Genomic DNA, 117,270 nt, shown 5'->3' with positions numbered 1-117,270 from the left:
GTTGCAACTCTAGCATGTTGAGAACGAAGGTCCAGTTTGTACTTAAACCACTGATAAGTCAATAATTAATGTTTTTAAGTGTTCATTTTAGTTTGTTTTATTTAGATTTTATGTGTTTTTATTTACTTTCTAGAGCTTTGTTATTTCAATTGCTTGTTATTTAATTTCATGAACAAATACAGTGAAAGATTGAGTCTTGGAGCAAAAGAAAGGGTTTTGGAGCATGATTAAGGAATGGAAGGATTTAGAGCATGTTTTGGAGCTGATTGAAGACAAAAATATAAAGATTTTATGCAAAAATATCAGGCATGGTCGTGCCTGACAATGGCATGGTCGTGCCTCCAATTGTGCTCAAAAGTGCCAAATACTAGAAAGACTAGCACGACCCGTGCTTGCAGGCGCACGGCCGTGCTCGATGCTAGCTCCCTTTTTTTGTTGTTTTGTTCAAAGGCTGGCACGACCCATGCCAAGCTAGGCACGTCCGTGCCAAGGTTCCAGGCTGCTATTTTGCTACTTTTTCATACCTAAAAGCTCATGGGTTGCTTGCTTTGTACTTCTTATACCTTTTCTTAGGGCTTAAGTTTGCTTTAGGCTATAAATAGAGCAGCCACCAGACTTCATTTCTCATCTTTTGTTCTTGGGAATTTTATGTGACAATTATTTCCATCAATCAAAGTTCTTATTTTCCTTGCTTTTTATTATTCTTGTTATTTACTAAAACAATGCGAAATTAGAGTTGGAAAATGCAAACAGTTTAGGTACTGGTGTTGTTAGGATTATATAATCTGAACCACATTGTTAGAATTTGAATTCTATAATCCTAAACGCTCCAGTACAGATTCATTGACGTGATCAAAAGGACAACACCTAAAAATTAAACGAGGATAGGATTATATACACATTACCTTTGCATTCATACGAAAATGATGATGTTAATCATGAATGGTGTGTTTCTAGAGGTGTAGGGTGGTGAGCTTCAGCTAGTTTTTAGATGAACCTTATGTTTCAGATTAACATATATATATGATGGTGTAAAATGAGCATGGCATAAACTTGCTTGAGACACCAAAAGCTTCTCAAACAAAAAAGGAACAAACACACGATTCCAACAAAGATGTTGCACAATAACAGCCATACACTGACAAAACATGAGAACAAATTATAACCTCATAAAGGGAGAAAAAAATATCCTAACAAATAATAATTAATAACTGAATAGAAAAGTTAAATAGCAACAAAAAACATAACCTTGACAAATCAACCCTCCCGGATGCAAACAATCAAGGGTCTGTTTTGATTGACTTATCTTATCTTATTAATTGACATAAACATTTTGTAAACATATTTATAAGAGTTTATGAAAACAATTTATGACATGTCCATAAGCTATTTTCAGCTTATTTTTATAAGCTCTCCAAAATAGCTTATGAATATAGTTTAACTTAATTTTATTGTTTGCTGTAGAAATAACTGATACATAAGCACTTATTTGATAATCACTTACCCTAAGTATTTAATTAAGTTTTTTATCTAAAAATGTTATAGCTTAACAATTAATTTGATTTACATATACTATCAGAGTAAAGAAGGCTTCAAACATGCATCCAATCATAATTCAACAAGTCATCACCAATTCATCAAATTAAAATCACTAAAAGAATCATCAACGTATGATCATCAACATCATCATAATCATCATCAAACATTATCATAATCATTATCAAACAACATCATAACCATCGTCAACATTTAACACCTCAAAGAAACGATAAAGTTTCAAGTTCACATTTCACCTAAAGATAGACATCTATTTAAATTATGATATTCATCATATTAAACACCTAATGATTGTCAACCCATTCATATTCAATCATACTATACGAATTCAAAGTCTACTACAAGCTATCCGACCATAAAACATTAATTTGACAAAGTTCGTCTATTTCCGTAAAATCGCATATTTTGACATTATCACACAATTCATCATATCTCAAGTGTATAAATCTCCAATTCAATCAGAAATCATCATATTATCATGTATATAAGTCATTTGCAAACTAGCAAGGCATATCTCAAAGTTTCACCAAAGTTCATCTATGAAAAATCCTAAGTTTCATCTATTTTTGCCTTTTTACCGAAAACCAAGTTCCATGTTCTTAAAGTCCTTTAATAAACTTACATCCTCCATCTAAGTCCACCATTATAGTATTCAAGTCAAAATATTACCATTGCTCTTAAGAAAAATCATTGTCCGATTATTTCAAAACAAGTTCGTCTCTAATTTCAAGTTTTTCCTCATTTTCACAAAGCCATTATAAGTCTAATCATATCATGTTCCAGCGAGAATTAAACTCAAAACAGCAAATTAAAATATCATTTTCAACTCAAACGTCTCAAGTTCAATCACCAAAACAAAGCTTATTTAACATAATCACTTAAAACGACTTTTAGCCTAAAAATCCGTTTTTCCCCGATCCAATTCCACCCAAAACCATTTCTCAAACCATCAACATATTCATATTCACAATAACAACTTTATCAAGTACAACATATGTTTCAAATCATAAACTCACCAAGTATCACAATTATTATTCGTTTTTCACACAAATCTTAAAACTTCACAAATTAAGCCAAACTTCACAACCAACATGATGGGATAAACCGCAAGTGCACGGTCTACCGATGTAGTAATAAAAATATATCGTTCCGACAGGGAGTTATGAATTCAATTAACTTTAAATAATGATTAGATGAGAGTTTGAGATTAAAGTTTGGATTTTTAATTAAACTGGTTATAAACCCGTGCTTCGCACGGGTTGAATTACCTTTTTTCGAAAATTATTAGCTAAGCATATTCTACAAAAATATGTAGTATTGTATTTGAAACTAATGTCAATATAATCTCTTACCAGAAATTTTGAGTTGAAGTATATAAATTGATGTCAATTACCAGCTATACTATTATGTTTATACACATCAACTTAGTTGTAAATAGAATACTACTAATATAGTAGTAACATTATAATAACATACCAAATTTAAGAAGTGTTCACCATGATGATTAATTTAGAGTACAAAATATAGTTGGAAACTAAACCAAAATATTCAGATTTTGTGATCAAAACACAAGCTCTACAACACAGATTTTAAAGTACTCATGCATTACGGATTACGAAATTACATTTTCAAAACTACCTGATCATCTTCAATTCCAAAACTAACCACTCCCTCCTGTTGTTTACTGGATGCGGACATGCTTGACATACATTTTGGTCGGTGGATCCTCCAAATCAAAGATCAATAAGTCATTCTCCTGTAAGTCGCGGTCTATGACGAAGTCAAACCATTCACCACCGAAATTTTTCTCAGCATTCCTCCTGTCAGCAGTCCTAACCTTGCAATTATATGTCTTATGTGTCTCCACATCTTCTAAAGTCATCCTTAGATATTTCCTTTTCAAGACCCTTTTGGATATTTGATTAGGAATATGCTACATAAAATCAAAAATCAAACTGTTAACTTAGATAGAATGCTTCAACACAATTTTTTGAAGGAAATATTTATACGTGTGTTATTTGTTACTCTTAACAGATGGAAATATTTATTTGATAATATAAGATGATATTAGATTTATAAAAAGTAGATTTTTGCATACCAAAGCTTGGGACCTTTCAACGGAAGCCAAAGCTATTGTGACATTCTTCACGCCCTCGTAGTCGAGCCTAGTTGTGTCAACTTATATATATTCTCCTGGTTGTGTCAACTTATATATATTCTTCACGCCCTCGTAGTCGAGCCTAATCTTTGTTGGAACTAAAAACCCAAACTCTTAGCAATTCTGATTCCACTACCCATATAGATCCTCATCTCATCCCTGCCGAAATGTGTGACATAGTCTTTCCCTTCATCCAAAAGAAGCAATCCAGGAGCATTGATCTTGATCTCTCTGCGATGTTCATTGTAGTACTGGTTTCGAATACGGACTCTACCCTACATTGACATAAAAAATACATTGTTCAGCATAATTTAAATAATTTACGCAATCCTGTACTTTTATTACTTCAATGTGGATGTTACCTGGTTTTGCCAAACAATAGTTTCAAGAATTTCTCTTCGTACAGCTTGTTTAGAGAACCATCTATATTGTAACAAAAAACTATAAATAATTTGGTTGATTCTTACAACAACAAAAATTGTCATAAACATATAAGAATGTAATTTATAACATTGGTATTCTAAAAGTTGTACTAAAAAAGATAGAATATAATCAGTAATCTAATTTATTTCAAGCTATCTTTATATAAATTATCACGGGTTCAATAACGTATTCGATAAAAAAAAATTCGAAAGAAAAGATGTTAAAACGACGGAACATTATGATTTATCATAAAATATGTATGGGCTGATTAAGAGATCATATAATCAGTTTATGAGATTAGGAATTGACATAATATTTAGGATGAAAACAATTGGAACCAAAAAGGAACCAATGATGTGTGAATTATGATTACATATTATTCAAAATTATAAAAAAGAGTGTTGTTGTTGTAGAGTTACCAAAAAAGGATTGATACCCATATTTACATCAGATGAAATCAAGCAAAGAAGTAGCATCGGTGAGTGAAGATAATCTTGTATAGGATTAGAGTTAAGGTGGTCTGTTGAAAGTACGAATCATGAACACCAAATCTTTATTTGGGAACGACTTGAACATGCATATTTTTAGGTGGCTTCTCTAGATCAAAAATTAGTTTATCACCTACCTCTAACATATGTTCTCGGAAAAAGTTGAACCATTGACCGTCTAAGTATTTTTCGTAACTTGCTCTCTTTGCCGTTATCAAGTGACACTTATACCTTTTTTGAGTTTGTTTGTCGATGAATGTGATTTTTTTCCCTGTTCCTTTTAGAAATGTCCTTGATATCTCATTTGGGAAGTGCTAGGTACAAAATAAATCGTAGTGTTAATTAGATGTTATATATATAAATACATTTCTAAAACATTTACCAAAGCATTATAAAGATTTGCTGTAGGAAAAGAACATGTTCTATTTTGTTCAAGAGATTAGGAAAACAACATTATAATTAACATGATACTAATTGGAACCAATGAAGGAACCAACAATGTGCAGATTAACGTTACATAATAGTTAGGTTTATAAAAAAGACTGCAAGTGTCATAGACTAACCAAAAAGGGATTTTTGCCAATATTTAAATCAGACCAAATGAAAAGAACAAATGGCATCCCAAATTCAAGATAGTTTACGATTACGGTCCAAAGCGATGCGTCAAAATAGTAGAAGTTCAAATAGTTCAGCAACAAAGATCTACTTTGGAACAACTCAAACATGCAAGTTCTTCGGTGACTTTTCGAGATCAAAGATGAGCTTACCACCTTCTTCCATCACATGTTCTCTGCATAAATTGAACCACTGCCCACCCAAGTATTTTTCATAGCTTTCTCTTTCGGCGGTAATGAGGCGACACTTATATTTTCTCTGTGTCTAGTCATCAATGAGAGTGATTGTTTTGCGCTTTCCTTTTAGAATTGTTCTTGACACCTCGTTTGGAAAATACTAAACAGGGAAATAACAACAATATTAGTCTAATGCATATTAACATGGATAAGACTATGCGAATATAGTTACATATAATTTATAAAATAAAGGTAGCATAACTGATTTTAAGCTAAAGAAAATGTATCATGACTTCTAATTTATCCTCCTATTATCTTCCTAAAAAGGCTAGATAAATGCATTCATGTGCATTATATGAACCCCGTTGACCAATTAACATTGTTGAAACAAATGGAAATTAAGCATTACTCCCGCATGTGCATCTATAGCTAGTACCATTTGACATTGATGTCTTCGAACATTTGGTACAACTCTCATAATATCATCCAAACTGGTTAGTATTGAATTGAGTTGCTTTCTAAATAGTGATGCAATATGTATCCTAACACAAATTATGCACATGAAATAAAGAATAATGCAATATGTATTTTTAATTTGTGCGTAAAAAAATTCAAAGCATGTTTGTGCATAAAAAAAGCAGACCTTGACTAAGTTTATAAATTCAACAATTGGCCTAACCTGAGACAAATTGGAAAAATCGTTGTATGAAGTACATTGAGAAGAAGTCGAACTCTGAATTAAGTTCTGACTGATGTTTTGACTCTGAGCTTGAGAAGTGTTAAGGTCACGACAACAATTCAAGAAACATGGTCAAAAAACAATCAAATCAGATTGTGAAATAATAAGTTACTCTAACACTGTATTGTGAAATCATAATGCAAACTTACTAAGTCTTAAACTTCTCAACAACCGGATAATGTAGGTTGATGAACAACCTCGAACGTGACCAATTGTTACATATATTTGGGTTGCTATTGACTACAAAATGGAAGCAAAGAACTCAAGGTAAATAGATGGTAAATGATAAAGCTACGAAATATTTTTCCCATAGTGTAACTTCAATTATATTCTCACTGCATAAGAAAAGACATCTTTGAGGTTATTATCAAACTTATACAAAATTCTATCATATGATGCTGACAAATTAGAAAATAATACCTTTTATCTTTCAACACAATGTTCGTACACAGTTTCTTTCTAGTCGCAATTCTCATTGTCTTGACAATCTCGTGAAGAAGTCCGATGATTTCTTAAAAAAAATTACTATTATAAATGTTGGAATTTAATTAATGCCACATTTTTGTATAAGAATACCATATTTTTGGTGTCTTTCAAAAAGATAAGAATTTATATTATATGATATTATAATTGTTACATTGTTGGTGTCATGGAAACATATATGTTTAGTTTTTTTGAATAAGAAAAAGATATGCATAATTTGGTTACAATATAAAGGTGCAATATATATATATATATATATGGGGCATATCACACGAGAATGAGCTTTCAAAAAGATAAGAATTTATATTATATGATATTATAATTGTTACATTGTTGGTGTCATGGAAACATATATGTTTAGTTTTTTTGAATAAGAAAAAGATATGCATAATTTGGTTACAATATAAAGGTGCAATATATATATATATATATATATATATATATGGGGCATATCACACGAGAATGAGTATCTTATGTGAGAATGACAGGAATGAATATGAGCCATTGGATTAAAAGAGGTAGTTGAGATTATAATATACACCCTACTTAAGTCATGTGCCAAATTTCTCTCAACGAGTAGGCTTTCCTCCTTATTTCTTCTTCTCACGTTAACCATTCTTCTTCCTTTTTTCTTTAGCAAAGTGTTCTTCTTCTCCTCACCTTCCACCATTATGGGATGGCTGCCACCCCCTTCCACCACCGATTCCGGCGGCGCATAGAACAAAGTCACGTCGGCACCCTCACGACGTCTCTCTCATCATGAACAAATACATATCTGAAGAATACACAGACTTTAAATTCATGTTAGTTAAACCTTCTTCCAACACTTTCCAATCTTCATGTTAGTCAAGCCGGATCTGAATTAAAACGAATTATGCCCAGATTCATACTGCTTCAATGGTGGTGGAGTTAAAATTAAAATTAAAATTAAAACTAAAATTGTGATTTAAAGGTTTTTCTTTTAAACGCGATTTAAAGGTTCAAAAATAACAAGCATGTTTTTTAATCTCATTATGATTATGGAAAGACTTTTTTAAAATCCTCAAAAGTCTTTTAAAATCCTCAAGACTTTTTTAAACAAAAATTATCCTTTAAAATCCTAATCCAATACACCCTCCTTATTCTCACTTGATATGCACCCTATAGACACACACACACACACACATATAGGGGGCATATCACATGAGAATGATATTTGTAGGTAAGAATGGTGATAATAAATTCCATCCATTAGATTTAAAAACAATGGTTAAGATTAAAACACAATTAAGTGAGTCATGTGACAAAAACTCCTCTTCTTTCACGCGTATCTTTCCATCCTTTTTCCAACCCTCTGCTTTAAAGTTTCTTCTTCCTTTCACCCTCACCTTTTCTTCCGATGAACCACCTCTTCTTCCCGTGCAGGGGGACAACTGACCTGAATAACCACCCCGAATTCCGGCACCACCACCAATTTACACCTAATTTATTTATCTAAATATGTTGGATCTGGAAAATTTAAAATTAGAATCCCGTAATTCAGGAAAAAATAAAATTAGAATCCAGTAATTCAAAGAAGAAAAAAATAGAAGCCGTAAATAATTTTTTTGATTTCAATAGAAGCCGTAAAAAAATAGAATCCAGTAATCCCGTAATTTTTCAAGTAACGATATATATATATATATATATATATATATATATATATATATATCATTTTTTTAATCCACGACCCATATATAAACACTTACTAGTTGGGGTGACCCTCCAATGTGGGACATTTTTAAGTCACACCTACACACTAGTTCTTTCATTGTGTTTTTCTTTCCAATTTTCTTCACTAGAATTAACTAGTGTTCCAACAATCCCCCACTTGACTTCAAAATGGTTTCGTAAACTTTTTCAATAAGATTTGCTAATTTACAAAGGTGTCGCCAACAACTTGAACCTTTGTATAGTGGAAGGTATTCTGATTTAACAAGAGTTGCTTACAGCATTGAACTCTATCTCAGACATAGAATCCACACACAAACCTTTTCATAGGTGTATTCTAAAAGCCCGTGCGTTTTAAGGCCCTGCACGTGTATCCCGGTTTTAACGAATGCTCTAGAAATTCTGCCTCGAAATTCCATAGGACTGGCCTAAGTTCCACATTCGTATAGGTGAGTCTATCAAGGGTACTCCTGTAGCTGTGTACCCCACTCAACGTAGAGTATATATCTCATTAAGAGTTACTATTACCTCATCCTTCTTTCGCTGCAGGATCATGCTTTCTATATTCTTTCTCTCATAGCATGTTCTACCACTTCATGACTTGTTTTTACCCATTGAACCTATTTCTTGGGATCTCCAGTCATGTAGGTCGGGTTACCATCACTTGTGGGCTATAGGCATTAGTCCCATCCTACTGGATGTTTCTTGGACTTTCTCTCTATTAAGTCCTTTCGTCAAAGGATTAGCTAAGTTTTCATTCGTACATACAAAATCAACTCCAACCGCTCCATTTAGAGATACACTCTCTAATCGTGCTGTGTTTTCGCCATATCTGTCGTCTCTTACCATTGTAATAACGATTCTTAATCTTTGCAATAGCCGCGGTACTATCGCAATGAATTAACACAGCAGGTAACGGTTTTTCCCATAGAGGGATCTCAGCTAGCAAGGATCTTAGCCAACTTGCTTCTTCACTAGTTTTCTCTAGTGTTCTCATCTCAGATTCATTCCATAGTGGACTGAGTCAATATCATTTGTTTTAACAAACAACTCCTCTAGTGATGCTCAATGTGCAAACACTAGTCGCTAAATATTCATCTGAAAGATGTTCTATTTTATATCTTGTACCATTTAAGTACAATATGTTACTCCTAGTGAAGTAATCTTAGAGTCATAGTCTTCTTAAGGCACCTCATGACTCTTTCTACAGCATGGCAATGCTTCTCATCCGTCTACTAGTAAACTTGCACAAGAGTTTCACGACATCGACAATGTCGGATCTAATACATTCAGTGGCATACCTAAGTGCTGCCAATGATGCTCGTATATTCTGTTTTTCTAATTCCATCTCAAGTGTTCTTACACTTGGATCATAATATGTGATTGCAAGTTTATGGTGAAATAATTACATTTCTTTAAGATCTTCTCAACTTTGTGAGATTTATCAAATAAGTTATCTTTTATGATCTAGTAATCTTGAAACCAAGAATTACTTCAATTTTTTTTTTGTTTAGGTCTTTCTTATCAATGTTGTTGATAAACAATGATTTCACATAATTCATAACATGAATCTTTAAATCAAATATGAGCAAGTCGTCTTCATAGAGACATATGATCGTGCAAATATTATTTGTCACTTTCATTCACTTTATACTCATTCGATAACATTAGAATGTCAAATTTTTCATGCCATTCCTCAGGAGTTTATTTTAGACCATTCAAATAATTATCTAACTTACAGACCTTGTTTTCTTGTCCATGAATTGCAAACTTTTTCAGGTTGTTCCATATAGACTTGTTCTTCTAGTTCACCATAAAAAGGCAACTTTCACATCCATTTGGAGTACTTTCGAGTTATAAACGGCGGCTAAAGGGACTAGTACTCTTATGGATATGATTTTCGTGACTGGTGAATGAATGTCGAAGAAGTCTATATTTTTCTCTTTGTTTAAAACCTTTGACTACAAGGAAAGCCTTGTATTCATCAACCGTACCATCAGGTTTTAGTTCCTTTTTTCAAAAATCCAAATACAGCCGATTGGTTTTGCAACTATGAGACAAGTCAACCAAGTGTCATGTTTTGTTAGACTCTAGAAAATCCATTTCATCGTTTATTGTTTCTTGCCATAATTCAGCATCCAATGAGGATGTAACTTCTTTGAGCCTTAATGAATCTTCTTCCAATGTATAAACCAAGTTCATACTCTTTAGCAATTTTAGCTTTCTTACCTCCTTGAGGTTCTATAACATCTCGTATGATGTTTTCATAACTATTTCATAACTATTTCTGATAACATGAATGTGATCAGATTTAGTGCCCCCACTAGTTCTTAATTTTTAAAAGGGAAATTTAATTTGCCCCCACTAATGTCGTGCTCCCATTAGAGCCCCCACTAGTGCCCCCACTATTCTTTAGTTAAGGGGGTATATATTTACATAGAATTCGACATCTTTTAAATTCTATGATCACTTTAACATTTAGGTCATAAAACCTATATGTTTCGTTATTTATCGCATACCTGATGAATACATATTCATAGGCTCTACTAGTGAGTTCAACTCTCTTGGGGTCCAGGATCTAAATATAGTCCAGACAATCCCAAGTTCAAAAATAAGACAAATTGGATTGTCTTTTCTTCAAAAATTTCTTAATTAGAATTTTTGTTCTTAGACTTGGGTACTCTATAAATTTCAATTTTCGTTATAAAAAATTGAACATTCAAGCATATCAATTTTATTTTTCAAAATTCACAGTCATCAATAAATATGATAAAAATATCATTTTATCATTTCTAAATTATGTGTCATCAAATTAACACATATCATAATTTATTATGTTTAGAGATTCATATTCTCTAAATTCTGATTTATATGAACTTTTGGTTCATATATCTTGACTGCAATAAATAAAATTGTCTAATTATATAACTTTGGAATTAAGTCCAAGTTACTCAAGTTTAAAATTAAACACTTGTTCGTGATCAATTTTGATATGTCAAATATTAAAATCACACAGCTAATAAAATAGAAGGAGAATTTAATTTTTAACATACCATCAAAGTGCAATCTTTTTCCACAAGAATGCATGGTACACAAGTTTCTCTTTAAGTCTGAGTCAACTCAGTCTTATTCAATAGAAATCTGAAATTCAGATTCTTTCTTATACATAAAGTAGAATTTTCACAATTCCATTTATTTTCCTTTATTGCACGATTATAGATTTGGAGATTTGTGGCTCGATGGATCTATGATTCATCACTAGTACCCAATATTCCAACAAGTTGCTGCACTTATCCTTGAATTCTCAATATCATTATAAACATAATTTTCTCAATACTGTTTTTCAAGTAAAGTGTAATGACAATTCCTAAAACAGCACGCATGATTTAAAACCGTAAGCTTATTTCAAATGATATTGTCCAATTATCATTCCCTTGACACAAAAAGTAGCAGCGTAAAACACTTGGGAAAATTTGTTGGGACTTTTTCGTTCAGTAACTAATAATTTGTTTTGTAACAAATTATTGTTTTCATCAAATAAATTTTTAGTGTTGTTGATTGAAACAACAATCACTTCAACGTTTCAGTCAAAAGATGTAAATCTATAGCTTGATTTATCCTTAATGTTTTTAGGGACAACTTAACCTCAATATGTAACTTCTTCGGTAGACATAGCATATAGAAACGTCTTAAAATTGTTGTTTTTGGATTTCCAAACTATTAAATTTGGATTTCCAAATTCTGTTATCTACCGAAGTTGTTACTAGGTTGAGTCACGACTAGGTCGCTCTCTTTAAGACGTTTCGTGGCACTACCCAAAGTTGTGCAAGATATACTATCAACCACGCCGCCTCCAGGATAAAACAAGCCCAGCTACAACTGTTCGATTAACTACTGCACTGTAGAAAAATCGTTCGAGAATTACACCCTCAAAATATGGCTCAATTGTTTGATCGAAGCCACTCGATACGGTACGTAACCGCTCTATTCGAAACCGTTCAAATTAATATGGTATTATTACCATTCTATTATGGTGCTGAGACCACTCAAATATGGTGTTACCACCATTCTAACTTCTCCAAAACATGAATATGGGCACTACGACCACTCAAATATGGTGATACCACCATTTCTCCTTAAAATTATTAAAATAATATATATACTGTTAAGATCATTCTTTAACATGATCTTAATAGTACTCTATATTCCGAAGAATCATATATTATCGAAGGGACTATGAACTTAAGACCAAGGGACTATGGTCTTAAGAACACACTTAATACCGAAGGGACAGAAAGGAGTAGAAGCAGAAGAAACTCGCTATCGCAAGTCGGAGGGAGAAGAGAAGAAAAGAATTCCCGACAACTCGATGAAATTCTTTTCGGTGTGAAGAATGAGTGGGGGGGAACTTCTCCTTTTATAGGGAAAGTTTGTAACAAAAAACGAGTGACTTGGGGATTAAGTCTGCTTAATCCTTAAGCAAACGCGTTTTGTTTCTTAATTGGATATATCCGGAAGTTTCTAGATCGCGTTTTGGATTGGGTCGGATCGTAACAAATTTATTTGTTACGCGTAGCGCTTACGGATAATGATTAAATTAATTAATTAATTTAACATTTTCAAGTAACAATATATATATATATATATATATATATATATATATATCATTTTTTTAATCCACGACCCATATATAAACACTTACTAGTTGGAGTGACCCTCCAATGTGGGACATTTTTAAGTCACACCTACACACGAGTTCTTTCATAGTGTTTTTCTTTCCAATTTTCTTCACTGGAATTAACTAGTGTTCCAACAAATATATTCCAAAATCAAAATTGCAAGTCTGATTTTAATTAACATGGAATGTGGGACGATGATGGTTTTAGTGGTAGAAGTGATTGGGAAGACTGTGAGTCTATGACCCGTGGCATCAATTACCAGTGGTGGGAAGATGAGCAAAGAAAGGAATGGTTGTGGAGACAAGCACCTGGCATGTTTAATTTGAAAACGACGGTTACCCATGTCCACGAATAAGATAACAGTGAATGAAAATATGAAGGGCTGGGAGAGAAACACAAAGAGACGGCCGGAACGGTGAGATGGTAGTAATATCCATTGTTGATAACCGGATAGCCTTTGAGAGATGATGAGAATGCTAAGGGTTGAGGAGAGAGAACGGAGAGGGGAAGAGGAAAGGTTCCTGTGAGAAGAATTAGCACACGACATTAAGTTGTGTTTTAATCATAACCATTGTTTTTAAATCTAATGGATGGAATTTATTCTCACCATTCTCACCTACAAATATCATTCTCATGTGATATGCCCTCATATATACCCCAAAGAAAAGGGTCCACCGGTGGACCTGTACAAGTGACCTACAACATCCGGTCACTTTCAATTAATAATTATGTAAATAAGAAATACCCATAATATGCCAATATGTTGTCAAAAAAAAAAACACATTATCCTTCTAATCATCTAAACATGCTAGATTTGCAATGAAATTCACTTCTAGAGTCGGTGTATAGAAGGAGAATGAGCTAAAAAAAGTATTGACAACATTGGTTCTATAGATATTGGATTTACATCTGTTTTTATTTTGCAAGTTCAATCTTGTGTTTTGCTTGAATCAGCATAATATAACAATGGAAGGTTTTCTACTCAAATCTAGATAGTGGATCTGGACCCATTTTTCACTTTCAAGTTTAATCATGTGATTTGGATCTACAATGAAGGTTGAATAATACATAAATTGTCTATTAACTTTTAGAATTTTGCTTTAGGAAAATTAACCTTTCATATATGTCAGAGCAATTTCATTTTTGTTTTGGCTACAATATATGTCAGTCCTATTTTCTTTTGGATGTAATCCCTTGGCTACGCGAGACAAACAAAAACCCAAGCAACATTTTGTTAATTTAACTTTAATGTCAGTTATATGAAAAAAATTACAATTAGCTTGGAAAATATAAAAAATTAAGCAACCCAAGACCATTGAGTTTGGTGGTTTGTATTAGGAAGTTCTTCTCAAGTGATTTTGTTGCATATGGTTGTCATGAAGGCCAATATTTAGGGAGCAATGAGGTGGTGTTGGGTGAGGTTCCAACGAGAGAGAGAGAGAGAGAGAGGTGAAGCATGAAGGTCCAACAACAATGGAGGTGTAAAATACAGATAATTTGGAGAAGGGGGAGGCATTTTGTAAAGGAGACGTACCTCACTTTAATAAAATTTAAATTAAAACTATTAACATGGAGGGTAACCGGTTGTTGAAAATCATATGTATAGGTCCATCAATGGACCTTTATTTTTAAGGTCCATATTAGGGGCACCCATATATATATATATATAGGGCATTTCAAATGAGAGGAGTGGTTATTATGAGAGATGAGAAATGAGACGTACCTCCTTTGCACACGCTTCTCAATGCAACTTGTACAAAACTATTTAGCTAGCGATGGCGATGCGAATGCTTACTGCTTTTGTTAGAAGATTTCTATGGTCACCTAAATCATACATACCCCAATTGAATGTTTTTTCTATTTTCCATTTTTGTGACCCGTTTCTTATCAATTAATTGAATTTTTTAAAAAGGGTTAATTTAAGTTGGATTTGAACTATAGTATAACTAAACTATAATTTCACTCCTAACCAAATCAACTTGTGATTATTTGTTAGTCTTCTACGAAATTACTTTAACTAATTGGAATTTTTCTCCCAGAGCTATCATAATCTTTCTTTTCTTTGACAAAATCTTATTATGTCTTCTTTCTATTGAACCTAGATTGAGGGAGAGGAAAGAAAGGAACAGAAGAACGTTGAAGAGATCCTTTCTATAGAGAGAAAAATCAAGGAAGAACAATACATAGAAGAGGTAAAAAGAGCAGTCACTTATGGCTTATGCAATAGAGAGAGAACGGGATAAGGGAAATGGAGAAAGTCAATTTACTCTTAACACTCCTCTCATTTGATATGCCCTCTCTCTCTCTCTCTCTATATATATATATATATATATATATATATATATATATATATATATATATATATATATATATATATATATATATAGAGGACATATCTAGTGAGAATGAGTTAATTATGTGAGAATGGTGAGAACACTTATCAACCTTTAGATCAAAAATAAATTGTTCAGATTAAAAAGCTCACATGTGTCTTAACCTACTCTATCAATTCTCATCAACTCATTCATTTGTTCATCTTTCTCAAACAACAATGCTTTCCGATGTCCACCCACAGCCATTTATGTTTGACATCTCTCTTCACCACCATTAACATAAACAGAAGATCCAAATAATTGAAACTAATCGTTCGTTCATTTTTCAATACAAAAACGACATAAAATTTTAGTTGATTTAGTGAAAGAAAGGCTAAAGCAATTATTTATTTTAACCAAATTAAAATAAAGATCTGGTGACTGTTAGGTGAAATTAGATCTTGCTTCAAAAAACAAAGGTGAAATTAGATCTAGAAATGGAACGTTTTTATTTTTCAACCCATATTGGATCTGGAATGGTATTTTTATGGAATTTCCGACCACAAAACGACCATGAACGCTTGAAGGAAAGCGACGACAGCGGGTTTCTGACCACGAACCGGTGGTGGAAGGTCACGACGGCGGGCTTCAGGGCGGTGATGGTTGGGTCGCCGGAAAAAATCATTGATGGCGAGGGCGAATAAGAAACATCGGCTTTTAAGGGAAGAAGATGAGCAGTTGACGCATAGAATGAATTATCTGATTTTTTTTTCATCATGAAGGTTCCATAATTAAAATTGAAAGAAAAAAATCAATTTGACTTTGATTTACGAAGAACAGGTCCGAGTCAATTTTTGAAGCTTAAGGTTCATTGTAATTTTTCTTGATGAAGGAAAATTGTTACTTTGTGCCAGAGAGATGAACAAGGGTGAGAATTGTGTGCACTTTGATTTTAATGTGGTGTTTTAATCTCAACCATGCATTTTTTATTTAATGTTTGAGATTTATTCTCATCATTCTCACATAAGATACTCATTCTCATGTGATACATCCTATATATATATATATATATATATATATATATATATATATATATATATATATATATATATATATATATATAGGGTTTTGCTAGAAGCCACCCATGAAGGTGTCTTTTAGCAACCCACACCTCAAGGTGTGATTTCCACTTTTTAGCTATAACTTTGCTAAAAGACACCTTCATAAAAATTAGTCGGTGTCTTTTAACAAATGCTCATAGAATAACTTGCTAAAAGATACCTTCATAAAACGTGTCTTCTAGCAAAACCCATATATATATATATATATATATATATATATATATATATATATATATATTTAGAGGAGACAACAAAAATTTATGCCATAATTTTTCAACAAAAACAAGCCACTTAATCATGCCCTTCGCAATAAAACAAAACAAAAGAATACAGTTCAAGGGAGTTTGGGAGGAGGAGGAGGAGGAGGAAAGAGTAGAGGAAGAGGAAAGCTCGCAATTTTATTGAGATCCATAAGGTGGAGCTTGGAGGTGAAGGTGTTGCATCAAGTTTTAGAGCATTTGATTGTTTTCTTCATTTAATCGACTGCTCCATTGGACATCGTTCCTTTCAACACCTTGTCCTTGTTTCTCGGTGCTTATTCTTTGAACCTTGGTTTGCATCCATGCCTACCGTTCATCATTATAGCTTCCACCGGCTTCTTTTTCATGGTGCAAGTTTGCACCTACCTCCTCTTCATCACCACCATCATCTTTTACATGTGGGTTAGTATCAACATAAAGCAAATTTTCCACCACCTCCGGATTAGTTATGTCCGGATTAGGTAGAATAATCAAACAATCAGCTCTAATAATTCTCCATTCATATTGGTAATTGCGAGTAGGGTCATGGGTTCTAAGGAAGGACAAAGTAGTCAGAGTATATAAGTCTAGATAATAGTTCCCCTCTATCCTCTTGATCCCTTGATTCACACTCACCCCAAACTTCATAGCAATAAAGGTGATGATTCCACCTACCACTATATCACCCTTATCATCTAGTTTCTTTTTAGCAATTGAAACAAGATAATCAAGCAAATAATAGCAAATGTTAACAGGGTGGATATAAAGCATAGCCCACAACATAAACAGCTCATCAGTCCTCATCATTCCTACCTCTTTCCTACCCTATAAGGTGCAAGCCATAACCCTTTGAAGGTACCTAAACACAGGGTTGTGTTATTCAACAACCTAATCATATGTTCCTCTATTCCTAGTCTATCCATGTCATTAACATCAGAGTACCTGCAAGGAGAGATAGTTCTAGAGATTAGAGATTTATACCTATTCTTTTGATCGGGATCCTTGAATTTGATCCCATGATTTCAGACTGTTGATTGTTTTCTGCTTGCACCGCTTCCGGAGCCTTCAATCTCCTTAATTTTCCTCTTTGATGCCATTGACCTTAATTTGACTTGGTGTGGGTTTGGGCGGAGGTTAGGTTTGGATAAGGTTTTGTGTGCGAATGGTTGGTTTAGTGATGGAGTTTGAGTTTAAGTGAGGTTTATGAGTTGAATGATGGAGATTGGTGAAAAAAAATTGGTTTTCGGGTTAGCGTTTAATGGTGTACAAATTTTATGTTTGGATGGATGCAGGTTGGTTCTGATTGGTGGTTTATGTTTGGAATGGTGATTGGATAAGATTTGGATTAGAAATTGTTGGTTTTGGTGGAGTTATGAAGGTTTGAAGGTTGGGGTTAACGGAGTTTTTAGGGAAATGAGTGAATGATTTTTTTTTCCATAGGCACGGGCCGTGCCTAGTCTCTGGTCTTAGGCACAATATTATTTTTTTAAATAAAGGTGGGTTTGGTTTCTGGTCAACGACTTCAAATTTCTTGATTTTTTTTGAATCATATTTGGACAAATACCTACAAAACAAACAAAATAAAAGCAATTAAACTCGTGGGTTGCCTCCCACGAAGCGCTCGTTTAAAGTCATTAGCTTGACAATCAAGAGGTTTCTCTATCCTATACCCAATCTTTCACTAAGGGACAAAGGAATCAAACTGACATTCTCTCCCAGATCACACATGGCTTTCTTAATGGTTTTACTCTCAATCACACATGGGGTGGAAAAACTCTCAATCACTCTAAGGTTAGGCTTAGCAAGCCTTTGTGGGAAATGAATTTTGAGTTTATGGTGTGGTGAAACAATTGGCTTATCACTTTCTCCTGTGGCTTTCTCACTTCGAGGCTCATCACTCTCTATCTCTCCCTCATTGTTCTCGACGAGGTCCTTTAATTGTTTACCATCCCTAAGAGTAATAACACTTATATGACCTTTGGGGTTGGTTTCAGTTTGACTTGGAAAGATTCCTGGGGTTCGAGAGGAAGTAGCTACTTGTTGGGCTACTTGAAAGATTTGAGTCTTTAGCATTTTAGTGTGAGTAGCAATGGAGTCCACTTTAGATGTTAGTTTGACAACAGAGTCATTCAAAAATCCAGTTTGATTTTGAAGTTCTTGAAATTGCTTGGATTGATCCATAACATATTTTTCTAGTAAAATTTCCAAGCTGGATTTCTAAAGGACTCTTTGGTTGTTTGCATAACCGGGTGGTGTTGTTTACTGTCTAAAAAGATTTTGAGGGTTTTGAATATAAAAATTATGATTGTTCCCAAACCCTTGATTATATTTATCATAGTTCAATTGCTCGGGACTTTCAACAACACTACCTAGTTGGCATTCAACGCCAGTATGACCAAGTATTCCACAAAATTCACATGGTGATGAAACAGGAGTAGGTGTGACAACACTTACACTTAATTTATCCAATTTTTGAAAAAGTTTGTCCACCTTAACAGATAGATGATCAAGGGTAACTTTGTACATACCTGCCTCTTTTTTAGAGGGTGGAGGAGTAACAACAGTGATGGCTCTCTCACTTGTCCATTGGTAGTGGTTTTGGGTCATGTCCTCGATCAAAGCATATGCTCCTGTGTATGTTTTATTCATCAAAACTCCACCTGCAGCTGCATCAACATACATTTTTGTGGTATACAAAAGACCATTATAGAAAGTATGAATAATTAGCCATTTCTCTAAACCATGGTGGGGACAAAGTCTAAGCATTTCTTTGAAACGCTCCCACGCATCATAAAGAGATTCCCCATCTTTTTGAGTGAATTATGTGATATGATTCCTTAATTGAACAGTTTTACTATGAGGAAAGAATCGGGAAAGGAATGTCTTCCTCATTTGGTCCCATGAAGTGATAGAACCAATTTGCAATGAATGAAACCAAGCACTAGCTCTATCCCTCAAAGAGAAAGGAAAGAGGTGCAGCCTTACGACCTCTTGGTTTGCCTTCAAAGTTCCACTGAGTCTTAAAAAATTTGAAACATGAAGATTCAGATCCTCAGTGGGTGATCCGAAAAATTGATTTTGCTGCACTAAGTAAATAAGTGCAGGCTTTATTTCAAAATTATTACCCTCAACCGTTGGGTACACAATAATATCATGTGGCTCTTTCGTAGAAGGGGTTGCATACTCTTTAAGAGTGCGTTCTTCAGCCATGTCAGTATTATTTTTTGTTTCTAAAAAGTTGGTAAAAAGAAAGAAAGAAAAGATAAAAAAAAAAAGAAAGAAAGAAGAAGAAGAAGAAAAAGAGAAAGAATATTTTATTACTTTTTTTTTATTTAAAGAGAGAGAGAGAGAGTTTTATGTGTGTGTGTGTGTGTGTGTGTGTATATATATATATATATATATATATATATTTATATTTTTTTATAGCTGAAGGTGAAAAAGAAAATAAAATAGAGATATTATTAAGTTTTTGATCCCTATAAATATTCACAGTTTTGTTTTTAGTCCCTACAAAATAAAATCACACTTTTTAGTCCCTGTGGCATTTTCCTTAAGCATTTTAGGGACCAAAACTGATGATGGAAATTTTTGACAGGGACTAAAAGTGCTGATGGAAAAATTTATAGGGACTAAAAATGTTGATGGAAAATTTTATAGGGACTAAAAAGTGTGATTTTATTTTGTAGGGACTAAAAACAAAACTGTGAATATTTATAGGGACTAAAAACTTAATTAACCCTATATTTTTTATGTTTATTTTTATTTTATATATATACATAATTTTTTTTCTAGCCGCTATTAAAAAGTTAATCAAATTGCAAAACTCCCTGGCAACTCCGTGGCAGCGGCGCCAAAAACTTGATGGGATAAACCGCAAGTGCACGGTCTACCAATGTAGTAATAAAAAGATATCGTTTCGACAGGGAGTTATGAATTCAATTAACTTTAAATAATGATTAGATGAGATTTTGAGATTAAAGTTTGGATTTTTAATTAAAAGAAAAGAATAGAAATAAAAGGAGCCTTGAAATTATTGGTTCATCATAACAACGAATTCTTCACAAACAAACCCTAAACCTTTAACTTTATATTTGACTTACTTTCTAAAGACAAGTTTCTCTAAAGCCTATCACATCTCCTTTCGGTCTCAGTGAGTGTGTTCCTCTAGCAACCACGCCTATTCTCATGGTTGATCACTATTAGACTCCTTGAAGAAAGAAACTCTATAAATCTCAAGGTTTGCTAGACTATTCTCATGTTTCGCACCCCTTGTCTAATTTCACTTGTTCCAATATTAAAACTTCATCTTTCGATCATTCGCCTAATATTTGTGATTATGAATTAACGATTACTATTCCCTCCGCGTTCGCTTCCTAGCCTAGTAATCACTAATACATTATAAAAACGGTGAAACTAGATTAGAAAGTAGATTTATAAAAAACTAGGGTTTATGGTTTGGTTTGATTAGGACTACGTCATTAGACTTATCCAACAATCCCAAGACAAGAAGAGTCTACTCACTCACGTTCATTGTAGACATAGAAGAGAAGAAGAAGAAGAAGAACATAAAAGTAAATAACAATAAAATAAAGGTGAACTTTTACTCCAAGAACAAAAGATGAAATGTTGTGATAGCTAGCTACTCTATTTATAGTCTTATGTCGACTTAAAACCTTAGCAACTATTCACTAGAATATTCCACAAGAAACCACCGGCTTTTAGGTCAAAATAGGTAGCTTGTCTTTGAAGCAAAAGCAGCAAAAGCAGCAAAAGGGTATAATGGGGCGCACCACTTTTATATTATTGCCCAAGATCTTCAAATTCTTTGCACAAGATATTTTGGTATGAGATATTCATATTTTTGTCCTCAATCCTTGCACCATATATTTTTGTATAAGATCTTTTATATTTTTGGCACAAATCAGCTCCAATTCTCCTTTCTTTTGCTCCAAGACTCAATCCATCCAATATTCGTTCCCGAAATATAATAAAATGCAATCTAAAGTAAAATAGTTCAAAGAGGAAATATTATTAAAATAAAATAAACTTAAATCTAAATAAAACAAGACCAAATATTATATTAAAAGCTACTAATTATTGACTCATCACAACATCATCATATCATTTAATATCACAACTCCATAAATAAATAAATACTCATTTACACACTCTAATAACTTCCTTAAATCCAATATTAATTTTGAGAAAGTTTCACGGATCAAAGAAAAAGTTGTGCTGAAATTCCATAAAAATTCACTGTGACCTATGTGTAGTAATTTGACCATAACTCATAAGCTAAAAATCATCTGGAAGTCAAACCAAAGCCCTTAGAAAGCTAACATCCATATCTACAACTTTCGTGTTTACACCTAAGGCCGATTCCGCACCGATCAGTACCAGTTTTCATTTCAAATTCAGGTGCAGAGATGAAAAAGTAAAAAAAAAAACAACTTAACTTATTCAAACTTCACATTTATCATCTTCAAGTTCATCAATTCTCATCAACAACATATACCCAACAACAATTTCGTACCCAATCACATACAAAAGCTCCGTTCCTCTGCCACCACGCCGTCGTTGAAGGTGGCTTTAAGCTTTGGGAAGGATGACCCGAATGAGATTTGGGAAGGATGTCCTAATGCAAGGTACTCTTGAAATCAATCTTTTAACACTCATTTTCTCTCGTCTAAAAGTGATTTTTTTATACAAAAGACATGATAAAATATATTGAAGTGTCAAGATTAAAATTAAGCATAACTGTATTTTTACTAGTAATTAACTTTTATTTGAAGGTATTAGATTCTATTTCAAAACGGTAAAAAAAAATGACACGTCAAAAGATCATAGTGGAGCATAATATTACAAGCTTGATCCTCCTTCTCTCAATTATCTGTCGCATGCATATTTGAAATATATGATAATTTTCTCAACAAAGTATCAAATTAATCACGAGGACACAATTTAGGTACATCCTGTTTCCAAACAATATATGAGAGAAACTTCTAAAGAATATGTTATTGTTTCACTGTTACTTTCAAAATCGGTGGCTACTTCATACATCTCATGACCTTTTTTTTTTTCATTACCCCTTAAGGAAAGTTTTTAACATGGGAAAGGGTAAAACTTTCCCACCATAGGAAAGTTTTTTTTGATCATTGGATTAACTAAAGACCATGATTTTATAATAAACTTTCAACATCAAATCTAACTACCCACACCCTACAACCCAGATCTGACTTGCATCCATCTTCTCACTCTTTCTCTCTACCGCTTTCTTCATCTTCTTTGCAGTCATAATCCCCATCCTAAGAAAATCAACTAAAAGAAAAACAAAACCTTCGATTAATTAAATCCCCACACTTTCAAATTCATTTATATTCACTGTATTTGTTGCATGTAAGTTGAATTTTACATTTGAACCATAATGAGACAAACTGAAATTTACTACCATAATTGTTCAAAGATTTATTCATATTCTTAATTAATGAAAATTGTAAAAGAATGTTGGCTGGATCGAAACAATACAAACACGTTGACAAAACGTCAATTTTAAACTATTCTTACCAAATTTATTTTTTTTAACAAATCCTAGTTGATTCTTTTTTTTCCTGACACAAATCCTTGTTAATTCTTAATGGTCCATTTATCTAATTGAAATCCTAGATGTTCAAAGAAAGCCTTAACAATTGGGGTTGCGATTCTCGGTTTGTTCTTCAATTTTACCGTAAACCTGTAACAGTGAAATTCATTCATGAGCACAAAGGAAAACTAACAACAGTGACCCATTCACCACTGAAAATTGAAGTAAACAATGTAAAAGAGAAGAAAAATATTGAGAGCATTTTGTGAAGCTTTGTATGATTTAAGTTGTTGGAATGGTAGTCACGGTTAGTCCGATCATACAATATACACAACTGGTGGTGAGTGAGTCATGAAAGAGAGAAAAAAAATCTGATGTTGAAAGTCTATTATAAAATCATGGTCTTTAGTTAATCCAATGGTAAAAAAAAACTTTCCTATGGTGGGAAAGTTTTGGGATCAGGTATGCTCCATTTACCTTTGCTCCATTTATCCCATTTACTTTCATGGATGTGTGACATATGGCAAAACAATATCCAACGGTTAAAATTAAATTGCAAAAATGAATACACACTTGTGCTTGCTACACACTCTCGTATCCTTCTCCTTCTCCCTGAACCTATGTGCATCGTACTCCATCTCTATTCTCCCAAACCCGTTTCCTAAATATTTCATTTCTAATTGATTTTGAATACTATTTTTTTGAAAACTCTGTTCTTTTGAAAACCCATGAGTCTGATTTTGAAAACTGTTCTTTTGGAGAATATTAAACTCAATCTGATTTGTTCCTCACTTGCATCAAAACGCCGTCGTTCTACAAGTGGTGGCCGCTGTGATGGTTGATTAGTGATGGCGGCGCTGGACTGATTGGTGACGACGATGGTGGTACGAAGAGATCTGCTCGTGAAACCGGTGATTGGACGGCAGCAATCGACGATGAGAACAAGAGATGTGATAGGCGGCGATGGAGTAAAGGGTGGCGGCGATGGAGTAATGGACGGCTGAGAGCGGCGACGATTGGATGGTACAGGATGTGAGGGAAGGGGTTGGAAGAGATGTTAATCGAAGGAGAAAGTGAACAGTGCTAGGCTAAAGATTTTGTTTTATCACTCATTGTTGCCTTTTTAATTTCAACCGTTGGATATTATTTTGCCACATGTCACACATCCATGAAAGTAAATGGGTTAAATTGAGCAAAGGTAAATGGAGCATACCCAAACTCAAAAGTTTTACCCTTTCCCATGTTAAATGCCACCTAGAGTTTAAGTCTTCACTCAATTTTTTTATTTTTTGAAAGGAAGTCTCCACTCAAAATTAAATGATAACTTTTTTTTGACCATAATAAAATAATAAAACAAATAATGATTTGAAAGTGAATGTATTATTTTAAAAACTCTTGGAGGCGAATCGTGCAACCATGTGTCCCTTGCGCTATTTATCAATACCTCTTACCACTGCATCACCATCTTCACAAAAATGGCAACCACGACAACAATATTCATCGCTCTTCTCTTTCTCTTCTCACTCTTTTTCACCACAACCGTCAGATCCGTAAGAATCACCACCTCTCTCTTCTTCTTTTCTCTTCCGATCTTCATTTTCAATTTCAAATCATAACATTTATATCTAACTTCTATCTCATTCATTGCAGGACTCCGACAATGATTGCGTTTACACGGTCTACGTTCGAACCGGTTCGATTTTAAAAGGAGGAACCGATTCAAAGATCGGAGTTAAGCTATACGACAAATTCGGATACTACATCTACATCAAGAACCTTGAATCATGGGGCGGGTTAATGGGTTCAGGTTTCAATTACTTCGAACGTGGTAACCTTGATATCTTCAGTGGAAGAGGACCTTGTTTAGAAGGACCTGTTTGTGCCGTTAATGTTACATCTGACGGTGATGGTCCACATCATGGTTGGTACTGTAACTACGTGGAAGTCACTAGTACTGGGCCCCATGTGTCGTGTTCGCAGGAGCAGTTCACGGTGGAACAGTGGCTTGCGACTGATACTAGTCCTTATCAGTTGTGGGCTGTGAGGAATCTTTGTCATTACAAGTTGGATCAGGCCCGACCCAAAACCGGCGCACCGGTTCATCATCGCAAAATTGGATCTGAGTTTTCTATTTTGGATGCCCGTGCGTGAGAAATGGTTTCAATCTGTTGTTGTGTGTGTTAGTTAGTTTCTTGTTTTGGATAGCTAAATTTGAATTGTATTTGGGTTTTAGGGCCAATAATCCGTTTGTGTTTTTTCAATAATAATATGGCGCTATTTATGTATTAATATGTGGGTGTTCTGGACTAATATTGTGATGATGGACACTTTTTGGTCGAAGGTAGCAATATTGCAGCTTGTTCATGTTTGTTGATTATGATTTTAGAGTGATTGCAAATGATAAATGCATCTTGTTCTTTGGTGAGAATGAATACAGTATGATTCTGAAAGGAACATTTCTTGTTACTTTTCTTTGTTTTGAAGGAACATTTCTTGTTCCTTGGCAATACTGTGCTTTCTCTTTTCTTGTTTATTAAAATGGTGTTTTCAATGATAATTATCTATGGTTGCTAATTGCCATCAATATTATTCGTTTTGTGTGACGGTATAATAAAATCTGTTTTGTGTTTTGTGTGACGGTATAATAAAATCTGTTTTTCTTGCCTGCACCAAACGCGAGAAGTGTCCCACTTTTGCAGTTTCTCTCGCATGTTGATAAATCGCACGAACGAAACAGAGTGTAAACAATGATGATAGGTTGAAATATTGGTGCAAACGCGGTTGAGTGGGTCTCTACCTTAATTTATCGTTTTTTGTATGACTTACTGTAGTTGATTCTAAGTCAAGCAGAGAATAAGATGCTAATCGTAAAAGAATAGGGTCTAATGTTTTATTTTTGTTGATAAGTAGCGTCTAAAATTTTGAACATCACAGTTTTACTTTTGTATCTACCTTTTTCTGTGAATGGTAGATCCCGTTTTAGAGTCTGCTTCAATGCCGTTGAATTAAAAAAAAATATATAGAAATTCTAAATTGAGATCTAGTCATTTAATCCACACTTAGATCATTTGTAAGGGTGACGTTTAGCCTGGGAAAGGCTACTTTTTTCCCACCATAGGAAAGTTAGTTTTTAGCCATTAGATCAAATAAAAAAACACACTCTTATTATACTTCCTCAACACTAGATTATTTTCTACACTATCTTCCATCCTCTCTCTTTCCTGTCCCCCACCACCACCACCACCAAAACACATTGTGTTCTTTCAGCGCTGCCTAAACTCTCTCTCTCTCTCTCTCTCTCTCTCTCTCACCTTTGTTAATAGAGAAGTTCTCTACATAAAAATGGCAAGTTAATCCCCCACTGGTTTCACTCACAGTTACACAAATGGCAAGTTAACCACCACCTTACCATGTTTAACTCAGAAGAAAAAAATGGGTTACATAATAGAATTAGCTGAGATTTTTATCGAATTTGGTTTTGAAAAAATGGGTTTATAATGTTTTTCAAATCCTTGTATACCATTGTCTCTATGTGAATGCAAGAAAGAGATTTTTAATTCATGAGGTTGAATCCGAATTTAGAGTGGGGGTTTTCTAGACTCAAGTAATTCTTGGGTTGTTTTTTTCAGATTGTTTTACTTTTTAATTTGGATTTTGGGGTTTTGTTTTCAAGGATGTTGATGATGATGGTGATGAATCTGCAGTATCAAGAAGCTGGATGACAACAAGATTTTCTAATAATAGAAGAGATGTAACGAAATCAGTTAAAGAATTACAAGCTCTTTCCATGAGATTTTAAGAAATGGAAATAAAACACAGAATATCAAGATTTTTGAGGCATATCATGTGAATAAGTCATCATGGAACATGAACATGATATAACAAAATTTATGAAAGACAAGATTGGTTTGCCGAAGGAAGAAATTGGTTGATTTGCTTTATGAGGAAAAGGCACAGAGGTAGGGGGAGAAGGGTGGTGGTGGAAGATGATATGGAAAAATTGCAGTGTTGAGAGACCATGATAAAATCATGTTCCCTATCTAATCTAATGGTTAAAAACTAACTTTCCCATGGTGGGAAAAAAGAGTCTTTTCCCATACTAAACGTCACCATTTGTAAGCCAAAACCCGACTGGACATGTGTGTGTGTGTGTGTGTGTGTGTATATATATATATATATATATATTTCAAATGAGAGGAGTTTTAAAATGAGAGGGTGAGAGGAATTAATTTTGATTGTTGGATCTAAATCAACGCTTCAGATTTAATTACTCATTAAAAAGGGTCATGTCCTGTAACCTCCACCTTTTCTTTTTCCACTCTGCTCTCTCTCTCACCGGTAGTTCTGTGCTGCTTCTTCTTCTTCATGGTTTTAATTTCATGAGTTGGTCTAAACAAAAACTTTATTATCATCATCATCATCGTAATCAACAAACAAAATTAGGGATAACAAGGTTGAGAATAGAGAAGAAGAATTATGACAGAATTTCTTACCTTTTAACTTTTATTGAATTCAATTTTTGTGTTCAGTTAAATTTTTGTTGAATCGTTTTTGTGTTCTGGTGGACGTTAAGAAATTCAATTTTGCAATACTCAATCTATGACAGAAACAAAAATCAATTCAATATTTTTCCATTCGAACCAAAAATCAGACGACGATAGAACACGAACGGGGGATTCAGAGGCAGAAAAGCGATGACCACCGAAAACAAAGCGATTGGATATGCTTATATCGGCGACGGCGATGGTGGCTTTCACAAGTTCCGACGATGAGTATACAAGGGTGGGAAACTGTTAGCACTACTGTTGTATTTTAGTGTTGCAGCCTTGCAAGTATCTTGAAGGAAGATGAAAGGTGTGAAGTTGTGGATCTGGATGATACATGGAGGAAGATGACGTGTGTATACACTACAGACATAACATGTGGCTTTTTTATTGAGTAAATTAATCACAACCGTTAAATTTAATCTAAGGGTTCTTATTTAATCCTCTCACCCTCTCATTTTAAAACATATCCTCTCACTTGAAATGCCCTCTATATATATATTGAAGAATTGATATATTTCTTTGTGACTTTCAAAATCCATGCAAATTATTATTTTATCACACTTAAATATTTATCGCAACAGAGAAAAATAGGTGTCTATATATATATATATATATATATATATATATATATATATAATCTTGTCAAGAAAATTAACACAAAAACGACAACTAAAAAAAGGTTAAATTAAGTAAATAATCTCTATAAATATTCATAATTTCATTTTTAGTCTTCGCAAAATAAAATCACAATTTTTAGTCAACGTAAAATTTTGCGTCAACATTTTTAGTCCCTATAAAATTTTCCATCAGCATTTTTAATTCCTGTAAAAATTCCAATCAGCATTTTTGGTCCCTAATGCTAAGGAAAATGTCACAGAGACTAAAAAATATGGTTTTATTTTGCAGGAACTAAAAACAAAATTATGAATACTTATAAAGATCATTTACTTAATTGACCCAAAAAAATAGAGGTTGTAGCTCAATTTCTATATATTGAATCCTCTTGACTTATTTACAAAATTTAATAAAGTTGTCAATTTTTTCTAAATAAAAACCATATCAATCTAAAATAACTTAAATTATTAGTTGACTAAAAGAATAATAATTATTAATTTAATTAATTTTTTAAGGTATTATTTTATAGATTTCAAATATAACTAATATTTTTCCCAAAAATAAACTAATATTTGTTCCTTTGTAATGTTACTTTTTCCCCGAATATATATATATATATATATATATATATATATATATATATATATATATATTTTAAAATAAAAAGATATTCATTCGTTTAATTTGATTGAGTACATCATTCAACATCGCTGAAAACGTAAAGGATGAACCTGCGAACAAACTCACAACATTCAAATTAATAGCATACATAAAATTAAAGTGATTGGAATACTGTCTTCGGATCTGCAACAACGATGGCCAAATCAATGATTGAATAATTGATCTTTCAATAAGAATCAAATGAACATCGTAACAAGACAGATCATCAAACAACACCTCATAAGACGACAAACAACACTGCGTCACACTCAAATGACGAAATCATGAGGGAAAAAACCTAGATCTAGGCCAAATCACTTATTTAAATTGAAATATAGAAGAAAAAAAGATGAAAAATGGTGATTTCAAATAAAAAATTGACCAAAATCACCCCCACCGAGGAAAATGGAAGACATTCTGTGAAGTTTCTCAGAAAGCGTGTGAATAAGGAAAAAAACAAGTTGAAACAATTCATGTTGGTTCGTGAGGTCAGTCAACAATACTTAAAATAGTTTGAGATTTTACAAGACAAAAAACCGGATAAAAATATGATATTATAATTTGGTGTACACATGATAAAAAACAAAATAACATTATTTACTATTCTTTTTAAGTTTAAATATGTTACATTTTTATTTTTAAATATGACAGAATAAGACATGTATTATATTTAAAAGTCAAGATGACCTTTATGAATAAAATTCTATCATTTTGCCATGTCATTATTTTGTTGAATTAAAGTATAAAACATTGCTCTGCCCATTTACCAACCAATTACCCACGATTTGCTCCACCATCTGTTTCTCATTCATTCTCCTCTCCAAACCTTTCTTCTCCAAACCTTCCTACTCTCAATTACTAGTTTAGAGACCCGGCGTTGCCCGGGTTAGATATTAAATAGTAAGTTTTATAAGTTTGTGTGCACGAATACACATGTAAGTATATTAGATTGTATTTATTTAAATTTACAATTATAATAATATCTTGAAAATATATATAAATGATGAGATGAATGTCCAATGCAAGAATAAAAAGTGTAACAAAATCAATAATGAATTAGTCCAAGTGGTAAGAGTTTTGGGTCCCTCTAAACATGTGGTCATGGGTTTGTTTCGTGGCCCATGCGTATGAGAGAAAAAAATCGATTGAAAGGGAATAAAATTGGTGTTTGGCAAACCTGAAAAAGGAAAAATGTTAGATGAAAAGAATGTTTGAGGTTTCTGCTTGTGCTCAAAATATGTAAATATGTGATTAACAAAAATTTATTTATTTATAATTAACATTTGCATTAGAATATGCTGATAAAAGATAACATAATAACTAATTAAACCTTTTTTTATAAAAAATAAAAACTAATCGAACCCTTTTTTTCCTCAAACATAAAAACTAATTGAATGATACAATGCTAAAAGATTAGTAATAAATAATTGAAGTTTCTTTTCCTAAAAACAAATAAACAAATTGAAGTCTTTTAATCATAAAATAAGATCATACATGTAAACTTTGTTGAAAGTATTATGTGTAGTTTGTTGAGATATTTCTGCTACATAAAATATTAGAAATTCAAAAAAAAAATTAAAGAAAATATTGAGTGGATAAGATCAAAATGTTGTTGAAATATTTATGTTAAATAAAATATTGGTTTTTAAAAATAGAAAAAATAATAAAAATATTGAGAATGAATGTGGAAGTGACACGTGGCATAACAAACCTTTACTTTATATATATACTATTGATTGATTTAGAAATAAGGACTTGAAATAATAGTATATGTGTTATCATAAAATGATAGTATAGGTGATTAATAATATTAAAACGCTACTGGTGAAATAATAATATTTTAGGACCTGAAATATTATTATTAAAATCAAAACGCTACTGATTAATAATATTGAAACGAAAAGGACCTGAAAAAATAGTATATGTGATAATAGTATAGGTGATTAATAATATTAAAACGATACTTTTGAATCGAAAAGAGAAAAAAATAGTATAGGTGTTAGTTCAAGGATGTGAAACAGAAACAATAGTATAGGTGTTAGTTCAAGCACCTGAAACTCGTAGGTGTTTGTAATGGATGCCAACAACAATAGTTCAAGGACCTAGAAAAAAATTCAGTAAACTCACTCGTAGGTGTTAGTTCCCTTTATATTATATATAAAAATAAAAATATATGCATAAGTAAAAGTAAAAGAAACAATAGTATAGGTGTTTGTCAAACCTGAAGAAAGAAAAAACTTAGACCAAAAGAAGGTTTGAGTTTCAGTTTCTGCTCAAAATATGTGATTACGTGATTAAAAAATTCTCCTTTATTTATAGTTAAAAAAAAACAAACCGAAGCCTTTTTTTCTCAATGAAAAAAACTAATTGAATAATATGATGCTAAAAGAGATAGTAACTAATTGAAACTTCTTTTCCTAAAAAAAAGAAATATTTACTGGATAGTATTGAAAGTATTATATATAGTTTGTTGAGACATTTTGGCTACATAAAATATTAGGAATTAAATATAAAATTAAATAAAAATATTTCAGGTCTTGAAATATTATTATTATTATTAAAATCAAAACGCTACTGATTAATAATATTAAAACGAAAAGGACCTGAAAAAATAGTATAGGTGATAATAGTATAGGTGATTAATAATATTAAAACGCTACTGTTGAAACGAAAAGGAAAAAAAATAGTATAGGTGTTAGTTCAAGGACTTGAAACAGAAACAATAGTATATGTGTTAGTTCAAGGACCTGAAACTCGTTGGTGTTTGTAATGGATGCCAGCAACAATAGTTCAAAGGACCTGAAAGAAAAAAAACAATCAGTAAACTCACTCGTAGGTGTTAGTTCCCTCTCATATTATATATAAAAATAAAAATCTAAGCATAAGTAAAAGAAACAATAGTATAGGTGTTTGTCAAACCTGAAGAAAGAAAAAGTTTAGATCAGTTTCTGCTCAAAATATGTGTTTACGTGATTAAAAAATTCTCCTTTATTTATAGTTAACAAAAAAACAAATCGAAGCGTTTTTTTCCTCAATGAAAAAAACTAATTGAAACTTCTTTTCCTAAAAAAAAGAAAGAAAAAAATAAAGGAAGATTTAATGGATAATATTGAAAGTATTATATCTAGTTTGTTGAGATATTTTGGCTACACAAAATATTAGGAATTAAATATAAAATTAAATAAAATATTTAGTGGATAAGATCAAAAGTTTGCTGAGATTTTTATGTCAAATAAGATGTCAAATAAAATATAGAAAAAAATATAAAAATATTGAGAATAAACGTGGAAGCGACACGTGGCATAAAAAACCTTACTTTATATATATACTATTGATACTATTGATTGACTGATGTGTAGTTTGTTGAGATATTTATGTTAAATAAAATAGAAAAAATAATAAAAATATCGAGAATGAATGTGGAAGTGACATGTGGCATAAAAAACCTTACTTTATATATATACTATTGATTGATTGGTGTGTAGTTTGTTGAGATATTTATGTTAAATAAAATAGAAAAAATAATAAAAATATTGAGAATGAATGTGGAAGTGACATGTGGCATAAAAAACCTTACTTTATATATATACTATTGATTGATTGATTGATGTGTAGTTTGTTGAGAAATTTATGTTAAATAAAATAGAAAAAATACTAAAAATATTGAGAATGAATGTGGAAGTGACATGTGGCATAAAAAACCTTACTTTATATATATACTATTGATTGATTGATGTGTAGTTTGTTGAGATATTTATGTTAAATAAAATAGAAAAAATACTAAAAATATTGAGAATGAATGTGGAAGTGACATGTGGCATAAAAAACCTTACTTTATATATATACTATTGATTGATTGATGTGTAGTTTGTTGAGATAAAAAATACTGAGTGCATAAGATCAAAAGTTTGTTGAGATATTTATGTTAAATAAAATAGAAAAAATAATAAAGATATTGAGAATGAATGTGGAAGTGACATGTGGCATAAAAAACCTTACTTTATATATATACTATTGATTCTCCCCTGCACACCCCCATAAAGTCTCATCTTGATGCCCACATATCGATCCAATATTCCATCTTTTAATTATTAATTTAATTGCCATTACTTAACTCAAATTTTGTTTGGAATTTTAATTTTTGTTCAATTGCTTGGACCATTTTCACGGGTGGGATGTTTAAAAATTGGAAAATTGTTATTCTCCCAAAAGTTTTTGTTCATTTCCACCTCAAACTTCTAAAAATAACTCGGTCAACTCACGCTCGTAACTCACGCCGACATCCAACGTGAGTCAACGTGAGCTCACGTTGAACCCCAACCTTAGTTAACTTACGGTGGGTTGTCTTTATATACAACTTGTGCTATTACGTGCTGTTTGCTTTTTGGCAATCAACTATCTCCAACATAATGTTCATTTTCTGCTGTGGTAAATCTATACGTGGCGTGCAGCTTTGCTCAGGAGAGTAATTCCAAATTGGTCTCTTTGTTAATTTTGGGTTTCTCTCTTCAACTTTTCCTGCAGCATTGAATATATGCTCAAAATCCAACCATGCTTCTATAAAATAATTTAACTTACGATATAGTAAAAGAGAAGAATCGCGTCATTATTGCAATAAATAAATCACATGAGTATTACGTTTTTCGAAATCAACATATCCGCGTAAAAGCAAATAGCACATAAAAGCACAAATTTTATGTAAGTTGTATATAAAGACAACCCAACTTGCGTTAATTCACGTTGGATTTATCAAACTATTGAGTTATTTTTAGAAGCTTTTGGTGTGAATGAGCAAAAACGATTCAGAGAATAACAATTTTCTACAAATTGGGTGGGGGGATAGGGTGCACGCAACACCATTCAGAGGGGGTTGAGATATTGAAAATAGGGGCATAAAAAACATGAAAGAAAAGGAGAAGACAGTCACGACCATGAATTCATGGGGGGTGGAGGAAGTAAATGAAATTAGTGGCAGGGAAACAACATGAAGTATACTCCCTCCGGTCACTTGTTATAAGTAAAAGTTGACTTTTTAGGTTCATTTAATAAATGATGTATGTGGTTTATATATAGACTACATACATAATTTATTGAATGAATCTAAAAAATGAACTTTTGCTTATAATGGTGACCGGAGGGAGTAGATTTTTGGAATGACCGCAGTTAAGTTAGAATAGATGAAAATGGCTACACTACTTTTTTTTTTTTGTGGTGGTCGATGATTGAATTCAGATCTTACATATATTATTCATTTCCTACAAATTAAGTTAAGCTCACGAGGACATACCTAACTACTCTTAATAAAACTAAGAAGATGACAATTATAAGAGGAAGTAAAGCAGTTACATATATTTTTTAATTTAATTAAATTATTTAAATAGAACACGGACAAGATCCTATGAATCAATGTTTTGACCAACAATAGAGCATGAACTCTAACAAAATTCCATACAATTTTATCACTTAAAATGAAGTTTTAACTATGATTGTGTTAGAGGTGTTTTATTTTGGAGAGACAAATGTTTAGTTTTAACAATTTTAAAAAAATTGCAAACTATATTTTCAAAATGTTTAGTTTTGAGAAATTATTTTTGTACACTTAAAACTCATACACCATCAAAGAGATAGAAAAAGACATAGTGATATGATAAATGTGATACACACACGATGTGATAAAAAGATAGAGATAAAGTGAAAATGAAATGTGTAAAGAGTGTGTAAAAATAAAAGGTGTTTAAATATAATTTTTTTTTAATCTCAGAGACAATTATTAAAAAAATGATTTACAAGCAGATTTTATTTTATTATCTTCTTAAAATAATGATCTTCTCAAAAATTTCTGAAATTGATTAATAAAACAATTTATATAAACAGAAAAATCAAACCTCAAACAGTCTCTAATGCTTTAGTTTTTTTTTTTATATATATATTTGCCAGACCAGAAAGCACACCCTTGTTGAAAAGATTTCAAAAGATATTTTGAAAAAATTGAATCGTTGTGTAGCAAGTGATTATGAAGGAATGATTGGAATTGACGAGCATATTGAGCGAATCCAACCCTTGTTGCTCCTCGAGTCGCCGAGTGTTCGTATCATAGGAATATGGGGCATGGGAGGGATAGGCAAAACAACTATTGCCAGTGCAATCTATCGTAAACTCTCAACTCAGTTTAGTTCCAGAAGCATCGTTCTAAATGTTCAACAAGAAATTGAAAGAGCTAGACTAGACCATGTATGAAATAAATACTTATCACAGCTTTTAGGGGAAGACATTACATACTCTGAATCCAATTTTTCATTTGATCCAAGGCTCAAGCGGATGAAGGTTCTCCTTGTTCTAGATGATGTGAAAGATTCTGATCAACTTGAAGATTTAATTGGAACGCATAGTAACTTTGGCCAAGGGAGTAGAATCATTGTGAATAATAGAGACAAGCAAGTGCTCAAGATCAAGAATGCCAATGCTGATGAAATATATCAAGTAAAGGAGATGGATTATCAAGATTCTCTACAACTCTTTTGTTTATTTGCCTTTAAAGGAGAACATCCAATAGAACCTTATGCAAGCTTATCAGAAAAGGTATTAGATTATGCTAAAGGGGTTCCAATAGCGCTTAAAGTTTTGGGCAAATTTCTTCAGGGTAGAAAAAAGGAAGCATGGGAAAGTCAATTGCAAAAGCTCGAAAAGTTTCCCGATCCTAAAGTTTTCACTTTGTTGAAGTTAAGTTATGATGGACTTGACGACGATCAAAAGGATATATTTCTTGACATTGCTTGCTTCTATAAAGGCAGGGGCGGATCTCTTTGGAGACCCCCAGGTGCCACTGCACCCCCCAGTTTTTATATAAATTTTATATTATACATGTTATATCAACTGATACGTTGTCGCTGCAGTGGTCGATTATGGAATCCTTACGATATTTATGATGTTTTAAGTAAGAACAAGGTATGTTCTTTAGTCCCTAAGATTTGAAGGAGATGGAGCGTGAGACAGGTTTGCAAAACTGAATCACCTTTATTAAAGCAAAATGGCTAATATATAGCCTTTACAAAATATCAGTAACTGCACTATATAATTCAGCACATGATAAAAACAAAGCAAGACTAATTCAATAACAAAACAAACTCTCCTATTAATAAGGGCTTATTAACACTAACAAAGGAAAAATCCTATTTGCTAGCAACTAACTAAAACAGCAAAGACACGTGAACAACAAAAACACTTTCATTTCCTCCCTTAAACTAGTTGCAGTATGCAATTAGTTTACTTCACTGAGATCAAACATTCCCATCTTCTTCCTGAGCTTCTGGAAAGCCTCAAGTTTCAAAGCCTTAGTCATCAAATCTGCAACTTGCTCCTGAGTTGGACAGTACACCAATTCGACTTCACCATCTTTTGCAAGATCTCTTAAAAAATGAAAACGCACTCTGATATGCTTGCTCCTTCCATGCATTACCGGATTTTTTGACAGTTTAATTGTTGAGCTATTATCGCACATGATAGAAGTGCTTCCTTCTTGATCATGACTTAAATTTCTCAAAACCCTTCTCATCCATACAGCTTGACAAGCACTCGCAGCAGCAGCAACAAACTCTGCTTCAGTAGTTGAAAGAGCAACAATTGGTTGCTTTTTGGACATCCATGATACTGCTCCTGAACTTAATAAGAAAACATAGCCTGAGGTGCTTTTAGAATCTTCCTCGTCTCCTGCATAATCAGAATCTGTGAAAGCAAGCAATTCTTCTTCCCCTCCTTTCTTGTAGAAAATCCCATAGCTAACAGTTCCTTTCAAATATCTTAATATTCGTTTAGCAGCTTGTAAATGCAATTCTGTTGGTTTTGACATATACCTGCTAATTAAGCTCACACTAAACATGATATCCGGCCTTGTAGCTGTAAGATACATTAGACTTCCAACAATTTGCTTGAAGTAAGTGTCATCCACAGCTGCACCATTAACATCTCTATGAATCTTAGAACCTGGAACAATTGGACTATTCACAGGCTTGCTTTCAGACATTGTAAACTTCTTTAAAATATCAGTGGCATATTTCTGTTGGCACACAAAAATTCCTTCTGATTTCTGCAGAATTTCTATGCCAAGAAAGAATCTCATCTTCCCCAAATCAGTCATGTCAAAAGCTTGCATCATAGACTTTTTGAATTCAAACATCATGACCTTGTCATCACCTGTATAAATTAAATCATCAACATAAATGCTAACAATTAATATATTGCCTCCTGTACTTCTTTTGATGAACAAAGTTTGTTCATTAGGACATTTTTGAAAACCTTCCTTCATAAAATGGGATTCTATACGATTGAACCATGCTCTTGGTGCTTGCTTTAAGCCATACAAGGCTTTATGTAACTTGTAAACCTTGTGCTCTTTTCCTTTCTCCACAAACCCCTTTGGTTGCTCAACATATACGTTCTCGCTTAATTCACCATGAAGAAACCCAGATTTTACATCAAGCTGAAAGATGTCCCATCCTCTACATGCTGCGAGAGCCACAATCATTCTTATTGTATCCATGCGAGCAACAAGAGCGAAAACTTCAGTAAAATCGATTCCATGTTGTTGACTGTACCCCTTTGCCACCAATCGAGCCTTATACTTGTCGACCTCACCCGTCTCATTCAATTTTGTCTTGAAAATCCATTTAACTCCAATTGTTTTGGCTCCAACAGGAAGATCCATTAGCTCCCATGTTTGATTCTTTTCAATTGAATTTATTTCACATTTCATAGCCTTTCTCCATTTCTCATGTTTCACAGCTTCCTCATACAGAGTTGGATCATTACTTACAACGTCTTGAACCATGTAAGTTTCTGCCTCTTCTTCACTCAACCAATCACCACTCTCATAATCTTCCATCCAACTCGGTGGTCTCCTCTCTCTACCTTGAGTCCTATTTTCATGAGAACTCTCTGTTTCATTCCTATTCTCGTTGCTTCCATCATCTTCACCGCCACTCTCACCACTACTGAAATCATCATCACTCCAAATCAAATCTGAATCTATTTGTTCTTTAAAATTTTGACCCCAGTCCCAACTTTTTTCTTCCTCAAATACTACATCCTTACTAACTACAATCCTTTTTGTCTTAGGATCAAACAAACGATAACCCTTTGACTCATCACTTACTCCTAACATAATACAAGGAAAACTCTTATCATCAAGTTTACCTCGTTTTGCCTCTGGTATATGCACGTGTGCTATGCATCCCCAAACACGAAGGTGTTCTACTGAAGGCTTGACTCCGCCCCAAGCTTCTTGAGGAGTGATGTTCTTCACAGCATGTGTTGGGCATCGGTTCAGCAGGTAAAATGTCCAATTTGCAGCTTCAGTCCAAAACAGTTTGGGAACCTTTTTCGCAGAGAGCATACAACGCACCATATTCATCACGGTTCTATTTTTGCGTTCTGCTACTCCGTTTTGGTGTGGTGTATATGATGTGGTAAGTTGCCTTTTTATTCCTTCTTCTTCACAAAATAATTTGAAATTTAGAGAGTTAAACTCACCACCTCTATCTGTCCTCAAACACTTGATGGATGCTTCTGCTTCTTTTTCCACCAGCTTCTTGTAATTTTTGAAACACTCCAAAGCTTCTGATTTTTGAATGAGAAAATAGACCCAACCCTTCCGACTATAGTCTTCGATAAAGCATAATAAATACCTTCTTCCACTACTTGAGGTTGGCTCTATTGGTCCGCAAATGTTTGCATGTATTAGTTCCAAGTTCTTGCTGGCACGCCATTCACTCTTCTTTGGGATTGGATTGCGGTGTTGTTTTCCAGTGAAACAATCAGCACAAGTGATACTTGACGGTTCAATTTGAGGAAGACCACGCACCATTTTCTTTGTTTGCAATGTCTTCAAGCCTTTGTAGTTTAAGTGACCATACCTTTGATGCCAAAGGTAAGTGAGTTCAGAGGAAGTATGTAGGCATTTCTCAATAGGAGCAATGATGTTGGAACTTTTATTGAAGAGGATAAACATGCGATTTGCACTCATGTTGGTGTGTGCAATCAATCCCTTGTCTGTGTGATATATATTGCATGTACCGCCTTTTATGAGAATGGTGAGGTCCTTTTCTTGCAGCTGCCCCACACTCAACAAATTGTTCCGAAGCTCTGGGACATAATATACATCTTGAAACAAAAAAGTAGTGCCATCAAATACTAGCCTGACACTGCCTTTTCCAGCTACTAACATGCGAGAGTTGTTTCCACACTTAACAAAATGCTTTTGCCCTTCTACCATGTTTAAGAACATACCTTTGTCTCCACACATATGATTAGAGCACCCTGAGTCCAAGAACCATGCATCGTTCCTGTTTGCTTTATTCTCTTCTACATGAGCCATCAGGAGAAGCTCTTCCTCATCATCCAACTCTGCATAATTTGTCTCTTTGTTCCATTTGGGACATTCATATTGAAAATGCCCCAAATTATGACACTTAAAACACTCCACTGTGTCCCTTGTGAAGGATTGTCTCCCTCTTCCGCGTCCTCTTCCACGATATGTTCCTCTTCCTCTTCCTCTACTACTTTCCACCTTCAGAGCTTGTTCACCGTCACTGTTGACCCTTTTAAACTTCTGTTCATGAACTACCAGAGAGCTTTGAAGCTCATCAATGGTCATTTCTTCTGTGTCTTTTGACTCCTCAATTGAAACCACCACATACGTGAATTTCTCTGTCAACGTACGAAGAATTTTCTGCACCACCTTTGAGTCAGACATAACCTCTCCATTGCTTCTCATTTTGTTAGCCACCGTCATCACTCTGGCAAAATATTCAGTGATGGTTTCTGCATCCTTCATTTCTAGCACCTCAAACTCTCTACTCAAAGAGTTTAGCATCGACTTCTTCACGCGATCGTTCCCTCCATACTTTCTTTTCAGAGAGTCCCAAACAATCTTGGATGTGCGCCTATCCAAAATTTGTTCGAAGACCGACCTATCAATTGCCCTGAAAAGATAATGCTTGACCTTGTGATCATTCATTTTGGAATTTTGTAGCAACTCCAATTGTTCTTCGGTAAGCACAGTAGTTTCAATAGGTTCCTGGTAACCGATTTCAATCATGGTCCAGAGACCTTTTGCACGAAGAAGATTCTCCATCAACTCACTCCAATGATCGTAATGTTGACCATCAAAGTAAGGAATTTTTGCTGAAAGCTTTCCGTCACTCATTTTTGTGTTTCTCTCTCAGCTAAGCTGCAGCTTAGTTGTATTTATCAGGCCCAGTGGGGGCTCTGATACCAGTTTGAAGGAGATGGAGCGTGAGACAGGTTTGCAAAACTGAATCACCTTTATTAAAGCAAAATGGCTAATATATAGCCTTTACAAAATATCAGTAACTGCACTATATAATTCAGCACATGATAAAAACAAAGCAAGACTAATTCAATAACAAAACAAACTCTCCTATTAATAAGGGCTTATTAACACTAATAAAGGAAAAATCCTATTTGCTAGCAACTAACTAAAACAGCAAAGACACGTGAACAACAAAAACACTTTCAAGATTTCTCTCTAATTTAGTTTTCCAGATGTTGCAAAATGCTTAGCAATTAGTAGTATTACATTTCATGGAACTACTTTTTTCCTTTTTATTTATCTCTTGTAATTCCTCAAGTTTGCTTTTAGGGAACAGATGCAATCCGGTGTATATTCCTGGATATGTGGCATTTAGGATCGGATATGCTTCCCTCAAAAAAAAAAGGGAGCGGATATACTTGAAATACATGTCGAAACTTTCAAGAAAATGCATAATCTTAGAGTGATGCATTTTAATCGTTTGGGATCCTTTGACTCAAATGTGATCTTTCATTCGTTTTGTAAAAGTTTTCCGGATGAATTAAAATATCTTCATTGGATCGGTTTCCCTAAAAGATCTTTGCCGTTGGAATTTTGTCCGGAAAATCTTGTTTCACTATCGATGCCATACAGCCATCTTGTACAACTTTGGGACGAGGATAAGGTATTTCGCTTGATCTTGTGTGCTTTTGTATTTCAGATTCATTCCTTGTTTTCCGTGGATTAACTTGTTGCACTAAAAATAGTGTTAAACTTGAAGGAACACCCCCCCCCCCCCCCCCCCCCCAAAAAAAAAAAAAGATTTGGACCCTCAAAATATAAAATTAGATTCTTTTCCATTTTGTTAATATACATATGTAATTAAGCTTCATCTCATAATTTTTTTTGGCTTCTAGAAATGACTTTTCTTTACTAAAATGTACTAGTAAGATACCCGTGCATCCGCACGGGTGCTGGTTGGCCGGGGACGAATTTATGCAGTATAATATTGTCATTAAGTATTTAGTTCATGAGGGTTCAATATCATTATAGAATTTAAGTCAGGGGATGGCTAAATAGCATGAAAGTTTTAGCAATACCAATTTTTTATAAATAACATGAGGTTTCGTGTATCAAAGTTTGTTTAGTCAACGACAACTTATCCCGTACATTTACATTACTTCTAAAACTTGTATAAACGATGACTTGTCCACGTCTATTTTTTATTTTTAAATCTTTATCAAGAACAACTTGTCTTCTATGTAATAATTTTTTCGTTTATTTGTCATAAATATTTCTATGTTAGATAATTAATTTCAGTTCATAAATCAATATGGGGTAATGAATATTTGCTTTAAGGTTTTTACCAATAATTATTTTAAATCTCTCGTGTATAGTGATGACTCATGCCGTGTATAATAATTATTTTAAAATTCTTATTAGTGACGACTTATCTTGTGTATAATGTAAATTTTTATATTTTTAGCAGTAACAATTTTTCAAGTATGAAATAATCATTCTAAAAATTTATTTGTGACAACCTGTCATGAGTATAATAATCATTTTTAAACATGATCTGACGACATTTTCCATGTATAATTATTATTTTTAACTTTTTAGCATTAACAACTTATCCCTTTCTTATATTGTGCAGACTTTTTTACATTGTATAGAATTTTAGCAACGACAATTATTTAAGTGTATAATAATTTTCGACTTATACAATTTTATAATATGTTTGCCAACTTGTCGTGTGTATTAGTGATGACTTGTCCCAGGTATAATAATTATTTAAAAATTTATATCAATGACAATATGACTCGTGTATTATAATTACTTTAAGTTTTTATCAATGAAAACATGTCTCTTGTATTAGTGACGACTTATCTTGTGTATAATGATAATTTTCATATTTTTAGTAGCAACAATTTTTCAAGTATAAAATAATCATTTTAAAAATTTATTTGGGACAACCTGTCATGAGTATAATAATCATTTTAAAACATGATGTGACGACATATTCCATGTATAATTATTATTTTTAACTTTTTAGCAGTAACAACTTATCCCTTTCTTATATTGTGCAGACTTTTTTACATTGTATAGAATTTTAGCAACGACAATTATTTAAGTGTATAATAATTTTCGACTTATACAATTTTATAATATGTATGCCAACTTGTCGTGTGTATTAGTGATGACTTGTCCCAAGTATAATAATTATTTAAAAATTTATATCAATGACAACATGACTCGTGTATTATAATTACTTTAAGTTTATATCAATGAAAACATGTCTCTTGTATTAGTGACGACTTATCTTGTGTATAATGATAATTTTTATATTTTTAGCAGCAACAATTTTTCAAGTATAAAATAATCATTTTAAAAATTTATTTGTGACAACCTGTAATGAGTATAATAATCATTTTAAAACATGATCTGACGACATATTCCATGTATAATTATTATTTTTAACTTTTTAGCAGTAACAATTTATCCCTTTCTTATATTATGCAGACTTTTTTACATTGTATAGAATTTTAGCAACCATAATTATTTGAGTGTATAATAATTTTCGACATATGCAATTTTATAATATGTTTGTCAACTTGTGTGTATTAGTGATGACTTGTCCCAGGTAAAGTAATTATTTAAAAATTTATATCAATGACAACATGAATCGTGTATTATAATTACTTTAAGTTTTTATCAATGAAAACATGTCTCTTGTACAGTGACGACTTGTCACGTGGATAATAATTATTCTAAAATTTATATCAATGACAACATGACTCGTGTATTATAATTACTTTAAGTTTTTTAGTTATGAGAACATCTTTCATGTATAGTGACGATTCATTCCGTGTATAATAATTATTTTAAAAATTGTATTAGTGACCACATGTCACATGTATTTTTTAGAAATGATATTTTGTCATGTGAATAATAATTATTATAAAAGTTGTATTAGTGACGACTCGTCCCGTGTATAATAATAATTTTAATTTTAATTATTCAAGGAATTTTTAAATTTTTAGTAGCAATAACTTTTCAAGTGTATAATAATCATTTTAAAACTTCATATGCAACAACGTGTGCCGTGCATGATTAATATTTTTAACTTTATAGCAGCAACAACTTATTCTTTCTTATGTTGTGTGGACTTTTTTATATTGCATGGAATTTTAGAAACGACAATTTCTCAAGTGTATAATAATAATTGACCTATACAATTTTAGAATATGTTAGCCAACTTGTTACGTGTATAATAATCATTTTAAAAGAGGACTTTCACAATGAAGAATGTGATTAAAGGACCCTAAAAAATATGATTAAAGATAATAAAGAATAAATATCAATCTTCAAAACAAAATTATAGTTGAAAAAAATAGGAGTCTAAAAAGCAATTTAAAAAATAGGTTAATTGTAATGGTTAGGCCCAATAGATAACTTTCCATAACAAACCCTAATTTTCATTTCCCATTAAACCACGAAAACCTCCTTCTCTCTTCATCTGCAACTTACTCCGACCACCGTACATATAAATAAAGCCACCATTTTTATCGTCTCATTATCCTATACAAAACCCCCTTATTTATTTTGAGATCAAGGAAAGTATGAATATTGAGTCCAATTTCTCTCCGATTTTGCAGCCATCGTTAGCCTCCTCTGCAAAAATCAAAGTGAAAGACTAATATTTTCAAGAGATGTAAGATTTGTTTTTGTAGATTAATGAATCTGTTTTAGGTTTTTTTAGATCTAATACTAATGTTATTATTTTGGTAATCCTTTTCCTGGATCTTTGATAAAGAAGCTTTTATATTGCAATTTCCTTGAAGACTTCGTTTGGAGTTATTTTTTGGTTCATGCAAAAATAGATGGGTTTCTTTACCACAAAAAATTATCATTTTTATTCCAATTTTGAATTAAAAAATATAAAATGAAACTTTTGTTCAGGAAATAAGGTTTTTTTTTCTGGTGAATGATATTTTTCTTTTGCAAATCAATTTTTTTTTTCCTTCTATATACGATCCCTGTTTTTTATTTTTTATTTAACAAAAGTTACAACTCTGTTTTTTCTTTTTGAAAAAAATTCTTTCTTTAATAGATTCTTTTTGGAGAGTCTCTAGAAAGTCAGAACACGAGCAACTCATCCCTCTTTCTCTATTTTTTTTTTTTTGTAGTTTTGACATGGAATCTTCAATGGACAGCTTACAAAAGTCTATAATTCCCATTTTCGACAAACTTGGATCTCAATCATGGAATTGTGCAGCAGATCTGGAACCTTCATCATCTACTTCTTTCACACATGCAACAAATAACAACAACAAATCAAAGGCTTTTAAGGTCAGCTTTTATATTCATATCCTTAATTATATGAAATTGATTTCTTCATCACTATTTATTTATTTGATACATGCAACAACAAAATCACATTTATTAAAGGAAAAGATAAGTTTATTGTGAGGAAACGAAATTGGTTATAAGTCAACAAAAAAAATTATGTTTTGCTGGTAAATATTGTTTTGTAAATTATTTTGTTGTTGTTTTCAAAGAACTTTTTTTTTCTTTAATTTCAATGAAATTGATTATTTACGTGATAGACAAAAAAAATAATTATGTGTAAACCTTGTTTAATATTTTTTTTTCTATCATTTAAATGATTTATTTATGTACACAGAAAAAACAAATTTTAAACTTATTTTAAAAAATAATAATTCATTTTAATAATTCAAAAGAGTATTTATACCCTGATTTCATGTGATTTTTGTTTGTTGAAAAATATTAATTTTATTTATATTTTACAGAAAATCGGTCACCGCTGATTGGAGAAAGGAGAGAAACTCTTAACTTTCTAGAAAATGAAGTGGAAGAACAGAATTTGAGCTTAGCAAAAGGTAAAGAGGAAAATGTTCACAAAAACTCTTATCCATTGGTTTAAATCTTTAAAACTTTGTAGTTTGTAGCATAGAACCATACCTTATCCATTGGTTTAAAACATTTTTTTTATACTGCTATTTGTTGCTATGTGTATTTCCGTTTTCTTTCTTTATTTTTTTCAATAAAAAGAAGGAAAAAGTAATAGAAAAGAAATACAAAATTTTGAAAAGAAATACAAAGTGTAGTTAGTTTTACATGATATTAAAAAAAATATGAAAATACTTTTTAGAAAACCGACTGAAAAAATAATAATATATTTTATTCATATTTTACAGAAAATCGGTCTACATGACTCAGGAGAAAGGAGAGAAACTTTTAATTCCTGCAAAATGAAGTGGAAGAACAGAATTTGAGCTTAGCAAAAGGTAAAGAGTAAAAAGTGAACAAAAGCTCTCAATCAGAGAAGTATAAGATGTTCTTGTTGAAAATGTTTTTGGATTCTATATTTCTTCTTCATTATTTTCTTAAAATAATTTAGAGAGCAATAATGATTTTCTTAATATAATTTAGAGAGAAATAATAATTTTTTTGGACAATTTGTTAAATACAGTTTGTTATATAATATATCTATATAGATCTACAAAAGTAGGTTTATAAAATTTTTGTTTGACATAATAGATATATTTAGATATAAAATAATAAAAGATTAAAACTCCTGAATAAAATAAGAACTATTTTGGACTAAAATCAAGGTAGTTTATTTCTGCATAATAATCTCTTTGAAGTTTGTCGCATAGAACCAAAACTCATCCATTGTTGTGTGTATTTTCGCTTTCTTTATTTTTTTCAATAAAGAAGGAAAAAGTAATAGAAAAGAAATACAAAATCATGAATGTTGTTTTGTATACCTTTGATGTAGAACTGTCATGATGATATGGAAAAAAAATGAAAAATACTTTTTAGCAAAGAAAACAGTTTTTGTTAAAGAAAAATTTTTGTTATGAAGAACAATGAATGAAATGGAGTATTGAATCTTGAATAAAAGTGTGTTGAATCTTTCATAAAAGTGTGTTGCTACAAAGTCTTTTACCTTGATGTATTGCAGGTTTGCTCATTTTGTATTTGAAGCTTGAAGATAGAGTTGAAAAAATCTTCATGTGTAGAACATTTTTTGAACTTTGTTGAATGAGAGAAGATGAAAATAAGAGAATGGTGAGATAGAGTATATGAGTATTCACTTGTATATATATTCAAAATTAATTTGATTGAATTTGAATTTGAGAACTTGCCCCCAAATTTGGTTGGTAATTGTGTAGAGGACACATTAAATATATTGATTTGAGACACACTGACACAAATCAGCTGCTGCTGTCATTGGTAGTTGCAATTTTTTCTAGTAAAAGCAAACTATCTTATTTGCCTCTCAAACGTACTCAACCATCTTCAGTCAGCATTAAACCGGGAAAAGCATTTTGAAGTGCAATGAAACCAAACAAACATAACTTGGTACTTAGGTGTTCATTTAGTTACAAAAAGCATTATTTAGACTTCTTTTACCCCTTAATTTAGGACGTGTCAGTTGTATAGGATGACCAGTTTGGGTTTTTCCACAACATTGAATCTTCTTATATTAAGGAGGATTTGAAAAAACATTACAAAAAATCATTTTGATTAATTTAAAAGTGTTAATAAAATTCATAATATATCCAGAGATCTTGTTCATCAAACTCTGCAATGATCAAGTTCATCGTGTTCATCATAAATCCATAAATCTTGTTCATCATATTCATCATGTTTATCGGGTTGTTCATTGTCTTCTTATAGTTTATCCTTCTAACATTCCCTCCCTATTCATCCATGTTCATTATTCTAACTTAATTCTTCATCAAAACCGATTCAATAAACTTCATCCAAGATCAATAAAACTCACCAAAACATATAATTTTCATACCGAAAAAGACATTATAAAAATCTCTCCCGCATTTTTTTTTCTTCACATAATAGCAATTTTTAAACGTCAAAAACTTAAAAATTTATATTTAATTCATGCCTAGTTAAAAAAATTTAAACTTTTGCTACATAGATTTTCATAGTAAACTAAATATGACGGCAAAAATTAATTTAAAATATTAAAAAATACACATAAGTTTACTTAAAAGTATAGATAAAAAGTAGTTTTGAAAAATATTTAGGTATCAAAACTTCAAAAAAAATTGAGGGATTAAAATCAAAATTAAAGATATTTATAGGAAGAAAAACTTATTTAAGACTAAACAATATTATATCTTGAAATAAAATGGTTATGTTTCGTTGGCACAAGTAATAACTATGTATAAAATGCTGGTTTTATCGATGAATCGTGTTATATTATATTCTACCAAAAAAAAAACCGTGTTATATTATTTGGATAACGATATAGATACAAACATGAAATATTTATGTAAATGGAATCAAGTTCATTAATTTTTTTTTTAATCATTAACTTTATTTTTCTAGGCTTTACCAAATTTGAAAAGGCTCAACCTTCGTAGTTCTGAGAAGCTGATAAGAGTACCAGATCTCTCTTTGTCTCCAAATATTGAAGAAATCATTCTTAGTGATTGTGTAAGTTTGGAAAAAATCGACTTCTCTAAGTTCCTCGACAACCTTAATTGGTTATGTTTAGATGGTTGTACCGCACTTGGGAGTTTGGTGATTCAGTGCAATATTCTATGGAGACCATATGGGTTAGTTGCTCTCCATGGTTGTCGCAATCTTGAAACGCTTTTAATCAGCAGTACAGCTGATGTGGTTCAATCAAGCAGCTGGTATTGTGGTTTTCATAGTGATTACCAAACAATATCTGTTTTTGATGATGAAACGGTAATAACGCTGGATGCTTCAGGAACAAGTATCATGGAGCTTTGTTGGTTAGATGCTTCAAATTGCGAATCCCTAACATGCCTACCAGCTGAACTTTATTTAAATTTGAAGTTTCTAAGAATACTTGGTTTTAGTGGTTGTTCAAAATTGAAGGAGTTACCTGAAATCAAAGAGAGTATGGAAAATCTAACAGTGCTTAACTTAGACAAAACATCAATAAAAGAACTACCTTCATCCATGCACCATTTGGTCGGGCTTGAAGAATTGAGCTTGCGATGTTGCAAAAAGCTTAAGAGTATTCCATCTTCCATTGGAAATCTCAGCAAACTCGTTAAGTTAGACCTTGCGTATTGTGAATCACTTGAAACTTTTCCTGAATTCGAGGTCACTATGAAAAATCTAAAAGTGCTCATCTTAGACGGAACAGCAATAACAGAACTACTACCTTCATCCTTGCACCATTTGGTTGGGCTGGAAGAATTGAGCTTGAGGTGTTGTAAAAAGCTTAAGACTATTCCACCTTCCATTGGAAATCTCTGCAAACTTTTCAAGTTAGACCTTGCCGGTTGTGAATCACTTGAAATTGTGAACCTTCTTGAGGTTGAGAGTATGGCTGATCTCTCAAATTTAAAATCACTTGATTTAAGTGATTGCAAATGTTTTGAATGTATTCCAATGCTTCCACCAAATCTAAACGAGTTGAAGGCATATGACTGCCCTTCCATTAAGAGAGTGGTGCAAAATTCAAGGTCGAAACTCCTGTCTGATTCTGAAAAAGGTATCTTCAAATTTCACCTCACCAATTGTCAAGAACTAGATGCATATTTTTTGAGTAATATTCAATTCGAGGCATGGGTTAAGATCACTGATAATGCATATTGGTCAGTGTTCTTCTGTTTTCCAGGAAGTCAAATTCCTTGTTGGTTCCCTTACTGTTGTCAGGGACATTCAGTAACCATGAGAAAAGATTCTTCAAGTTTGTACGGTAAAAATAGGTTCAATAGTGTTGCTCTGTGTGTTGTTTTGGGACGTGAAGATATGGATGACACAAGTGCAAGATATAAAGGCTTAACATACAAATTAAGTTTTGAATCTGATGGTCAACCACGTGATTTTTACTGTTGGGTTAGACGATTTGCGGATTTGGAATTTGAATCCAGGTTTATCAACCAAGATCACACATTCCTATGGAAGTACCGATTTAACTTAGCTAGCATTGGCAACGAGCTCTATCATGCCAACAGCTTCACTTTTGAGATTCTAGATGAGGATTTACATCCCTTAAGCACGGCAAAAGAATGTGGAATGTGTCCTCTCGACTCCAATATTACAGGCAAGCAATTTGTCCTTTGTGAATAAACTGGCTTATCGCCAATAATTTTTCTTCTGCAAGCTTTAAATGTTGAAATTCTGTTATATGATTCTCAGTTTTGGAATTCACAATTACTCTGAAGTTAACACCTTTGATGGCATTCCATGGATTCCTTGACTACGATTATTAACATGTATTTTGAAGTTTTCCATATCTGCAGCATATGTTAACGTACCCTGTTTCCCCATGACTACAATTTCCATTTTTGGCTACAATAAATTTTTAGAATTGTTTGAGTAAAGAAAATGCCAATATTCCAAGTTTATATGTCATTGTTTTGACTTTTGAATAATTGTTGTTATAATTGAATCATCGAACAACTAATTTCATATCACTGATCCTGCCAAGCTAGTTGTTAACTCTGATTTTTCTATATTGATTGCTTTCGGTAAATAGATAACAAGCGGTTGTTTGTATTTCAGGCATTTGGTAGATACAACTCACAAACATCATTTTCTTCTGCACTTCAACGAGAACACAAATCACAAATTCGTTTCACTTGACTGATTCATCAATGCTGGAGGCATGCAACAGTTAATTGTGGCTTGACATTATTTCATCTGAAGACCGTTTCAATTTTTCAATGTACAACTTTTTGAATAAGGCTTAAGGCTTTAATTGGTTGAGTTATGGCACCATACAATTACAAAGTATAAAAACTCCTTTTAAGCCCTCTTCATCCCGGTTAAGTAGAGGTGTTTATATTATGTATGACTGTTTTAACTTTTAAGTGAATCTCAGTTCCATTTCTCTATCTTGAATACATACATGATACATGATAAACTTTTCTCATTTATTTGGAAGGTTTCGGTAATTCGACAGTAAGTTTTATAGTTGAGTGAATACCCAAAATTGTTTTTGAAATTTGAAATACGAAACTTGTATCAATATAATGTCTTTTGCATGAGCAATAATACACAATCATTCCTAACTTTTCAAAATGGTGATCCGTTAAGTAGTTAAGATGATATTAACTTAATAAGATCCTTCATCCATCCCTGTGACTTAACAAAAACAGCAACATTAATGTGACACGTTAAATGTCTAAGCACACATACGTGTTAGCATCCATATGTCCTCCCTCGACGTTATTGGAGTACATCTAGTGTCAATTTCATAACTAATTTGGGACTAGATGACTTAAGGTTGAAGTAACCCTAACCTTTGGAACACTAGTATCATATATGTCTATTTTCTTTTCTTCTTATAATGAAGACCAAAGAGAGTAATATTTTTCTGATTTCGTTTAATTTTTTAAATTTTTTGGTCATTCGGATGTTTAAATTCAATCGCCTATCCTTTGGAACAATAAATTACCCTATGAAAAATACTATGTTTCTTTGATGCTAAATACTATATATTATATAGTACTTTCTTTTGAAAGCTACAACTTGTATAGATATAAATTTGTATATATATCATCAAAGAAGTTTAATATCTAGAGTTAGAAGAAAAGAACTAACCTGGAGTTAGGACAGTTGACAACATAATTATCTTTCATAAAGAACCCAAGTTTTATTCTTGGTATCGCCTAGTTGAGAGGCAACGAAATCTTACATCCTACTGCCGACTTTAAAATTAATCTCATAGGAGATTTAAATGACCTATGTTGCAGGAATTCGCTAGAATGACTCTTAAGACTCCAAGAACATAATTACAATGGATTAACAAAAAAAAGTTAGCAGAGAGGATATTTTAGTCCAAGTAAAATAATCCAGTTTACAACTGAGATTTCTGGAAAGCGAGTAGTTTCTTGAAAGAATTTACATAACTTTAAACTAAAAATCACCACCTTTAAAAATGGAAAATAAAATTCTTGTTATGTAACAGCTGAAAAATTATGGCCCTTGGAATAGCAGTGAATTTAAGCACAAAATTTCTGCACAACAGCATCAAGAAGGTTTTCTGTTCAGCTCTTTCGATATCGCCTCTGACAACTGCTCAGCATTATACTCGACTCCGAAGCATCTCACAACCTCCATGTCAGGGCTCAACAGATACCTGATTGTTTTAACACCGCTTATATCTATGTTAAGTGCAACCATACAGAACATGAGAAGGAAAAATATGAGGGTGGATCAATGGCTTACATGTTATGGGAAGTGTCAACAAGATAATCACCACCATCCTCTTCTACCTTTTTAAAATACACACGATATTGTTGTGCCATCTGCCTAATAGCTGCAACCGGTCCAGTTAATCCTATGATTCTTGAGTTAAACTCTGTAGCGCATGTACATTAAAGGGAAAGAGAGACAAGAAAAGTTAAAAGGGTAAATTTATTGAAGGGGAGTGTATGAATATAAAATAAACATAATTTACTAAATTTAAAAGCTTCAGTAATTAGAAATCGCAATATTTTTGTCAACGAGACAATCTAACCTTCAAGGTATGCACGGAGTTGTGACGGAGTATCACGTTGGGGATCAATGGTAACGAATACTGGTAGAATTTTAAGATTCTGTTTTGATTCTTGATCCAAATAAAATGCATAATGTTAAGGTTTATCATAAAAGAAACTTATAATAAAGTAAACTGAGATAGAAGTGTCAAACCTAAGATATCAGTTGCCTTAGCCATAAGTCGAACTTGTTCTGGCCCAATATCAGGGGATGAGGTATAGCCAAAGTAGAGGAGGACCCAATTACCAAGAAAATTACGTTCGGTAACTGTTTGTTTCTCTTTATTTACCAGTGTAAAGGGACCACCAATTATGGGTCCACTAACTATCTTTCTGTTGCAGCTATCCCCCTGATCACCTGATCCAACAAACAAAGCAACTAAGACAACAAAAACAAAAACTACCTATTATGCAATACACTAATCAAATCAAGTAACTCACCATGATTTGATATCTAAAACTAGAAAATTAGAACTACAAAATGAAAAGGTTCCATTTCACCCTGAAGTCATGAGTGATTCCGTAAATAAGCATGGATTAAAACAATGACAGAAATTAGTAGATTATGTGTGGTTATTACAAAGTATTGGCTTAATCATTTCAACTGCATGCTTTACTTTTGCAGGTTATGGATCATTTTAGTTAGTACAGTACAATTCCACCCAAATCATAAAACAATAGAACTCGGATCCCTAGGTCCAATTGAGTCCCAACAAATGCCTACTTGGTAAACCCGTAGACCCATAAAAATAAATACATTTTTAGGGATACATACAAAAATGGATCCACAATAGGAAGTAGCAACTAATTATGTCGGCCACATTTCACATGTGTATATTCCGTTATACAGCTCAATTCATAGGAAGTATCTGATAGTGAATTTGCAACATATTAGGATATGCACCAAAGCATATGCAGCTCACTGAGAAATGCTTCGTTTTTTAGAAATTTGAATTTCATCAACAGCAAGTAACTAAGTTTGATTAACATAAGAGATATAGAGTATGTAATTGATTGCGTTTGTCTAGCATTTTTATGTACATGTTTTACAAGCTCACATGAGTAACCATGAAATGACACTAAAAGTGACTTGAATAGGTTTGGTACAATGATATGATCCAAAACATAATGTCTGTGATATACATAGGTGAAAAATGAGCAGAATATACATAACTCCTCATTTCTAGAGGCTTAATGCCATCCAACCTTAACGTACTTTGATAGTTTCCTGATTGAATTTGTTTGGCAATTGGCATGCTTGTACAAATGGACTTAACATAACAGGGTGATATAAATCCAAAACAATTAGGTTATACTTCTAAAATTAATTCAAGCATCGTATTGCAAAGTGATATAACTAGTATGCCAAATCACTTATAGAGTTGTAATCTTAGAACTCTCGAACCACATTTATCATCACCTCATTTAATATTACAATCAAAAGTCTACCAAAAAATTCCCTCATGTATGTATGCAACTGGACTCAGAAGTGAACCATGTCTAGCAACAAACTAATTTACCAACATTCCACATATAATAATAAGAACCTGTTTGGATTGTCTTATCTACTGACATAAGTTTTGGGAGACTGTTTGGGAGAACTTATGAAAACAGCTTATGACAATTTTCATAAGCATTTTTCAACTTATTTTCAGAAGTTCTACAATATAGCTTATAAAAACAACTTATAGCATATACAAAATTAATTTACCGCTATTTTATCTTTTCCTATAAAAATAGCTTAAGCAAGCTTTATACATAAGCATTTATTATGATAAGTGGTTGTGATATAAGCTGCAAATAAGTTGTTTATCCAAACAGGCCCTAAACCCCCCTCCCTGCTTATCATTACTACAAAATAATTAATAAAACCAAAAGTTGGAAATACCTTTTGGAACTGCTCTCCTCTCGTCGTTATAATGAAAAAAAGCGGCAATCCCAGCAAATCCAAGAAGAACAGCTGGCTACATGAAAATCAAGAATGAAAATGTTAAACAAGAATCATACAGTTATTGCATAGTGATGAATGATAATGAAGGGAACATACAACAGCATAAACTCCTACGCGTGAGCGAGAAGACTCAGATTGTGGAGGAGATACAGGATGAAGATCATGTCTTGGTTTCTCATGTTTTGTTGATTTAGAATATCTAACAGCTTGAGTTCTGTTAGAAGGAACGCGCCTAAAACAAAAAATACACAACAAAAATCATAAGAATGAAAATAATTGCTTATGAGTCACATTAATTTCATCATCTTCAATGATGTGAAATTTGAAGATTCGAAGTGTAAATGAAAAATCCCCAAATTGAAGAAAAGAGAGAATAAATGGGTTAAGAAAGAAGAGAGTGACCTTGTAAGAAGAAGAGTGAGAGCTTCACGGGTGGAACGGTATTTGGAAGAAAAGTGTAAAAATCTTGATACAGACATGGCTAATTGGTAATTAATATTCTAAGTTTTTAAGAAGAATAAAATGGTGGAAAGAGTTTTTTCAAGTGTGGAATGGAAAAGGTAAAAAGCATAACTTGTGCGGCAAAAAAACAAATTAATTTATATGTACTATTTCTTTCTTCTTTCCCAAGCTTATTATTGTGCTCACACAAGTTTTGAGTGTTTCACCAAAGATGGCAAAAACTTCATTTACTTTCTGTTTTCTTTCGGAACGTGGTTTGAAATTTGAATTCATCCAATTGCTAGGACACGAGACGGTGTGACCGACCTAAATCCGTAATTTCATTTCTGCGAGACTGGATATTTTATTTTTCTCACAGGATATTATATTGAGGAAAATTGGGTTAAATTTTGCCCATTTAAAACATATTTGCAAAATTATATTTTAGTGCTTACAATTTTGTTTTTTTTTTAACTTTTACTCTTTAGAAAATAGAAATCGTTCTTGTTGAGTACTAAAAATAAACTATTTTTTTTAATCCCAAAAATATTTTTTCTGACAATATATTGGGGAAAAATTAATTTTTTTAGAGTATGTATTTAGAGTTTTTTTGAGTGGACTTGTCGAACTTGGTCAGCCCAACCCACATTATAGCATGGGCTGAACCCTCCAACCTTTGTTAATTTTTTACTGCACCCTCCAAACTTCTTGTGTGCCTTACTTTTGAATTCTAAAATCTGGAAAAAAAAATTGGGTGAGTTAGAACGTGTTTTAAGCTTTTGGAAAAATAAAATCTGAAATGCAAGCAGGATGTTTGAGAAGAGAGTATGGCGCGATAAAAATATTTCATAACATTTAAGGTTTCAACTCTAATAAAATTATCATGTTACCTTGATTTTGTTAGACTCGCTATAATTCTAAACATGCACTAAAATAGTTCTAACACGGGAGCTCCAGCTTTAACTAAGATGTCAAAATAAAGGACCAATAAATCAAACTGATGCATAAGAGTTGGTTTGGTTCCATCAAATTGATATTTTTAAAAAGTTATGAAACTTAGTTTAAAAAATTAATTTTTAATACAATTAAAAGAAGTAATTAAGCTAAAATAATACTACAGTGATAAAATAAATTACATGAAAACAACATATATATACTTGTTTGACTCGGTGTACGGGTGCTCAGTTTTAAATGACGTGAAATCGATGTTCAAACCGATAGAGGCCGGATTTGATTAGGTTGGTTCGGATTGAACGTAAACATGGAGAAAAAATCATACCAGCTTAATTGATTTGGATTGATTCTTACACCCCCATACAAACACACCAATGATAGTGTATGGGAGTAGAGAGAATACTAATGATATTTAGATTAGATAACCTTAATTTTCATAAACTCGTTCAACACTTCATTTTCTCTTTATCTCTCTCTACTCATCATCAACATATCACATCATACACTATATTCTCTCTCTCTCTCTCTCTCTCTCTCTCTCTCTCTCTCTCTCTCTCTCTCTCTCTCTCTCTCTCTCTCTCTCTCTCTCTCCCTCCTTTATTCAATTCAACAACCATCCGTCTACTTTGCTTCCTTGCACACTTCATAATCTCAAAACAATAATGATATTTGTACAATTATTTTGTATTAAAGAGAAAATGAGGTGTAAAATTGATGTTTGAGAATAATGAGTATACAAATATAAGGGTTGTTTGTTAAATAATTAATTTGATTTTCATGCATTATTTTTACCACGTTAACACATGATCACAACTAATTAGATTTATAATTTTAAATGATTATGACAAAAGTCAAACATTTCTAATGACAATGCAAAAACTCTTTACAAAATATATATATATATATGAAATGAAATCCATATATTATAATTAGTTTCTTAACCTCTTGTCTTTCCTCCCATTGCTACCCTACTATGAAATTTTATGGTGTGATCGCACATTGATATGAAGAAATCTCTCTCTCTCTAGAGCATAGACGCACACTTCTGCAAATAGCTAGCTCAAATATAAGTACAAAATCACCCGTGGGTTATTTATTTACTCTCTTGTTCACGCAATACCCTTTTGCTCAATTAACCAAGTTAAGTAAAAGTGATGCAAGCACAAGCACCGTGTGCTGGTTGCAGATTTCACAATTTCAGAGCCTTAAAAACGTGGGTGGTGGTGGTACTTTGCTGAACAAATATAGCTATCTTTTCCTTACGAAATCAGAAAAAAGAAACCTTTCTAGCTATTTTGTTTTCCTCTTGTCTTTGCTCCCATACCTCTTAAATATTGGTATGTGTAAGCAAAGCAAAATAATTAGTCTCTTAGTCACCACTTGTTTCCCCTAACTCACGTCTTTCCCTTCTCTACTAGAATAGCTCTCATATATGGATTTGGTTAATAGTAGTGAGAATGGGAGTATTCAAGAGTACGATGATTCACTCACTCAATCATCATCAATCTCTCCTAATTTCTTAAACAACCAACAACCACCTTCAACCCATGTCGGTCCTTTTAGTAGCACTATGTTCCACCCTTTATCAAATTACTTTCATCCATCACAAACAACACCACTTCCCAACACAAACCTTGATACTATTTGGTCCAAACCAGTTAGATCCGAACCAAACCAAACCGATCTTAACAACTTGTTAACTATTTCTTCATCATCTTCACTACTACAAAACCAAATCATGAATCAATATAATAATAATGCTTCTTTTCAGCTTGCAACAAATTTTCACACCATGAATGATCAAACACCCAACAACACCGGTAACAACACCAACGTGCAGGTTGAAAATCGAAACCCAAAGAAACGTTCAAGAGCATCTAGGCGTGCACCTACAACTGTTCTAACAACAGACACTACAAATTTCAGAGCCATGGTTCAAGAATTCACTGGTATCCCAGAACCACCACCTTTCATCACATATTCTCATCATTTCCCCAAAGCAAGGTTGGATCTCTTTACTTCTGCTTCAACAATAACATTCCCTCCTTATAATCTTCTTCGTCCCGTTGCACACAAACTTAATCAACTTCACCACCCTTTTCCTCCTTCCTCTACCAATATTCACAACCAACTATCCTCTTCAGTTGATCATTTGAAACAGCCTCTCAACAATGTTAATATGTTTAACATGCAAAACCAAAATCAAATACCACAAAGGCAAAAGTACCCTCTTGGATATTTTTCAGCTCTTGTCTCAAAAACACTAGTACCATCTTTGGAAATTCCGGCAAGTAATGATTCCCATCTCAAAATGGGTAATGTCTTGGAGGAATTAGGAATATTGAGGCATGATGATCGTGTTAACTTGATGAGTAGTAAAAATGGTTCAAAAGAATGGGCCCGAAGAACTCATGACACCATTAACAACAATGATTCATGTGATCATATGGATTAATTAATTGTTTAATTTCATAGTGTAATTTGTAAAGCAAATGATGCTAGTATAATTAAGTTCACTTTTTTTTTTTTTGAAGGACATAATTAAGTTCACTTATTATGTTTTTGTTGATGAAAGATGGTATTGGTAGTATAATTATATTCTAATGTATGAAAGAGTGAATTTTGGTATTTCCTCAACTTAACTATATGACCAACCATCAAATCAATTAAACATTTCTTCTTTGCCTTGTACTTTTGGTCTTGGGTCCCTCAAATTATGTGTGTGTGTATATAAGTATTTTTCCTTCGGATTTTGAATATATTGTACTTTTAATCGTACAGAGGTTAGTTAGTTTCGGTGTTTATTGATTAATTTGTGTTTTTGGTACGTTAATTCGGTTGAGATTATTATATGCGGATCTTGCTTGACTTTAGCTACTTTTTATGTAAGAAGTTTTATACTATGCATAATTGGGTTATAATCTGGGCACCAAATCTCTTTCGAGCCGTGGGTGAATTTAGTTTGTTCCATAAAACTATCTACTTTTATGTTAAGTTTGAAGTTTATTTCATACACACAATCAGTGTAAATTTATTTATACTATTAACAAATTACAATCCAACATATGTATTTTGAAGTTTATTTCATACACACAATCAGTGTAGATTTATTTATACTATTAACAAATTATGATCCATCATATGTATGATTTTAGTGGTACTATAGTGTAAAAAATCTTTACCCTAATTATGTCTTGACAAATGTCTAATCAAGCATATAATATGTTGCGTCCGCCGATTTTTTCTCTTCTTGAAACAAACCAAATGCATATAATATGTTGCGTCGTCCGTTAATGATTCAAACAAACCAAATGCATCCTTCTCTCTTGCTGTTTTCTTTGAGGGAAAAGTAGTAGTTATTAAACTAACATGATGCCCGACATATGATTCAATTTCAGGACCATTCCTAGAGTTTTAGGGACTTAGACATTAGAGTATTATTTTTCTCACCCTATGTCATTCTCGCGCACTCTACGTTTTTGACCAAAATGCCCTTGAAGTTTCCGGATTTCATAATCCAAACTGGTGTTTTCCTTTGTTATAGGGTGAAAAAATGAGTTACGGATTTTTGTAATCCGGAAACTTCAAAAAAAATAGGGCGTCTTACATGATTTTTTCGGATTACATAATCCTAACACCCCCTAAACACCCTTTTTCAAGGGAAAGATAGTTCGGATTATATAATCTGAATTGTATCAGCACAAATTCTAAACATGTTTGTAGCATGGATAATCATTTTAAGGACAATATTAATCTTCCTAACGAGTACTTCTGTTTTGGGTCATTGATACCTGTTCTTAGTCAAAAAATCGGGTTCTCGGTCTACTTGATCGGGTTGCTCCGAAACTTCCCCAGAAAATCAGAAAAAATTCAAGGACCATGACTCCCGTAGAAGCGACTTCTTACGGGACTCCGCCCCTCAAAATCCAAAATTCCATCGTTTAGACCCATTTTTAATTTTTTTTTAATTTTTCATATTCTCAAAAAAATCCGAAAAAATTTGCATTGGTTTTATTTGATTTTTATAATTTTTTGGTGGTATTTTTATATTTCTATGATTTTATTTGACAGGTTTTTAGCATTTTTTTTACTTAGTTTTTTGTTCTTTTTAAAAGCAAAACTCAAAACTGCTGAAATGTAAGAGAGTCTGATGACTGATTATACATAAGAATTGTCGGGATTTTAGAATCCGAATTGTGAAACATGAATTCGGATTATGAAATCCGAACTGCATAAGGGTAATTTTGGAAAATTTACAGGGTGCGGAAGAAGGTCATAAGGTGGGAAAAGTAATACTCAAAATTTTATAGGGAGGGTGTATATAACAATCTTTATGCTATACAAGAGTATATATAACAAATCGTGTCAAAAGTGCCAAAAACATTGACAGACTTCAGCTCAACCCTTCATCATGTCAAAATATTTCTATATACACCTCCTCCATAAAATAAAAAATTGGGCTCCTACTAGCAAGGACTCTAGGCCGTCACACCATCAGCGTATGGCCTAGAGCCATCCCTGTTCCATTTCATTTGATTTTTTTTGAAGAGGATATAATTTCATTTGATATTATGTAAAAATTTCATTAGATATATTTTTCTTCGGTGAAACGGGGATCTGTTGCGCGTAATTACAAACATTAATCTATCGAGTTGAATATGATTATCAAGAATGATAAAAATCCCCCCTCAAAAGATGTAACGCAATTGTATTGTAGTAACAAAACTTAAACGTAGAACTTCTGATTAAGTTAAAGAACATCACTTACTATCTCATTTAAGTGCTCATAAATATTTAAATTGACATATAACGACCTATAAGAAAAAAACTGCTGTTTAATTTAACACCGATTAACATAAAGTTGCTTTGTCATTAAAAAACATAAAGTTGTATGGTAGGTTCTTTGACAATTGAAAGAAGAAAAAAAAGGTTCTTTGACCATTGGTGACGAGATTTAGGGGGTGTTCCTAGCATCCACAAATACTGTTTTGGTGAACACACTTTTTTTCCTAAGAGAAATGATATTTTGACAACCATTTTTTGACAACTTTTGGACAACTTTCTCTCTCATACTCACATGATATTGTTATTCTCTCTCTTCCTTTTTCTCTCTCCATTGTTTTTGACCAATAAAAAGTGAGAAAAACAAGGTTGTCAACAAAGTTGTCATCAAATGGATGTCAAAATATCATTACTCTTTTCGTAATATTTTGGTGAACATTCTATATCTTATAATTTGTTGGGTATTTATGTTATAGTAAAATAAACTCTCTCAAAACATAGTAAAATACACTCTCTCAATTCTCGTGAGTTTAACTCAACTGGTTAGGACAATGCATAAAATATGCAAGGTTTGGGGTTTAAACCCCGCCCACTACCAAAAAAAATACACTCTCTCAAAACATTCTAGAAGAGTTTGTCTCTTGTGTCCCACAAAATTTGATGGGTTACTCTCGCAACGTATGCGGATGATATTCGATTTACACAAAAAAAAATACACTTTCTTTTTTTTTTGAGATAAAAAAAATAAAATAAAAAAAATACACTTTTTTAAAGATGTTTAAATTACACAAATTTCCTCTCTTAAATTAAAATATACAATTCATTCTTCTTTTATGCAAAATTTATATATTGAAAAATTTATACTTTTCTTCCTTAAAACCGATTGAAGTGGAATGACATCACTCTCTAGTCTCTCAGCTTATGTTAAAAATTACACTTTGATCTCTGGTCAAACATTTTAGTTCATTTTAATATATTGAAATTTCTAATAAATATTTTTCCTCTGTTATAAATTATGAACAATACAAGGTAAAATTAAAATATTTGAAAACCTTATTGAAATTGACAAAGAAAAAGTAGCTAATTATGAATAAATTTAACATTGTAAAATCATAAAATTAACAATAACATATTCAAAGTTTATTTTTCAATAAAAAAAATCTTAAAAACATGTGGAGCCAAGGGATAGGAATAGACCAGGTCGGTCTACAGGGGCCTACGGCCTAGTCTACGACAGGCCAGACCAGACCAGACTTTTTTCTTAAATTGAGAAGGCCTAGGCTTTTTTTTAAACCTATTTAGCTTAAAGGGCTAGGCCACAAACCTTTCAAAAAGCCTCTTAAGCGTATTAGGCTGACCTATTTAAGTAATATGAATAATATTAATTATTATATTATATTTTGTACTTTGAATTAAAATATAAATTTGTAAACTTTTTCAATAATTTAAGCTTTATTAATATACATTAATTTTTTGCATATATAAATGTATTATTATAAACTAGAATAGAAATATGATACAAAATATAGTCGAATTCCCTAAAATCTCATGTTGATTATCAAAAGAGAGTTTAAGCTAATTGAACTATTAGTTCGCTAGTCCATTTATATTTATATCACATTGCTTATTTAAAGATTTTCATAAGATATAGACTTTTAAACAAGCTAGCAGGTCGTATCAGACCTTCAGAAGACCAGACTCAGACCTAAAAAATAGGCCTATGACAGGCCGCAGGCCAGACTTACACTTTAAAAAAATATGATAGGTCACGCTTACGCCTTGCAAAACCTAGCTCTGCCTAGCCTATTCTAATCCCTAGTGGAGCCTAACTCCTTTAATTTATTCAATAAAAAAATATCTTCGCCACAAAAAGATAAAAACAATCAAATATCTTGAAACATCCTTGTCGTAAAAATTTGTTTGTACTATCAAAAGTTTCTTTTTCGGGTATTGAGTTATTTTTAGAAATGAGCAGATTTGTTGTCGTAAAAAGCGCGGTTTGTGTCTAAGTCAAGCACACAAGCCGCAATCCAATGATCCCAGTCAACCCCTTCTTCTACGTTATTTGATCGAAAACACAAAACAGAGAGAGCTGAGTTGTTCCTCATTCTTAGAAAACAAAACAAAGATGAAACCAGAGACAGTAACATTGGTGCTGGTGAATCTAGCAGGTATTATGGAAAGAGCCGACGAGTCCTTGCTACCAGGAGTATACAAAGAAGTCGGTGCTGCTCTCAACGCTGACCCCACCGCCTTAGGTTCTCTCACTCTTTTCCGATCACTTGTTCAAGCATTCTGTTACCCTCTTGCTACTTACCTCGCCACCCGTTACAATCGTGCACATGTTATTGCTCTTGGTGCTTTTCTTTGGGCTGCTGCCACTTTCCTTGTTGCCATTTCATCTACCTTCTTACAGGTCTTCATTTCTATTTCTGTTTTACCTGTTTTTTTTTTTTTTTAATTAGTTTCTGAACAACTATTTCGGTCCCTGAGCGGACGATGCCCTTTGATTATTCCGGTACTCTAGGCAGATTGCAAGGCTTTTAACAAATGCCTCTTTGACCATATTATGACTGTTTTATGCGGTGCCAGAAATATAATGTTAGTTGCTTGATTATTGATGTTAGTTACAACTCTCTTAGGAGTTAGTTAGTGTTGTTAGTAGGTAGTTAATCATTTTTAATCAATTTAATATTTTTCTTAATATGAAGCATCGTGGGTATCCATATGCTTTCTACCTTTTGTATGCCTGTGATCTTCGTCCCTTTGATCCATGGATTTGTATTTGTAATTGTACCACCATTCGTTATTTAAAAAAATGATAAATCAATAACTCTGAATGTCAACAAAAATGTTTGTAACAATGCATACAAAAGTTATTAACTTAAGTTTTGTAAATGAAAATGCAAAAGTTACACACATTGCACATAAATTTTGAAGGCATTTTTCACAAAATATTCAAAAATTTAAGTTGTTTGGCGAATGTGGTATATCCTTTATTAGTACATCATACAATGACTCGCCCATGTTTTCTAATTCCCACGTTTTCTCTTTATTCGGATTCTTAGGTGGCAATTTCAAGAGGTTTAAATGGGATTGGACTTGCCATTGTTGCTCCAGCAATTCTGTCCCTGGTTGCTGACTCCACTGTTGATAGCAATCGTGGCATGGCTTTTGGGTGGCTGCAACTTACAGGAAACCTTGGAAGCATCATTGGTAATCTCTTTGCTGTACTGCTAGCCTCAACATCAATCTTTGGCATACCTGGTTGGAGAATAGCTTTTCACATTGTTGCATTGGTGAGTGTCATAGTTGGTATATTAGTATGCATCTTTGCTCATGATCCACAGTTTTCAAAGAACGCAGGAAAAGCTACATATCAAGCTCCTAACAAGCCCTTTTATTCTGAAATGAAAGATCTACTGAAAGTAGCAAAGTCAGTTATAAGAATTCCAACATTTCAAATACTTGTGGCTCAGGGAGTCTCCGGATCATTTCCCTGGTCTGCGTTGTCATTTGCCACTCTTTGGCTAGAATTAATAGGCTTCTCCCACATGACAACAGCATTGCTTTGGTCCCTGTTTATAGTTGCTGTTTCATTTGGGGGTCTGTTTGGAGGATGGATGGGGGATATGTTATCCCAAAGGTTACCAAATTCCGGAAGAATAATGTTGTCACAAATAAGCTCAGGTTCAGCCGTTCCTCTAGCCGCAATTTTGTTGTTGGGATTACCTGATGATCCATCCACAGCCTTCATGCACGGTCTGGTTCTATTCATCATGGGATTGTGCATATCCTGGAATGGCGCAGCAACTAACAAGTACGTATTAATGAATGTTCTTGTTCATTTTCTTTTGTTTTAGAATTCACAGGATTTATTGAGATTTAGCAAAAAAACGTAGACTCATTGCATTTGCTTTAAATAGCCACTAATTTTTTAATGAAATAAATAATAATCATTAAGAGCAACTACGACGGTGTTTGGAAGAATATTGAACTGCTGAAGTTAAAGTATTATGTAGGATCAAGTGATTACCTTATATCAGTAGCTATAGCTTATTGGAAAAGGTGCAATTTCTTTGCAATATGTTACTTAGAACCACATCCAACAAATTGATTATAGATTAGACTTCTGTTAAAGTAAGCTTTGTCGGTATTGTGTTTTTGCCTACCCATTTGCATACTGTTGTGTTAAGTAGGTTAGTTATAGATGTGAGAATTATGGCATCTTCAAATCTTAACTTTGTCAAGTCTCCCCATTTACCGATAAATATCAGTATAGGTTTTTTCAAGTACCTACCTAGATCCAACATAAACGCAAAATCAGAAAACGTATCCAACCGTCATTCTTCGGAATAATTTTTCATGGCTTTCCATTTCTTCAGAAGTAGAAATGCATCAAACACAATTTGAACATTTCAGCTCTTAATTTTGTCCAGAGGGTTGGTGTTACATGACATTATGGTTTAGTTATGCTATTTCTATGAGTAACAGCAATTACAGGAATAGTGTAATACTATTTAACAATAATTAAGTAATTATTAATCTGTAATTGCTCAGACAATACAAAATTTTGTTTTTCGACTTTGACTAGGTATAGTCAAAGTCCTCCTAAAGTTATGATACTATTTTTTGAGTTAGGGAGTGGTATCAGGTAAAGTCCTCCTAAAGTAAGGACATCAATATTCACACCCTTCATATTGTTCACATGTGTCATAGTCTCCTTCTACTTCCATCAATCAAAGCTACGTATAGAATTAAACAAAAACAAAGGTAGATTTTTTTCACAGTAACCAATCAAGGGGCCAAAATCGCCTTTTCTTTATTGCATAAAGTTGCTCTGAATTGGGTGGGATTGGATCTGCTTCATTCTTGTTCTAGGTTTTTCTCATAGAAAATACACCAATGGTTTCTCTCATTGTAGAGCTTTTCTGCTGCTAGCTTTCTGTTAATCTATGCGCTTGGGGCTTCTATAAGTGATGAAAATTATGTAACACAATAAAATTATTTAAGTGTAGCTAACAACTATTGGTCATATGCATTTCGTTCAGTTTTCTTTGAAATTTAACTGTGTAGACAGTCCAATATTTGCAGAAATAGTCCCTGAGAAGTCCCGGACGGCGATATATGCTTTGGATCGATCTTTTGAGTCTATATTGGCATCGTTTGCTCCACCTGTCGTTGGAGTTTTGGCGCAACATGTTTATGGTTATAAACCAATTCCAAAAGGATCCTCGGGCTCTGTTCAGATTGAAACAGATAGAGAAAATGCTGCATCACTTTCCAAGGCACTTTATACTGCAATTGGTATTCCTATTGCGATTTGCTGCTTCATCTATTCATTCCTTTATTGCACCTACCCGAGGGACAGAGAGCGAGCACGAATGGCTGCATTAGAAGAAACTGAAATGCACCAGTTAGAGGATGAAGACTACACGAACGAAGAATATTGTGAAATTCATGTTTTAGAATCAAATAAGCTGAATGGTAAAGAAAGTAGCAAGATTGATCGAATAAATTATCTAAGGCAAGAGAGCATTGACTTGGATGACAATGATGAGAAAGTTTTGCTGTCCCGGTAGTTAACCTTACGGTTGTAGGGCTCATTTGAAAAATCAAGTTATTTGATGAATTCTATGCATGGGAAAACTTACATAGCTTTTTTTGTTAATGATCCTTATTGAGTTTTTTTTTTTTATTTTGGCGCTAACAAAATCCTTATTGAGTTATTGTACATAAAAAAAGAAGTTTGTTACTTGAAGTGTAGAGAAAAGCATGTTCTCCTACAAATTCTGAGACAAATATGCTGTAATTTCAAAAAAAAAAAAAAAATCTCCTTAAGGTATATATCCCGAAAAGAAAAAGTCAGATAAAAGTGATGTATCATCTTTTGTTTGCGTACAAGATATAATAATGATGCAGCTTTGATCTCACTTGGTTCCTCAACGCTATTATTTAAGAATCTCATACCATTATCATCATTTTATTTGGCATACAGAGGACATATTCCACACTCTTTCACCACCGTTGATTGAAAACATGAGAGATAATGATTTTGGACACCTGAGCGACGACGATAGTCTTGTTGGATCTCAAAAATGAAGTGTTGGGCATGAAATAGCTTGCTGCCAATTCTTTCAAAGTCCAATTGATATTTCCAAAGAAATGTGTGATCTTCTTGGACAGAAAACCTATCTCGACCCTTCCAGTGGAAATAGTTTTTTAGCTCATGTTTGGGAAGAAAGTGTCTTTGGCCGTTGAGATTCAAATGATAGTCTGAAGGTAAATTTACCACCTCTTGTTCTTTTGTAATCCATACCTTCAAGTCCCTCAGATTCAAATGCTAGTCTGTATGTAAAGTCACTATCTCTTGTTCTTGTGTAATCCACATATTCAGAGCATTTGTAACAACCAGAGATTTTAAACTGAAAGTTTCCAATAAAAAGTCTTTCACAACAGACATAAATTGAAATACAAAGTTTGAGAACTAAACTAGAACTTTAAATACAATCAGCCACATTTTTACAAAAAGGGAAAAGTTTAAACTATAACTCAGAAATTTAGACTCCAGACACTTGTGATCCGATATCCAATTGACTCCAAGATAGCTTATAAATTATACCTGAAAAAGATTCAACAGAGTGGGATGAGATACTACGATCTCAGTGAGTTCCCAAACTCGGGATAAAACATAGTATGCCAATCTGGAAAATAACTACTAATTATATCTCTGGAAGATTATGATCTTAAGACATAATAATATATACTTCTAGCATTAAATTCCTTTCTTTACCAAGTATTCAGGATTTGCCTTTCTACTGGACATCTTGATTCATCCAGGTTTGCCCTGCAGTTCTAAACTGTTAATAACTAAGCATTCAGGATTCGCCTTTCTACTGGATATCTTAATTTATCCAGGTTTGCCCTGCAATGCCTCATAATAACTTAGCACAATATATATTATATTGTCAAACTTTACTTCGGATTCCCTTGAGTGTGAGTATTCTCAAGAGTCACCGCCCATCAGGAGGAATCAAACCCCTATCCAATGTAAACCCACCGGGTGGAATCAAACCCTTTCCGGTGTAACCCTCACAAATTATTATTATGCTTTACTTTTTAATACTCGAGTACATAAAGTATGAGTATCAACTCTAATCACATCAGTGATTCTTTTCTAGATCAAGATTCATAAACAAGATCTACTTTCAAGATTATATATAAATCTTGTAATCTTGTAACTTCTTTAACAATTAATAACAAAGTATACTAACTGATTACTCATTTCTTTTTATCTTTACTTACACATATGACTAACAATCACCAGTGTCAAGTTATATTATTTAATATTAAAAGAACAAGTAAAATAGTATAACTTTATATATTCTTTACATAACATTTACCTTAGTATGTTATCAATCGAACTCTACCAATGCTAATACTTCATCTTAATGCTTAGTCATCTCAGAATTATAGAACATACATATGCAAGGTGTACTTTAAATCATAAGTCTCATATTAACAATTATTTCATCTAACATCATACGTGCATACAATTCTACAAAAACAGTCCCAAAACTCAGTTTTGTTAGTAAATCAGACTTCAACTTCGTCTATTTAATTAAAATATCAAACGATGTCCAAATTGAGTAAACGAGTATTCCATGGAAAGCTTAGAATGTCAAGTTTATAAATATATCATTTCTTTTGGAATGTAAATATCCATTTAAATCAGTTTGGATAAAGAATACATACAGGTCCAGAAGCTGAACATAAACTTCTATCTAACTTGCATCTAGGATTTCTCCCACTCTACTCGATAGAATTCAACATTTCTTGTGTCTATCTTGTAGGTAATTTTGTCTACTTTCTAATGGTCCAAGTTTCACTCACAAATGATCTCTATAGCAGAAGATATTCGTATTTTACTAATAGGGTATATCAGTTACGGGTTGCAGAATTTTACACTATTGTTCTCACTAATTCCTACATGAATATTCAATATCTTGGGGTCTTTTATGACCCCTAAATCTGTCCCAACAACCAGCAAACATATGAAACAATTCTAAAACATATCATACATTTTTAATCAAGGAAGTATCATATAATTTAACATGCATAACATCAATAACTTAGAACTACATGCATGGTTCATGATTATCTTCATCCATATACTAACACATCCTAATTATCATAATATGATGCATGAGGAATGAGGGAGGGGAACCCACCTCTAATTCTAGGCTGAAACTGACGATTAAAGCTTCAATCATTCTTTCCTTGCTCCTAATTTCTTCAATTTCTACTTTGATTCCCAATTCTCCATCTTCAATCCATGAACCCTAATCTTCAATATTCTTATTCTTTTCACTTCTGTAAATTCACCCTCTCTTTCTATGGTTTACATACTAAATTGATATATGTAAAATGATTGATATTTTAATTTGAGGTTGCATGTAGTATTGGTTAAGGAAGAAAGAACATGTGTCTCTTGTCTTGTGGTTGCTGAATCGTACAGGAGGAAGAAGGAAGAAGAAAATTAATCATTTTGACTAAAATGTTGGACTTTCTCATTTACATAGGGAAGGGAGGTTTCATGTGGAAATTACTAAAATGCCCTTAAGTTACAATGTTAATCACTAAAAACCCAAAGTCTAATTTTATTCCTTAAACCACTAATAACCCTTAATACACTCAGAGACACTAAAAATTAAGTGCTAATTGGTATTCTTGATTTGGGGTATTACATTCTTCCCCCCTTAAAATGAATTTCGTCCCCGAAATTCTGTGGCCTAACTAAAATCTCCGAGTTCCTGCTGCACTATTCTAATGAAAATATAATTCTAACTAGGAAGAAATGCTACTCTTGAGCTACTATCTAGGAAGCTACAAGAATGATATGCATGGATGTTAAATACTATTTCATTTCAGAATGCATTATGATTTACTAGCTAATCTACCAAAACATACTCTAATTTACAAAACATATAAGGAAATATTGCAAGGAAAGAAAAACTTTTTTTTTCTCTTCTTAAAGATTTGCAATGTAAATAATATTTTGAAACCTTATAGCATAGACGGTTTTTACCACGCCTATACAAAGAATCTTTATTCATGATTACTGAATGTCCTTGGCAACGATAAGGGAACCAACCAGGAACTGCACTCCCTGAAAAACAGAAGAACACTGACTTATATTCATTGATCCTGATCCATGCTTCGTCTCCAATACCACCCCAAAAGTATGCATCGTGCTGTTGACTATTGGTGAAATAAAATTTGAAGGTACATTCTTTGGAATCAGACAGGAGTTTCAACCTTGAATTTGGCACCACTCTCTTAAATGGATGAGCAATCAAATGCCGAAACCTGGTTTATATTTTGTGGAAGCTTTGGAATACATTCAAGCCTTTTGCAGTCACTTAAATCAAGTGATTTCAAACTTGAGAGATGAGCCATACTCTCAGGAAGGTTCACAATGCTGATTTCTTGTAGTGAAAGTTCTGTCAACGATGACAAGTATTGTTGTGAATTCGGACTCAAAATCACACCAATGCAAACTATGATGTGTGGAGCAAAGGAAAGTAGCAACCAATATCAAAGTAAACACAAGCAATAACAACAATAACAGCACCTAGATCTAATCTAGGAATCAAAGTGAAAAGCACAAAACCACAAGCAAAAGATAAAGGGAGAAGAGAAACAAAACACACCAAGAAATGTTCACCCAGTTCGGTCCAACTTGACCTACTCTGGGGGAGAGATTGATCTCTCCAATCCACTATCAATGAGTTCTTACAAAAGGATACAAATGGGTTACAAGAAATTAGCTTAAACAAGCTCACAAAGAACAACCCTAATTTCTACCCATTTTTCCCAATCTCACAAATGAACAAGACACTCAATGATTTTCACTCACTCAAGGTGTTTACAATGTTTTCCCAACCCAAGAGAACTCTAATCAAAGACCCCCAACCCTAAAGTTACCTCCTTTGATTTCCCAAGTTTTCTTCTCTTGAAGTTCTCTCTCTTCCTCTTTTCAAAAATGAGCTGAAACACTTAAATAGTACACAGTGACAGACAAAAATCGCACCGCGCCTGTGAAAATCGCGCCACGGTTGAAGCGTACGACCCAAGGTACGACATCCTTATCCACAAATCGCGTCACGCCTGCACAAATCGCGCCACGATTTGCCTTCAGCAGAAACCACCCATTCTGCCAAGAAAAAATCGCGCCACGCCTCCCAAAATCGCGGCACGATTTTGGGTTTCACAGCATCACAATTTGAAGTCAAATTCAACATTTCTCCACCTTGACTTTAAATTGATGATGATGTCACTTTAACCATCAACCACCAATCCCCTTGTTCTTTTCCTTGCATCCAACTACACCAAGTAGCTCCACAAGTATACACCAAACCCTCTTCAACCACGGAACATCTCCCGCTTCCGTGAAGATCACCTTGCATCCAATCACCCTTGGTATTTCAGGTAATCACACAAGCCTCGCCATACATTCTTCAAATTCCGGAATGCCTTCCGTCTTCATGAAGAGTTCGCATGCTCACAACTAGAGCATAACACCCAAGGCCTCCATAGTCGTACCATTCCCGGTGTCATCAACTCCACCTGAAGTTGAGCTTTCTTTACCTCAACTTCCAAATGCATACACACATTATGCTTTCGCCTTGCAACTCCACCTCAAAGGTTGATCACGAGTATTCTTCCCACCGCCTCTCCAAGCTGATGTTGAGTGTTTAACGTCTCTCCAGACGATCACCACTCTACAAGGCATCAATACTAAGGTGAGAAACCTTACCTTCATCCTCCTCCCAACAACTCACCACCAAAGCACCCGCATCCTCATACTCCTCGGACACAACTTGCGCGGAGTTCTCATTGTCCTCCGGACAATCCTTCTTGAAGTGACCAACCTTGTGACATTTAAAGCACTTATACTTATCCTTGTTACCGCTCTTTGAGCTTCCCCGGTTACCTCTACCTCCACCTTTTCCTCTTGAAACACTAAGGCCTTCACTATTTTCATCCGCTCTCAAGTCCTTGGACTTGGTCAACTCTTTGGTTCTCAAAGCCGCTTGAACTTCTTCCAAGGTGATAGTGCCTTCTTTGCCATAGAGCATTGTATCCTTGAGGATTCAAAAGATCTCGGTAGAGCACACAATGATAGAGCCAAACCGCAAGCGCACGGCCTATCGAAGTAATAGTAGTAAGTAGAGTATCGTTCCGCTAGGGAGTTGTGAATTCAATTAACCTTTAGAGAATGATTAGAAGAGAAGAAAGATTATAAAATAGGGGTTGATTGCTGAAGGTAAAAACAATAATAATAAAAGGGGCCTTAGGATCATTGGTTTATCTTAATAACTAATCCTTCACTAGACAAAACCTAAACTTCTAATTTCATGGTTTACACACTAATTTCTAAAGACCGGTTTCCCTTAGCCCCTCACCTTTCCGATGAAAGTCCGGTGAGAGTTTACTTCTAGCAACCAAGCCTATTTCACTGACATGATTACTAGAAGATGCATAGAGGATTGAAACTACTCTTTGTCTCAATAGTTGCAAAGACTATTTCACTGTTTTGCAAGTATTGTCTAGATTCACTTGTTCCAACATCAAGACTCCGCTCTCGCTTTATGAATTGATGTTTGGGATGATGGATTAACGATTATCAAACCCTCCGCTTTCGCTTCCACAGTTTGATAATTGTTAATCCACGTTAAGACGGTGAATTTAGATTAGAAATTAGGGTTACATAGAAATTAGGGTTTAGGCTTGTTTTGTTTAGGATTGAGTCATTAGACTCCCCAATAATCCTAAGACGAAGAAGTCTACTCACTAACGTTCATCGTAGACATGGGGGAAGAAGAGAGAAAACAGTAATATAAAAGAGCAATAATATAAAAGTGAACTTTTATTCAAAGAACAAAAGATGAATGTTTATGATGGAGTGCTACTCTATTTATAGCTTTACAATTGACTTAGAAACTAAGCTACTATAAGGGCAAAATAGTAAAGCTGCAACGGAGTAACTTGGGCTTGAAGAAAAGCAGCAAAAGTGGTCCTGGAGGGTGGCACGGCCGTGCCACATGTTGGCACGGGCCGTGCCAAGCTTCTGACTTGGTAGAGACATATTTTTGTCTCGTATCTTCGTATTCTTGTACTGTATTTGCTCCAGTCCTCTTTCTTTTGCTCCAAGACACCTTCCACCATATATTCGTTCCTAAAATATAATAAAAGACAATTTAAAGTAAAATATTCTAAAAGGAAATAAAATGCAATAAAATAAAATCAAATCTTAAATAAAACTAAACTAAATAAAGCAATAAAATAGACTATCTATGACTCATCAAACTCCCCCACACTTGAATCTTTGCTTGTCCTCAAGCAAAAGGCAGCAAACATAGTAGCAACAAAAGATTTGATTATGGCAATATTAAGAACAAATGTCTCTAGAGAAGGGCCTTGCCTCAAGTACACTAATTACAATTTCAAATACTTCTCATGAACCTATTCTACCCAACATCAAGTCTCAAGTGAGTGTGTGTGTGCAGTCCAACCCTTTTCTTGCTCCTGTATAAGACAGATATTATGAGGAATAGGTTCTATCCTTAGTGCTAAAGTAACCGAGAAAAGTCATTTCTTCATTTCATATAAGAGTGATGGGAATTAAAGTTAAGATTGAATTAATTTAACAATTAAGCACAAGGGGCTGCAGATGCTTAGGGGCTATCTATCCTCATAGGAAGTCTTCTCGGATGTAATTGTCCTTTCCTCCTAGATTCAAAATCACCCTAAACAGTGCTGCAAAATTATTGTTTGTTTCATCTCCGCGTAGGAAGTCTTTTTGGATGTAATTGTCCTTTCCCCCTAGTATTGATGAATTTGTTTCACTTTAGGTTCAAATTAAGGAGTCACCACCACAATTAGGAAGTTAGGATGTAATTGTCCTTTCCCCCACATGTTGGTGCCATTCTCCCGCCCCATTTAACATTAACAAATTAAGAAGAATATAACGATTAAGAACAATTTGATTAATTTTCCCACACAAACTTATACTACTTTTACTCTGAAGACTTTAAGGGGTCTAAGTTAACACTAAAGATAGAACATGCTCCTTAAAATACCTATTCATACACTTGCTCAAAGATTGCAACTGGGTGCTTTTCTCATTGGAGATTTTCACAATAAAACAAGATGTGGGTATAGCAAGAACATAAGAAACACAAGAAACTACTTTCATGTACAAGAAACAACCTTTAAAGAAGAGACAAAACAAAAAATTTTATGCCATATTTTACATTAAAAACAAGCTACTAGTCATGCCTCTTGCTATAAAAACAAAACAAAAGAATAAAGTTCAAGGGAGTTTGGGAACACTACGACTCTAGACACTTTATTAGGCCCCCCCCCCCACACTTAGGGGAAGCATTGTCCTCAATGATTCAAAAGGAAAAAATAAAAGAAGAAGAAGAAGAAGAGGAAGGAGAAGAAGAAGAAGAAGAAGAAGGAGTAGAAGTAGAAGAAGAGGAGGAAGAAGAAAGAGTAAAGGAAGAGGAAAGCTCACAATTTTATTGAAGTTCATAAAGTAGACCTTTGGAGGTGAAGGTGTTGTATCATGTTTCAGAGCATTTGATTGTTTTCTTCATTTATTCGATTGCTCCTTTGGACATTGGTTCTTTCAACACCTTGTCTTTGTTGCTCGGTGCTTTATTCTTTGAACTTTGGTTTGCATCCATGCCCGCCGTTCATCATTATAGCTTCCACCGGCTTCTTGTTCATGGTGCAAGTTAGCACCTACCTCTTCTTCATTACCATCATCATCACGATCATTATGTACCTGTGGGTTAGTACCAACATAAAGCAAATTTTCCTCCACCTCCGGATTAGTTATGTCCGGATTAGGTAGAATAATCAAACAATAAGCTCTAATAATTCTCCATTCATATTGGTAATTGTGAGTAGGTTCATGAGTTCTAAGAACAAAGTAGTGATAGTATGTAAGTCTAGACAAAAGTTTCCCTCTATCCTCTTGATCCCTTGATTCACACTCACCCCAAACTTCCTAGCAATAAAAGTGATGATTCCACCTACCATTATATCACTCTAATCATCCTGTTTCTTTTTAACAATTGAAACAAGATAATCATGCAAATAATAGCAAATGTTAATAGAATGGTTATAAAGCATAGCCCACAACAACAGCTCATCAATCCTCTTCATTCCTACCTCTTTCCTACTTTATATGGTGTCATGGTGCTCTTCCTCTTGGTGCAAGTTAGCACCTTCTCCTACATCATGGTGCAAGTTAGCATCGTCTCCCTCATCATCATCTTGCTCACTAAGAACCTGCACATCATCAACATACAACAAATTTGCTTCCACCTCGGTGGTAGTCCGAGATGGGTTAGGAAGTAAAAACATGATAGGCACATTAAACTTGAGTTGGTGATGGAGTGGTGGATGAGGTTTGATGAAATTTATAGCAATGAGGGTGTCCATGTGAAGTCTATTGTTTCCCTCAATTTGTTTTGATCCCCTCATCCTCACCAATGCAAAAATGCCTAGCTATGTATGTAATGATGCCACCCACTACTATATCTCCTTTACCGGCCGGTCTAGTACCGACAAAGTCTAGGTAATTAATCAGATAAAAGCAAGTGTTGACCGGGTGGTTGTAGAGCATTGCCCATAACATGAACTGCTCATCGGTTCTAGTGTTCCCAAAAGGCAGCTGGTTGGTAGTTATCCGGTTTTAGGCTAGGGTCCCAAGAATCATGAATATACCCCTCGTTTGCAAAACCTAAGGTATCACAAAAGTGTTGTAGAGACATATCATAATTAACATTCATTAACCAGAAAGAAACTCTATGCTTAGGGTTATCAAAATCCAACTTATTTTTAGTAAAAATAATTGAGTTGAGAAATTCATAAGTGAAATTTTCATAAACCCGCATAGGTTTCAACAAATCAGTCCAACCTAGCTTTCCTAAGCCTATAAACATCAGCACTAAGCTCTAGCATATTCAAAGTATGAGAATCGGGATATCGAGAAGGATGCAAGGGTTTAGAGATTAGAATTTGATACCTGTCCCGTTGCTTGTTGTCTCGAAATTGGATTTCATGAGTCTTTGCTTGTACTTGCTTCGTTGAGGGAGGACCTCCGAAAGAGCTTGCTGGTTTCTTACCACTTCTTCTGGAAGCCATATGACCTTTGGTGTGGATTGGTTTTGAAGGTTTAGGGTTTGGGAAGATATTTGGTGGAAAGGATTGGTTTAGGGTTGGAGTTTATGTTTTAGTAAGGTTGATGGGTTTGGTTATGGAAATTAGGTTTAATGGAGAATAAGGTTTTGGTGAATTATAGGTTTGGGTGGATGAAAGTTGTTCTTGATGAGAGGGTTTGGTTTAGGATGAAGTTTAGAATTGTTTGGTGAAATAATTGAGTGGATTGGTGAAGATTTGATGGAGGTATGAAGGTTTGAGGTTTGAAGGTTATGGAGGTTTAGAGAGAGATTTAGGAGATGAAAGAGGTTTGTGTTAGAGGATGAATGGAGAAGAAGAGAAAAATTGGGTTTATAGGAGGCTAGAGGTCGGGCACGGCCGTGCCACCCTTGGCACGGGCCGTGCCAACTTTCTGTGGGTTTTGGCCAATTTTGCTTCAAAAACACTGGCACGGCCGTGCCAACCTTAGCACGGGCCGTGCCAACCTTCTGGTCAGGGGGCTTCAAAATTTTAAGTTTTTCTTGAATCATACTTGGACAATTACCTACAAAGCAACTTAAAACAAAGAAAAACAAACAAAACAAAAGCAATTAAATGCGTGGGTTGCCTCCCACGAAGCGCTCGTTTAATGTCATTAGCTTGACGATCAAAAGGTTTCTCTATCCGATACCTAATCTCTCACTAAGGGACAATGGCATCAAACTAATATTCTCCCCCAAATCACATGTTGTTCTTTCTATAGTCTTGGATCCTATGTCACATGGTATGGAAAAACTCTCGGGATCCTTAAGTTTAGATGACAATTTGCTTTGAATGATTGCAATAGATTTCCTAAACTGCTCATCTAACTTGGACTCATCAAACCCTTGTGGGAAATGAATTTTTGGCTCATATGGTGGTGATATGTGAGGCTTTCCACTTTCTACTACAACTTTCTCACTTTGTGGCTTTTCACTCTCTACCTCAACCTCAATTTTCTTGGTTTCCACAACGGGGTCTTCTAATTGCTTACCATCCCTAGGTGTAATAGCATTTATTGGGCTTTTGGGGTTGGTTTCAGTTTGACTCGGGAAGACTTCGGAGGGTTGTGGGTAAGAGGTTACTTGTTGAGCTACTTGAGGGATTTGAGTCTCAAGCATTTTGTTGTGAGTAGAAAGAGAATCCACATTTGCGGAAAGCCTATTGAGAGAGTCATTCAAAATTCCGGCTTTGACTTTAAACTCTTGGTTATGCCTAATGTTATCTAATTCAAAATTTTCTATCAAAAGTTCCAAGTCGGATTTTTGAGAGACTCTTTGGTTGTTTGCAAAACCGGGTGGTGATATTTGTTGTCCAAAAAGATTTTGAGGGGTTTGAGAAAAAATTTGATCATTCCTAAACCCATAGTTTACCTGCTCGGGACTTCTAACAACACTACCTAGTTGACATTCAACACCAGTGTGACCAAAAACTTCATAAGCTTTACAAGGTGGTGAAAGGGGAGAAAAGGTCCATTGATAAAGGTTTTGAGCCATGCCTGAAATCAAAACAGTTAGAGATAGAATAGAAAAAGAGAAAGAGAGAGAGACAGAGAGAGAGAGAGAGAAAGATATTTTTATTTTTTATAAATATATATATATATATATATATATTTGAAACAAATATAAAACGAAAATAAAATAAAATAGAATAAAGTAAAGATTTTTTTTTTTTTGAAAGAAATATAAAAACAATAAAATAAAATAAAATAAAACAACGAAAAAGATTTTTTTTTTTTTTTTTAGTCTAATCACTATTAAAAAGTTAATCAAATTACAACAACTCCCCGGCAACGGCGCCAAAAACTTGATAGAGCCAAACCGCAAGCGCACGGCCTATCGAAGTAATAGTAGTAAGTAGAGTATCGTTCCGCTAGGGAGTTGTGAATTCAATTAACCTTTAGAGAATGATTAGAAGAGAAGAAAGATTATAAAATAGGGGTTGATTGCTGAAGGTAAAAACAATAATAATAAAAGGGGCCTTAGGATCATTGGTTTATCTTAATAACTAATCCTTCACTAGACAAAACCTAAACTTCTAATTTCATGGTTTACACACTAATTTCTAAAGACCGGTTTCCCTTAGCCCCTCACCTTTCCGATGAAAGTCCGGTGAGAGTTTACTTCTAGCAACCAAGCCTATTTCACTGACATGATTACTAGAAGATGCATAGAGGATTGAAACTACTCTTTGTCTCAATAGTTGCAAAGACTATTTCACTGTTTTGCAAGTATTGTCTAGATTCACTTGTTCCAACATCAAGACTCCGCTCTCGCTTTATGAATTGATGTTTGGGATGATGGATTAACGATTATCAAACCCTCCGCTTTCGCTTCCACAGTTTGATAATTGTTAATCCACGTTAAGACGGTGAATTTAGATTAGAAATTAGGGTTACATAGAAATTAGGGTTTAGGCTTGTTTTGTTTAGGATTGAGTCATTAGACTCCCCAATAATCCTAAGACGAAGAAGTCTACTCACTAACGTTCATCGTAGACATGGGGGAAGAAGAGAGAAAACAGTAATATAAAAGAGCAATAATATAAAAGTGAACTTTTATTCAAAGAACAAAAGATGAATGTTTATGATGGAGTGCTACTCTATTTATAGCTTTACAATTGACTTAGAAACTAAGCTACTATAAGGGCAAAATAGTAAAGCTGCAACGGAGTAACTTGGGCTTGAAGAAAAGCAGCAAAAGTGGTCCTGGAGGGTGGCACGGCCGTGCCACATGTTGGCACGGGCCGTGCCAAGCTTCTGACTTGGTAGAGACATATTTTTGTCTCGTATCTTCGTATTCTTGTACTGTATTTGCTCCAGTCCTCTTTCTTTTGCTCCAAGACACCTTCCACCATATATTCGTTCCTAAAATATAATAAAAGACAATTTAAAGTAAAATATTCTAAAAGGAAATAAAATGCAATAAAATAAAATCAAATCTTAAATAAAACTAAACTAAATAAAGCAATAAAATAGACTATCTATGACTCATCACACAACAAGAGTATAACTTTGTCTTCATCCTCAAGTTGCACCTCAATGTTCTCCAAATCATCAAGGATTTTGTTGAACTACGTTAATTGCTCCGTCACGGTCTTTAACTCCACCATCTTGAATGAGTAGAGTTGTTGCTTAAGGAATTGCATATGAGCCAATGATTTGGTCATATACAATGACTTCAACTTTGACCACATCGACGCCGCGGTTGGTTCCTTCGCGACATCCCTCAAAACTTTGTCACCGAGGCACAAGACAATGGCACTCCTAGCCTCGTCCACCATCTCGGTCTTCTCCGCTTGTGTCATGGTGACCGGCAACGCACCTTCACCCTTCAAAGCTTTCTCACACTTTTGTTGTATCAACACCGCTTGCATCTTCACCTTCCATAACCCAAAATCATTACTTCCGGTGAACTTTTCAATATCCCACTTTGAACCCATGGTACTCACTAAACCAATTTACTCCTATGCCCCACGGTGGGCGCCAATTGTTGTGAATTCGGACTCAAAATCACACCAATACAAACTATGATGTGTGGAGCAAAGGAAAGTAGCAACCAATATCAAAGTAAACACAAGCAATAACAACAATAACAGCACCTAGATCTAATCTAGGAATCAAAGTGAAAAGCACAAAACCACAAGCAAAAGATAAAGGGAGAAGAGAAACAAAACACACCAAGAAATGTTTACCCAGTTCGGTCCAACTTGACCTACTCTGGGGGAGAGATTGATCTCTCCAATCCACTATCAATGAGTTCTTACAAAAGGATACAAATGGGTTACAAGAAATTAGCTTAAACAAGCTCACAAAGAACAACCCTAATTTCTACCCATTTTTCCCAATCTCACAAATGAACAAGACACTCAATGATTTTCACTAACTCAAGGTGTTTACAATGTTTTCCCAACCCAAGAGAACTCTAATCAAAGACCCTCAACCCTAAAGTTACCTCCTTTGATTTCCCAAGTTTTCTTCTCTTGAAGTTCTCTCTCTTCCTCTTTTCAAAAATGAGCTGAAACACTTAAATAGTACACAGTGTCAGACAAAAATCGCGCCGCGCCTGTGAAAATCGCGCCACGGTTGAAGCGTATGACCCAAGGTACGACATCCTTATCCACAAATCGCGTCACGCCTGCACAAATTGCGCCACGATTTGCTTTCAGCAGAAACCACCCATTCTGCCAAGAAAAAATCGCGCCACGCCTCCCAAAATCGCGGCACGATTTTGGGTTTCACAGCATCATAATTTGAAGTCAAATTCAACATGACCGATGTTATTTGGGATACCTGTTAACCTGCCACAGCCAGAACAATCAAGCAGGGATAGATGATTTAGATTAACAATGCCGTTTGGAAGCGACACCAGATTACTGCACAATTTAAGGCGCAAGGTTTGAAGCCCAACCAAATACTCAAATGCTGAAGGCATATCTTTAATTGCTGTTTTTGTTAAGGTACTAAGCATTGAGCAACCATGTAAATCGAGTTTTGTAAGCTTCAATTTGAAAATGCTGCTTGGAAAAGTTTCAAGTGATTCGCAGTAGGTAAGGTCTAACTTGAAGAGTTTGCTGAGACTTCCAATGGAAGATGGAATTGTCTCAAGTCTTGTGCACATTTGCAAACTCAACTCTTCAAGCCTGACCAAATGGTGCAAGGATGAAGGTAATTCTTTTATTGTTGTTTTGTCTAAGATGAGCACTGTTAGATTTTCCATAGTCTCCTCGATTTCAGGTAACTCCTCCAAATTCAAACAACCACCAAGATAAAGTCTTCTCAGAGAATTCAAATTGAAAAGTTCAGCTGGTAGGCATGTAAGAGATTCACAATTAGAGATATCTAACCAACAAAGCTCGTTGATACTTGTATACAACGAGGGCATGGTATTTATCATCACTTTCATGTTTAGCAAGCATATATTGTCCGATGGTTCTTCTTTTTCGTATCTGTCAGCATCAGCAATGGGGTTAAAGGCAAAAGTGTGTGAAGAATATTCTCCAATCTCATAACCCCCTGCATCTGCGAACGATTCCATATCACACGACAGTATTACTACTTTATCTTTATCTTCAAAGTTACCTATTGCTTCCCAGTCCCAGAATCCATTAAAATGCGAACAACTGTATGATTGAACCGCATCAGTTCTACAGCTTATTAAAAGTGTTTCAAGGTTGCGACAACCATGGAGAACAACTAATCCAGAAGATGTTGATAGAATGTTACTAGGAAGACTTAAACTCCTAAGCTTGACACAACCATTTAAACATAAACAGTTAAGGTTGCTTAGGAAGCCCGAGGAGTAAACTTGCACCAACTTTACACAATAACTAAGAATTATTTCTTCAATATTTGGGGACATAGAGAGGTCTGGTAGTCCCATCAGCCTCCGAGAATAACTAAGGTTGAGCCTTTTCAAATTTGGTAAAGCCTAGAACAAGAAGTAAACGATTAACAAAAATTAAATGAACTTGATATTATTTATGAGGTGAATATGTACTATTCCATTTGTTAAATCTTGAAAGAAAGAAAAAGAAAATGATTTCATTTTTCTTGTGTGATTCAATCATACACCGATAAGATTAGAAGTTATAGACTTCTTATCTCTCAAAGGCAAAGCAAACAACATAAAACTTGAAATGAATTACCTGATCTCCCTCCCAAAGTTGTTCAAGACGGCTATGAGGCATATCAAGTTTAACAAGATTTTCTGGGCAAAAGTCCAAGTGCAAAGATCTTTGAGGAAAGCTATCCCAACGAAGAAATTTTAAATCATCCGGGAGAATCTTAAGAAATGCAGGAAGGATCACATTTGAGTTTATCTGAGAGGGAGAAGAAGGATTATAGAACTGGATGATTCTAAGATTATGCATCTTCTTGAAAGTTTCAACATGTAGTTCAATTTTCTTTATTTTGCACATGTCCAGGAATATGCACTGGATTGCATCTGTTCCCTAAAAGCGAACATACAAAATTACAACAAGGAAAAAAAAATTGGAAAAAAAAATTTCTAAGCAATTTGCAATGTGTTGTAAAGTAAATTTCCTTGAGACTGAATTAGCTTTCAAGTGGGATTTAATGGACAGAAGAACATACCTTGTTCTTTCTTAAAACTTCATAAATATCGTTAGGCTTCCATAATCGACTACGTTTTCCAGGGTCATTAACACATTCTTGACGAACAATTGCATGTCCTATTTCCTGTATTAGATCATGCACCACAATTCTACCTTCTGAAATAGATATAAGACACCTATCTTTGAGAATGTCCATTCCAATGTGAGCAGAGAAACCACAAGAATCCAATGTTTGTGCTACAACATTCTCCAAGTGTCCTCTATAGAAACAAGCTATGTCAAGAAATATATCCTTTTGTTCGTCGTCAAGTTCATCATAACTTAACTTCAACACTTTGAAAGTTTTAAGATCAGGAAGCTTTTTGAGCTTTTGCAACTCACTTTCCCATGCTTCCTTTGTTCTGCCATGAAGCAATAATAATCCCAAAAGAGCTAATGGGATTCCTTTAGCATAATTTAATACCTTTTCTGATAGTTTTGTTTAAAAGCACTTAAACAGAAGAGTTGTAGAGAATCTTGAAAATCCATCTCCCTAACTTCATATATTTCATCAGCATTGGCATTCTGAAGCACTTGCTTGTCTCTACTAGTCACAATGATTCTACTCCCCAGGCCAAAGTTACTACAACCAATTAAACCTTCAAGTTGATCTGAATCGTTCACATCATCTAGAACAAGGATAACCTTTGCTCGTCGAAGCCTTGGAACGTATGAAAAATTTAATTCAGAGGATGTAATGTCTTCTTCTAGAAGTTGTGATAAGTATTTTCTGTGTACATGGCCTAGTCCAGCTCTCTCTATTTCTTGTTGAGCATTTAGAATGATGCTTTTGGAAGTGAACTGAGTTGAGAGTTTATGATAGATTGCATTGGCAATTGTTGTTTTGCCTATCCCTCCCATGCCCCATATTCCTATGATTCGAACAGACGCCGACTCAAGGAGCAACAAGGATTGGATTTTTTTCGATATGTTTTTCAATTCCTATCATTCCTTCATAATCGCTTAAGACACGATGATTCAATTTTCTCAAAATATCTTTCACAATTTCTGTAACAAGTGTGTGTTCAGGTCTGGCACATAATAAAAAACAGTACAACATTAGTCTTCTCATAACAAATAACCGAAAGGAAAACAAGGAGTTAATAAGAAAAAGCACCATTATAGATTCACACATATATTACTAGGTACACCCTCTATATACAGGGTCTTTCTATAAAACTATTTGTCCATTTTCATAAGACAATCTCATGATACTTCATTCATTTCAAATCAAGTGTCATTCAAGATTTTTCATCCCAATTAGGGTTGGAAATGAATCGAGTTGAGTCAAACTCGTTTAAACTCGATTCCATAAGAATTGGCTCAACTCAAAACTCATATTCGAGTTTGACTCGTTTAAAGTTCACGAACAACTTGAATCAAACAAGTCAAACTATATCAAGTTTAGCCAATTTAGTTAACGAACTTATTAAAATTATGATGGATTTGAGTAAATCATAGATGATATTTCATGTAAATAACAAAACCACCTTTGAATCCCACCCGGAGTATTAATGTCAAGTGCATGTAAAGAAAATAGTGACTGACCTGGTTACTTGTGAATCCCAGCCTGAGAGTCCAGCTACTTGGTTTAAAGCAGCCTTCCACCCGTCCACTCTGCCGCTATATCGTTGTTGATGCTTAACAAAAGCTTCTGCATAGCTCTGTATCTGATACCTTACAGTTGACGGATCCACCTTATAGAAGACCGGTATCGCTTCCCTTCTGTATCTCTCCTTACATTCCAGTATCTTTGTGAGTTCATCCAAGCACCATGTGGAAGAAGCATACTTTTCTGATAAAATGACAACATAAATTGTTGATTCTTCTATTGCTTTGTCTAGTGCTGCTGAAATTTCTTCGCCTCTGCCAAGTCTATAATCTATAAATGTTTCAATATTTTTTCTACGCAATTCTGAATAAAGATGACTCGTGAAGTTGTCACGAGTATCCTCTCCTCTGAAGCTGAGGAACACATCATGCTTTGTAGTTGTTGGATGAGACATTAGCAATAGCAGAAATTTTCTTACACCCAACAATGGAAGAGACCAAATTTCTTTATTGCCTCTTGCTTGTTTTGTGCATTTTGCCTTTGGCATGAACGTTTATATATACTTACTTGGTTAGTGCCGAAACTTCCATGTTTGTTCTCATCCTCTGGTTGACTTTGCATCAGTTGCATCATTCAAAAAAATGACGCAAAGCTAGAGTGGTGTGCCACTTATACATATATATATAACTTTGAAACTTGTAAATGGAGTCGAGGTGGGGGAAAAATACAATTTTTATAGAGAAATTCAAACATTGATGCGAAGAACTTTTCAATGCTTCGAGTTGTATTGTATGTGTTGTATATTAATTTTTATCTTAACTTGTGATGAAAGTAAACTTGATTACCTTTTTCAGCATTTCCTTTTGCTTAATCTGTTTTTAGTTCTCTCTTTCTTCTTCTTGATCCTTCAATAAGGGGTGATTTTGTGTATATTTTTTTTATAAGAAATCAACCTCTCTGCATCTATTTTTCTTCTTGTTAATCTAAATAAATTATTTTCACATTTATAAAGTTTTTTAACGTGACTTTGTCGTTTCAGTGTGTCGTTGTTTTGTTTATTTTTTTTATAAGAAATCACCCTCTCTACATCTATTTTTCTACCCTGTTAATATGAATAAGTGATTTTCACATATATCAAGTTTTTTTACGTGACTTTGTTGTCTGAGTGTGTCGTTGTTTTATTTGTTGTTTCATCTTATTTGGTTCATAATGACTGACTAGGTCGTCAACATTGCAGATTTAAGGAATGAGTATCTTTTCAATTTGATTTTGTCAAAATATCGGTATTATTTTATCATACTTCATCTTCCCTAACTTTCACAAAGTTGCGATTTTGGCCCCCTAAGAAAAAAAACTACAAAACCGCCCCCTAAGTTTTGCAACTGTAGCTGTTTTGGCCCCCCAAAGCAAAAAAAAAAAATAGCATGTGGCACCTCACTTAGAGCATCCACAATGGGAGAGTGTTAAACATTTAAGACCTGGTACCTAATAGGTACTCCCATTGTGGAAAAAAAAAATTAAGGGTCTTAAAAGATGCAAGTTCTAAATTAAGACCTCATTCTTAAATAGGCCCACATCACCTTTTTATTAAAATAATAATTTTCATGTTCAATTTAATAGTATAAAATAGATAGTGTATTAAATAAATAATATTGGTGGGACCCAATTAGACCTTTTGTTAGAGAGTATCTATTGGAGTGGTTGAGTACTTATTAGGTACTATTATTAAAAATTATTAAAAAGTGATGTGTCAATGTGGGACCCATTTAAGACCTCAAAGATGAGAGTCTCCATTGTGGATGCTCTTAGGGTGCCACCTCAGCGTAGATTGAGTCAAAATTGGTTTTGGGGGCTAAAACTGCCATAGGTGCAAAAATTATTAGGGGGCTGTTTTGTAGTTTTTTTTCTTAGGGGGCCAAAATCGCAACTTTAGGAAAGTTAGGGGGTTAAAACTGCTATTAAGCCATCAATTTATCTCAAATGTGTTTGATTATTACTAAATTATCATTTATGTATAAATATATTTAATGATAACTTTTCATTATTAATAAATGATGAATATTTGCATAACTATAAATATGTACGAATATGATTCGTTTTCTAACTCCTACTTGTTGCTTTAGATGGATTATTAGTTGGCATTTCAATTTCAAGAGATTCTAAACCATCAACTTGTTATTTTTAAAAATTCACCAACTTGTTTTATATAATCTATCTATTCTCTAATTATGAAACTTAATGTCTACCAAAAATACAATTTTACCCCTTCTTAATTTGTTGACACGTCATCAAAATTATATCCTTTTGTGTCTTTTGCTTCAACCACCCGCTATTTTTTCTCTTTTAAAAACAAATTAAAACAAACTCATTCGATAAAACACACTAACTTAATCTTTTTTTAAATAACAAACAAACTTAATCTTTTATATAAATAACAAACAAACTTAATCTTTTATTTTCTAATTATCTGTTCTCTAATTATGAAACTTAATGTGTAACAAAAATACAATCTTACCCCTTCTTGATTTTTTGAGTCGTCATCAAAATTATATCGTTGTGTCTTTTGCTTCAACCCCCCCCTATATTTTCTCTCTTAAAAACACATTAAAACAAACACACTTGATAAAACACTCTAACTTAATCTTTTTTTAAAGAAGAAACAAACTTAATCTTAATCCCAATCAAAATAAATTTTTCTATAATTCAACTTCTAAATATCTGAAGAGTTAAAAACAATTTACAATCTATTATCTTTCTCTAATTATTAAAGTTAATCTTTCTCTAATTATTAAAGTTGTTGTAATTTTGTAACAAAAAATCCATTTTTTTTATAGTTGTAACCAAACAAATTAAATTATTTAAAACATGTGATTTTAATTACAATATTTTTACATCTAAATTTATTTAATTATATCCAATTGAATGATCACAAATAACATAATTTGGGAGAGTTATAAAATCTTTCTCATTTATAAATTATACACGGGTTTTTTTTCTTTTTTTTTTAGGGAAAATTATACATGGGGTTAGTATTTATTATGAGAAATACAACTACTTTACATAAAATTACACATCTTCAAGATTACTTCTTATGTATAAATGATTTTCATATGTTTTTTTGTTTATCTTAATGTCATATTATAAAATTATTATTTTTAATCTTTACTCATTATTAATCATTATATCCTTTTAAAGAATGACTATAAAAAAAACACAAGACAAACGTTACTCTCTAATTACTTAGACATTCACTAATATTGTTGTACAAATCATACATGGGACAACAATCGGTCACATATTAATGTTTAATTGATTTTTTTTTTATGTATTGTATCTAAGCATGACAACAAAACTCATTCCCGCGAATATCTATCCGAACCAAACTCAATTTGACGGTTTCTTCCGCTTTGACTTGGTTTGGATTTTCCCCGATTTAAAAATACAGGTATGGGATGAGTAACGGGGATATAGGTATACCCACCCCGAACTCATACCCAAATTAAACTCGTCCCGAATGTAGAAAATCATTTTATTGCCCCTTTTATATAAAAAGAAACTCGAACCACAAATCATTTCAGTCACACAATCAGAGTCTTATAGTCTATCAGATGACACCTACTTCTCAGAGTTCTCTCTATTCTCCATCACCATAGCCATGATCTATTGTCGTCATTTCTTTGCAGGATAATGCATTGTAACATTGCGTCTGAGGCAGAAAAATACTTCTATTTTATTAATAAAAATAAAATATCCACTACGGGGATGGGGCGGGGATACCCGAACGCGTCAGAGACGGGGATGAGATTCGATTTCTTATCTCCATTGGATATGGGTAGGGTAGCGGATAAGTATATGATAGTAGGTATGGGGACGGGGAAGGTAAAACTTGTCCCCATCCGCCCCATTACCATGCCTAATTGTATCTTCTAAATAATATTGGGAGTAACTATAATATACTAATTATAATTTGATATAAGAATCTTACACAATACACATATTTATTGTTTATAAATTCATATAAAAATAAAAAAATGCTAAAAAAATTATAAATACTTTTCAATGATATATAAAAATCACGGGGCTTATTAACGTTCCCGTCATCATTATTGAGATTTTATTATTTATAATATTTTCACATATTTTTTGTCTACCACTTTATAATATTTAATAACAATTATTTCAATATTTTTTATTATTATCTTCATCTTTATCATTAATTTTATTTCTCAATGTAAATAATATTGTAAATGCATTTTGGACACATAAATCGCGATTTAAGGACCAGCCTGTGCGGAGCACGGGCCCCGTGCTTAGCACGGGTCTGTTGCTAGTTTTAGTTATATTCACATCACATAAATCGACACAATTGCACATGGGTTAGCAAGATTTTTGCTAGTAAACAAATACCAGTTGCCAATTTAAAATTTTACGTGCGGTATGTCGTACAAGATTTCGATCCAATTAAAGATTGTCACTAAAGAAAATAAAACCATGATGTATATGGATGTAGAGATCATTTAGCCATGCCATCATGACCCATGCATCACATCAACAGCTTGTATTGAGGCAATAAGCAAATACCGTTGACCGTCCAAAGCCATCTCCGGTCCAATCTCCGATATGCATACAGAGTGGTAAACGGAACAGTTTGTAATCATTTAAAGGAAGATGAAGGCAGAGACGTTGACATTGGTGCTGGTGAATCTTGCAAGTATTATGCAGAGAGCTGATGAGTCATTGCTGCCAGGAGTATACAAAGAAGTTGGTGCTGAACTTAACGCTGATCCAACTGCGTTAGGTTCCCTCACTCTTTTCCGATCCCTTGTTCAATCATTCTGTTACCCTCTGGCTGCTTACCTCGCCACGCGACACAATCGTGCACATGTTATTGCTCTAGGTGCTTTTCTTTGGGCTGCTGCCACATTCCTCGTCGCCATCTCCTCCACCTTCTTACAGGTTCTTATTTACCTCTCCTTTTGACTTGTTTCAACATATCTGTACTTGTTTGGCCACATGAAATTTTGGTTCAAGTCAACTTTTATTTTGCCTAGACTTGGTAGTACTAAATGAAATTTTGGACCCCCTGTCCCAGCTGTCCATGGGGACAGTTAGTGTAGAAGTTGTTGGGACGTTAAATCTAAACTCTTGAAGAAAAAAAATGTTATTAACCAGTGAGAGCTAATAGTGAATGACATTATTAATCTATGTATTTGGTAAGTATAGTGAATGGCATTGTTCATCAATAAATGATTATAGTTTTGCATAAATATGATTAGGTGGCAATTTCAAGAGGTTTAAATGGCATTGGACTAGCCATTGTAATTCCAGCAATTCAGTCTCTAGTTGCTGACTCCACCATTGATAGCAACCGTGGTGTGGCATTTGGGTGGCTACAACTAACAGGAAACCTTGGAAGTATTATTGGTGGTCTTTTCTCAGTACTACTAGCCTCAACATCAATCTTTGGTATATCTGGTTGGAGAATAGCTTTTCATCTGGTTGCATTGATTAGTGTTATAGTTGGTATATTGGTACGCATCTACGCTAATGATCCACACTTTCCAAAAAATGACAACAGTTATCAAACTTCAAACCAGTCCTTTTATTCTGAAATAAAAGATTTAATAAAAGAAGCAAAAGCGGTTATAAAAATTCCATCATTTCAAATAATTGTGGCTCAGGGAGTTTTCGGATCATTCCCATGGTCAGGTTTGTCATTTGCCACTCTTTGGTTAGAACTAATAGGCTTCTCACATGGTACAACAGCAATTCTTTGGACCTTCTTTATAGTTTCTGCTTCATTTGGGTCTTTGTTTGGAGGATGGTTCGGAGATTACTTATCCCTAAGGTTACCAAACACTGGGAGAATAATGTTATCACAAATAAGTGCCGGTTCAGCTGTTCCTTTAGCAGCCGTTCTGCTGTTAATGCTGCCTGATGATCCATCCACAGCCTTCGTGCATGGTCTGGTTTTAGTTATCATGGGATTTGCTACATCCTGGAATGCTCCGGCAACTAACAAGTATGTACTAAGTTTATATTAGCACCTTTATTAATTTTCTAGCATATATATTGAGAAAAGTTTCTAGTGTATTTTATGTGTCAATTTTGTATATATCCTAAAAGGAAAATCTAAAATGGTAACTTCTTAGGTACCTAACTATATATAGTAACTCAAACTAACAACTACTGAACATTGAGTCATTGACCGTTTGCAAGTCATTAATATTTTTTCAAAATTTAACTATTTGGACAGTCCAATATTTGCAGAAATAGTTCCTGAGAAGTCTCGGACAGCTATATATGCTTTGGATCAATCTTTCGAGTCTATATTGCAATCATTTGCTCCTCCTGTTGTTGGATTATTGGCACAAAATGTTTTTGGCTATAGACCAGTTCCAAAAGGATCTTCTGATTCCGTTGAAATCGAAACAGATAGGGAAAATGCAGCATCACTCGCCAAGGCGATCTGTATTGTTTTTGTAATTCCTTTGACACTTTGTGTCTGCATCTACTCATTCCTTTACTGCACATACCCGAGAGACAGAGATCGAGCAAGAATGGTTGCATTAGAGGAATCAGAAATGCAGCAACTAGAGGTGGAAGATTGCACAAGAGAAAAAGAAGAATATTGTGAAATTCATGTTTTAGAACCAAATGAACTGAATGGTAAAGAAATTAGCAAGATTGATGATGATTTAGATTATCCAAGGGAAGAGAACATAGAGTTAGATGATAATGACGAGAAAGTTTTGTTGTCCCGGTAGTTCACATATGCAAGGAATTGTGGAGCCTTATTTGACAAAATGATAGCTCCATTTAGATAGACAAAGATACATCATGTTATGGCTTTTTAGATGGTATTATGCCCTTATTTTGGTGTATTATTAAAAAATAATTAGTGATTATGATTTATGATATGGTAAACGGTTTATATATATATATATTGTTGTATATTTTTAATTATTATATTTCAAAAGTTAAACAAAACCAAGTCTATCCAAAATTCTGTTTTCACGTTTTTATTAGTTCCGAAATTAGCTACTTAGTCAAAAGCCTTGCATATATTTCTCAATTGAAAAACGGTTTTATCATGTGGCTATTTTTATGGAACATGTGGCACTAATTATATGCCTTTGACTTTGTCCATAATTGGTGGTTAATCAATTTTGTTTTTACCCACGTAACACAACCATCTATATACATAATAAAAAAACATATCAACCTGCACATACTACACAAGCATAAACTGTCTCACTTCATATTTACTGTACACAATTATTTTCTTTCATTCAAAATATTGAATTTCTGGGTTACATCTCCTGATATCTTTGAGATAAATTTGAGTTGTTCTGTCACCTCCGGTTATGATTCATAACGGGGAAGAACTGTTGCATCCTGGGAGGATATGCGCTTATGAGGCGGATCAAATCCTCAAGGACAGTGACTATGTCACGCCTCAGGTTACTTAAGAGTGTGTTGTTTTGCAGGTTTCCTCTAATTTTGACTTGTGAAGATTTTGATGGAGCTGTGTCGACAACCAAATTCGATAAGTTTCACTTGTTCTCTAATTTAATTTTAGTTGTAATTGTTTGTTATTATTACTTGAGATGATTCTACCTTATTATTTTACAACATTCTTGAGGATTTTATCATTTAAGAATCATCTTCATCAAAACTTTTCAAAACCCTAATATTTTGACATCGTTCCTTTACCATTCATCTTTGTTTCAATCCTTTAGCTACTGCACAATATTTTAATTTCAAAACATTTATTACTGTTCATTGAATTATTCATATTTGATTCCAATTCATATTTATATTGTCGATTTATTATTATTATTTATATTTGATTCCATATCATTACTATTATTCCTTTTATTTCAATTCCCTTTGCATTTATATTTCTACTACTTCTGCCAATTATTTTTGATTCCTTTCCTGGAAATTATATGCTTACTGTCCTGGCTCTTCACCTTGGAATTAAACTTCCATAGTTTGAAAAGATTACCACTGCTGTCACATATAAATTGCTGGCCGTGGCAGCTCTTGCTTTTCTTTAATTAAAGTTGTCATCTGAATACAGGGTTTCCACTTCAAGTTGCTATGCGACATCTGTGAATGGAGGAACATATAATAAATTGGCTGAAATTAAGCGTGTCAAAGAGAAGATCGCAGTTTGTGTTAACAGGTGAAATTGCAGAGAATTTAATTTTGATCGTGATATTTGTTGAAATGAAATCCTGTGTTCAATTGATAAAGCATGATGCGATGGAAATCTGTGTAAGTTTTGAATTATTCTCCCTTTCAAGTCATCGACATAGAGGTCAGTTACATGCTCTAAACTCTCAACGCTCAAATACTGCTTTTGTGTTGAGAAACTATAAGTGTATGCTGAAATTGTTTGTGTGATGGTTATGATTATGAACTTTTGATATGATTCTACATACGTCAATTTAATGAAATTTTATCTAGTTCTCATGATAATATATATAATATACAGAGTGGGGAATTTGCTTTTAAGATGATTTTTGTATGTGTCGGAATGTCAAACTATTATTTTAAGTTATGTCTCTGGAGTTGGTCTAATTAGATTTTTATAGTTGATAATAAAGCTTTGGTTCGATGCTATTTAATTTGATGATATGAAACTTTGTGCTACTGACTTATTTGAGTTAAGTTGGATTATTATTTGACTTCAATAAATGAGTTAGTTGATGTTATAGTTATGAAAATATTATACTTTATATTCATTGATGAATATTTGAAATGACTTTGACACCGTATATGAGTTTGCTTGAAAAATGAAAGTAGTGATGGCTTATTTGAGGAGTTAAATTTATGAGTAATTAGTTTGGAATATGGAGTTAAATTGATGAGAATTACTTATGATGTGCTAACACATGTTTAAAGAAATAAAGTTATAAAAGCCGATCTGAATTAAGGCATAAGAGAATTAAGTGTGGTTTGTGGTATACAATCATCAAGATGTGCGATAGTATAATACTATCTTTTATAAAATTTCTTAGTAAGTTTAAATATTTTGAAATTAAAGTGTTGAGTATATTTCATGATTTTAATTCTACTTGATTAAATAAAATTGAGTTGACATTGTCACTTGAAAATTATTCAAGTAAATGAATAAACATTCATTTATGTTACCTAATGTGGGGGTGTTGTCGCTTGAAAGTCTTTCGAGTAGACCTGTGTGATAAATATAATCATAGATTTAATTTGTCCTTTGTAGAGATGTTGTCGCTTAGAAGTTATCTAAGTAGACCTGGTGAAATATATTATATAAGTCAATTTGACAATATATGATATATTATTTAAAAATGGATAAATCATTGTACTCAAGTAATACAATAGGGTTAATTGGATATGAATCCAATGAGAATAAATCTATAAGTAGATTTATCTTATTGATGAATATGGTGTCGCTTAATAGACAGCTAAGCAGACTTGTATAAATCTATTGTTTAACCAAGTTTATTTTCATAGACTTGATGAAATATGAGATTGATTGACTTAGAGACGTCTTAGTCAATATTCATTGATGAAAGAAATGTGTGTCTTCATCATTGTGTGTAAAGTACGTACTAATAAAGCCCCTGGGATGAAATAAATCTTTAAGCATCGAGGGGATTGAGACTTAAGCCAATCGAAATTGACATGTGATAGGAACCCAACCTTTGTGATTGGAGATCCCATGAAGAAGGTTCAATGTGGTAAGAACAAGTCACATGTTAGTTCTGCTAGCGCTAAATTTAATCCCAGTCTCTTTCCTATGGTGTATTTGAGTAAGTGCTAGACACTGCAATATTAAGAGGATAAGCTATAATGCTTTCAACGATTATCATATCCCTTATGGGTGGTGTATGACTTGCAACATATACTTGATGAAATCGCCTATATGAGTGTCAAGTGGGGCCGCTTGCATGAGATTTTGGCAAAATCTCTAGAGCACTCATGAATACCAGGCACGCGCATGGCCTATTAGCGCACAACCGCGTAACAACAAGAATTGTGGGGGTGTAATGTGATTGTGAGACCTCTAACATACAACAAGTGTCTTGGGTTCCATAGCTTGCTAAACCAAATCACTGTGTGTTAAGTCTTATTAGTCTAGGACGGGTTCCATAGCTTGTTATACAGTTCCGATGCATTACATCTACGATGTTTACTCAATAAAAAAAAAAAAACTCTTTTTAACTTTTTATTTTAACTTTTGAAATATGTGGGGGATTGTTGTATATTTTTAATTATTATATTTCAAAAGTTAAACAAAACCAAGTCTATCCAAAATTCTGTTTTCACGTTTTTATTAGTTCCGAAATTAGCTACTTAGTCAAAAGCCTTGCATATATTTCTCAATTGAAAAACGGTTTTATCATGTGGCTATTTTTATGGAACATGTGGCACTAATTATATGCCTTTGACTTTGTCCATAATTGGTGGTTAATCAATTTTGTTTTTACCCACGTAACACAACCATCTATATACATAATAAAAAAACATATCAACCTGCACATACTACACAAGCATAAACTGTCTCACTTCATATTTACTGTACACAATTATTTTCTTTCATTCAAAATATTGAATTTCTGGGTTACATCTCCTGATATCTTTGAGATAAATTTGAGTTGTTCTGTCACCTCCGGTTATGATTCATAACGGGGAAGAACTGTTGCATCCTGGGAGGATATGCGCTTATGAGGCGGATCAAATCCTCAAGGACAGTGACTATGTCACGCCTCAGGTTACTTAAGAGTGTGCTGTTTTGCAGGTTTCCTCTAATTTTGACTTGTGAAGATTTTGATGGAGCTGTGTCGACAACCAAATTCGATAAGTTTCACTTGTTCTCTAATTTAATTTTAGTTGTAATTGTTTGTTATTATTACTTGAGATGATTCTACCTTATTATTTTACAACATATATATGGGTTTTGCTAGAAGACACCTTTTTATGAAGGTGTCTTTTAGCAAGTTATTCTACAAACAAATTTTTATGAAGGTGTCTTTTAGGAAAGTTATAACTAAAAAGTGGAAATCACACCTTTAGGTGTGGCTTGCTAAAAGACACATTCATAGGTGGATATATATATATATATATATATATATATATATATATATATATATATATATATAGGACATATCAAATGAGAGCACCCTTTATTATGAGAGGATGAGAGGGTCTTTTATCAACCATTGGATCTAAATCAATGGCTAATATCAAAACTCTTATTTTAGTGACTGCCATGCTTGATTATTTTCCCCCTAGTTTCGTTCCATTCCTAAACGTATGTCTACTCATCTTCATCCTCAGACCCATTCCCATGGATCCAGGCAATTTCTTCAATCCCCCTCTCACATAACATAACAAAGGATAACAACCGAAGACGTTTGAAACGGAAAGATCAAAAGTAGCTGAGAAAGGGAACCTTAATGATTTGAATCTCGTTTCCGAGAAGCTGAGAAGATTTGGCGACGACTCCGGTGTTCGTCGTTGGTGTTCCCATTCGTCGGAGTTCGTCATCGGAGTTCCTGTTCGCCGGAAAAAGATTTATTTCATGGTTGTGATTGATTTTGGATCTGGGTTTTGATGTTCTTGAATATTTTAACAATAAATTTTATATCGGATCTGGGTTTACGTTCTTCAAAACTATAGATTTTTTTCTTAATTTATTTATTGATTACGTGAAAATTTGACGATCTGCATAACAATTTGTGGGATTCTGTTGAGTTGGACATGGATTCACACTTGAACACCACAAACTGAAATCAATTCATGCCTTGAATTTAATTTGCCACAAACTTTTGAAACCAATTTGGATCTTATTAAAAAACATATGAATCAATCTGGATGTTTTAATTTGGAACGAAGTATTTTATTTTAATATGGAACAAACCTGTTCTTTAATTTATTGAAGAAGAAGATGGGTATGATGGAGTCATGGTGTGTGTTAACGAAAATGAAGATGAAAGTGAGAAGATGGAGAACGAATTTTGTATGATGCAGTGTACATTAAAGATTTAATCACGACCGTACATTTACATCCTATGGTTTATATTAGTTCCTCTCACCTCTCACAATAACTATTCCTCTCACTTGATACATCCCCTATATATATATATATATATATATATATATATATATATATATATATATATATATATATATAATATAGGGTGTTGTAGTTTTTTTAGGGAATATAGGGTGTTATAGTTGGTTCACCATCTGCACCACATTTTTATAAAAAATAAATAAAAAGGAAACAGTCAAACACTGAAATTTTTTAAAAAAAAAAACGGGGATTAAAACTGCATGTTGAAAAATTTATAGAGAAGCAAATATTTCCCTTTTTTTATATGAGGGTGAAAAAGAAATTTGTGTCATTTTTTAGGAACAGAAAACTTCTTTAACCCTTTATATTTTTGTTCTCTTTATTTTTTTATTCTACTAGACCATCGACCCGTGCTAACGCACGGGTCATACAAAAGAACAAATATAGGACAAATATGAAAGTAAATACTTGAATCAGAAAAATAGTATAATTCAATTCATAAAATAAATTGCCACAAACGTTTTTAATGTACTATATTAAACAATTTCCATGACATCGACCCTGTTAAAGTAACATAACATATAAATTTAATGGCTTAGTCTTTTGAAGAAAAGAAAATTCAACGTATGTCGACATAAAAATAGCACTGATATGCAATAACAACAATACTATAAAACAAAGTGCTACACATTACGGAAAACTTCTCTATAGACCACCACATTTGATGTCACATCAGTATCTTGGTTGTCCTCATCACATGATCTAAAGTACCAATCAACACCAGTTTCGACATCAAATAGAGTGGCAAGTACCGAACCTTGACACACCTGTAAAAAAAAATCATCGCCTTTTGCATAAAAATCTTGAACATGTATATTGACTTGAATCCAAAACGATATTTAAAAATTTCAAAAATAGACAGCTACCTGAGTTGACTCAATCATACTTTCGATTGTCATTCTCTTGGTGTTGAGCAACTCATCTGATAGAGATGCAGAGCTATTTGTTGAAATTTGGCGAACACTTTGGGTCAACTGGAGTGATGCATTTTTCATTATGATAAAAGTATACCATATCATTAAAAGCGCAGTGAAACTCAAGTAGCTAAGTGTTAGAAAAAATTCATAAGTCACTAAGTTGTAGAAAAAAAAAGTACTAACACATAAGTTTCAAGAGAAAAGATGTATGGTTTATTATAATGAGCGAATTGGTCATGAAAACTATACAGGCGTAGAGTATATGTCCAACGATGGATTGATAATATTATAAAGATTTTTTTTTTGACAGATAATATTATAAAGATTTTTTCCTTAAAAGCATGTCAATATGTAACTAAATCTTTATAGCATATCAAAGAGAATATTCAAATAAAATGTTAACGTCTTTATTTAAAAAATTTACAAAAACGTGACGTATTAAAAGTATACTATTTGATCCATTGACTACAGTTTTATACCACAACTAAATTAAACCAAACATATTACTATTAGATTATATATTTTTTTTCTCTTAGTTGAATGGAAGTTGACTATAAGCAGGCATTGTTTATACAAACAACGAACTATAAGCAGGCATTAACTATAAGCAGGCATTGACTATTACACATATCTCTTTCTATCTGTATTCACTATTATAAGCCTTTATTCCAAAGCATACAAAAACGGAAATGCTTACCCTATCATGCAAGCAGCAACATCAGGTAAATCGCCATTAAGTATCAGCTTAGTCCCAAAAAACGCATTAGCAATTCCCATTACACCCAGTTTTAACAAAGTGAACATCAAGTGAAAAATATTTTTCTAGTTAATGGGTGGATATTAGGAGAAAGTAGAAACTAAAAACAATGAGTGGTGAATTACAAAGGCTAAAGTATGAGCTATTAAACATCAGTATTTTAACAGCAGTATTTTAAGAGATTCATAATACACGTAATATCTTTAACAACGCAATATAAACTAAATATTGTTAAAAGTACAATAAATGAACCTCATAGTGACAAATAATGCATACAAAGTTAACACTAAAGCCCACCAAAATACATCCTCAACACAATAAAATAGAAAGCTGGTTCATATGCTATGTAGATCTTGTCATGTAACAACAAATGCCTCCAAATGATTCTTAGACCAGTGGGTTTGAAATACGCCTAACAGGTAACAACTTCTGGGTCAAATTCAAAACGCTTGGACATACAACTGCCAACTAAATTAACCAATTATAGTTAGATAGACATGGATAAAATGATATCATAGAACGTATTAGTTTAACATTTACCTGTCTTCATGAAAAATAGTGTATAAGCCTAACAGGAGAAATGACTTCACATCAAGGATATTAAAATAGGGTAGCTAGCATGATTTGTACATCAGTGGTTCAAAAAGACGCATGAACGGCCAAAAGCTTATGGTACAAATTGGATTCGCATGGACACACAATTGCTAACTAAATTAACCATTCACAGTTAAATACAAACGAAGTAAAGCAACACATATAACGTATGAGTTGAGCTGATTACATGTCTTGATGAAAATTGCGTAGGCGTTCTTGTTTTCACATTGTTCCTTGAGATTCCTCTCCAATCACCTTTTCCAACTTTCTGCAATCCAACCAAAAACATCTTGTGCTCTTCCTCCGTCCACATAATCCCTGATCCATTCAAAGAAAATCAATAACAATAATTACTTTTCAATTTCAATCAATTCAAACAAAGGAAGAAACACAAAAATTATCAAGTTAATTTCAAGTCTTAGCCTGAAAAAATTAAAACAGTTGCATATGCAAAAATTAAAACAGTACCAGCTGCGTAAAATTAAAACCTGCAAGAATTTCTAAACTTAATCAATGTGGAGCAAGTTTAATCCCACTCAATGTGGAGCAAGTTTAATCCCACAACAGCTGCAGGATTTCTAAAACTAAAACCTGAATAATTTCTACTTTAGTAACATAGTACAGTGTCAAGATTGATGCCTAAAGCTGTAAATTACATAGCAGAAATATCATAAGCATCCATCTGTTACAATATGAGTCATTCCAGAATAGGCTCCTCAAAGTTTTGACTGCAAATAACCTGATGAATTTCCTACTTTACTATGAATAAGAGTTCCTCAAAGTTTCAAGCATTTGGGCTTTTCTGATTTTTTTTTACTAACCATTAATTGTCTAGAGAAAAGGGACATTATAATTGAAGTTCGACCAAAAGGTTGTAAAATTTGTTTAAAAATTGTTAAGAGTTATAAATGAGTGTTTTGTTCCCTGATTTGTAAAACATGAACATAATTAAGTAAAGAATATGTTATGCAAAGGGAAACAAACTTGATGCCTAGTTTATGAGTCTGTCCCTACCGGCAGTTGTAGAATGCCAATTCCATGGTAAGCAAAATCACAGTTCCTGACTGTATTTTTTTTTCTTATATTAGTATTATGAATGCAAATAAGATACCAAATTAAAACTAATAACATTTGGGAACTAAATTAAAAGCTGACACAATATATGTGATTTACAATTTACAAAAGAATAATAAAAGGCATTTAGTTTAATAAAAAAAACGGCATTTAGTGTACGTAAACAGAAAAGTTGCATAAAAATCTCACAAATTCGATGCCATGAAAATGTGAAGAGAGGGAAAGCTCTCGGTTACTGTGGCATGAAAGCAGAACATGACTTAAAGAATATCCAAAACAAATCATGAGTGAAAGAATATCCAAAGCAGAACATGACTTAAAGAATGTACCTAAGTCAACATGACTTAAAGAATATCCAAAACAGAACATATAGTCGGTTACGACTTTTCAATTTCCATTGTCACTAAAATGATGAAATCATTGTCATCAATAGCAGGAAATTTCAATTATTAGAAATTGTATGAAATTACATATGCTCTTGAAAATCTTGACACAATGGCAAAACATGTAAAGAACATATAAGCCTAAAATCATTGATAAGTTATATTATGAAGTTTTTCCTAAAGAAAGTATAATTCCCTCATAAAATTGTGGCCTGTCAAAACATTACTAACATTGCCCATAGCAAATTTCTCACAAAATTCGGCAGATACGACGTTCAAAAGAAGTAACAACACATAGATGCTATATAATAAACATTAAATTTTGGTTTATGCTTATGTCTCTATTTCATCATTTACATGATTTATAAGACAAAAACATTAAATCAAAACACAGAGTAACAAACAAAATGCTATATAAGTTGTCATTTAGAGTTTAGACCAAGTTACCTAATATAATAATCAAAAGTCTAACATTGATGATAAAAATCAATAATCAAAAGAAAGGGAAATGGATCAAGAATTATTACTCGGAAGGAGTTGAGGAATCTTTCACCAAATTGAGGAATCTTTCACAGAAAAAATAGGTGAAGTTGAGGAATCATACAACTTGTTTTTTTTTTGTACAGTTTTAAGGAGTATAAAAAAAGATTCCTGAATAATAAGCAGTAGCTCAAATATATAACGTTCAGAAAAGGAAAAATACCTTTGGTTAGAAAAATACCTATCATATGTTTGAAATCAACCTTAAAATAGTTCCAAGTTATCAAAGGATAAACCAATCACATTCCAAATCCAATATGAATAGTCAAATCTGAAAGCAAAAATGAAGTGATTAGGGAAATTAGAGCACAAACAAAACCAGAGTTCAATCTACTCACATACACAGTGGCAGAATATCAAATATATTACCTTTTCAACAACTTTTAAGCTTTTGGGAATCACTCCATGTGTCATATTTGAAGTTTACAAAGAGAGAACCTTAATAAACACCTACCTGTAAAATAAGAAATACGATAAAAATAGATGAGGACAATAAGAAGCCTTTAGAACTACAAAAAAGTAAGTACGATTTTCACTGGGCCTCACCATGAATGTCAAAATTTTGAAGGACAATTGCTCTTAGTTCATCGGGCTCCATCGGTGTTCGGCCGCCAGAGAGTTCTTTTTACTACTGTGCTCTTGTTCTTCTTCCATGATGTGCTGAAAAAAATAAAATAAGGTGAGATGGTGGAAACAAATTGCAATAACTATTTTCAAATTGGCATCTGCGGCTATAAAACTAACTACATATCAACCAAGTGTAAACTAAATACTTGTAATATGAAAAAACACCATTAAACTCGATATAGAGGCACATATAAAATCATCGATATCAGTGTAGAGTAATATCAACCTAGCATAAAACAATTAGTTGTAAAATGAAAAACACCAAAAAAATAAAAAAAATAAAAACCTATTATATGATCATCTAAAAAAAAACTGCAAAATAAGAAAACAAATTACAAATGAACCTCACCTGAAAAAGTATAGAAGCTTCAAACTTGACTTCCATATGGATGATTTCACATTTCACAACCTGTAAATAAGAGGAAAAACACAACAAATATTATAGTTCATACACAATCATTCAAACACTTTTACATACACCTTGTGGGTTGAAGAAATCAGCAACAGTGCATTTACAAAATATTGATTCATCGTATAAATACTATTGAAATTCAATAATTCAAACACTTTTACATACACCTTGTGGGTTGAAGAAATCAGCAACAGTGCATTTACAAAATATTGATTCATCGTATAAATACTACTGAAATTCAATAACCAGATAAGATGAAGAATTTTACTTGAAAAAACATTAGGTTAAACCTAAGCAATAATTTGATTGGAAAAACAAACGACAATGAAGATGAGAGATGGAGAGAGAGAGGAACAAACTTTGAGTTGGAATATAAATAATTGATTGTCGGTGGCAGTGGATTCATCGGTAGTGAAGGGAGAGGATCGGTTGCATCGACGATGAATATGGTGTCGGAGCAGTCGAGTGAGTGCGAGAGAGATGCCTTCTAAACTGGATCAAAAAAGTGGAGAGGGATGTGAAACTCTGAGAAGAGTGTGAATCGCAGAATGAGAGAGAGGAGGAGGGGAAGGGTTTGAGTTATGATACGTTTGTTCGTATTCTGGCTAAAATTGTGGATCAGGTAGCATCTTTCATTTTTTATTGGAATTAGTTATGTAAACAATTTTTTTAAGTAATAAAAAATAGGAATATTAAGCAGAAAAAATAGTGGATAGTGGTTTGTTTTACGTATAGTTGTTAAGGAAAATAGGGCTAGTTGTTTCGTAATTAAGCTTTAGGTCAGGGTTAAAACAGGAATTTTATTTGCTAGGGTTTAGGTAAAATTAGGGCGAAATTGTTTGCTTGGGACAACTTTTATATATAGAAGATTTGTAAAAAAAATTGTTTATATTGAAATATTTTATTTGTATTCTTCGTAACATAATAATTTTTGTAGATAATCATCTTACTTTTTTATTCCTTTTACTGTTTTCGTTTCTCGATTTTTTTATCAACCAAACAAAGTATAAAGAAAGTAGTGATTGAATTGTCTTGGTTTATTTTTCTCATGAAATAAATGTTACTTTTAGTTTTCATAGTAACTAAATTGAGACTTATGATATAATATTCTTATCATAGTAAATGCAATGTAAATTGAGACTTATCATAGTAAATGCAATGTAAATTTTTATTTTTTTAATGACACCAACAATACAATATATGTAATTTTTTTTCCAATAACATCGACAATATAATATTCTCTTTTTAACCACCTTATGGCTCTTAATTGCAATCTATTTCTTCTTCTTAGTTGTATTGTGTTTTTGTTGTTGGATTACATGATCCTTTAGTTTCTACGAGAGTCTAATAGTGAAACTAACACACATTAGTTTCAGAGAGGTGAAGAATTTGTGTTCAAAATCATACATCGGCATATCCAATGTCTATGCGGTCTTTTACCATATGAGTTCATTTTATTATTTTTATCAATTTATGCAAAATGGTCAAATATGATAGTTATTGCGAGATGAATTTGATGGTTTACTCCAAATTTAAAGTATTTATGATGTCAAGGATCTAGTTGAAAGCGTGTCCAAGAGTGTAAAAGAGAAATTTAGATGTTCACTCCAAAAGAATGAGATACTTGGTTAGAACATTGGTATGATCAAAATTTCTTAGCAAAGGGGTGAAAGGAAATGCCCTGATTGTGTCTATTCTCACATTTTTGTTTAATTAAATTCAAATATTATAAATAAAATGAGGAGGTAAATGCGTGTTGAATCATAATATGAAAATATCTGATTTATAGTAGGCCAAAAGTCACAACTCTAGGAACAGTTCTGACTTTTGAGCCACATACAGTGTCTTAACAATCAATGCCCATCACATTCCAGTCAACCCCATCTCTCAGTCTCCTCCAAAGACATTGCAAATACCTTCACTCTTGGATCCTCAACGCTGAAACACACAACAGAACAGAGTTATTCATCATCCATAGAAAACAAAGACAGAGATGAAATCAGAGACAGTAACATTGGTGCTGGTAAATTTAGCAGGTATTATGGAGAGAGCTGATGAGTCATTGTTACCAGGAGTATACAAAGAGATTGGTGATGAACTCAACGCTGACCCAACTGCGTTAGGTTCTCTCACTCTCTACCGATCCCTGGTTCAAGCATTCTGTTACCCTCTTGCTGCTTACCTTGCCACACGACACAATCGTGCACATGTCATTGCTCTTGGTGCTTTTCTTTGGGCTGCTGCTACGTTCTTCGTTGCTGTCTCCTCCACCTTCTTGCAGGTTATATCACCTCTCTTTTCAATTTTTCATAGGCTTGTTTATTGGTTATGGACATAATGGGTCAGTGCTTTTATAACTGATCATCTTTTTTGTCAAAAAGTGATAAAAAGTTATCACTAATCTATAGAACAAAGACAACTAGACTTTTTTTATACTATTTTCTTTGTCTCTTTTCATTTCTTAATGAAGAATGATTCTTATAACTTCACTTTTTTATTCTAGTACTTTTCTACAACTGTCTTGATAGTGAAAATTCATTGTCCCTTAACAACTCGTATTTTATTTATATTCCTAAAAATAAAATTAATCAATTTTGTTACAATACACACGTAGACAGATTTTTTCCTTAACAGTTGGATCATTTCTACGTGATCAACTCAGTTGTCACTAAGCATCTCATTTCTTATTCAATCAAAATTTACTGTAAAGATCATAAACCATAAATTAATTTTATTAAAATATCATTTTCTTTACAATTTAACCCATTGATTACATAAAAACGATGAATATATGGAATCCGTAGATTTAGTGCCAAAATATAAGAAGATTAAAGTTACTGGTCTCAAGTGGTTAATGATAACTATTAAGACGAATCATTCAAAAGAACCCAAACCCCAAGTTCAATGCATGTGAGAATAATTTTTGGTCAGATTTTACTTATTTCTTGGTCGAAATTTGGATTACTAGGTCCCCTTCACCTAATAACCGAAGGGTTAATATAAAAGAAAATAAGAAAATTAGTTAATTTAATCTATAACATCTTAATAGTATGATACATTTTGAAAAGTAGTCTGGTTTGCACTTTTTTTGATTCTAAAGACCCTAGCGGTGAAACTACACACATTAATGCTCAGAAATAAAGTATTGTGGGTTTGAATTCGCCTTGCATATCAAATGTTTCTTAAGCCTTATACCATATGAGTTGTACTTACTATACTCTAACATGTTATTGTATAATAGGTTGCAATTTCAAGAGCTTTCAATGGGATTGGACTAGCCATTGTGATTCCAGCAATCCAGTCCCTAATTGCTGACTCCACAATTGATAGCAACCGTGGTGTAGCTTTTGGGTGGCTTCATCTAACAGGAAACCTTGGAAGCATCATTGGTTCTCTCTTTGCAGTACTACTAGCCTCAACATCAATCTTTGGTATATCTGGTTGGAGAATAGCTTTTCATCTGGTGGCATTGATTAGTGTTATAGTTGGTATATTGGTACACGTCTTTGCTAATGATCCACACTTTCCAAAAGACAACAAAATAACTACATCATATCAAACTCCAAACAAGTCCTTTTATTCTGAAATGAAAGATCTAATAAAAGAAGCAAAAACAGTCATAAAAGTTCCATCATTTCAGATAATTGTAGCTCAAGGAGTATTTGGATCATTTCGAGGGTCAAGTTTATCATTTTTCACTCTTTGGTTAGAACTAACAGGCTTCTCACATGGTACAACAGCAATTATTTGGACAATATTTATAATTTCTAATTCATTTGGTGGTCTATTTGGAGGATGGTTTGGGGATTTTTTATCTCAACGGTTACCAAACACCGGAAGAATAATGTTGGCACAAATAAGTGCGGGTTCAACCATTCCTTTAGCAGCAATTTTGTTGTTATTATTGCCTAATGATCCATCCACGCCCTTCGTACATGGTTTGGTTTTAGTCATTTTGGGACTAATCACTTTCTGGTGTGCACCAGCAACTAATGATCCAATATTTGCCGAAATAGTCCCTGAGAAATCGCGAACGGCTATATATGCTTTGGATCGATCTTTTGAGAGTATGTTGGCTTCTTTTGCTCCACCGATTGTTGGCGTTTTAGCTCAACATGTTTATGGTTATAAACCAATTCCAAAAGGATCTTCAAATTCTGTGAAGATCATTGAAACTGATAGAGAAAATGCGGCATCACTTGCTAAGGCACTTTATAGTACAATTGCAATTCCAATTGCAGTATGTGTCTTCATTTATTCATTTCTCTATTTCACATACCCGAGGGACAAGGAGCGAGCAAGAATGGTTGCATTAGTTGAATCAGAAATGGAACAACTAAAGGTGGAACATGACAGAGGAGAAGAATATTATGAAACTCATGATAATGAGGAGAAAGTTTTGTTGTCCCAATAGTACATTAGTAAACTTGTATTTAATCCTTGTAATTTGATACCTTGATAGTGCTTATGAATGGAAAGTAAACTCTGAATTCATAGATGGAAGAATAGAAACACTACAATATATACAAGATGTTTTCACTTTCATTACAGCTCAATATTATTGTCATTTGTCTAGTATGTGCATTTTATTAATCAAGTCTATTTTATTTTATTTTTTTTGTATTTTGAAAATGGGGTAATAGTCACTTTGATCCTTAAACGTGTAATAAGTAATCCCAATAGTCTCTCAATAGATAAATTTTTTAAAATAGTCTTTGATGGTGCAATTCGTTAGTTAAACTAGTCTTTGATATTAAAATGTTTAATTAATATTGTTATATTAGTCCTTCAATATATTTAATTATTATCATATCAGTCTTTATAATTATTTACTTATTATCATTTTAGTTCTTATATGAAAAGAGTTATAGTGAACATTGAAATATTATTTTAAGACCAGAAACTATTTTGACTAACCGAGTACACAATTGTTGACTATTTTAAAAAATTTATACATTGAAGAAATATTGTGACTATTTTTTATTTTTTTTGACAAAAGAAATATTGTAACTATTTATTACATATTTAGAGATCAAAGTGATTATTATCCCTTTTGAAAATATGTAAGGGTAAATAATTCCAAGATGATAAAAGAAATCTTTAAAATATGTAAATTAGAAGAACTTGAATTAATTTAGTATATATAATTATGAGAATTTTTTTGCTTGAGACATAAAATTATTTCTAAATTTAATAGATACTAAAACAATAATTGGCCAATTTGTTTATCCAAGTCGGCCTTTCTTTGTTTGTTTGTAACCAAGTCAGCAATTTCCACCATCAGTGTCTGTCTCCCTCACCTTGAAACCATTTTTTCCATAGTTTTGTCACGGTGCATTCATTAGATCGCATCGGATTCCATTGCAATATGTCAGTATCAATCTAGACATTAATATTCACCGCATATGATTTAAAATCAGTTTGCATGGCTCGATTTATTTAATTTCTTCATACGGCATGTGTGAAAAAGGCACACATAGTGAAGAAGTTTTAGTACATGATATGATATGATATGATATTATTAGAAAAGCATCTCTTCAAAACAGCAATACTTGGGTCCCCAAAAGTTGATTGGGGTGAGGTCTCCGTAAACCATGTGATAAGGTCTACCTCCAATCATCTTCCATCCAGCTCCCCCTCATAGCATATCAATATCACTATATCAGTACTTAAGTGAACTTTTAACAATTTTTTAATTTTATATATTTATATATTGATTTTCCTCTCCATATTTGGCCTCAATACTTAATGGACAAGTGCCCATTTATGCAACCACATGCTCCTTGCTACTTTGGCAGCACACACTTCCACTCAAAATTTGTTTCACTTCTCCTAGCTCATAAACAAAAATGCTAAAAATTGCATAGTATAAAATCCTTCACTACTCTATTACCCTCTCCCTTCCCCAGATCTTCGGGAGCCTAGATCTTACACAAAGCTAATGGCTCATCTAATGTACTTGTGTTATAGAAAGGTACTCCTACTCTCTCTTCTTTTATTTCTTTTTGCCTCTTTTTGCTCTTGTTCTTGGTGGTCCGAACCACGACACCAGAGCAACACACACTTGTCTATTCATAGAAGAAGAATACTAGAAGAAGAGGTCCAAAAAGAACGCCAAAATGAGAAGAAAACCAACACCCAATCCACCAAAAACCAACCCAAACTAATCAAACCCAATAGTTTCACTTCCAAAAACCAAACCAAACCCAATAGTTCCACCTCCAAAAACCAAACCAAAACCCTCAAATCTAATAACCTTAATTCCTCCAAAAACCAAACCAAGATCATAAAAACCAACAACAATTCCACTAAAACCGTTAAATCCAGTAACCTTAACCACTCCAAAAACCAAACCAATGTCAGCTCCAAAAATGCATCATCCAAACCCACAACTTCCAACACTACCCTCAAGAAGCTCAATTCCACCACCACCTCAAAGTTCAAGAAGCTAAACTCAACATCAACCAAAAAAACATTAGATCTCGTGAAAGCAAGTAACAAAACCTCAAAAGCCACCACCGACAAAAACAACAAAAGCCAAACAAAAACACAAACTCACGAGACAAACAAAAAACCAAAGAAACAAACACCTCCTAGTCATACATTCGAAGAACAAGAACAAGAAGAAGATGAAGATGATGATTTTGTTTCACTTTCAGAGTTCAAAGATCTACCAAACAAATTCCACCGAACACTACTTCCAGACCTCGAAAGAATCTCAACAACCTCAAAAGCTTACATTACAGAAGCCAACTACCAAATGACAAAAGGATTCAAACCCTACGTAGGCAAAAAATATGCACCAACCATAGCCACCTTAGTTTCTTCCATTTTCGTATTAATCCCTCTACTATTAGTCTCTCTCCTATGCAACAAAATCAAAACATATTTCTCACTTCAAAAAATCTTAATCTTCATCCAAATTTACCTCTCACTCTACTTCACCACTCTCTGCATCTCAACGTTAATCACTGGAGTTGAACCATTGAAGTTTCTATTCACTACTTCACAATCCACGTATATCTGCTTTCAAGTGCTTCAAACTCTTGGTTACGTTTTTTATCTACTGTTACTTGTCATGTACCTTGTTCTTGTCTTTTCCACTGAATGTGGGCTGGGCTCGAAGTTTTTGGGCCTGGGTCAGATTTTTGTGGGCTTTTCCGTTGGGCTTCATTATTACGTAACGGTGTTTCATAAGGTGGTGTTGCGGCAACCGCCGAAGAGTAATTGGAAGATTCACGGGATTTATGCCACGTGTTTTCTGTTGATTTGTCTGTTTGCGGGGGCTGATAGAAGGAAAAAGGCTTACGTGGAAAATGATGGAGAAGAAGGCAAGAAGAATTGAAGTAAATGTAATTTTTAATTTATTTTTGTTTGTTATAATTTCATATATGATTCAATTTTAAAAGCACCAAATAAGCATGTCTATAAACATTAGTAGTTCAATGCCATGATTTGGCTCGAATGTTATGCATTTTTTATTTTTGTTGAGTTGAGAAAGGGTAGGATTCAAATAACTATTTATATCCATTACACTACCAAAAAAACTATTTATATCCATTAAAAGAAATAGATATATTGTTTCATTTTTAATGAAACAATAGATATATATATATATATATCAGGCTATTATTGTCAAATATTATGTTGTTTCAGTAAGTCACTCGTCTCACATATGATTGTGCAATCGATTCTTGACAAAGTTCATGGCTGAGAAAGATCAAAGAAAAAGAAATGGGGATATATGTGAAAAGTAGGAAACAAAAAAGTTATGTTTGTGGTGACTGAATAAATATAAGTTAGTCGACCTAATTAGTTTTATGGGGTTGGAAAAGTACATAATATAGCACTATAAAAAAAATAAAAAAATAAATGTCTTCTTGTGGGTGCTTGAGCCTCCAATGCATTACAAGTGCATCCGCCAATCCAAATAACTGTGATCATGCAAATATGATTGAGTTAGATTAATTACAAATTTTTACTTAGACAAATTAAATGTTCGTAAAACCCAGTCAACTAGTAATGCGTTATAGATTAAACATTTTCATATGAATTCGAATTTGGAATGTGACAAAGTATCAACACGTTTATCATAGTGGTGATCTTTCTTGTCCACCGACAATTTTCCACCAACCACACTACAATTAATCCCCCACCTTCTTGTTTGGGATAGCGCAGCAACAGCTCCACCTAAACCCAGCTTCCTTTTGTTCTCCTTGCCCCAGTTCAGTACCATTAGTCCATTACTGCAATTTAAACTCAAAGGAAATCCTCTTCCAAGCTTGAGTCTAGTAATATTATTTTATTGTATTAGATTAATGTTTATGTTTATATTTTTCTTCAAATAAGTCCTTTATTTCTCAAAACATATACATCCTTGACATTTTTTACAACTTCCGTTACAAAAACATCTAAATATATGTTGGGTTGCTGCTTCCCCTGGTTCAAAGTTATTCAATTAGCAATTAAAATCTTAAAATTTCTTAGACAATAATTTACCGTCGGGGAAGATATAGTTAGGGTTCATCAGACTCATCCTCCCTAATTTAAGTTAGATGAAATTATTATTTCAAGAGGGGGAGCTATAAAAAATTTAAAAGACAGTGAAGTTATATTTTGAGTTTGATGAATCCTGATTCAAATTATAGAATATTGGAGAGAACACATTCCCATAAGCAATTTTTGACATGTCATAATAAACACCAAATGGTATACTCCAGTCAACTGAGCTCGCGTTATACATGAATGACAACTTGTAATGTTGCAAAGATTAATAATCAAAGTGTGTTTTTAAAAAGTTTTTTTTTTTTTAAAGTTTAAAAAGATAACAATGGTCCTTGTGAGCTTAGCTCAGTTGGTTGGGACAATGCATAAAATATGCAAGGTTCAGGGTTCAAACCCTAGCCACTACAAAAAAAAGATAACAAAGGAAATATTACGGCCATTTTCTCATAAGAAAAGAAAGGAAATTTATGGGTATTGCGGGTCATTTTGAATCCTTCACTTTTGGGTAGTGCATTTTAAGTCCCCTGACCTCAGATTTAACAAAATATATATTTTGATGGTTTTTTTTTTATACTTTTTTGCTTAGTGGAAGATGGTTTTTTCGATAGTGTATTTTGTTTATTTTGAGTAGAAGATTAGCTCAGTTGGTTGGGACAATGCATAAAATATGCAAGGTTCAGGGTTCAAACTCTAGCCACTACAAAAAAAAGATAACAAAGGAAATATTACGGCCATTTTCTCATAAGAAAAGAAAGGAAATTTATGGGTATTGCGGGTCATTTTGAATCCTTCACTTTTGGGTAGTGCATTTTAAGTCCCCTGACCTCAGATTTAACAAAATATATATTTTGATGGTTTTTTTTTTATACTTTTTTGCTTAGTGGAAGATGGTTTTTTCGATAGTGTATTTTGTTTATTTTGAGTAGAAGTGAGAGTACGTCAAATCGACTTACAGGGGTCTATGTCAGGTCTAGCTTAAACCAATCTGTTTTATAAACAAATAATGTTAAGTTTATTTAGTTAAAGAGGTCAAATCATAGATCATAAAAAAAGTCTTTTTGGTCTACTTAGTCGGTCTATTAATTTATTAAATTTTGTACTAAATTTGTTAATTATTTAAGTGATATAAGTCTATTAGTCTAAATTAAATTGTATATTTAAATGTACCATTATAAACTATAAATGAAATATGATATCATATATAATCATTTTTTAAAAAATAACATGTTAAATATCAAAAGTGAATTTAATCTCTTTGTTTTATTAATTCGTTGTTTTTTTAGAAATAGATAGAATTATTTAGGCCAAATACCTCCGTGAGTCCTTTAAGTTTCACGTTTGTTTCAGATAAGTCGTTTATGTTTCTAAGGTTTCTGATAGGTCCTTTAAGTTTCGAGTTTGTTTCGGATAGGTCCTTTAAGTTTCTAATAAGTCCTTTAAGTTTTGAGTTTGTTTCGAGTTTGGCTTAACGGACAGATCAAATTTGGCTTAACGGAGGTTGATAGAAAGGACCTATCTGAAACAAACTCGAAACTTAAAGGACCTATCTGAAACCTTAGAAACTTAAAGGACCTATCCGAAACAAACTCGAAACTTAAAGGACCTATCTGAAACCTTAGAAACTTAAAGGACCTATCCGAAACAAACTCGAAACTTAAAGGACCCGGGGAGGTATTTGGCCAATTATTTATTTAAACATGTGCATGTGAAATAGACTTTCAAATATGATAAAGAGTCATATATGACTTCTGATATACCATATTCATATATGAAATATAAGTCTATGTGAGCAATATGTCAAGCTTAGCCTCTGTTTGGATTAGCGCTGGAGGCATGATTTTCGCGTCCCAAGGCAGGATTCAAAGTGATATTGTGAAGTTAGTATTTACGGCTTCACTGCAAACGTGATTTTCTGTTGGGGTTTTGAAAATTTTAACTTCTCTCCAAACACATACTTCGCTTATTTGGTTCCACTTTTGGAGATGCTAGAATTGATTCTGAATGTGTATTTGATTCTGACATGTTTGATTGTTTTCGAATATAATTGATTCTACCTCTAAAATTGATTTTACTTGAAGCTATGACTTGTACTTTTTTATTTTATAATTTATTTTTACACACAAATTTAAATTCATTTTTATATGAATATATCTAAACATAAATTACTTTATCTTAAATTTACTTTTAAACAAAATCAATTTTACAAAATCAATTCATTCAACATTAATTATTATCACCGCAAAATCAATATGCACTCGGTCTTAATTTTTTTTCACAAAACATGGTTAAATCTTGCAAAATCTAACTTAACCCAGCTGAACTTCACTCCTAGTTTTGAGCACACAGCAACTTAAAAGCACCATCTTCACTTTTTGATATCTCTCCCGTTGGTTATCGCTATGTGTGGTCTTGAACTGCATTGGCTCATATATCATTCAATTCTAAACTTATACTCCCTCCGGTCCTATTTACAAGAAACAATTTACTTTTTAGATACATTAAATAATTTATGTATTTGGTTTAGGTTCTTGACTAGATACATAGATTATTCAATGTATCTAAAAAGTCAATTTTCTCTTGTAAATAGGACCGGAGGGAGTATGCAACTTGCAAATGGCGGTTGGGCCACCTTAATTAGGTCACGCCAAAATAAAGCATTGGTGAACCCCGAAACACATAATATTCACTGGTTGTATATTGTGTCCCTTTAGAATTTATAAGGTGCGTGACTTAAGTCACACATAGCTTATAAGGTGTGTGACTTAAGTCACGCATAGTTTATAGTGTGATTTAACTAACGCAATAAAATAATTAGAATAAAATAATTTAGAATAAAGTCAATAAAATGATTTGAATAAAAAATTGCGATTAAATAAATTCGAATAAATATTGCGACAGCGTGAATTCGAATAAATATTGCGATAGCGTGAATAAATTCGAAAAAAAATTTGAATTAAGGTTTCGTTACATTACATAAACGACATGTATGTCAACAATTACATTACATTACATGTGTAACACCTCGTTTTCCCAAACGTAAAAATTTCATAATTAAAAATCAGAGTAATTCAACTTTAACGGAATGCTACACTTCTTAAAAATTCATAAACTGAATAAATAGCAATTTATTCTTCAAAATCATTTAACATAAGTAATTCAAAACTTCGCAGCGGAATTAGTTTATTCAACATAAAAAGTCTTTGGCACGCAGGCCTCATCATAAAAATCTCAAGTCTTGTTCAACATTTATTCATAAAAATCCATAAGTAATACGTAAGGAATAGAAATAGAAGACATAATCCCATCCTGTTACGTATCAGAGCACCTAAGACACACTTGTGAGGAGTCCACTCACGACCGCAACTAATCCTAGTTACTTGCAAGTTACTCATACGAAGAGCAACATTTCCAAGCAGAGGGGTGAGATTTCTCAAACAATAATATTAAGCATATAAATCATATAAAGTACATTCAACAACTTAAACATCTTATAATTCATTAATCATATCTAACAACTTAAACTTCCTTAACTAGTGTCATTAATCTTCTTATATTGGTCGTAAAACTATCTTAACACTAATCATAAACATCTTCATATATTATCAATTACTAATCTTAACATCATCATATAACATCAAATAATAGTCTCCAACAATCATCACATAACATCAATATTAATCATAAACGTCACCACATTTCATCAAACATTATTTATAAGCATCAACACCTAATATCAAATATAATCATAAGCATCATCATGTAATTTCACATAAGTATTATTATCAAAACATAGCATTACCGAAAACAACTTCATAATCAAATTCGTAATCAACTTCATATATCAACATAATTATAACTCACGTAACATCTTATCATAAATCATTCGTCTTCATTCATCATAGCACTTTATTAATAACTTATCAACTTGACATCTTAACAACTTGACAACTTGACATCTCAACATCTTAACAACTTCGACTCGACTATGCAACTTCTACTTCTCAAATCATCTTAAATCATCTTAGACATCTTCATTATGCATGTGGTACCACCAGGGCATTAAGCCCTCTTCTCTAAGGTCAAAAAGGACCTGTCGGGCATTAAGCCCTCATCTCTAAGGTCATAAAGGACCTGTCGGGCATTGAGCCCCCATCTTTGACTATGCAACGACACAACTCTAATGCAACGACATAACTTTCGTACAATTTAGACAACTTCATGAACATCTATGACATCCTAACATCTTGACATCAAAGCCACTAGAAAGCTAACAAAATTATCTAAAACCTTCATGTTTACGCCTAAGACCAATTATGTACCGATCAATACCAGTTTTCATTTTAAATTCGGAAAAGTTGTGCTGAAAGTCCATAAAAATTCACCATGACCTACGTGCAGTAATTTGACCATAACTCAAGTTCTATAAATCGATTTGACGTGAGACCAACGGCATTAGAAAGCTAACATACATACCTACAACTTTCGTGTTTACACCTAAGACCAATTCTGCACTGATCAATACCAGTTTTAATATCAAAATTCGGGCAGAATGCAGATTTTCTTCAAGTTTCACCTAATCTCATGAAGCTAACCTCAAAACTACTTTCAATAATCATCATATGGATTATCTAAGGTCTGTACACAATTTCTACATCAATTCAACAAGTTTTCATCATCTAAATCATCAAATCTCTCTCAAAACCCTAATTCTCAAATTCTCACAAACTCTCCCCAACTTGTTAGATGTATTCTAATGATTTAACAACAATATTAATGCAAGATAGTCTCACCCTCACCTTAGATTAATTCCTAAATCAGCAGCAGCGTTCTTCTTTCCTAAGGTCTTCTCCTCTTCTCTTGACTTTTCTCTTCTCTTCTCTTCTTTCTTGTTCTCCTCTTTTACAAAAAGCGGTTTTTGGCAAACTCTTTCTAACCTAAGCTTCTCTATTTATAATACTAAAATATTCTTCCCAAATCTATTTTTCTTGTTCTCCTCTTTTACAAAAAGCGATTTTTGGTAAACTCTTTCTAACATAAGCTTCTCTATTTATAATACTAAAATATTCTTCCCAAATCTATTTAGGCCCAACAACTTATTCTTCTTTCTATTCTAACCTCCAATTTTACTCACACTAATAATCCTCATATTCTAATAAATAATATTTCTCTACTAAATATATAATAATACACCAAATAACAAATATTTATCTATAACAATTAACAAATATATTATGCTAGTAAATACCAACATATAACATAACAAAATATCGCTCAACAAAATATATTAACTAAATTATAAAAAGACATCTAATCTCAACAAATCATATATCCCTCATATACATCATATAAATATATAAATATATTCTAAAACTAATTAAAATAATTAAATAAAAAGGAGGGCGTTACAACATGCACCTTCCAACTACAACAACTGTCTTGCCTCTGAATGGGGAAAATTCAAACTTGCTAAGCAGCAGGACTCCAACATACGATCAACATCTTGAATGATGGTATTCAAGTGCCAACGAAATGAGGTCCATTCCTTGACACTTGAATACCAGCATTCAAGAAGCTTATCGTATGTTGGAATCATGCCGATTAACAAGTTTGAATTGCCCCATCCAGAGTAAGAGAATTGTTGTAGTTGGTATGTGCATTCCAACTACAACAATTGTCTTACCTCTGAAATGGGGTAAATTCAAACTCGACAAACAACAGGACTCAAGCATTTCGCTCGACATTCATGCTTTCCTTTGAAAAGAATAAATTTTTGTTAGGCTTGATCTAGATGAATGTATTCAAGTGCCACCGAATTGAGGTCCATTCCTTGACATTTAATACCTTCATTTAAACCAGCCTAACGAGAATTTAATCTTTTCAAAGGAAAAACATGAATGCCGAGCGAAATGCTTGAGTCCTCGCCGTTTGGCAAGTTTGAATTAACCCATTTCAGAGTAAGACAATTGTTGTAGTTGGAATGCACCTTACCCTAACTAATGACGATCTTCTGGCGGAATCAAGCTATTGATAATATCTTCAGTTGATCTCAACAACTTTACCCGCATATCGATCCACTGGAACATTTTGTGCTCCCAAAACATGCTCGTCACGTTTTCGTCGTTCTTTAACTCCACCCAAGTGAATGATACTCTCCCCTCGTCGAGCTTTGGACGTTTATACCGAACATTTTGCACCCTTCTTGTGTCTCTGGGGTTGAGTGTTTGGTTGAATTCATTCAGTTGATCCTTGAGACCTCTTAACGTTACATCAAGGCACTGAACCTTCAACCTCTGAGGTTCTCCGCTGTTGAATTGTGCATGAACGTCGATCCACCCGGCCATTGCTTCAAATCTACACAATTACAAATTAAACACAATCAATGAAAAACTCATTCAAACATTTCATCAAACACTTGGAGTGCAAATTATACATAAACCCTAAAAATAATAACTACAACATAAACATGCAAAGATCTAAATAATTAAGCAATATTACTCATTTGCATGTAACATTGTATCATATATTGCAAAAAACAAAATAACCAAAATTTAAACAAACCCTAAATCTAAAAAAATCTAATCTAAGTGTAAAAAATCTAACATAATCATGCAAACATCTAAACATCATAACAATTAAGCATTATAAGTCATTTGCATGTAGCATTCTATCATTTCTTGCAAAAAAAATTAAAATTTTAACAAAACAATAAACCTAACAAATTCTAGATTAACAAAAAAAATCTATCATACCAACATAATTTAAGTGAAAGCTTACTTGTTCTTGTTGTTGTAGTGTTGTTTGATTTGAAGTTCAAGAAATTTTGGAGTTGGGTAATTTGAGAGAAAATTGAGATTTGTGTGTGTTGTTTGAAAATAAGGCAGAAAGTGGTTTTGCCTGGCTAATAACAGCACGCAACGTGACTTAAGTCACGCTGCGCAACTTAAGTCACGTTTACATTATGACTAGCGGAAGTTAACTCACGCTACGAGAGTTAACATGCGTAGGGGCATTTTGGACTTTTACTTTGGGAGTGAGCAAAACCATTTGGGTAAAGAGCAGAATTCATTTGAAAATTATTTACAAAAGAAATTGTGAAACAAATAATAAGGTATAAATATCTACAAGTATTCCATTTGAGATTGGTCTAGCAGTTTGTTGGAACTTTAGAGTATACTCATCTCAAGATCCAAGTTAGATTTTCTCTGACGTTAAATTTAGTAGGCTAAGTCCATGCTTTAAATGAGACTTGTATAAGTGGATGATGAAGAATAGTTGGTTCTCGAGCTGGATACCGAACTTTAATAAAAAGAAATTTTTTAACTTAATTGATAAAAGTATTAAAATGGTTAGACCAAACATCATGAATGAAGTTCGATCATCAACTCTTCTATTATTTGTGGTCTGATCATTGGCTCTTCTACTCATGTTGATGAGCTTTTAGTAATTATTATCATTTCGTTTATTTAAAAAAATACAATATAAATAATTTTATAATTTGTGATAGAGGAAGTAATTTTTATATTAAAAACTTGGTACTTATGAATGAATCAATTTCACCATTCACTAACGGGATATTCCGTGCAAATTTACAAATCCATAGGCAACATGCTCGCTAAAATTCAAGACCAACTTGATTGTAGTGAGCAAAATGAAGTCTTTTGACCAACTTGATTGTTAACAATAACATAACTACTTAATAGATGAAATATTTTTACTAACGTAATTTAATTTTGAGTCTTAATTTAGTAGTTTACTCTCACTATACAGTCGTTTTCACATTTTATAATATTAGTTTCTTCTTCGTCCGTTAAATAGTAGTGATTTTGGGATCGTTTTTTTACTTGAAACTAGTAACAAACCCGTGCATCCGCACGGGTGATGGTTGGTCGGGGATGATATATGCAGTTGGAAATTGTTGTTGTATATAAAAATTGGATTCAATAATTAAAACATGCAATGGTTAATATAATATATGAATGTTACAGAGATTGTAGTAAACTTAGTATTGAATAATAAAACAATAATAATTCAAACCGAAGATAAATAAAAAAGTATTTATGTTACATATATTGCATTAAAGAAAATAACCATAATACTGCAGGGAAAATAAAAATACAAACATAAAAAGAGTGGAAATGGGAAAGTGAATTGAGGTTTTTTTGATGGCAGATGAAGTAGAAATAATATTTAAAGTGAATTGACCTTTATTACATTTAGTAGTTTACTCTCACTATACAGTCGTTTTCACATTTTATAATATTAGTTTCTTCTTCATCCGTTAAATAGTAGTGATTTTGGGATCGTTTTTTTACTTGAAATTGTCTATTTAAATTGTTTTACTTCCCCTCTTAATTAAAACAAATGATTTTTACATATA

At 33.1% G+C, this 117,270-nt stretch overlaps 9 protein-coding genes, 3 long non-coding RNA genes, 1 other non-coding gene and 4 pseudogenes across 16 annotated transcripts; 9 read left to right on the top strand and 8 right to left on the bottom strand.

The window, feature by feature from the left end:
- Positions 1 to 19,416: 19,416 nt before the first annotated feature.
- On the top strand, positions 19,417 to 19,523 carry LOC146933690 (small nucleolar RNA R71). Its single transcript, XR_015009131.1, has one exon. It is a non-coding gene; the product is annotated as a small nucleolar RNA R71 (small nucleolar RNA).
- Positions 19,524 to 23,803: 4,280 nt separating this feature from the next.
- Positions 23,804 to 25,725, top strand: LOC146933689 (PLAT domain-containing protein 3-like). Its single transcript, XM_085705475.1, has 2 exons — positions 23,804 to 24,809; positions 24,910 to 25,725. Exons 1-2 carry the CDS (start codon positions 24,735 to 24,737, stop codon positions 25,408 to 25,410), a joined length of 576 nt encoding a protein of 191 aa, XP_085561601.1. The 5' UTR covers positions 23,804 to 24,734; the 3' UTR covers positions 25,411 to 25,725.
- Positions 25,726 to 29,437: 3,712 nt separating this feature from the next.
- On the top strand, positions 29,438 to 50,300 carry LOC146933687 (disease resistance protein RPP2B-like; annotated as a pseudogene). The gene is made up of 7 exons (XR_015008033.1): positions 29,438 to 29,569; positions 35,019 to 36,026; positions 40,738 to 40,792; positions 40,827 to 41,071; positions 47,767 to 48,581; positions 48,645 to 49,465; positions 49,927 to 50,300. The product of XR_015008033.1 is annotated as a disease resistance protein RPP2B-like (transcript).
- On the top strand, positions 43,885 to 46,616 carry LOC146933688 (uncharacterized). Of its 2 annotated transcripts, XR_015007529.1 has the most exons (5): positions 43,885 to 44,098; positions 44,574 to 44,736; positions 45,198 to 45,287; positions 45,606 to 45,695; positions 46,376 to 46,616. It is a non-coding gene; the product is annotated as an uncharacterized LOC146933688 (long non-coding RNA). The 2 variants fall into 2 exon arrangements; XR_015007528.1 differs by lacking the exon at positions 45,198 to 45,287.
- Positions 50,301 to 51,145: 845 nt separating the features above from the next.
- HCC2 (Thioredoxin superfamily protein) lies at positions 51,146 to 54,600 on the bottom strand. The gene is made up of 7 exons (XM_085705473.1): positions 54,259 to 54,600; positions 53,953 to 54,088; positions 53,794 to 53,869; positions 52,060 to 52,263; positions 51,887 to 51,976; positions 51,595 to 51,727; positions 51,146 to 51,505 (listed from the first exon to the last, which is right to left on the bottom strand). Exons 1-7 carry the CDS (start codon positions 54,333 to 54,335, stop codon positions 51,397 to 51,399), a joined length of 825 nt encoding a protein of 274 aa, XP_085561599.1. The 5' UTR covers positions 54,336 to 54,600; the 3' UTR covers positions 51,146 to 51,396.
- Positions 54,601 to 56,201: 1,601 nt separating this feature from the next.
- On the top strand, positions 56,202 to 57,942 carry LOC146933685 (uncharacterized). Its single transcript, XM_085708405.1, has one exon. It carries the CDS (start codon positions 56,684 to 56,686, stop codon positions 57,704 to 57,706), a length of 1,023 nt encoding a protein of 340 aa, XP_085564531.1. The 5' UTR covers positions 56,202 to 56,683; the 3' UTR covers positions 57,707 to 57,942.
- A 3,996-nt stretch (positions 57,943 to 61,938) lies between these two features.
- On the top strand, positions 61,939 to 66,363 carry LOC146933684 (uncharacterized). The gene is made up of 3 exons (XM_085705472.1): positions 61,939 to 62,449; positions 63,102 to 63,853; positions 65,114 to 66,363. The coding sequence occupies exons 1-3, from the start codon at positions 62,162 to 62,164 to the stop codon at positions 65,613 to 65,615; spliced, it is 1,542 nt and encodes a 513-aa protein (XP_085561598.1). The 5' UTR covers positions 61,939 to 62,161; the 3' UTR covers positions 65,616 to 66,363.
- LOC146933683 (uncharacterized) lies at positions 65,881 to 69,591 on the bottom strand (annotated as a pseudogene).
- LOC146933682 (uncharacterized) lies at positions 69,564 to 78,402 on the bottom strand (annotated as a pseudogene).
- A 580-nt stretch (positions 78,403 to 78,982) lies between these two features.
- On the bottom strand, positions 78,983 to 83,486 carry LOC146933680 (protein SUPPRESSOR OF npr1-1, CONSTITUTIVE 1-like). Its single transcript, XM_085705471.1, has 4 exons — positions 82,954 to 83,486; positions 81,386 to 82,436; positions 80,938 to 81,243; positions 78,983 to 80,720 (listed from the first exon to the last, which is right to left on the bottom strand). Exons 2-4 carry the CDS (start codon positions 81,560 to 81,562, stop codon positions 79,536 to 79,538), a joined length of 1,668 nt encoding a protein of 555 aa, XP_085561597.1. The 5' UTR covers positions 81,563 to 82,436; positions 82,954 to 83,486; the 3' UTR covers positions 78,983 to 79,535.
- LOC146933681 (disease resistance protein RUN1-like) lies at positions 81,823 to 82,266 on the bottom strand. The gene has a single exon (XM_085707849.1). It carries the CDS (start codon positions 82,264 to 82,266, stop codon positions 81,823 to 81,825), a length of 444 nt encoding a protein of 147 aa, XP_085563975.1.
- Positions 82,301 to 83,504, bottom strand: LOC146933679 (toll/interleukin-1 receptor-like protein pseudogene; annotated as a pseudogene).
- Positions 83,505 to 87,472: 3,968 nt separating this feature from the next.
- Positions 87,473 to 89,875, top strand: LOC146933678 (uncharacterized). Its single transcript, XM_085705469.1, has 3 exons — positions 87,473 to 87,913; positions 88,234 to 88,979; positions 89,214 to 89,875. The coding sequence occupies exons 1-3, from the start codon at positions 87,626 to 87,628 to the stop codon at positions 89,722 to 89,724; spliced, it is 1,545 nt and encodes a 514-aa protein (XP_085561595.1). The 5' UTR covers positions 87,473 to 87,625; the 3' UTR covers positions 89,725 to 89,875.
- A 7,021-nt stretch (positions 89,876 to 96,896) lies between these two features.
- LOC146933677 (uncharacterized) lies at positions 96,897 to 99,802 on the bottom strand. Of its 2 annotated transcripts, XR_015007527.1 has the most exons (5): positions 99,719 to 99,802; positions 99,531 to 99,620; positions 98,367 to 98,412; positions 97,299 to 97,670; positions 96,897 to 97,226 (listed from the first exon to the last, which is right to left on the bottom strand). It is a non-coding gene; the product is annotated as an uncharacterized LOC146933677 (long non-coding RNA). The 2 variants fall into 2 exon arrangements; XR_015007526.1 differs by lacking the exon at positions 98,367 to 98,412.
- Positions 99,803 to 99,920: 118 nt separating this feature from the next.
- Positions 99,921 to 100,928, bottom strand: LOC146933676 (uncharacterized). The gene is made up of 3 exons (XR_015007525.1): positions 100,748 to 100,928; positions 100,326 to 100,385; positions 99,921 to 100,009 (listed from the first exon to the last, which is right to left on the bottom strand). It is a non-coding gene; the product is annotated as an uncharacterized LOC146933676 (long non-coding RNA).
- A 1,400-nt stretch (positions 100,929 to 102,328) lies between these two features.
- Positions 102,329 to 104,944, top strand: LOC146933675 (uncharacterized). Its single transcript, XM_085705468.1, has 2 exons — positions 102,329 to 102,669; positions 103,630 to 104,944. The coding sequence occupies exons 1-2, from the start codon at positions 102,382 to 102,384 to the stop codon at positions 104,800 to 104,802; spliced, it is 1,461 nt and encodes a 486-aa protein (XP_085561594.1). The 5' UTR covers positions 102,329 to 102,381; the 3' UTR covers positions 104,803 to 104,944.
- Positions 104,945 to 105,949: 1,005 nt separating this feature from the next.
- Positions 105,950 to 107,853, top strand: LOC146933674 (uncharacterized). The gene has a single exon (XM_085705467.1). The coding sequence runs from the start codon at positions 106,330 to 106,332 to the stop codon at positions 107,731 to 107,733; it is 1,404 nt and encodes a 467-aa protein (XP_085561593.1). The 5' UTR covers positions 105,950 to 106,329; the 3' UTR covers positions 107,734 to 107,853.
- Positions 107,854 to 117,270: the final 9,417 nt, after the last annotated feature.

The sequence above is a fragment of the Medicago sativa genome, chromosome 4 (assembly GCF_051527215.1).
Source record: "Medicago sativa cultivar Bolivia chromosome 4, Bolivia_mono, whole genome shotgun sequence".
Lineage (NCBI taxonomy): Eukaryota > Viridiplantae > Streptophyta > Magnoliopsida > Fabales > Fabaceae > Medicago > Medicago sativa.
Note: the sequence above shows the minus strand (reverse complement) of the source record. Positions and strands in the feature narration are given on the sequence as shown.

Coding starts and splice junctions, on each gene's coding strand:
- LOC146933689 (XM_085705475.1), top strand. CDS start 24,735: ATGGCAACCACGACAACAATATTCATCGCTCTTCTCTTTCTCTTCTCA. Junction 24,810..24,909: donor TCACCACAACCGTCAGATCC/GTAAGAATCACC, acceptor CATTCATTGCAG/GACTCCGACAATGATTGCGT.
- HCC2 (XM_085705473.1), bottom strand. CDS start 54,335: ATGTCTGTATCAAGATTTTTACACTTTTCTTCCAAATACCGTTCCACC. Junction 54,089..54,258: donor CTCACTCTTCTTCTTACAAG/GTCACTCTCTTC, acceptor TTTTTGTTTTAG/GCGCGTTCCTTCTAACAGAA. Junction 51,506..51,594: donor GTTGACACTTCCCATAACAT/GTAAGCCATTGA, acceptor TAAAACAATCAG/GTATCTGTTGAGCCCTGACA.
- LOC146933685 (XM_085708405.1), top strand. CDS start 56,684: ATGGATTTGGTTAATAGTAGTGAGAATGGGAGTATTCAAGAGTACGAT.
- LOC146933684 (XM_085705472.1), top strand. CDS start 62,162: ATGAAACCAGAGACAGTAACATTGGTGCTGGTGAATCTAGCAGGTATT. Junction 62,450..63,101: donor TTTCATCTACCTTCTTACAG/GTCTTCATTTCT, acceptor TCGGATTCTTAG/GTGGCAATTTCAAGAGGTTT. Junction 63,854..65,113: donor AATGGCGCAGCAACTAACAA/GTACGTATTAAT, acceptor CTGTGTAGACAG/TCCAATATTTGCAGAAATAG.
- LOC146933680 (XM_085705471.1), bottom strand. CDS start 81,562: ATGGACATTCTCAAAGATAGGTGTCTTATATCTATTTCAGAAGGTAGA. Junction 81,244..81,385: donor AAGTTTTAAGAAAGAACAAG/GTATGTTCTTCT, acceptor GTTCGCTTTTAG/GGAACAGATGCAATCCAGTG. Junction 80,721..80,937: donor AACTTTGGGAGGGAGATCAG/GTAATTCATTTC, acceptor TTCTTGTTCTAG/GCTTTACCAAATTTGAAAAG.
- LOC146933681 (XM_085707849.1), bottom strand. CDS start 82,266: ATGGGAGGGATAGGCAAAACAACAATTGCCAATGCAATCTATCATAAA.
- LOC146933678 (XM_085705469.1), top strand. CDS start 87,626: ATGAAGGCAGAGACGTTGACATTGGTGCTGGTGAATCTTGCAAGTATT. Junction 87,914..88,233: donor TCTCCTCCACCTTCTTACAG/GTTCTTATTTAC, acceptor AAATATGATTAG/GTGGCAATTTCAAGAGGTTT. Junction 88,980..89,213: donor AATGCTCCGGCAACTAACAA/GTATGTACTAAG, acceptor CTATTTGGACAG/TCCAATATTTGCAGAAATAG.
- LOC146933675 (XM_085705468.1), top strand. CDS start 102,382: ATGAAATCAGAGACAGTAACATTGGTGCTGGTAAATTTAGCAGGTATT. Junction 102,670..103,629: donor TCTCCTCCACCTTCTTGCAG/GTTATATCACCT, acceptor ATTGTATAATAG/GTTGCAATTTCAAGAGCTTT.
- LOC146933674 (XM_085705467.1), top strand. CDS start 106,330: ATGGCTCATCTAATGTACTTGTGTTATAGAAAGGTACTCCTACTCTCT.